Source organism: Elgaria multicarinata, chromosome 4, assembly GCF_023053635.1.
Source record: "Elgaria multicarinata webbii isolate HBS135686 ecotype San Diego chromosome 4, rElgMul1.1.pri, whole genome shotgun sequence".
NCBI lineage: Eukaryota > Metazoa > Chordata > Lepidosauria > Squamata > Anguidae > Elgaria > Elgaria multicarinata.
The window spans coordinates 7044107-7188285 of NC_086174.1; the positions used below are offsets into that span (position 1 = coordinate 7044107).

At 47.0% G+C, this 144179-nt stretch overlaps 1 protein-coding gene across 1 annotated transcript; it reads left to right on the forward strand.

The window, feature by feature from the left end:
- The first annotated feature begins 7157 nt into the window (after positions 1 to 7157).
- Positions 7158 to 62670, forward strand: BLK (BLK proto-oncogene, Src family tyrosine kinase). The gene is made up of 13 exons (XM_063125522.1): positions 7158 to 7204; positions 30428 to 30553; positions 33309 to 33357; positions 34619 to 34712; positions 36336 to 36434; positions 38168 to 38271; positions 42036 to 42182; positions 45044 to 45196; positions 48863 to 49042; positions 50331 to 50407; positions 55505 to 55655; positions 56811 to 56942; positions 62414 to 62670. The coding sequence occupies exons 2-13, from the start codon at positions 30434 to 30436 to the stop codon at positions 62623 to 62625; spliced, it is 1518 nt and encodes a 505-aa protein (XP_062981592.1). The 5' UTR covers positions 7158 to 7204; positions 30428 to 30433; the 3' UTR covers positions 62626 to 62670.
- The last annotated feature ends 81509 nt before the right edge of the window (positions 62671 to 144179 follow it).

A 144179-nucleotide genomic window follows, 5' to 3' on the forward strand; every position in this document is an offset into this window, starting at 1 on the left:
CAACGCTTGCAAGCTTCCTAGCAAACCCTACATGTCCTGCTTCCTTGGTGGGGTGGGGGACAAGTTAAAAAATAAAGGAAACTTACCAGGTTCCGCATGGTATTAATGAAGGGCTCCCCCTATTAATATGCTGGGCATGTGATTTCAGGCGTTGCTTTGCACCGTTTTCCAAGTTGAATCTTTGCAGAAGAGCAGCCCCGATGCAGCCTCCCAGCTTCTCCTCCTGTCTCTGTGTGTCTTGGCTTTGAGAAATGTGTGTGCATTTTTTTTTTCAAAGGGACTTCTTTTCCCCCCTTCTGTGTGTGTGTGTGTGTGTGTGTGTGGTTGCGTCAAGGCCGTTGCCTAGATACCACAGTACTATTCCAGTCTGAGGCTTTCCTCTCTCAAATGCCTGCCTCTCATTCATGCCAGCCAGCCAGACCGGGATGCTACCTCCCACAACCCTGATCACACCCGAAAACAGAAGATGTGGCGAGCAAAGGGTGGGTCCTAAGCCCTGCCAGATTCCGGTGGCTTTCCACAACCAACGTCTCAGGCCTGGGAAGAAAGAAGCCATCTGTGGCTGTCCAGTTGGGCTTGGCCGGTTTCCACGTCCCCCAGCATCCCACAGATGGAAAGCTAAACTATGGAACTCGCTACCACAAGACGTAGTAATGGCCATAAATTTGGATGGCTTTAAAAGGGGGTTGGATACATTCCTGGAGGAGAAGGCGGTCAACAGCTACTAGTCCTGATGGCTATGTGCTACCTCCAATAGCAAAGGCAGTAAGCCTATGTACACCACTTCTCTATGTGCACACACTATGGAACTCACCACCACAAGATGTAGTGATGGCCACCAACTTGGATGGCTTTAAAAGTCAGATTCCTGGAGGAAGACTACCGAGGGCTATTAGCCCTGATGGTTCTATGCTACCTCCACTTACAGAGACAGTAAGCCTATATACACCAGTTGCTGGGGAACATGGGCGGGAGGGTGCTGTTGCACTGTGTCCTGCTTGTGGGTCCGTGGTCTACAGCTGGTTGGCCACTGTGTGAATAACGTGGTGGACTGGATGAGCTAATGGACCACCTTGTGTCTTCTTATTCTCTTAAGGAAGGCCCAGCTTTGCAGTCACGTCTGAATTTCCTGTATCTCTGCCTGCATACTTTCCCTGCTACTCAGTACAGGAGGCTTTGCTTCAGCCGTATCCAACCTAGTGGCCTCCAGATGGGTGTGCTAGTGGAGGATGATGGGAGCTGTAGTCTGTAAGGCACCAAGGCAGAGAAGGCTGCTTTAGTTCATCTTTCGGATGACGTACCTTTCCAATAGCTTGATTTCCACTGTTTTAGAAACCGGAAGGGTGTTTGCTCTTTTGGCTGAAGATTTGCTTGGGGTGTGTGTGTGTGTGTGTGTGTGGGATTAATCTTCTGACTGTTGGTTATTGACAGGTCAAAATATGCCTCCGATGCCGCATTGTGTGTGAAAAGGTGGGCTGTTCACTGAGTGTGCCTTTGTGCATATGTACGGGAATGCCTCCCTGACCCAGACAAAAGGCATCTGCACCTCCCTGCAAGAATTAACTTCTAGACACCTTCACAGTAGGTGTGAAGAACCCTCCTATTGTGAAGACCATCTCAGAATCATAGAATTTTAGAGTCGGAAAGGGTCTTGGGGTTTATCTGCTCCAACCCTTTGCTCAGCGCAGGAATTTGCAACTACAGTAAGGGTGACCATATGAAAAGGAGGACCGGGGGCTCCTGTATCTTTCACATTTGTATAGAAAAAGGTATTTCAGCAGGTGTCATTTGTATGCCTGAAGCACCTGGTGAAATTCCCTCTTCATCACAACAGTTAAAGCTGCAGGAGCCCTGCCCCTTTTTGTATCTGGTCACTCTAGCTAAAGAGGGCAGGGAAATTCCCCTGCCCAGGATCATAGAGCTTAGGGCTAGATGTACCAATGGCCTAACTCAGTATAGGGTTGCTTTGTATGTAGGGTGACCCTATAAAAAAGAGGACAGGGCACCTGTATCTTTAACAGCTGTATTGAAAAGGGAATTTCAATAGGTGTCCTTTGTATACATGTAGCACCTGGTGAAATCCCCTCTTTGTCACAACAGTATGGTTAGAGTGACCCGATACAAAAGAGGGCACAGTTCCTGCAACTTTAACTGTTGTGATGAAGAGGGAATTTCACCAGGTGCTGCATGCATGCAAAGGGCACCTGCTGAAATTCCCTTTTTAATACCAAAGGGAGCCTGTCCTCTTTTCCATATGGTCACCCTTTTCTTATGTAAACCAGCAGTCTGGATGATCCCGATTTTGGACCAAGGTGTGATTTACCTAGTCCACATGTCACAACAACCCAGGTTTTTAAAGGCAATTAACCCCCAACAAGGAGGTAAAATAACAGTTTGTTTTCTCCGGCAACCCAGAGAAATCACAGCTTATTTTCTCTGACAAGCCTTAGGAATAAAGGTTTGTTTTCTCTGAAAAGCCAGAGAAATAAGAATGGCTGAGTTTGGACAACACACTAATCAACGGTTGTTGCCCATTCTGTTCCTATTACCCACCCGCACCAGTTGATTAGTGAGTCGTCCGAACTCAGCCATTTTATTGTCAGATTATTTCTCTGGCTTGCCGGGAAGAGACAAGCCAGAGTTTCTGGTTCACACATCATTGTAAACATATTTAACCCCTCCTGCTCACAGCAGCTGGGCAGCATGCAGCAGTATGCTCACTAGTTCACAACAACCAAAGTTTTTTAAACCCTGGATTAGCCAGTGATCACAGAATCATAGAATCATAGAATAGCAGAGTTGGAAGGGGCCTACAAGGCCATCAAGTCCAACCCCCCAATCCACCCTAAAGCATCCCTGACAGAGGGTTGTCTAGCTGCCTCTTGAAGGCCTCTAGTGTGGGAGAGCCCACAACCTCCCTAGGTAACTGATTCCACCGTCACACTGCTCTAACAGTCAGGAAGTTTTTCCTGATGTCCAGCTGGAATCTGGCTTCCTTTAACTTGAGCCCGTTATTCCGTGTCCTGCACTCTGGGAGGATCGAGAAGAGATCCTGGCCCTCCTCTGTGTGACAACCTTTTAAGTATTTGAAGAGTGCTATCATGTCTCCCCTCAGCCTTCTCTTCTCCAGTCTGAACATGCCCAGTTCTTTCAGTCTCTCTTCATAGGGCTTTGTTTCCAGACCCCTGATCATCCTGGTTGCCCTCCTCTGAACCCGCTCCAGCTTGTCTGCGTCCTTCTTGAAGTGTGGAGCCCAGAATTGGATGCAATACTCTAGATGAGGCCTAACCAGGGCCGAATAGAGAGGAACCAGTACCTCACGTGATTTGGAAGCTATACTTCTATTAACGCAGCCCAAAATAGCATTTGCCTTTCTTGCAGCCATATCGCACTGTTGGCTCGTATTCAGCTTGCGGTCTACAACAATTCCAAGAACCTTCTCGTTTGTAGTATTGCTGAGCCAAGTATCCCCCATCTTGTAACTGGACATGCTAACCATAGATCAGCATGCTGAAGAAGCTGAATAAATTGTGGGAAATAAATCATTTTAGCTGAATTTGCATAATCCATAGAGTTTGCAAGGGAGGTTACTTTTATTTTTCTCCTTGCAGAATTTGGCTTACCTTTCCTCACAAACTTGATTTGGGGTTGATGTGTGAGCACAAGGTTCCTGATGCCCCTGACGCCATCCTTCAGCAGATTCCATAATTTACAAGACTGTCCTTTCTAGTGACCGGCAACAAATTGGACTTTATTTAACACAGGGACAGCATTTCAATTTGCTGGGGTTTGCGCTGACCTTCAGGTCATTGTAGTTAAAAACAGACAAATTTCACAGGGAAATTGGACCAGAAGGCTGCAGGATTGAAATTGATCAAGAAATCTGATTCTTTTTCTTACGCTCTGTGGGTGGGTGATGGAAAACATGATGGCCTTTTGAATATGCAGTTACATTGATGTTCAGTGCTCCGTCAATGGTTGATGCAGTAATACTTGAGCCTGCCCGATAACATCTGGAGCAAGCTGTACTCCCCCACCACACACACACAAATATATGCAAGCCTCAGATTTGCCATCTTCTCTCCATGACAGAGCGGACTAGACGCTTGAAAGACATGCTTGCCATAGAGCCAGCAGAATAACATCTGGGTCATGCTCAACCTGGACACATCTGCCTGTGCATGGATGCTGCAGGGCAAGGTTGGGCAGCTTATGGCCATCTAGATGCTTTGACCTACAACCCCCGCCTTTGCAGAAATTATGCAGTTTCCGAGGGTACCAAGGTCCAATATCGAAACCCTCGTGAAAGATCACAGGCAAGCCGTTGGGCACCAAACGTTTATTCTCGAGAATAAGGTGACCTCTTGGCGCTCACACAGCAAAACAGAGTCACACTGCGCCAAGGCAAGGCAATAGCTTATATATCTCCAGGTGTTACATGTCATCAGCTCACATCTCATTGGGTCGCATCACCCGTCACGTCCCTGAAGCTTGTTCAAAACTCCTCCCTACAATGGCCAGGGGGAGGATTGCAAATGGAAATACCTGGTTGCTGCCATCGCCATGTGCGATCTGGCCACTCCCCTTCCCTGGCTTATGCACCCATTCACCTTTTCCTAGTGTCCCTGGGTGGGCTCCTACGCAGGGTGTCCTAGAGGGGGTGTCTGTGCGTGTACACGTGTGCGGACGCGTGTGTACACGCGTGTCTGAATGTATGTCAGGATGTGTGTCTGTGTGTCAGGAGGAAATGGACATTCTAGTTTTTACAACACCGACACTGGCTATTCTGACTAGGCCTGATGGGAGTTGTGACTTGCCAAACGTTTTGGCCTACAAGTTGCCCTCCTCTGCTGGAGAGCTTGCAGCATGTGTCCAAGTGTTCCCCCAGAGACACGGCCTGCCATTCTAAGAGCTTGGAGTAAACAAGGTAGGCTGCAGCTGATGTTTTATTGTTATTATTGTATATGTTGTTTTGTTGTTGTTTATTCGTTCAGTTGTTTCCGACTCTTCGTGACTTCATGGACCAGCCCACGCCAGAGCTTCTGTCGGCTGTCGCCACCCCCAGCTCCCCCAAGGTCAAGTCTGTCACCTCCAGAATATCGTCCATCCATCTTGCCCTTGGTCGGCCCCTCTTCCTTTTGCCTTCCACTTCCCCTAGCATCAGCCTCTTCTCCAGGGTATCCTGTCTTCTCATTATGTGGCCAAAGTACTTCAGTTTTGCCTTTAATACAATTCCCTCAAGTGAGCAGTCTGGCTTTATTTCCTGGAGTATGGACTGGTTTGATCTTCTTGCAGTCCAAGGCACTCTCAGAATTTTCCTCCAACACCACAGTTCAAAAGCATCTATCTTCCTTCGCTCAGCTTTCCTTATTAGGAGGGGGGTTTTGTGAACCGCCCAGAGAGCTTCAGCTATTGGGCGGTATAAAAATGTAATAAATAAAATAAAATAAAAATAATACAATAGGGTGGGGATAGTGGAAGGGCAACCTAGAGGAACTCTGGGACATTTTTCAGGGCAGGAACAATTGTGTAATTTGCCAGGGTTCCAGGGTAACTGACTTCTCTTCCTTCCTCTAGCAAGTGAATGAAGTGATAATTGTTGGATAACTGTGCATGATTTCAAACAGTATGGGGTGAGAGAGAATGCTTTATAGCTTGATCAGTTCCTATTTTCTGCTCCCTCCCCTTCCTCTTCCTTCTTCTTCCTCTGTCTCTGCCACAAGGGCTCTGTGGTCTGTCCAGAAAGGAAGCAAGTAACCAGATCTCATGACTTCGCTCACATTCATACACCCAGCTTTGGGGGTGGGGTGGGGGTGCGCTTGTAATTAAAGTGTTCTTTTAAATTGGTCCTAGCCTGCGTTTGTTGCCTTCAATACCAAATGCTGTGTTGCCACGCTTTCTCTATCTAAATCAACTCCGTTGTAAATCACACTAGACTTTCCAACGATAATATGAGGCTTTCAAGTTTGTCTTGTGAAGTGGGATGCTTCTTTCCTTTCCTTTGATGGCGATCATACTTCATGCTTGCAGTTTAAATGGCAACACTTCTTTGCAGGATGGCTTGTGTTTCTAATGAAAAGCTGAAGCTGGCATTTCAGCTCAATGTCTTTTACAACTTGAACCTATTGCATCACTGAGTGCAACGGAGTGTACTCCCAAGTAACTATGCTTAGGATTGCAGACATGCCTTGTAAACTGCTTGCTTGGGATGTCTTTGTTTTATGATGCCATCTTTAACTGGGGAGCTAGCTCTTTTGTCTATAAATAATAGGGTGACCCTATGAAAAGGAGGACAGGGCTCCTGTATCTTTAACAGTTGTATAGAAAAGGGAATTTCAGCAGGTGCCCTTTGTATGCATGCAGCACCTGGTGAAATTCCCTCATCATCACAACAGTTAAAGCTGCAGGAGCTATACTAGAGTGACCAGATTTAAAAGAGGGCAGGGCACCTGCAGCTTTAACTGTGGTGATGAAGAGGGAATTTCACCTGGTTCTCCATATATACAAATGACACCTGCAGAAATTCCCTTTTCAATACAACTGTTAAAGATACAGGAGCCCGGTCCTCTGTTCCATATGGTCACCTACAAATGTCATGAATAAACATCTCTCTCTCGCAGCTTTGTGTGGGGAGGGAATTCTCCTCCTCATGGGTGAAATTGTGGATTTTCCTTTTCCTTTTTCCCTACCATACCTTCATTACAATATGCCGGGCCAACAGGTCTCAGGACACCAGACAGACACATCCCTGAAAGAAGATTAAATTCTCTGAACGGGTGGAAGACGCAAATGCAGAGAAGTTTAAAATAGCCCGTAGCCTGTAAACACAAAAGCAGCTCATTCTAGTCCACAGAGCCTTTGGGGGGCCAGCATTGTTTTCCACTGCACCGGTCACAAGCCAAACATTAGCTTGCAACGAACTCTATGGTTGAATTGCCGGCCTTTAGGACTCTAGAGAGCAGCGCCCTACCTCTAGTTGGTTATTCTGATGTTGTCGGCAGGAAACCACGAACAGAAGTCAACTGACAAAGACAAGAGATGCCTTATTAAAGCATTTCTGCAGAAGTGCAACTTCTGAAGATTAAAACTCCTCGTCAAGAAAGGCTTCGTTGGGAGGATGCTCCTCACCTTTTTTTCGTAGCTCTGGAGGACTTCCCGGGATATTCATGGGCTATGCTTTGAGCCAGGCACGTGGAACATCAAGGTGAGAAGCAAAGCTTTCATGAAAGCCATGAGCGCCGTCGGTTCATACATGCCACATGTGATGGCATCAGGGAAGGGAGCGCGGGCCCATGGATGGAGCATTGGCGTGTAGATCCAGGCCCTTTCTACACCTAAGGATTGTCCCAGGCAAATGGAGGGATTGTCCCTGCCTGCTCCCGGGATCCCCTGTGTGTCATTTGCATGCGCAGGGATCCCTGGAAAAAAGGCAGGTGTAGAAACGGCCCCAGTGTGCAAGAGGGAACACAGCTGAGTTGGCCCTTGTTCGAGGCATTCTCAGCTGGACAACCCTCTGTCAGGGATGCTTTAGGCTGGATTCCTGCATTGAGCAGGGGGTTGGACTTGATGGCCTTGTAGGCCCCTTCCAACTCTGCTATTCTATGATTCCATGATTCTTAGCCTTAGTTTGCTATTTGTAAAATGGGAACAACAGCTAACACAGCAATGTGTAGAAACCAGTGTGTATTCACCTTTCCTATTCCCCAATGTGTTCCGGGACTCTGACTTTCAACAGAAGGTAATGCTCTTCCATCTCTCTCTCTCTCTCTCTCTCTCTCTCTCTCTCTCTCTCTCTCTCTCTCTCTCTCCACCTTTGTTAAATATTAGTTTTTTGTTCCCCCCACTATTTATTTATTTATTTATTTGTGGCATTTATATACTGCTGCGTACAGCAAAAACTGGCAGTAGTTCTCAATGTTAGAATGTCCACCTTATGGAGATATTCATGGTGACCATATCTGATCTTGTATGATGTGCAGCCTGCAGGTGTAATGTCTGCTACCAGAGACATCTGAGAATTGGTGAATTGTTGAGAATCCCAGACAAATCTGGGATATGTCCCAAAATCTAAACATATAACGGTGAAGGCTGATGGTCACCTAAATATGATTGCTGGCATTCGCTTATGTACAGATATTCAAACTTTTGTGAATTGTGATTGGATTGTGACTTTTCTCTGACATTCTCAGCTGAATGTGAAAATATGCCGAAATTTGGACATTTCGCCTGCTTTTTATTTAATATGACGCAACTTGTGCTCTGAAATGGAATATTATTCAAGGTGGATCCCTAATGAAGAATGTGGTTTGTGAATCTAAAAAAAATGATTAAGATACATTTGTAATCATATTAGTAGTATGCCAATTTTGGATTTTAGCTGGGTGTGTTTGTTTCCCCCCGCCCCAAAGGCTGACAGCTGAAGCATGTCAAATTCTGCTCTTCATGTGAGTTTAACAGCATATGTTGAGTTTGTAATTGACCCGGATCTGCTGAGAGTACATAGTTGTTTTAAATGTGTGTGTGTGTATGGTTTCATGGCTTTTAAATTTTGTGTTTTTGTGGTTTTCAATTTTGTATATTGATTTTTAATGTTCAATGTTTTAATCTTTGTAAACCACCCAGAGAGCTTCAGCTATGGGGCGGTATATAAATAATAATAATAATAATAATAATAATAATAATAATAATAATAATAAATAATTTGGTTTGCATAGTAAACTGAATTAAGGAGAGGACGACTTTGAGCAATTTGCTTCATCTTAAACTGACTACTGTGTTAATTTGCCATTTCAAAGTTGTCCCGACTCCTGGCACATCCCTGTTAGAGATTTCATAATAAATTTGGCATTCTATTCATAAGAGATCACTCACCTCATATGATGGTTAGCTTATTAAAAAGAACCGGACAGAGATGCTTAACTTGAGCTAAGGCCAGGAAAGGATTTAATCCAATTTCTAGAGTATGTATACCTTTACCTGGAATTGCTTCCTATGGTTGTGTGACTAGAGGACTGTTTGCAAGTGCGGTGTAGTGGCTAAAGTGTTGGATTGGGAGTTGGGAGATCCGGGTTCTAGTCCCCACTTGGCCATGGAAACCCACTGGGTGACTTTGGGCCAGTCACAGACTTTCAGCCCAACCCGACTCACAGGGTTGTTGTTGTGAGGATGAAACAGAGAGGAGGAGGTTTATGAACCTGGGACAGGGTGACCCTATGGAATGGAGGACAGGACTCCTGTGTCTTTAACAGTTGTCTAGAAAAGGGAATTGCAGCAGGTGTCATTTGTATGAATGCAGCCCCTGGAGAAATCCCCTCTTCATCACAACAGTGAAAGCTGCAGGAGCCCTGCCCTCTTTTGTATCTGATCACGCTAGCCATGTCTCCTGCAGCTTTCACTGTTGTGATGAAGAAGGAATTTCACCAGGTGCTGCATGCGTACAAAGGACACCTACTGCAATTCCCTTTTCTTTACAACTGTTAAAGATACAGGAGACCTGTCCTCTTTCCCATATGGTCACCCTAACCTGGGACATTGCCTAAAAACACATGCTCTCCCTCTAAGCCAGGCATGCTCACCAACTGACCTGCCAAGTCAAAATGAGTCCACCAGCTGTAGACAGTTTTGTCAAATTTCTCCAAGGAGAGAAGATATTCTCCAGCAGTTCCTGTCAGGTAGGGCTCACCATTGGCAGGGACTGTAGCACAGCTCCTTTCTCTCCCCTCCCTGAAGGTTTTTTGTTTTGCTTTTGCATTGCCATTGCAAGTGGCAACCACAACTGTGTTGGCGACTTGGCGCCCATTTTGGCTGTAGAGTTCTGGCGCAATCGGGAGTTGGGAAGGAAGGCGGCCATCACCATGAAAACGGTGAAGAAAATGTGGAGAAACTTCTATGAAGTGACCTTGTATTACTTGCATGTGTAAGAAAAGACAAATCTCATTTTTTTTCTGAGAAAAATGCCTTCCGATTAACAAAATAAGAACATAAGAAGAGCCCTGCTGGATCAGGGTCTATCTAGTCCAGCACTCTGTTCGCACAATGGCCAAGCAGCTGTTGACCAGGGACCAACAAAGCAGGACATGGTGCAACAGCACCCTCCCACCCATGTTCCACAGCAACCAGTGCACACAGGCTTCTGCCTCGAATACTGGAGATAGCACACAACCATCAGGGCTAGTAGCCATGGATAGCCTTCTCCTCCAGGAATTTATCCAACCCCCTTTCAAAGCCATCCAAATTGGTGGCCATGACTACATCTTGTGGTAGTGAGTTCCATAGTTTAACTATGTGTTGTGTGAAGAAGTCCTTCCTTTTATTTGTCCTGAATCTCCCACCCATCAGCTTCATGGGATGACTCCAGTGGGTTCTAGTATTCTGAGAGAGGGAGAAAAATGCCTCTCTCTCCACATTCTTCACACCATACATCATTTTGTACACCTCTCTCATGCTTCCTCTTAGCCTCCTTAATTTTGGCTCAGTTCCAGTTGTCGTTCTTCAAGGTTCAACAACTTTTCTGGGGCCTTCCAATGTTAATTTTCTGAAGGCAGATTGTGGATCCATTTCATCTCTAATGCAGATGCTTATAATATCGCTACTTCCTTGAATTTTTATTTTTTAAAAAACATTTCTTGGCCACTTTTCAGGCCAAAAGCTGTGTAGAAGGTGTGACGGGAGTAGTGCTGCAACCCTCTAAATGGTAGAGCTGGAACTAGTGCCATACCAAAATCTGCCCTCCAGTTTCCAGACCATTTACTTCCCCAGGGAAGAGGCTTCCATTTTTCTGCCTCATTCTCAGGATTTTATAATTTCTTTTGAATTTCCTTTGTTGTGTTTTTGAGCTTCCCTAATCACTGTGAGGTGGCCGAGCGTGCAGTGTGCGTGTTTTTCTTTCTATTATACATCTTTCCATTGCTCTGCAGCCTCCCAGGTTGCCCCCACGTCCTGTTCTGAAAAGGCCCCATAGGGGAGGAGTTAACTCATGGCATCTTCCCCTGGTCTTTCACCAAAGCGTGGGAAGACAGGGAGGCTACAGGCTGATAGAAAGATAAAAGACAGGAGACTCACGCACACTTCTCGCCTTTCTCCTGAGTAAGGTAAGCACAAGTACCCCAGACTCAACTCATTAGAATTTCTCTGAATTTTTCTTCTTTGAATTTCTTTCTGAAAGCAGTTTCTTGTCTATCGGTTTGAATGAAAATGGTTGGAATGGATGTGGAAGAAATGTTTGGTGCAGTACTAATTTTGACTGCGGGGTAATCATGAGTTGTCTGTGAGAACAGACAAAGCATGGGAAGACAGACTGTGGGTCCATCTAGGTCAATACCCTTCTGTCTAGGATAATCCTCTGTCTGCCTACCACCTTCCAGATGTGTTTGGACTAGGAGCTTTTCCCTATGAGGCCTTTATTTATCATCATTTCCTACTGTCGCATTTTCCTTGTTCTAAAAAAACCTCCCCAAAAGCTAGACACAGAAATGAAACGGGAGGGTCAGAAAGTTATCTAAAGATGAAAGTGGTATATGGTATGTGTCAATGGGTAGTTCATCTGCTTTGTGGGCCGTTTAAAGACAAAATGAAAAACTCTTTTTTTAAAAAAACATTTCTTTGTAAAAAAAAATTAGAGGGCGGAGGAAATTTAGGGGTGCAGCACCCCCTAGCCATCCCCTCCTTGGCTATGGGGCTGATTCTACAGAAGGTTGCATCTACTTCGGGTTTCATCGCAGAATCGAGATCTAAGCACTAGAATCATAGAATCATAGAATAGCAGAGTTGGAAGGGGCTACAAGGCCATCGAGTCCAACCCCCTGCTCAAGGCAGGAATCCACCCTAAAGCATCCCTGACAGATGGTTGTCCAGCTGCCTCTTGAAGGCCTCTAGTGTGGGAGAGCCCACGACCTCCCTAGGGAACTGGTTCCATTGTCGTACTGCTCTAACAGTCAGGAAGTTTTTCCTGATGGCCAGCTGGAATCTGGCTTCCTTTAACTTGAGCCCGTTATTCCGTGTCCTGCACTCTGGGAAGATCGAGATGAGATCCTGGCCCTCCTCTGTGTGACAGCCTTTTAAGTATTTGAAGAGTGCTGTCATGTCTCCCCTCACTACGTGAAGAGTGTTTCCTTCCTTCCTTTTCTTCTACATAATTTCTAGATGGCTTTGTGGGATAGCAGAATAGCCCAAATACACAAGAGGAAATTGCACTGTCTTTCACCACACTGGCTCCCAAATGATGTCGTATATCACACTAGAGGATGAGTCTTTGTGTGAACCCCTGATATTATGGATGACGTTATTACAAGAGAGGACGAAAAGATATCTCGCGATCTTCTTCCTCTATCCCCTGCAGGCTTTTCATAGGATCATGGGATTTAAGAGTTGGAATTGACCTCAGTCCAATCCCACGCTCCATGCGGGAATCTTGCAACTACGGCATCGATGATAAATTGCGTCTGCAAAGGAGAACCCGCCTCTTTCATTAATCCAATTAGCAGAACATGACAATCCATGGTGGCTCGTGACCCTTGTTGGTTTCAGGATGGCTTGTTGTGACATCCAAACCTGATGTGGTTTCCTCAGTGTGATTTCTTAGCCACGCACGAGGCTCCTTGAGAACCCATGTCTCGTTGTTCGGTCATTCAGAGTAGCTTGTCATGACGTCTGAACTGGCCTATTTTAACGTTTTCCTCTCAAGAAAGGTGTTGCATTTCCTTTCGTACAGCTTCATCCTTTCCTGTGTCATTCATGAGAGCTATAACAGCCTAGCAAAAACCATATCCCCACAGATTGGGGGCAAATGTTCAATTTGAAACATTATTTATTTATTGCATTTTTATACCGCCCCATAGCTGAAGCTCCCCGGGCAGTTCACAAAAATTAAAAGCATTAAAAGTATATAAAAAAAAAACATGATATAAAATACAATATAAAAGCACAACCAGGATGAAATCAGCAACAGTGCAGAAATGCACATTTAAAACAGACGGTTAAAATGCTGAGAGAATAAAAAGGTCTTCGCCCTGGTGTCTGAAAGAATATAGTGTAGGTGCCAGGCAAACCTCCTTAGGGAGCTCATTCCACAGTTGGGGGGCCACAGCAGAGAAGGCGTCTTCATTCTTCATTTTGTATAGGGATTAGTGTACCGTATTTCTTTGATTGTAAGACGCCATCGATTGTAAGACGCACACTGATTTCAGTACCACCAACAGAAAAACAACAAATCCCTAAGACACACCCGCGATTCTAAGACGCACCCCGTTTTTAGAGATGTTTATATGGGGGGGAAAGTCTGTCTTAGAATTGAAGAAATATGGTAATTTCAAACCAGTCAGAACTCAGACTGCAAAGCATGTTGGAGAGCTTCTTTAGAATTCTGACTGGTTTGTACTGAAACCCGGAGTGGAATCATCTCCCCATTGGCTTCGGAGCCACCAGCAACTCTACGAGGTACTGGGAGGATGGGATTTCAGCTGTTCATAGTGACAGATCAAAATGAGTTTAGAGCGAAGATGAGTGTTGCCTGGAGCCCCAACTGAAAGCCGCTTATGGATGAAATTACTTTGTTTTAAGAACCTAAGAAGAGCCCTGATGCTGGATCAAACCAAGGGTCCATCTAGTCCAGAGCTCTGTTCACACAGTGGCCAAACAGCCATCGGCCAGGGACCAGCCAGCAGGACATGGCACCCAATATGAAAGAAATAAAGAGGTTTCAGGGTGATTCAAACCAGTATGTGTTTTCGTTTGTCAGGGTGGTTTTTTTTTTTTTTTTAATTTAGTTTTCTAAGTCAGTTCCAGGAAGGCGTTGCATGGACAAGAATTAGAGAAAACCTGTGGGGTTTTAGGTTCTCCTGTGAGAATCTCCAACTGGAAATCCTCCAACATTGCCAGCCGTATTACAAAACCAGGAGGGAATCTACACGTCGTTGTGAGGGCGCTTACATGCGCCCCCAGTGCGCCCCCACAATTCCCCAGCCACCTCCGCCTCTTCCTCCGTCTCTTCTTTCTAGGTCTACACAGTCGTTGTGGGGGCGCACTGGAGGCGCATGTAAGCGCCCTCACAACGACGTGTAGATTTCCTCCAGAAGTAAGCCCGAGTGAGGGGGAAATAGCAGGTCTCTCTCTCTCTCTCTCTCTCTCTCTCTCTCTCTCACACACACACACACACACGTGTGTGTGTGTGTGTGTGTGTGTGTGTGTGTGTGTGTGTGTGAGAGAGAGAGAGAGAGAGAGAGAGAGAGAGAGAATTTCCACACCGGCAGGCATGGGAGGGGTTTCTTACAATTCTTTCTTACAAATATACCTTCACCAGTGGAGACTGGTGGCTCCCTATTGTGGTGGAGCTGTAAATCCATTCTGGGTTTCAGGCAGAACCATCCAGAACTCTAAAGGAGCTATTCAAGGTGCTGAACCTATTTTGGAGCTAGAGTTCAGCACATCAGATAGCTACTTTAGAGTTCTGGATGGTTCTGCCTGAAACCCAGGGCTCATCTACACTAAGCAGATATTCCACTATGAAAGTGGTATGAAAGCAGTATATAAAAGGCAGGAGCCACACTACTGTTTTGTAGCAGTATAGCGCACTGACACCGGTTGGGGCCCATTGACACATACCGTATACCGCTTTCATACCACTTTCATAGTGGAATATCCTGCTTGGTGTAGATGAAAGAACTGGGCATGTTTAGCCTGGGGAAGACAAGATTGAGGGGAGACATGATAGCACTCTTCAAATACTTCAAAGGTTGTCACACAGAGGAGGGCCAGGATCTCTTCTCGATCCTCCCAGAGTGCAGGACACGGAATCATGGGCTCAAGTTACAGGAAGCCAGATTCCAGCTGGACCTCAGGAAAAACTTCCTGACTGTTAGAGCAGTACGACAATGGAACCAGTTACCTAGGGAGGTTGTGGGCTCTCCCACACTAGAGTCATTCAAGAGGCAGCTGGACAACCATCTGTCAGGGATGCTTTAGGGTGGATTCCTGCATTGAGCAGGGGGTTGGACTCGATGGCCTTGTAGGCCCCTTCCCACTCTGCTATTCTATGATTCTATGTGTCAATGGGCCCCAACAGTTGTCAGTGCACTTCATTACCACTACAGTGTAGATCCTGCAGTGCACTTCAATACCATTCTAAAGCACTAGTGTGGCTCCTGCCTTTTATATACCACTTTCATACCGCTTTCATCGTGGAATATCCTGCTTGGTGTAGATGAGTCCCCAGAATGGATTTACAGCTCCACCACAATTGGAGACACCTGCCTCCACTCACTTCACCCTTCTAGTTCCATTACCTCTGCTTACTCCAATTCTATCCCTATTTATTAAGGCCAAAAATCTCTCCTGTGGTGTGTGTTTTTTCTTTTGAATGCCTTGTTAATATTTTTGTGTGTTTTGTTTTGTTGTGAGTTGCTAGAATTGTCCTTCTTGAGGGGTCGAACCCCCAGCCCAGATCTCTAGGAGTTACATCTCTAGAGGCGGGGAATTGATGCATCATCTCCTAGGATCAATGCTGGCATCATGCAGTGTGCAACTTGCAGCGGCCTATTGGCAAATTCTTAAGTACTGGAGCTCATCTTAACAGTGCCCCTAGCCATGGGGAGGTGTTTGTAAAGCTGATGGGATTTTTGTATCTGGTCACTCTAGTATATCTCCTGCAGCTTTAACTGTTGTGTTGAAGAGGGGATTTCACCAGGTGCTGCATGCATACAAACAACACCTGCTGAAATTCCCTTTTCTATGAAACTGTTAAAGATACAGGAGCCCGTTGCTGTTGTTTATTCGTTCAGTCGCTTCCGACTTTTCGTGACTTCATGGACCAGCCCACGCCAGAGCTTTCTGTCGGCCGTCGCCACCCCTAGCTCCCCCAAGGTCAAGTCTGTCACCTCCAGGATATCATCCATCCATCTTGCCCTTGGTCGGCCCCTCTTCCTTTTGCCTTCCACTTTCCCTAGCATCAGCCTCTTCTCCAGGGTATCCTGTCTTCTCATTATGTGGCCAAAGTATTTCAGTTTTGCCTTTAATACCATTCCCTCAAGTGAGCAGTCTGGCTTTATTTCCTGGAGCATGGACTGGTTTGATCTTCTTGCAGTCCAAGGCACTCTCAGAATTTTCCTCCAACACCACAGTTAAAAGCATCTATCTTCCTTCACTCAGCTTTCCTTATGGAAAGCCCAGTCCTCATTTATTTATTTATTTATTTATTACATTTCTATACCGCCCAATAGCCGGAGCTTTCTGGGCGGTTCATAAAAATTAAAAACGTTCAAAGTATAAAACAACAGTATAAAACCATAATATAAAATACCATATAAAAGCTCAACCAGATAAAAACAGCAGCAATGCAAAATTACAAATTTAAAACACCAAGTTAAAATTTATTTATAGACAGTTAAAATGCTGGGAGAATAAAAGGTCTTCACCTGGCGTCTAAAAGCATATAATGTAGGTGCCAAGCGAACCTCCTTAGGGAGCTCATTCCACAGCCGGGGTGCCACAGCAGAGAAGGCCCTCCTCCTGGTAGCCACCTGCCTCACTTCCTTTTCATATGGTCACCCTAGGATGGAATCTGTTCTGGGTTTTAGTCAGAACATTAAAGGATGCTGTCCTTTGAGATAGAATGGAATAAAAATATTGCAAATCCAAGGGTAATAGAAACACTTATGTTACTGCTATTGCAATTATATTTTTGATACTATTCAAACTTACAGGCAAGAGAGCATGCTCTCCTAATCTATATATTTTTTTGGCGGGGACTCTTAAATGTTATAGACAGTGTCTGAAAAATACAAAATTCTTGTAACGAAATCAGTCTTGAACAGTTGGCTATTTTTTCCTGTTAACTACACTCAACGATCAAGAATTTACAAAATGGCCTATTTATTTGCATAGTTTAGTTGATTCAGAAGAAAAATAAACATACAAGTAATGGGGAAAAAAACATCTTGTGCGGTAACAGAATTAATTTGTGATATTGCTAGCTAGCCATCAAAGTTATTCATTAACAGAAAGGAAAACAGGAAGTCGTGAAGCACAAACGTCTGTTTATTAACATTAATGTAACGTTTAACTTAAGAGATAAAATTTCATTAAGATTAAAACATTAATTAACTTAGGGCTGGGGGACCCCGGGAGTTGTAGGGTTTCTTTTCCCTCTCCGAACAAGATTAAGATTGCACAGTTAGAGAGATTGCATTGAGGAAACTGGTGTGCTGTTGTGGTTCCTTCTGCACAGCTTGAACATGGCTTCCGTAAAGGCAAGGAGAGGGTCTTCTCTGTGGTGGCCCCGCAACTGTGGAACAATCTCCTTGACAATGCCTGCCTGGCGCCGAAATTGTCACCTTTTCGGTGCCAGGTCAAGACTTTTCTCTTCTCCCAGGCATTTAGAATCATAGAAAAGCAGAGTTGGAAGGGGCCTACTACAAGGCCATCGAGTCCAACCCCCTGCTCAATGCAGGAATCCACCTTAAAGCATCCCTGACAGATGGCTGTCCAGCTGCCTCTTGAAGGCCTCTAGTGTGGGAGAGCCCACAACCCCCCTAGGTCACTGATTCCATTGTCGTACTGCTCTAACAGTCAGGAAGTTTTTCCTGATGTCCAGCTGGAATCTGGCTTCCTTTAACTTGAGCCCGTTATTCCGTGTCCTGCACTCTGGGAGGATGGAGAAGAGATCCTCCAACACCTTCCGGGTGGTTCGCGGCCTGTTACACTCTGGGCCTGGGCGAGAGATGGTGGAACCCTCGGTAGCACGCTGTGACAAATTTGCACGGCACTTTGAAGATAAAGTCGCTCAGATTCGTCATGAATTGGACACCACACTTAATGCAGCTCCACTAGTAGAGGTGTTCAGAGCGCCGTCCGGTTCAGTTTTATTGGATGAGTTTCAGTTAGTGAGGCCCGAGGATGTGGACAAGGTGCTTGGCCAAGTCCGGTCGACCACCTGTGTGCTTGACCCTTGCCCCTCATGGCTCATTACATCAAATAAGGAGGGGATCGCCGGCTGGGTCCAGGAGGTTGTAAATGCCTCCTTGAGAGAGGGAGTGGTGCCGGCCTCTTTAAAAGAGGCGGTAATTAGACCACTCCTGAAGAAGCCTAATCTGGACCCGGAAGATGTTAACAACTACAGGCCGGTGGCTAATATCCCTTTCCTGGGCAAGGTGCTTGAGCGGGTGGTTGCAGGACAACTCCAGGCACTCTTGAATGAAACGGATTATCTAGATCCATTTCAATCGGGCTTCAGGCCTGGTTTTGGAACGGAAACTGCCTTGGTCGCCCTGTGGGATGACCTCTGTCGGGAGAGAGACAGGGGGAGTGCGACCCTGTTGGTTCTCCTGGACCTCTCAGCGGCCTTCGATACCATCGACCATGGTATCCTTCTGGATAGGTTGTCTGAGCTGGGAGTTGGAGGTACTGCGTTGCAGTGGTTCCGCTCCTACTTGGATGGCCGATTCCAGAAGGTGGTGCTGGGGGATTATTGCTCTGTGCCGTGGCTCCTAAGCCATGGGGTTCCACAGGGCTCTATCTTATCCCCTATGCTGTTTAACATATACATGAAGCCGCTGGGGGAGGTTATCCGGAGATGTGGACTGAGGTGTCATCAATATGCGGATGATACCCAGCTCTACCTTTCCTTTTCATCAAACCCAGGTGAGGCAGTGGCTGTTCTGAACCAGTGCCTGGGCACGGTAATGGACTGGATGAGGGCTAATAAACTGAAACTCAATCCAGACAAGACGGAGGTACTGTTAGCGGGTGGTTCTTCTGTCCGGCGAGGTGATGTTTGCCCTGTCCTGGACGGGGTTGCACTCCCCCTAAAGGATTGGGTCCGTAGTTTGGGGGTGCTCTTCGATCCAGAACTGTCACTTGAGGCACAGGTGAACTCAGTGGCAAAGAGCACCTTTTATCAGCTCAGGCTGATATACCAGCTGCGCCCTTATCTGGACAGAGATAGCTTAGCTACAGTTATCCATGCTCTGATAACCTCTCGTTTGGATTACTGCAATGCGTTATACGTGGGGCTGCCTTTGAAAACGGTCCGGAAACTTCAACTGGTGCAAAACAGGGCAGCAAGGTTATTAACAGGGACTGGCCGGCGAGATCACATTACGCCAGTCCTTTTACAACTTCATTGGCTGCCAGTCCAGGTCCGGGCCCAATTCAAAGTGCTGGTATTAACATTTAAAGCCCTAAACGGTTTGGGGCCAGGTTATCTGAAGGAACGCCTCCTCCCATATGTACCTACCCGGACCTTAAGATCATCTACAGGGGGCCTTCTCCGTGAGCCCCTGCCAAAGGAAGTGAGGCAGGTGGCTACTAGGAGGAGGGCTTTCTCCGCTGTGGCACCCCGGTTGTGGAACGAGCTCCCCAGAGAGGTCCGCTTGGCGCCTACACTGTACTGCTTTCGTCGCCAGCTGAAGACCTTTTTATTCACTCAGTATTTTAACACTTAATTTTAACTTAAATTTAAATTTTACTGTTTTAACTCTGTATTTTAATCCTATATCAACTTTGCTGTGTGGTTTTATCCTGGTTGCGCTTTTTATACTGTATTTCGTAATTGTGTTTTAAACTGTTGGGTGTTTTACTGTGGTTTTAATTTTTGTGAACCGCCCAGAGAGCTTCGGCTATTGGGCGGTATAAAAATGTAATAAATAAATAAATAAATAAATAAATAAATAAATAAAATCCTGGCCCTCCTCTGTGTGACAACCTTTTAAGTATTGGAAGAGTGCTATCACTTAGCAATATGTAATGAGCCTGGGTCTGTTTTTTTTGGCTCATTGTTTCTAAAGTTGCTACAGTGGTTTTAAATGTATGCACAATTTGCATGTTTTTGTGGTTTTCAATTTTTGTATATTGTTTTTAAATGTTTGATCTTATGTGAACCGCCCAGAGAGCTTCGGCTATTGGGCGGTATGGAAATGTAATTAATAAATAAATAAAATAAATTAAATTTAAACTTTGCTGTTTTAATTCCATATTCTAACCTATATCATAATCATCATCATCATCATCATCAGTTTATTGTGCTAGCTGAAGGCCATGACAAATACAATGACCTATATCAATTTTTGCTGTGTGGTTTTATCCTGGTTGTGCTTTTTATATTGAATTTATATTTGTGTTTTTAGATTGTTGGTTGTTTTTATGCTTTTCATGCTTTTAATTTTTGTGAACCACCCAGAGAGCTTCGGCTATTGGGCAGTATAAAAATGTAATAAAATAAATAAATAAATAAATAAATAAATAAATAAATAAAATTATGCATGGTATGGAGGATGTGGATAGGGAGACATTTTTCACTCTCTCTCAAAATACTAGAACCCAAAGGGGTCATCCCATGAAGCTGATGGGTGGGAGATCCAGGACAAATAAAAGGAAGGACTTCTTCACACAACACATAGTTAAACTATGGAACTCCCTACCACAAGATGTAGTGATGGCCACCCATTTGGATGGCTTTCAAAGGGGGTTGGATAAATTCCTGGAGGCGAAGGCTATCCATGGCTACTAGCCCTGATGGTTGTGTGCTATCTCCAGTATTCGAGGCAGCAAGCCTGTGTGCACCAGTTGTTGAGGAACATGGGTGGGAGAGTGCTGTTGCACCATGTCCTGCTTGTTCATCCCTGGCGATGGCTGGCTGGCCACTGTGTGAACAGAGTGCTGGACTAGTTGGACCCTTGGTCTGATCCAGCATCAGGGCACTTCTTAGGTTCTTAATGATGGATGTCGAAAAATGGTCACAGTTGCGGAAATCAATGACAGGATCGGAAAATTTCTGAACCACTTTCTTTTCCTCCACCCAACAATAAATGTTCGACAGTGTGGCTATTGGTTTAATATGTTCGGACCATCTTTAGGATGTATCCTGTGCATTTAGTGTGACTTTCTTATTTCTCTTTACTATCTTCATTTGAATAAGCAGATGGTTTTGTTGTTGTCCAAGACCAGCGTGCTTTATTAGATGTTTCCAACTTCCTGACTGACGATATCACCACATCATGGGTTACACATGTGCAGGTCGTTGACTTTTGGTTCCTGCCGTGTTTAATTTTTCACCGCACAACAATACAGAAGGCAGCATTTGGAATTAACAAAATAGAATAATGCTAACCATCACACAACTGCTGGAATATTAAATGATATCAAAAGAACTGGGGTGAACAAACATGTCAGATAGCTTATTGATTGTACCGTATCGTATATCAAATGTAAGAATACAATAATAATTAACAAAAACCAAACAAATAGTTTTGCAATAACCGAGCATAGATAGTTTATGAAACTAAACCAGCTGTTAACAGTAACCGAGCACCAATGGTTTACGAAAACAGGGTGATAACGGAATAGTTTGCTACAGGCCTCCGGCTTCTTCGACCTGTTTCGCAAATGCTTCTTCAGAGTCAGAATGGTCAAGAACTCACCGCTCCTGAAGATTTGCGTTTTTTGGCCTGGGATCCAAGTCAATCCTTTTTCGGAGGACTAAAATGTCTTTTTGAAATCTGAGGAGCATATTCAACAAATCCTCCTCTTTCCCCACCCATAAGCAGTATAAAGTTGTTGTGATATTCTGACTCTGACGAAGCATTTGAGAAACAGGTGGAAGAAACCGGAAGCCTGTAGCAAACTATTCCGTTACCACTCTGTTTTTGTAAACCGTTTGTGCTCGGTTATTGTTAACAATTGGTTTAGTTTTGTAAACTATCTATAATTTTTCATCTCTACATTCTTGTTTTTGGGAAAACTAAAAGAAAAAGGAATCTGCTGAAGTCCAGGTTAGATGATACATGAGATGGAATAGGCAGATGGTACAATCCTGAGCATATTTAGGCAGAAAATAATCCTGCAACTCCCAGCGTGCTGGCTGGGAAATGCTGGGAGTTGGAGGACTTTTTTTTCTGCCTAAACATCCATAGGATTGTGTCCTAAATGTGGGACTGTAGCTACGGGTGGGGTGAGGGGTGATCACAATCAGGATGGTGAGAGGAGTTTAAACCTTCCTCCATGTGCCATGCTCTTGATGAAAATCTTCTCCCCGCACCAAGCTGATGTTTGTGATGGGAGGGAAGCTTTGCAGGGGGTGGGGAGCAGCAGTGTGGGGGTGTGGTATGATCAGGAGGAAGGGGTTTAAAAAAAACTCCTGATGTGCCACAGTCCTGCATCATCTTTACAGTAAGGGGAAACCGAGTTGCTTACTTGGGGTGTTTGTGCTTTCTGCTTTTTGGGGTGATTGTTATGGGCTTTATTACATGGACAGAGAGGGGTGACCATGAGATTTGAAGTGAATCTTTCCCTTCCATTGAGTTCCATTGAGAAAGCCCAATCTAGTGGTAGAAGATCCTGCTTTCCCCCCAAATGTGACCACTTTAAAAGTGGTTCTTTTCATGACGGAATTTCTTTTCTTTTTTTTATGGATTAATCTTTTTTATTGTTTCCAAGCACCAATAAATAAAAAAAACCCACCACAACGCCAAATATAACACATATAAGCAGAGACACACAAAAATCAAATGAAGCAAAAACAAACAAAAAACACAAAAATAAAATGTTCTTCCAATATTCCACCCCAGCAAAAGTATGTAACAATGTTGTTGTTATATTTTCTTACTCTATCGCTGTCAAACGCAAATCTCAATTTTTTCTCTTAACGTTTTCTACATTATTGGTTGAATCCATAGATGTACAAGTTGTCTTTTTCTTGTCCCTGCATAAAGTTTACAAAAGGTTCCATTCAGTTATTTCATGACGGAATTTCTAATGGATGCCGCAAGTGACATCTTGGTCTTTCATGACATCATTTAAACGACCCGCAAAATTTCATCAGCGGCCCAATCACGAGCATGCAATAAATCGCTTGTTTGGAGGAGGCCCTGATCCTGGTCATGCTGCACAATGGTTACTCTTTCAATTGCATCCACACATTTACTGTACCATCTAATTTGATTCTGACCAGGGCTGTGCAAGTGTGCATGTTCCCCCCGATTTGCCTCGGAGGCCATTTTTGAGCCCCCAAAATGGCCCTGATTTGCCTATGGGTGCTCCTTGACGAGATTTGGGGGGCCCGAGGCAACTCGGCCTTGCGTGTCCTGGGCGCCAGCCATGCAGCCATCACCCAGGAAAGCCAGAAGCAAGTCTGGGTAGTAGTCCATTGGACTCCCTACTCCATGCTCCCTCCATCACCCCCCCCCCCACCAAACCCAGAGCTGCTGCCACTGGGACTTACCTGCTCATCTGCCGCCACCATGCCACTGCCACCATCACATCACTACCACCGCCACATCGCCCTTTAACTTCCACCAATGCCACCACGACCAGGAATTGTGGCGTCCTCCTGAGATCCAGGCCACGATTTCAAGATATCGCAGGGGCTCTATTTAGTACATCTGTGGCCACAAACTACAGTGGTCACAAAGGGCCATTTTATTTAATTATTTGTTTTGTTTATTTAAAACATTTGTATCCCACCCTATATCACTAAATTTTCCCTTTATGACCACCGTAGTTTGCGGCCCAGAGACCCCATGATATCTTGAAATCACGGCCTGGCTCTCAGGAGAACGCCGTGTTTTCCTGGTCATTGCAGTGATGTGGCAGTGATGCAGCCAATGAGCAGTGGACGGAGGTGAGTCCAGCACCGTCCAAAGTGGCCCGAGGCATCATGAAGCTTTGGTAGCAATCCACTTTGGCCTCGGGCCACCTTGGGCCACCCCCGGATCGACTCAGAACCGAGGCGAAGCGGGCCGAATCAGCCCACCTCGCCTCGTTTTCAGGGATTCAGCCTGAGGCGGTGCACAGCCCTAGTTCTGATGCAATTGAAATAGGATACCAGATGTCTTATTCGTGTACATTGTGCTGACACATATTAAGTGTGGGAGGTTTTCGTTGGTGTGTTTATTCACACCGGCTTTTAGCTTCCTATCTTTCTCAAGAAAGTGTGACGGCCACCATGTGTTCTGCCTTATTTCTGCAAAACCAAGGCTGATTCATCTGAAAGGGGGGCTGTTTATCAAACAGGGCGTTTTTCCCCCCCTTTTCTCTCCATCAGCGGTCATCTCGCATAAACCTCCCCCTAAGTAATACGCAAGGGGACACCTATCAGCACAGTTTGCATCATGTGTTCAGAGTGTGTTCAGAGGAGGGCAACCAGGATGATCAGGGGTTTGGAAACAAAGCCCTCTGAAGAGAGACTGAAAGAACTGGGCATGTTTAGCCTGGAGAAGAGAAGACTGAAGGGAGACATGAGAGCACTCTTCAAGGACTTGAAAGGTTGTCACACAGAGGAGGGCCAGGATCTCTTCTCGATCCTCCCAGAGTGCAGGACACGGAATAACGGGCTCAAGTTAAAGGAAGCCAGATTCCAGCTGGACATCAGGAAAAACTTCCTGACTGTTAGAGCAGTACGACAATGGAATCAGTTACCTAGGGAGGTTGTGGGCTCTCCCACACTAGAGGCCTTCAAGAGGCAGCTGGACAACCATCTGTCAGGGATGCTTTAGGGTGGATCCCTGCATTGAGCAAGGGGGTTGGACTCGATGGCCTTGCAGGCCCCTTCCAACTCTGCTATTCTATGATTCTATGATTCTGTGTCATCACTAATTCCTGAACAGCAGTCTGTCTTAAGTCTGTTGCAACCAAACAAGCTCAAAAACCACCAAGAGTCATGAGACAACATAAACCCCTAATAATAAAGCCTTACGCAGCTTAGGACCACAATACCTGACGGAAAACATCTCCTGACATGAACCTACCCATACACTACACTCAACATCTAAAGTCCTCCTCCGGATGCCTACTCCGAGGGAAGCTCGAAGGATGGCAACAAGGGAGAGGGCCTTTTCAGTGGTGGCCCCCTAATTTGGAACAATGTCCCCAACGAGGCTCGTTTGCCGCCAACATTGTTATCTTTTCGGTGCCAAGTCAAGACTTTTCTCCCAGGCAATTAACAGCATATGCTGAGTTTCATTTAACCGACCCCAGGAAGGAAAGGAAAGGGACCTCTCGTGCAAGCACTGAGTCATTACTGACTCTTGGAGGGACGCCAGCTTTCGCTGACGTTTTCTTGGCAGGCCTTATAGCAGGGTGGTTTGCCATTGCTTTCCCCGGCCATTATTACCTTTCCCCCAGCTAGCTGGGTACTCATTTGACCGACCTCGGGAGGATGGAAGGCTGAGTCGACCCGAGCCGGCTGCCTGAAACCAGCTTCCGCTGGGATCGTACTCAGGCCGCGAGGAGAGTTTCAGCTGCAGAAACTGCTGCTTTACCACTCTGCGCTTTATGTTTTTAAATTTTGTATATTTGTTTTTAATGTTCACTGTTTTTAATCATTTGTAAACTGCTTTGGCTATAGGGTGGTATATAAATGTAACAAATAAAATAGAAGTAAAATAAAATGTACAGCAAAACCTTCGCATGTCAATTCAGAAGTAAGCCCCCCGCTATGTCTAACATGGCTTTATAGGATTGCAGCCTGATTGTGATATGTTTAACCCACTCCAACATCTACAGTTCGACAATACCTTTGTTGACCAACCAAAATGTCGTCCAGTGTACAGTTGGGCCATTTTAGGCCCTGAACCTAATGCCCCCCCCCACACACACACTTTAGACAGCCAAGTATATTATTTCAGTTGGGGAGTCCACAAATAGCATTTCTACCACCACCGCCATCCCACGCTTCACAACTTCTTCCACATTCCTCGTCATGATGATGGGAATAAAATGGAGCTATTTCTATATTTAGTATATTTACATCCTCCCTTTCTTCCATTGTAAAACTCAAGGCGGCTACATGTGGTTCCCTAGGTGGTCTCCTCTCCAGACACTGACCAGACCCAGATTTGCTTAGCTTCAACAAAGTGGCTGCCTTATGTTCCTTCAGCCCATGCTTTGGGCCAGTTTGCTTCTGCTGCCCTGATGGGGCAGCACCATTAGGAATAACCAGCATTTAAAAGAGAGACAGAGGGCTCAACTACACCAAGCAGGATATTCCACTATGAAAACGGTATGAAAGTGGTATATAAAAGGCAGGAGCCACACCACTGCTTTATAGTGGTACTGAAGTGCACTGACCACTGTTGGGCCCATGACACATCTACACCAAGCAGGATATCACACTGGCCATAGCTAGACCTATTATTATTATTATTATTATTATTTATTTATATAGCACCATCAATGTACATGGTGCTGTACAGAGTAAAACAGTAAATAGCAAGACTCTGCCGCATAGGCTTACAATCTAATAAAATCATAGTAAAACAATAAGGAGGGGAAGAGAATGCCAACAGGTACAGGGAAGGGTAAGGTTTATCCCTGGATCGTCCAGGGGTCAAACCTGTTCATCTAGGTGACACACAGGGGATCCAGTGCTCAGGCAGGGGCGAACCCTGGAGGATCCCAAGATAAACCTTAGGTCTAGCTGTGGCCACTATAAAGGTGGTATGAAAGCAGTTTATGGTATGTAATGGGCCCCAACAGTGGTCAGTGCACTTCAATACCCCTATAAAGCAGTAGTGTGGCTCCTGCCTTTTATATACCGCTTTCATAGTGGAATATTCTGCTTGGTGTAGATGAGCCCAGAGACAGAGAGACACACAGAGAGGATATACTTTAAAATGAAAATAGTAAAATGAGCATCCAACCGGCTGCCCCCTCATTATGACAATTTTTTAATGCTTCCCCCGTCTTTGCCATGTGGTGCCAGGTGCTGATGCCGAGTCTGTCCGCTGCTGCCCACATCTCCTACCACCCTCTGGGTGATCATTTAGGAGTCTCCTTGGTTATGGGAGCCCAGATGCCAAACCGCAACTCCGACCCAGCTGCATACCTGGGCCTAATCTACACCTGATGCAGAAGCGAGGGAAAGAAGTACCACCAAACTGAAGGGAAAAAAGGGGAGAGCAAAGCTCTGAGGTTATAAATCTATATTATTATTCTTAAAATAGTTCTTCAATGTACTCAATGTACCTTGAAAAACTATTTTAAGACTAAAAATATAGATTTATAGCACTCAGAGCTTTGCTCTCCCCTTTTTTTTCTTCCTAATCTACACCTGCCAGTTATCCCAGGGGTCAGCTCAAGGTCGTCGCTGTGCGTCCAAATGATGCACAAGGGATCCTGGGGTCAACTGCGGACGACCTCTCAGTTGTCCCGGGATACCCAGGACCACGATTTCCCCAGCGTGGTGAGCGCTCCCGGGTCTTCTTTTTCTTCCCCGCGAGTGTCATGTCTAACCCTACTGCCCCTGTTTTGGGAGAAGGTGTTTCAGGTAATCAATCAGAATCAGATTTGGACCTAGAGGAGGCAGCACCAGACACCAGCCAGCCTGTACCAGTGGGGGAGGAAGCTCTCACGGGTGATTCACGAGCTGGGAGTCAGCCCACTCCAGAGCTTATCTCCTCAAGGCCAAGTCCTACACACTCAGTGGGAAGTGAGGCTTCTTCCGGAGGTGAGCATTCCGACAAGCTAGCTGATTTGTATATATGGAGAACCTGGTGAAATTCCCTCTTCATCACCACAGTTAAAGCTGCAGGAGCTATACTAGAGTGACCAGATTTAAAAGAGGGCAGGGCACCTGCAGCTTTAACTGGTGTGATGAAGAAGGAATTTCAACAGGTTCCCCATATATACAAATGACACTGCTGAAATTCCCTTCTCTATGCAACTGTTAAAGATACAGGTGTCCTCTCCTCCTTTTCATAGCGTCACCCTACATAAGGTCTGAATGATCACAATAATTCAGGCTATTATTATCACAATAAGTGCCACAATAAATAAATCAGTCTTCAAGATGCCTCAACACTTCCATGTTGTGTATGATACGACTGTATGATATGACTGTAAGCACCTTGGGGCAGGAACCCATTGTTTTAGACTTTGTGAAACGCCACGCACATTCAGGGATCATGTAAGCACTCAAAATGGGGGTGGGGTAACAATGCAAGCCCCTCCCCCCATTCAAATTGATCATCCTCATTTCACAGACACTGCCACCTCCCCCAAGCAGACTTTCTGATGTTTTGAACTACAATTCCTATCATCCCCATTCATTGGCCATGCTGGGTTTTGTGCCCAACTTGTGCCTACTCTGTCCTTGAATGTGTTCCATAGTGTAACTATGCGCTTCGTAAAGAAGCGATTCCCTTTGTCCTGAATCCACACCATTCAGCTTCACTAGATGACGCGACTATTTATTTATGCGTGACTTTGCTTGAAATGAACATGTCTGAGGGAGATTTGGACGGCGGCAAGGGACAGGGCCTTCTCACTGGTGCCCCCTCCCACCCATTTATGGAACGATCTCCCTGAAGAGGCCCACCTGGTGCCAACATTGCCATCTTTTCACATTTAGTAGCATATAACGAGCCTTTTTGATCAGGTCCTGGATTGCCATTGGCTGATGGGTTTAAATTGTTTTAAATATCCGTTGTTGTGTGTGCTATCTGTTATCTGCCAAAGATATATATATATATATATATATATATATATATATTCTAATGTAATTAGAATACTTACTCCAAATACTTAGAATACTTAGAATGCTTACTCCGGTCAAGGAAGCTCGTAGCCTTGGCTTTATCTTCGACTCCTCGCTCTCCTTTATTCCTCATATTGAGGCAGTAGCTAAATCTTGTCGATTTTTCCTGTATAATATTGCCAGGATTCGATCATTTTTGTCTGTCTCTTCTGCCAAGACGCTTGTTCATGCACTGGTTATTTCACGGTTGGACTACTGCAACCTTCTTCTCTCTGGCCTTCCTTCTTCTCACATCAGTCCGTTGGTTTCTGTTCACCACTCTGCCGCAAAGATCATCTTCTTGGCTCGCCGCTCCGACCATGTTACTCCGCTTCTGAAATCTCTTCATTGGCTTCCAATTCACTTCAGAATCCAATATAAACTTCTCCTGTTAACCTTCAAAGCTTTTCATGGTCTAGCTCCTTCCTATCTCTCCTCTCTCATCTCACACTATTGCCCCACTCGTGCTCTTCGCTCCTCTGATGCCATGTTTCTCGCCTGCCCAAGGGCCTCTACTTCCCTTGCTCGGCTTCGTCCATTTTCGTCTGCTTCCCCTTACGCCTGGAACGCTCTTCCAGAACATTTGAGAACTACAAGTTCAACCACAGCTTTTAAAGCTCAACTAAAAACTTTTCTTTTTCCTAAAGCTTTTAAAACTTGATGTTGTGCAGACTTCTACTGTTACTTTCTACTGTTAGTTTTTCCCTACCCTGTGCCTGCTTACCCTACCCTGTACCTGTTTGCATTCTCTTCCCCTCCTTATTGTTTTACTATGATTTTATTAGATTGTAAACCTATGCGGCAGGGTCTTGCTATTTACTGTTTTACTCTGTACAGCACCATGTACATTGATGGTGCTATATAAATAAATAAATAAATAATAATAATAATAATAATGTATTTCAATGTGTGTGTGTGCTTTTAAAAAATTGTGAACAGCACCCCAAGGGCTACTCTGAACCAGTGCAAAGTCAGGTCTAGGTGGCTAGTAATAATATAGGACGGCCACAGATAAGAGCACACACTCACTTCCAGTCGATGTAGCTCAGCCCAACTCGTGAGCCTTTAACCAGATGGGCCAGAAGCCAGCCAGGAATAGGAATACCTTTCAATAGTTCCACAAGGCAGCTTAAGAGGAAGGTCATTTCACAGCCTTGGGACTACCACCAGAAAGGCCCTAGAATCATAGAATAGCAGAGTTGGAAGGGGCCTACAAGGCCATCGAGTCCAACCCCCTGCTCAATGCAGGAATCCACCCTAAAGAATCCCTGACAGGTGGTTGTCCAGCTGCCTCTTGAAGGCCTCTAGTGTGGGAGAGCCCACAACCTCCCTAGGTAACTGATTCCATTGCCGTACTGCTCTAACAGACAGGAAGTTTTTCCTGATGTCCAGCTGGAATCTGGCTTCCTTTAACTTGAGCCCATTATTCCGTGTCCTGCACTCTGGGAGGATCGAGAAGAGATCCTGCTCCTAGGATATCTCTGTCTTCTACGTAACTATTAAAGCTGCCTGCCTGCCTGGTGAGGTTGTGGCCTCTCCCACACTAGAGGGCTTCAAGAGGCAGCTGGACAACCCTCTGTCAGGGATGCTTTTGGGTGGATTCCTGCATTGAGCAGGGGGTTGGACTCGATGGCCTTGTAGGCCCCTTCCAACTCTGCTATTCTATGATTCTATGTTTCTATGATTTATTTATTTATTTATTTATTTATTTATTACATTTATATACTGCCGCACAACCGAAGCTCTTTGCGCGGTTCACAAAAGTTAAGAGGGTTAACTTTGCACTGGGTTACCCTATACCTGGGGGCAAATTCCAGGCACTGCCATCAGTCAGACCCGGAGTGTAAGCAACGCCCATTGCTGAAGTCATCCCGCTGCAACGTTCCGGTCCTGATCACCCAGACACAACCTTGTTTGTGTTTATTTCAGTGCAGTATGGGATTATGTGGAAGCAGAAACAAGTCCATCCAGAGGGAGAAGAACAATTCCATACATAGGCAGAAACCTCAAACGCTGGCGAAAAAGAAGCGAACTCCACCCCCACCCCCACCCCCGGTAAGGATTCATCTCCACAACTGAGTAGACTCTGGGCATGTCTACACCAGCCCTATATTCCGGGATCATCTCAGGATCATCCCAGGATTGTTCCTGTGCATCCAAATGCCTCACAGGGGATCCCAGGAGCAGGCAGGGATGTCCCCTCCATTTCCCTGGGATAACGTTTAGGTGTAGAAAGGACCTCTGTGCGAAATAATCACAAGCCAGGGCTCAGAGGGCCGAAATTCTGCAGGCTCCAGATGAACCGATTTCTGCAACCTGGTCCGTATGTTTAGGGGAACGGCCCTCCATCAAGCATTTCCCATCCCCACCCCCTGCCATCCCATTTACTCCCATCCTGTAAAACATGGAAAATAGGAACCTGCTTTAGACTGAATCAGGCCACTGTTGACGTCAGTGGAGGCCCCGCTTTCGGTGGGGCAGTAAATCCATTCTGGGTTTTAGTCAGAATGAGAAAGAACTCGAAAGGAGCTATCCAAGATGCTGAGGTGACCCTATGGAAAGGAGGACTGGGCTCCTGTGTCTTTAACAGTTGTATTGAAAGGGGAATTTCTGCAGGTGTCATTTGTATATATGGAGAACCTGGTGAAATTTCCTCTTCACCACAACAGTTAAAACTGCAGGTGCCCTGTCCTCTTTTAAATCTGGTCACTCTAGTATAGCTCCTGCAGCTTTAACTGTTGTGATGAAGAGGGAATTTCACCAAGTTCTCCATATATACAAATGACACCCGCTGAAATTCCCTTTTCCATGCAACTGTTAAAGCTACAGGAGCCCTGTCCTCCTTTTCATAGGGTCACCCTAATTTTGAGGGTCGGCATTTGGTTAGTTTCTTTTGAATTCTGGCTGGTTTCCTTGCGTTCATGCTGTGGCCAACCAGCTGCCCACGGGTAGGGTGACCCTATGAAAAGGAGGACAGGGCTCCTGTAGCTTTAACAGTTGTAGAGAAAAAGGATTTTCAGCAGGTGTCATTTGTATGCAGACAGCATCTGGTGAAATTCCCTTTTCATAGCAATAGTTAAAGGTGCAGGTGCCCTCCTCTCTTTTGTATCTGGTCAAGACGGCAGGACTCCTGCAGCTTTAACTCTTAAGATGAAGACAAAATTTCACCAGCTGCTACGTGCATTCAAATGACACTTGCTGAAATTCCCTTCTCTATACAACTTTAAAGATACAGGAGCCCTGTCCTCCTTTTCATAGGGTCACCCTACCCACGGGAAACCCACAAATAGGACACGGTGCAACAGCCTCCTCCCACCCATGTTCCCCAGCAACTGGTGCACACAAGCAGACTTCCTCTGATACTGGAGGTAGTACATAGACATCGGTACTAGGAGCCGTTGGTAGTCTTCTCCTCCAGGAATTTGTCCAGTCCCTTGAGGCTTAAGTGGGTTTGCCAGTGCCTTAGATGGGAGACCCTCTGGGATCCCCCAAATGGACTGGGTTGAGCGCAACAAAAGGAAGGCAGGGTAGCAATGCTGTAAATCAAGAGCAGGGATGCTGTGGTCTTCTAGATGTTGTTGGACCATTACCCTTGAGTAGTGTGACCATATGAAAAGGATGACAGGGCTCCTGTATCTTTAACAGTTGTATTGGAAAGGGAATTTCAGCAGGTGTCATTAGTATACATGCAGCACCTGGTGAAATTTCCTCTTCATCACACCAGTTAAAGCTGCCCTCTTTTAAATCTGGTCACTCTAGTATAGCTCCTGCAGCTTTAACTGTTGTGATGAAGAGGGGATTTCACCAGGTTCTCCATATATACAAATGACAGCTGCTGAAATCCCCTTTTCTATGCAACTGTTAAAGATACAGGAGCCCTGTCCTCCTTTTCCTATGGTCACCCTATTCATGCAGCACCTGGTGAAATTCCCTCTTCATCACAACAGTTAAAGCTGCGGGAGCCCTGCCTAGAGGGCAGGGCTCCTGCAGCTTTAACTGTTGTGATGAAGAGGGAATTTCACCAGGTGCTGCATGCATACAAATGACACCTGCTGAAACTCCCTGTTCTATGCAACTGTTAAAGATACAGGAGCCCTGTCCTCCTTTCCATAGGATCACCCTAACCTTGAGCATTGGTCATGCTGGATGGGGATGCTGGGAGTTGGCGTCCCAAAATATCTGGAGGGACAGTGGTTTAGGGTGACCATATGAAAAGGAGGACAGGGCTCATGTATCTTTAACAGTTTCTTAGAAAAGGGAATTTCAGCAGGTGTCATTTGTATTTATAGAGAACCTGGTGAAATTCCCTCTTCATCACCACAGTTAAAGCTGCAGGAGCTATACTAGAGAGACCAGAATTAAAAGAGGGCAGGGCACCTACAGCTTTAAGTGTTGTGATGGAGAGGGAGTTCCACCAGGTTCTCCATATATACAAACAACACCTGCAGAAATTCCCTTTTCAATACAACTGTTAAAGATACAGGAGCCCGGTCCTCCTTTTCATATGGTCACCCTACAGTGGTTCCTCCCCAGCCCTGATAAATAACAGCCTGTTTACTGTTAAGCACGAGCGGCTTGCAGATACTTCATTTGCATAATGCAAATGCCCTGCTTCTGCTAATCAGGGGAATTGGGTTATTCTCAGAGCAGGGAATTATGCTTCCACCACAACTTTTGGCAATGAAATGATACGCAAATTGAACCATGTGATGTGATGTGATGTGATGTGTGTGTGTGTACATGGGGGGGGGGGGGTCCTAGTGCAGTGAAGTCATGTTTGGCTTCTCTTCTTTATTTATTTCTTCCAAAGGGCAAGCCGCACAAACCCAACATTTCTACTGAACAGCTTTTTACCAATGGTAAGAAAAGAAAAGAAAAATCTTCCTTCCTTTGATTTTGTTAAGCTCCCTTCTATCAAATAAGTACAAATTGTATTTAAAAGTATGCGTTCTATCAAGTTGCAATGTGATGTGTCTCATTAAATGTTTTTATGACCTTCCCTCCAAAAGGGAAAGTCTTCCAGATGTTCCACCCCCTACAAAAAAAACGCCTTGCTTCCACAGCGAACGGAGGTATTGCAAAACCAATATGCAACTGACCACGGGTGGGGAAATGCCTTTAGTGATATGAGTGACAACAGGGGCTGAATTGCTCCTATTTCCATTTGCAAAATGCTGGAGAACAGGACATCACAATAGCTCTCCCCACCCACACCCATCCCATTCCGAGATCTTGGCTTGCAAAGCAGGCTCCTTCTCTTTCCTGGCACAATGCCCCCCAATAAATCCAAAATGAGAAGCAGCCAGACTCTCTCCTTCTCACAAAACCACGTATTGTTCCTGGGACGCCTGACCTTGTGTTGAAAAGGAGGGAGGTTGCTGGTGGCTTTCTTCGTAAAGGTCAGGCCGAGTGAGATTTAAAACTCTCCGTCTCAGGGCTGTCTATATTTAGAAGGCCTCTCGCTCCCTGTGCATTGATTGCCTGGCAAATGCTCTTCTCCCCTTTGTGTGTGTGTGTGTGTGTGTGTGAGGGGGGCTCAGCTGTAGCCACATCTGATGGGATCAGGTTCGCATTTGCCCATGGAAGCCGTGGGGAAAGAGTTTGTTTGTGGTCCCACCTGGAGATACGTCACACTGCAGGATGTAGCTTTGCAAAACAAAGCGCATGGTTCTAAAGCAGCCTTCATTATCAGTTTAGTAAGCCATTTTCTTAAGCAGAACCATGATCCTAAAGATTCTCTTCTATCCCGATACAACCCCACCACCACCTGCGAATTGCGTTCCTCCAAAACGAAAAGAAAAATAACGAGGATGAGGATCGATTGCTGTGGCTGCAAAGAGGACCTAAAGCACCCTTCCCTCCTAACAGGAACTGGCTAAATAAAGTCTGGAGTGCTGTAGCCACACAAGTGAACAGGAAGCTACTAACTAAAGGGACAAAAGCTGAGGGGTAGAAACTGCCTTGAACCTAAATTAATCCGGGACCCCACTTTGGCTTTGCTTAACAAGGGATGGGAATGGATGATCCCTCCTCACATATACCCTACCCATGTTCCCCAAATGTTGATGCTGCAGACACAATTCACAATTCACCTGTGCTTCTGCTTTTCTTGAACGTCAGACAAGCACTATGTCATTGCTCAGTACGACTTCAGCTCTTTGAGTGAACGTGACTTGTCGCTGACCGTAGGGGAAAAGTTCGAAGTCCTTTGCAGGTGAGTGATTTCACCCAGCTTTTGGTGGGTTTGGTTATTATTATTATTATTTATTTATTTATTTATTTATTTATCTAGCACCATCAATGTACATGGTGCTGTACAGAGTAAAACAATAAAATAGCAAAACCCTGCCGCACAGGCTTACATTCTAATAAAAACATGCCGCTCATTACAAATGTGGGGAAATAAATGGTTGGTTCCCCAAATAAAAGACTCCTGTTGGTCTGTCTTTTGCTCACCTGCACCAGATCTGGGCAACATCCTCTTAGGTAATATTCAAAAGTGGTGCCAGGTAACTGCTCAAGCCTTCACTCTGAGGCCATAGCTAGACCTAAGGTTTATCCCTGGATCATCCAGGGGTCAAACCTGTTCATCTAGGGGATCCAGTGCTCAGGCAGGGGCGAACCCTGGATGATCCCAGGATAAACCTTAGGTCTAGCTGTGGCCCCAGTAAGGCCAGCAAAGAAGAGTGGTCCCAATTTACATAGGACACAGACAAGCTTATTTTCCCAGGCTTTTTAGTTTTATAAACAGACTCTCAGCCCAGCCTACCTCACAGGGTTGTGGATGTGAGGATAAAAAGGCAAATGCTATTTTGGGCTGCATTAATAGAAGTGTAGCTTCCAAATCACGTGAGGTACTGGTTCCTCTCTATTCGGCCCTGGTTAGGCCTCACCTAGAGTATTGCGTCCAGTTCTGGGCTCCACAATTCAAGAAGGACGCAGACAAGCTGGAGCGTGTTCAGAGGAGGGCAACCAGGATGATCAGGGGTCTGGAAACAAAGCCCTATGAAGAGAGACTGAAAGAACTGGGCATGTTTAGCCTGGAGAAGAGAAGATTGAGGGGAGACATGATAGCTAGGGTGACCATATGAAAAGGAGGACAGGACTCCTGTATCTTTAACAGTAACGTAGAAAAGAGAATTGCAACAGGTGTCAATTGAAGTGGGTGAAATTCCCTCTTCATCACAACAGTTAAAGCTACAGTAGCTATAGTAGAGTGGCCAGATACAAAAGAGGGCAGGGCTTCTGCAGCTTTAACTGTGTTGATGAAGAGAGAATTTCACCCTCTTCAATTGACACCTGCTGAAATTCCCTTTGCTACATTGCAGTTAAAGATACAGGAGCCCTGTCCTCCTTTTCATATGGTCACCCTAATGATAGCACTCTTCAAATACTTAAAAGGTTGTCACCCAGAGGAGGGCCAGGATCTCTTCTCGATCCTCCCAGAGTGCAGGACACGGAATAACGGGCTCAAGTTAAAGGAAGCCAGATTCCAGCTGGACATCAGGAAAAACTTCCTGACTGTTAGAGCAGTACGGCAATGGAATCAGTTACCTAGGGAGGTCGTGGGCTCTCCCACAATAGAGGCCTTCAAGAGACAGCTGGACAACCATCCGTCAGGGGTGCTTTCGGGTGGATCCCTGCATTGAGCAGGGGGTTGGACTCGATGGCCTTGTAGGCCCCTTCCAACTCTGCTATTCTATGATTCTATTCTATGTTTCTAGGTCATAAAAACCTTGCCCTTCCAATGGGAGTGGAATAAACAGAGCGTAATCACGTCGTCTTTCAGTGTGCATTGTTTATTTATTTATTTATTGCTTTTTTTCTTTTCTTTCAGTGATGGGGAATGGTGGCTAGCAAAATCACTTAACACCGGGAATAAAGGCTACATACCTAGTAATTTTGTGGCCCGTGTCAATAGCCTGGAAGAAGAAAAGTGAGTTTGCAAGGGCTGTACAGAGGGCCCTTCGTGTTTTTGTCACGCAAGCACAGTTTCTGTTATCTAAATCTGGTATCTCAGGGAATCTCAGGGCTTCATCCCACGTACCCGTTTCCCTCAAATTATCCCTATAGCGTAAAACTGACATTGTTGTTGTTGTTAGCTAAATCACACCCCGGGCGACACCTAAGATCCTTTGCATACCAGGAAAAGGGCTTAAGGGGGGGAAATACAAAAAATCATAAAAACTCAACAGATGACCCAATCCGATTCAAATTTGGTATGATGAAAGCCCTCCTTAATATCTATTACTGTGCCAGTTTTGAAGTCTTTATCTTTAAAACTTACACAGATGTAAGCATTTGTTTAATTTGAAGTTTAAAAATATGAAATCCTCCTCCTGCGCCCCCAGTGGCCGCTCGGAGAACAACAAAAGATTCACTCTTAAAGGGGTACTAAAATAGGTCGGTTCTTTTGGGTATGAAGCACAATTAAAGCAGGATGCACGGGAGCACTTCACAGTCAAAGCAGATTTTAAACTGTAAAACTTCGGAGTCCTTTGCACGCAATTCACAGGGATTGCACAGTATAATGCTGGTGTGATGAAGCTATCAGCTAATATGCTTAAGCATGTTCCTGGTCCTCATGATTCTGCAATAAGAAGTCTGGAAAGATCTGGGTTGCTTAAAAAATAATAATGAAAATCAGATTTTGTAGGGTGGGGATCCCAGTTTCAGAATAGGAGGATGCCGCCCAGACCAGATTGAGACTCTAGTGTGGAGGAGTACGGGAGCTTTACTTGCAATTAATTGCAGTCCTTGCAGGTTTTGAGACCTGCAATTATTATTATTATTATTATTATTATTATTATTATTATTTATTTATTTATATAGCACCATCAATGTACATGGTGCTGTACAGAGTAAAACAGTAAATAGCAAGACTCTGCCGCATAGGCTTACAATCTAATAAAATCATAGTAAAACAATAAGGAGGGGAAGAGAATGCAAACAGGCACAGGGTAGGGTAAGCAGGCACAGGGTAGGGTAAAACTAACAGTATAAAGTCAGAACAAAATCAAGTTTTAAAAGCTTTAGGAAAAAGAAAATTTTTTAGTTGAGCTTTAAAAGCTGCGATTGAACTTGTAGTTCTCAAATGTTCTGGAAGAGCGTTCCAGGCGTAAGGGGCAGCAGAAGAAAATGGACGGAGCTGAGCAAGGGAAGTAGAGGCCCTTGGGCAGGCGAGAAACATGGCATCAGAGGAGCGAAGAGCACGAGCGGGGCAATAGTGCGAGAAACATGGCATCAGAGGAGCGAAGAGCACGAGCGGGGCAATAGTGTGAGATGAGAGAGGAGAGATAGGAAGGATCACTTCCTATCTCTTTATGGATTTGCTTTATGGACCACTTTTTTGCAAAATGCAAAAGTAATGTCTGTTTTGGTCCTGAGGATTGTCAAATTGCATGAAGAAGGAAGTTGTACATCCCTCTATCATTACTGGACACATAAGCATTGGTTGGTTATTACATTTATAACCTGCAGCTCAATCTGTTACATAGGAAGCAGCAAGAGTGAAGGGGAGATTTTTGGATTCAAAGAATACAGCCTTTCTCGGATCTATTAGTCAGGAGTAGACATCTCCTTAATTTTCTGGGCTTCAAGATCTTAGTGACAATATCTGTTCTAGCTGTGATAATTTAATAAATCTCTCTCTCTCTCTCTCTTTCTCAGATGGTTTTTTAAAGGCCTCAGCAGGAAAGAAACTGAACGTCTGTTACTGGGGCCAGGCAATGCAGTGGGTTCATTCCTGATAAGGGAAAGCGAAACAAGTCCAGGTAAGAAGCTGGAAAAGGTGTTTTCTGCATGAGGATGGAATGGGTCTTTTGTTCTCCCATTTACACTAAAAGCTTCACCCCATGTACCTGCTTCCCTCGAATTATCCCCATAGCGCTAAGCTTTCGTTGTTGTTGTTGTTGCTACCGGGCGGCAGCAATTTTTTGCATACCAGGAAGTGGGTTTAAGGGGGGGGGAATGTAAAAAATCATTAAAAAATCAACGGATGACCCAATCCAATTCAAATTTGGTATGCTTAAACCTCTCCCTAATATTTATTACTGTGCCAATTTTGGTGTCTTTATCTTTAAAGCTTACGCAGATGTGAGCATTTCTTTAAAATCCTGCTCCTGCGCCCCAGCGGCGGCTCGGAAGATACGCTCAAAAAGTAGGGGCTAAATACGGCGAGTCTTTTGGCTTTATAGCACAATTAAGGCAGGATGCCTGGGAGTCCTTCACAATCAAAGCAGATTATAAGGTGGAAAACTTCTGAGTCCTTTGCATGCAATTCGCAGTGATTGCACAGCATAACGCTGGTGTGATAAAGCTCTAAGGTTAGCATCTGTGTCGTGAAAAGTCAAGGGGGTGTGGTTTCATAGTCAACCCTCTTCCCTTATCAGATGAAACACACTCAGGCAATGTTTGTCTTTTTCTTCGTTTCCCCTTTCAAAGACCTTGCTGCATCAGAAAGGAGGTGTGGCATTGTTTACGATTGATGACACATTTAATTTTTGTAATTTTATCTCTACCTATAAAGCGGAAAGTATGTGTGTGTCATATATGTCCCGAAATGTTGACCCACTTCCACATAGGGTACTACTTTAATACTGTTCACCCAGATAGGCCTAGGTGTACATGGATCAGAAAAAATCTAAAAACATGAATTTTGGGGGTTTTAAGTATTTTTTAAAGAATTTAATACAAAACTAGGTTTACTCCTACAACTCCCAGCATGCCTTGGGTGGGAGGCCAGACTTACTGGCCTTTGGCGACCATTATGATTCCTAAAATCAATCTAAAGCCAATAACCCAATTCCACATAAAAGGAAACAACCCACATAAATTAGGGTGACCCTATGAAAAGGAGGACCGGGCTCCTGTATCTTTAACAGTTGTATTGAAAAGGGAATTTCAGCAGGTGTCATTAGTATACATGCAGCACCTGGTGAAATTTCCTCTTCATCACACCAGTTAAAGCTGCCCTCTTTTAAATCTGGCCACTCTAGTATAGCTCCTGCAGCTTTAACTGGTGTGATGGAGAGGGGATTTCATCAGGTTCTCCATATATACAAATGACACCTGCTGAAATTCCCTTTTCTATGCAACTGTTAAAGATACAGGAGCCCTGTCCTCCTTTTCATAGGGTCACCCTACATAAATGGCTTGCATCCATTTGTGGTGCCTCCTCCCACCTGCCATGTGTGGTTTTAAAATCAGAACTAGACACAACAGTGTGTCTTTGAGAGGCTGAACTCTGGACATGCTCAAAGGCACCCTGTCCTGATATCGCTGTTTTCTCAGAAACTGAGGGAAGCAGACGTGCAGCCTTCACCCTTAAGAAGGAGGGAGGGAGAGGTTGTCAAGAGAAAGGATCATATTTACACATGTGGTGGGAATGTAAATTTGTACAAAAATTATGGAAAATGGTGTTTAATGAGATTATAGGAATGGAGATAGAAGAGACACCAATCGCGGCATTGTTATCAGTGTATGGTGAATTGAAATGTAATCAAGAGATAAAAGAATTGATAACGAATTTGTTAACAGCTGCTAGATTAATGATATCCAGGAACTGGAAGGTTCAGGGGGATTATCATATAGAAGATTGGTATAAAGAAATATGGGATATTGCTATTAACGATAAATTAACATGTAACATGAGAGTCAGAAGAGGAATGATAAAAATGAATGATTTTGAAGTAATATGAAAACAGTTTTTGGACTTTGTATTATTAAAGGGGAGAGGGAAAACAACTCCAGAGGAATTAATGAGGCGAGGTGATGTTTGCCCTGTCCTGGACGGGGTTGCACTCCCCCTAAAGGATCGGGTCCGTAGTTTGGGGGTGCTCTTGGATCCAGAACTGTCACTTGAGGCACAGGTGAACTCAGTGGCAAAGAGCACCTTTTATCAGCTCAGGCTGATATACCAGCTGCGCCCTTATCTGGACAGAGATAGCTTAGCTACAGTTATCCATGCTCTGATAACGTCTCGTTTGGATTACTGTAATGTGTTATACGTGGGGCTGCCTTTGAAAACGGTCCGGAAACTTCAACTGGTGCAAAACAGGGCAGCAAGGTTATTAACAGGGACTATTATTATTATTATTATTATTATTATTATTATTATTATTATTATTTATTTATTTATATAGCACCATCAATGTACATGGTGCTGTACAGAGTAAAACAGTAAATAGCAAGGCCCTGCCGCATAGGCTTACAATCTAATAAAATCATAGTAAAACAATAAGGAGGGGAAGAGAATGCAAACAGGTACAGGGTAGGGTAAGCAGGCACAGAGTAGGGAAAAACTAACAGTAGAAAGTAACAGTAGAAGTCTGCAGAAGACTGGCCGGCGAGATCACATTACGCCAGTCCTTTTACAACTTCATTGGCTGCCAGTCCAGGTCCGGGCCCAATTCAAAGTGCTGGTATTGACATTTAAAGCCCTAAACGGTTTGGGGCCAGGTTATCTGAAGGAACGCCTCCTCCCATATGTACCTACCCGGACCTTAAGATCATCTACAGGGGCCCTTCTCCGTGAGCCCCTGCCAAAGGAAGTGAGGCAGGTGGCTACTAGGAGGAGGGCTTTCTCCGCTGTGGCACCCCGGTTGTGGAACGAGCTCCCCAGAGAGGTCCGCTTGGCGCCTACACTGTACTGCTTTCGTCGCCAGCTGAAGACCTTTTTATTCACTCAGTATTTTAACACTTAATTTTAACTTAAATTTAAATTTTACTGTTTTAACTCTGTATTTTAATCCTATATCAACTTTGCTGTGTGGTTTTATCCTGGTTGCGCTTTTTATACTGTATTTCGTAATTGTGTTTTAAACTGTTGGGTGTTTTACTGTGGTTTTAATTTTTGTGAACCGCCCAGAGAGCTTCGGCTATTGGGCGGTATAAAAATGTAATAAATAAATAAATAAATAAATAAATAATGAGCTTTTGGAAATCAGAATAAGATCCCTGGGTTGAAGGAGCACAATATTAATCAATGATTAGATTAAACGGAATCGAGTTAAAATATACATTTATTAATTTGTTTAGTATGTGTTATTATGTATTATAGGGTAGTATTTTATACTGTATTGTTTGTTGTTTGGAAGTTTAGAAAATAAAAAAATTATTTAAAAAAAAAGAGGGAGGGAGGGGAGGCACTCTGCACATGCCCAAAAAATTAATTTTTGTGAACCGCCCAGAGAGCTTCGGCTATTGGGCGGTATAGAAATGAAATAAATGAATAAATAAAAATAAATAAAAGCTTCAGCAACGAGAGGAGGAAAGTGACTTTCAGAGGACTTGGGCACCTGCGAGCCACCAAAGGCATGCTTCTTCCTTCTTGTTCTTCAACTTCTTCTTCCTCCTCCTCCTCCTCCTCCTCCTCCTTTTCACTGCAACACAGTCCTGTTAACAGGGAAACAGGACCCATATGTTTCATATGGATGTGGCTAAAGTCCCTGTGATACGACACCCCTGCTGATGGCATAATTTAGGAACTTTTCCCAATGCCGACAGGTCATCTCCATTTCTGCTCCTCCTATTCCAGATGACTTTTCGCTGTCCATTCGAGACAACTCATCTCAAGGGGATGTTGTCAAACATTACAAGATCCGTAGTATGGACCGCGGGGGGTATTACATCTGCCCCAGGGCTGTATTCCCTTTGCTGCACGACCTTGTCAAGCATTATTCCGGTAAGTTGGGGAAAGGGCAGAAGAGGGCATCTGAAATGAGGACGGGGTTGGAGCATCTCCCCTAGGAGGGAAGCTTACATCAACTGGGGTTGTTTAGCTTGGAAAAAAGGAGGCTAAGGAGAGGCATGATAGAGGTGTACAGAATTAGGCCTGGGATGGAGAAGGTGGATAGGGAGACACTTTTCTCCTTCTCTCAAAATACTAGAACCCAAAGGGGTCATCCCATGAAGCTGATGGGTGGGAGATCCAGGACAAATAAAAGGAAGGACTTCTTCACACAGCACATAGTTGAATTATGGAAGTCACTACCACAAGATGTCATGATGGCCACCCATTTGGATGGGTTTAAAAGGGGGTTGGATGAATTCCTGGAGGAGAAGGCTATCCATGGCTACTAGCCCTGATGGTTGTGTGCTATCTCCAGTATCCGAAGCAGTAAGCCTGTGTGCACCAGTTGCTGGGGAACATGGGTGGGAGGGTGCTGCTGCAGCATGTCCTGCCTTGTTGGTCCCTGGCCGACGGCTGCGTGGCCACTGTGTGAACAGAGTGCTGGACTAGATGGACCCTTGGTCTGATCCAGCATCAGGGCCCTTCTTAAGTTTCCCTTGAAACATCTCAGGTTCTGCAAGGCTTAACAAAACCCTTGTCTGGAATGGCGATTTATGTATATCTTAAAATATTTTTGCATTGTGCTTTATTCTCTCTCCCGTTCAGTGCTCAGTTGATGGATTAGATTATTTTATTTGTACCATTGGACTGGATATTGTATGTATGGATATTTGCTGGGGAGCATGGGCGGGAGGGTGGGATGCTGAAGAAATCAGAGGCAGACTAAAGTGAGTTCGGGTTTCTAAGAATCCAGCCTGCAAAGACTGGTGCGGACTGGCCCTCCCTGGGCTCTGCGGAGCCTCCCAACTTTTGGATTTTTTGTTCGTTTTTACTTTCTTGAAATTTATGCAGGTTCATTTGCAGGAAAATGTGGACGTTTTTTCCCCCTGAGAGATATGCCATGCTGGAAAATATACGTAGGGAGAACTTGAATGGAATAGGGGACAATATGCTAAACGTTACGTACTACAGTATAATAAGAGTGATAACACTCAAACCACAAAGACATCAAAACAACTTTCATAGATGAATAATTCAGAAACATTACAAATGTACAAAGAACAGGCACATCAACAATATTTATAGGATGTTCACACTAACATTCACAACAAAGCCTGCAATATCAACATCTAATATACATATAGTGAACTATTCACATGAAGCGTCTTTTATATAGACAGTAGTCCGGTACTAATTGCTGTTTCGAAGATTCTTCCTCAGTATGACGCTGAAAAGTAATTCAGAAACACCATACTCAGCATTTATAAGCAGTCACATATATTGTTATGCAATGCAAACAAAACAGAAAATATTGGCCTCACCCACTAGGTTTACAGAAGGAGCCACGGCTACACAATTAGTAAGGAACCCACCAGGGTTTATCTAAGGAAAAGATAATGAAATTTATCATTATAAACAATTCACAACCTCAGTAAATGATGCACAACCATGCTGTAAAACTATCTAAGCTTACCACCATATCATTCTCGTTTCCTCAAGCCAACAATAATGCTCTCAGTTCTTTAAAGAGTTTTCAAAGAAGCTCCCAGTTCTTATAGTATAGTTTAAGTGATTTAATTGGCTAATAAATCGTCCTAAGGGAGGAAAGTTGTGAGCTCTAAAGTAGTGTCATAAATGATGTAAATTGTTAAGACATTTCTTTTGGGATTATTTACGTATTTTTCTGCATAATGGGAAATCCGTCTGTGGACGGACGCTGGAACGAACGCTACTGTGCAATCCACGAAACCCATGCAGGATGGATTTCACAAAATCCGGACACCTCTAGCAAGAGGGTGCTGTTGCACTGCTGTCCTGTTTGTGGATCTCCACGGGCAGTTAGCTGGTTGGCCGCTGCGTGAACAGAGGGCTGCACTAGACGGAGCTGCGGGCCTCATCTATACCTTGAGACCCTCCGGGATGGCAGGGGGCCGGAGGATCCCAGGCTTACCTGCTGGAGCCCTGCCCTCTTGACCAGATACGAAAGACGGCAGGGCTCCTGCAGCTTTCACTGTTGTGATGAAGAGGGAATTTCACCAGGTGAAATGACCCCTGCTGAGATTCCCTTTCGCATTCAACTGTTAACGATACAGGAGCCCGGTCCTCTTTTCCATAGGGTCACCCTACAGAGCACACATATTGAGCTCACTCTCTCGAACAGGATTTTTCCTCACCTCTATCTGTCAAAGCAGGGATTGTCACTCGGAAGGCATGTAACATAACCTTATACGTTGCTCGGTCGATAACAGGCAGCCCAGAAGAAGGTATTTTGCATCATTTGCTGCCTGATCCTTACTGGCTCAGTCCAGCTCCTGCACCATAGGGATGTAGGAAGCTGCATCAGACCCTTGGTCCATCTAGCCCTGTATTGTTGACACAGTCTGGCAGCAATGGCTGTCCAGGGCTTTAGGCAGGATTCCCGTCCCTCCCCCCTGCCTTGCCCCACCCCACCCCACCCCACCCCATCCTACCTAGAGAAGCCAGGGATCGAACCTGAGACCTTCTGCATGCAAAGCAAGGACTCTTCCACTGAGCTATGGCCCCTCCATGGAAAAGAGTGTGGAGGAATGGGATCTCCAACAACCAGGTGCGGTAGCGAGGCATTGGGGAGGATGGGATTTGAAGTCCCTTCCTTCTCAGCCCAGGCCTCTGGCTAGTTTGATGGCTGGCTGGCATTCTGCAGCTGTGTTCTGCCACAGCCTCTGAAGGCCACCTTTCCGTCCTTCCCTCCCTTTTGTGCCATCCATGCGCAGCTCACGAAGACGGCTTGTGCCAGCGGCTAGGAGAGCCATGTGTTTCTCTGGCTCCGCAAAGACCGTGGACCGCCGACGAATGGGAGATCCCTCGGGAAAGCCTGAAGCTCGTCAAGAAGCTGGGAGCGGGCCAGTTCGGAGAAGTTTGGATGGGTAGGTTGCGTGGCATTGCCCCTCATGGGGAAGACGGAAGGGATGGCGTGGGGCCTGGGAGCGTTTGCCTTTACACCCGAGAGCCAGTGTGGTGTAGTGGCATGAATGTTGGACGGGGACCTAGTCCCCACTTGGCCATGGAGCTCCCTGGGTGACTTTGGGACATCCACTGACTCTCAGCCCAGCCTACCTCGCAGGGTTGTTGTGAGGATAGAATGGAGAATTGTGCATGCCGGCTTGGGCTCCTTGGAGGAAAAGGCAGGATAGAAATGTAACAAACAAATTAATAAATAAGCATGGGAGGGCTATTCTTTCCCGCAAATTTATACCTGGAGAAGAGAGATGGGGATCACTACCACAGTTGAGCTGAATCTCTAAAGTCTTCTCCAGTGCAACCGGAGTGGCTATTTTCAACCCCACCAGCCCAGAACTGAAGGGAAGAGCTAGGAATGAGCCCCCACCTCACCCCCTGTCCGGCTCCAAGCTGTAAAAGAAATTCAAATTCATTTCCAATCAGGACAGATAATATGGAGTGAGGTGGGCAAGCCATCTGACCTGGTACATTCTAAAGAAGCCTTCCTCAACCTGGGGCGCTCCAGATGTGTTGGACTGCATCTCCCAGAATGCAGCATTCTGGGAGTTGTAGTCCAACACATCTGGAGCGCCCCAGGTTGAGGAAGGCTGTTCTAAAGCTTCTCGTATGGGCAGTAGAAAGGTTCACAGCGCAGTGTTGAGAAATGCAGGCAGCTGTGTTGATCCATATCAACAACAAACCATTTCTGGACATTTTCAACTCCACTGGGAGCAGACCTTTTGTAAAGCTAATGCATCTTAAAACCTCTTCACTGGCTGCCAATTAGTTTCCAGGCGAAGTATAAAGTATTGGTTATTACCTTTAAAGCCCTACATGGTTTGGGTCCAGGCTACCTGCGGCATCGCCTTCTCCCGTACAATCCGCCCCACACACTCAGGTCCTCTGGGAAGAATTTACCAGCAAAAACTAGATTAACAACTGTTACCCAGAAGACCTTCTCTTCTGCTGCTCCCAGGCTGTGGAATAGCCTGCCGGAGGAGACTCATCAGCTTGACAGTCTTTTAGCGTTCAAGAAAGCTATCAAGACTGATCTCTTCTGGCAGGCCTATCCAGTGGAATTTTAGGATACTTTTAATATGTTTTTAGGATGTTTTTAACAGTGTATGCTATGTTGTTAATCAGTATTTTACTGATTGTAAAATATTGATTATGCTTGTTGTTGTACCCTGCTTTGATCCAATTGGAGAGGCGGATAAGAATTATTATTATTATTATTATTATTATTATTATTATTAGATAAGGTGCAGATACGAGACATAGGTACTACTGGGCCACCAGGTAGACAGGAACTTCCTATGACCCTACCTTCAAAATGATGTTGACTGTGTTCAGATCATCTTTGTCACCCATGATGCCTTAACTATGATTTGCTGCATGTGATGAGCGCCCGTGGGCCATCATCCCCAAAACTCCCTCGTAGGTCGTTGTGTTGTCCAAATCTGGTGAGGGTGGGTTGTTGATTTGTTTACCCAACCAACCACAACCCTAAAACGCCCTCGCCTGGTTCAGATGGGTTATGGAACAGACGCCCGGCACATGCTGCAAACCACAGCGGCTTATTTAAGCCACCTTTAAGTGGCAACAATCATGTGGTCCCAGCCATAGATTTGGTGACGAAGACATGTGCTCATAATGACTGAGTTTTCCCAGTGGTGTAGTGGTCAGTTTTTAAATGCAGATGCTCCTCATCACAGTCCCCATAGCCATGCCCTGAAGGAGCGTCCACAAATTCATTTCACTCCAACTACTGCGAGTACTGTGGCTAAGCTCAGAGGGAACAGTGGTTGTAGCATCTTTATTGCTTGGTGTCATAGATCACCACCATATAGATAAAAAGAAAGAAAGTACAGCGATGTGTTTGTATAGACATACATATTCATTTCCAACAGGAACGTCCTTTCTACGCTGGTTGGGACTGAGTGCGTGTTTTCCTTGCTGTGAAGGGAATTTTTGCTACCTGGGCAGTGGTAAAAAATATCAATGCCAGAAAGAAGATCTCATCTCTGGTCTAAAAAGGGCGAGATTGACAGGGACCACAGAGTAAGGGGGATTCCACACGTCGTACTGAGGGCGCTTCCATGCGCCCCCAGTGCGCCCCCAAAGTGATCGTGTAGCTTGCCTGGAAGAGACGAGGGAGAGGCGTCCTTGCCGCCGCTGCCACCCACCTACCTCCTCGCCGGCCAGGTCGGAGAGCTCGGCGGAAGGCCGAGCTCTCTGACCCGGCCGGCGAGGAGGTAGGTGGGTGGCGGCGGCGGCGGCAAGGACGCCTCTTCCTCGTCTCTTCGAACAGGCAAGCTACACAATCGCTTTGGGAGCGCACTGGGGGCGCATGGAAGCGCCCTCAGTACGACGTGTGGAATCCCCCTAATAGGAAGAAATTTATGCCTCAGATGGTCACAGAAGGAACATCTGAGTTAATAGTGGGAAACATTCTCAACCTTCACAAATCCACAAATTCAAAGGCTTTGATGGCTTCGAATATTATCAAATCTTCCCTCCAAAATAGGGGTAGCTGAACTCCCTGGCGTCCCGTTCATGCTCTGCTCGCTGGATTCCTTCTGGCTGTCCAACCCTGATGTGCATGCAGGGTGAGCCACTAGATCATCTGCAGGTGCCAAGTGATAGAATCATAGAATCATAGAATAGCAGAGTTGGAAGGGGCCTACAAGGCCATCGAGTCCAACCCCCTGCTCAGTGCAGGAATCCAGCCTAAAGCATCCCTGACAGATGGTTGTCCAGCTGCCTCTTGAAGGCCTCTAGTGTGGGAGAGCCCACCACCTCCCTAGGTAACTGGTTCCATTATCGTACTGCTCTAACAGTCAGGAAGTTTTTCCTGAAGTCCAGCTGGAATCTGGCTTCCTTTCACTTGAGCCCGTTATTCCGTGTCCTGCACTCTGGGAGGATTGAGAAGAGATCCTGGCCCTCCTCTGTGTAGATAGATAGCTCGCATCTTTTTAAATTTTGCCCATGAGCCGCTTTTGGGGCAAATTTGCGTTTGGGGACATTTATGGAAATCGTGATTTGTGCAAAATTGTGGCCCTAAATAAAAATGTAGGCATGAAATGCAGGCATTTTGCACAAATTGTACGATTGATGGCCAAAATTTTGCACAAGTTGCAATTTCCATAAACGGTCCCAGATACAAATTTGTGCAAATCACGATTAGCACAAACCACAATTTGTGGCAATTGGAATCCGCAGAAATAAATTTTAAAAAACCACGAGTTTGTCTGACTCAGCATGTGCCAAGTTGAGTGAACTGGGGTGGGGGGGCTGAGCTGGCAAAAACCCACTGAGCACTCCCCCCCCCCCCGAAAATGGATTCCTTCAACATCCCTGCTCCAGAAAGACAAAAGGCATACAATGCAAACATAATGTTGTGAATGATTTTCTTGAGTGGGGGCACAGAGGGGTCAGTGAATTCTGATGTGGGGTGACAGATGGCATCAATGTCCCTGCTACTAAAATACTACCAGTGCTGCGACCTTTGGCTTCACCACATCACAGATGTGGGGCTTCCAGAAGGTGGTAGAGCAGACAGCCATTAACTTGCCATTAATGTTCTTCCGCAGGGTATTACAAGAACAACGTGAAGGTGGCAGTAAAGACCTTGAAAGAAGGCAGTATGCCCCCCAGTGACTTTCTGGCCGAGGCCAACTTGATGAAGAAGCTTCAGCACAGCAAGCTCGTTCGACTGCATGCCGTGGTCACCCAACAGCCGATCTACATTGTAACGGAATACATGCCCAACGGTAAAATGTCTCAGCAATATTTCCAGCAGATCTGTGTAAACTGCATGGGTTTGCATTGGGAAGGCAGAACCTCGAGACTTCTGGATTTTCAGCCCCTGGATCCCAGCATTTGATGTTTAATTGACCTGACATATGTGAGGAACATTTTCGTCTGTTGCTCTTTTATTTGGTTAAAATTAAAGAATATGGATGATTTTATATGCTGCCTAACATGATATGCTATCATGGGGCAGGGAAAAGTCACCATGAAGTGAGAAATGCCTGGAGTTCTTCATTCATAGAATCATAGAATAGCAGAGTTGGAAGGGGCCTACAAGGCCATCGAGTCCAACCCCCTGCTCAACGCAGGAATCCAGCCTAAAGCATTCCTGACAGAGGGTTGTCCAGCTGCCTCTTGAAGGCCTCTAGGGTGGGAGAGCCCACAACCTCCCTAGGAAACTGATTCCATTGTCGTACTGCTCTAATAGTCAGAAAGTTTTTCCTGATGTCCAATTGGAATCTGGCTTCCTTTATCTTGAGCCCGTTATTCCGTGTCCTGCACTCTGGGAGGATCGAGAAGAGATCCTGGCCCTCCTCTGTGTGACAACCATTTAAATATTTGAAGCATGCTCTCATGTCTCCCCTCAATCTCCTCTTCTCCAGGCTAAACGTGCCCAGTTCTTTCAGTCTCTCTTCATAGGGCTTTGTTTCCAGACCCCTGATCATCTTGGTTGACCTCCTCTGAACACGCTCCAGCTTGTCTGCGTCCTTCTTGAATTGTGGAGCCCAGAACTAGACGCAATACTCTAGCCCACATTTATAGAAACACATTTATAGCCCACATTTATAGAAATATTCCAGCCCACATTTATAGAAAGGAGTAATTCTGGAAGAATTCCATGGATTTCTTACCTTGTGGTATCATGTCCCTGTATCAAAAGGTTACCCTTAGAAGGAAAGTATAGCTTCCAAATCGTGCAAGGTACTGGTTCCCCTCTGTTCGGCACTGGTTAGGCCCCATCTAGAGTATTGTGTCCAGTTCTGGGCTCCACAATTCAAGAAGGATGCAGACAAGCTGGAGCGTGTTCAGAGGAGGGCAACCAGGATGATCAGGGGTCTGGAAACAAAGCCCTATGAAGAGAGACTGAAAGAACTGGGCATGTTTAGCCTGGAGATGAGAAGATGGAGGGGAGACATGAGAGCACTCTTCAAATACTTGAAAGGTTGTTACACAGAATGTAAATCAGTCAACCCACCCAATAATATATGGCCAACCCTTTCAGAAAACAATCTTTCTCCTCCCTTTCAGGATGTCTGCTGGATTTCTTGAAGTCAGAGCAAGGAATCAAACTGTCCCTCCCCAAGCTTATAGACATGTCAGCCCAGGTAGGTGATTTGACTCCTCTTAAAACCCTAATTGAAAGAAGTATTAATATCTTCCCTACTTGAGAGCTATGTTCTCGGGGACCCGTCTGACATCCTGAAAATATCTTTCTTCAAAGCCCACGCCTGCCAGAGGAAAATGCATCAAGGGAGACAGAAGAGGCCCATCACCTGAGGCTTCTGAACTGTAGAAGAATTAAACGTTGAGATGCACATGCATTGAATGCCAGGATTTGAAAATAATTGAGCGGGGATGGTGAGGGGTGGGTGAGGAATGGACTTTGAGCTTAGCTGGATGGCCAGATTTCAACTTTGGCAGCAGCTCAGCATAGCGTAGTGCTGGGATGGCCAACCTGCAGCCCTCGGCTTTATTTTTTAAAACCCTCCTCAAGGAATCGGTCCAGACCAACATGCCCCTGCTGCAGCAGCCTGGTGAGTGAGGGGGGAAGGAGGAGCCAGAGAGAAAGGGGCAGAAGAAAGTCAGAGGGGGAAAGGAAGAGGCAGACCCAGGGAATCTACACATCGTTGTGAGGGCGCTTATATGCGCCCCCAGTGCGCCCCCACGACGACTGTATAGACCGAGAAAGAAGAGACGGAGGAAGAGGCGGAGGAGGCAGTGGCTGGGGAACCGGCCGCGTTCCTTGCCGCCGCCGCCTCCCCGCCGGCCTCCTGCTGCCGGGCTAAGAGCCACCCGGGTCTCCGACCCGGGTGGCTCTTAGCCCGGCAGCAGGAGGTCGGCGGGGAGGCGGCGGGTGGCGGCAGCGGCTCTCCGACCCGGGTGGCTCTTAGCCCGGCAGCAGGAGGCTGGCGGGGAGGCGGCGGCGGCGGCAGTGGCTCTCCGACCCGGGTGGCTCTTAGCCCGGCAGCAGGAGGCCGGCGGGGAGGCGGCGGCGGCGGCGGCGGCGGCTCTCCGACCCGGGTGGCTCTTAGCCCGGCAGCAGGAGGCCGGTGGGGAGGCGGCGGCAGCGGCAGCGGCAAGGACGCGGCCAGTTCCCCAGCCGCTGCCTCCTCCGCCTCTTCCTCCGTCTCTTCTTTCTCAGTCTACACAGTCATTGTGGGGGCGCCCTGGGGGCGCATATAAGCGCCCTCACAACGACGTAGAGATTCCCTCAGAGAGAGAGAGAGAGAGAGAGAAATGAAGTGGCAGAAAGGGAGACAGAAAAGAAATGGCACAGACTAATCTACACCAAGCAGGATGTAACACTATGAAAGTGGTATGAAAGCGGTATATGGTATGCGTCAATAAGCACCAACAGTTGTCAGGGCACTTCAGTACCGCTGTAAAGCGGTCGTGTGGCTCCTGCCTTTTATATACCGCTATCATAGTGGAATAGCCTGCTTGGTGTAGATGAGGGCATTGAGAGAATGAAGTGGCAGAATGAGAGAGGGAGAGAGAGAGAGAAAAGAAATGGCACACAAAGAGAAAGAAGTGGAAGAAAGAGAGCATAGTTGGCAGAAACAGAAAGAGAGAGGGAGGGAGAGAGAGGGAGAGAAATGCCAAGCCCCACCTAAGTGGCTTCAGTCCCACATGCCACTGACATGTGGTCCCTGACATCTTAGCCCCCAAAGAATGGGACTGTCAACAGAGAAAAGGTCAGAGTATCTGACTGGAGAGACCTGGGGGCTGCCTTCACGGCGCTGAGTTGGTGCCCTCCGCCCCCAAACCCCACGGTATCTCACTGGTGTGGGGTGGCAGCCAGGAATGCAGGTGAAGGGAAGGAGCACGGCCTTTCTGGTGGCCATTAGGCCTTTTGCTGGGCGGACGGTGACCAATCAAGGCTCGCCATCCACCCGGCCACGCTTCTGCCGCAACTCTGGAGCAAGGAAAGTTGGTGGACGCGCTGTCCTCACCTCGCTCCAGAGAAAAAAGTCAGAGTAAGCCCCCCACTACCTTTCTGCACAGCTTCGCCGGAAAGCCCTGGGGTGCATGCGCGGTGGCTGCTGCGTTGTGTAATCGACGCAGAGCCACTGCAGAGCCACCCTGGGGCTTTCTGTGCGGTTCAGATCCGTGCTCCGCCATGAAGCTCGCTGGATGATCTTGGGCCGGTCACTGTCTCTCAGCCTGACCTACCTGACAGGGTTGTAATGAAGATAAAAGGGGGGAAGGAAAGAACCATGTTGGCCAAAATCTCGATGCGAGAATAAATCTTGATTTGGCCACCTACTCATCCCATGTTGTTTCAAAAGATACATGAGTTTCTAGTGTGATCTGGCTCAAAACGCTGGTCCAGTGACAAGTACGGTCATGATGGTATCCTGTGCCTATTTGGTGTATTCTCTTCCCTCTCTTATTGTTTTATTATGATTTTATTTGAAAGTAAGCCTATGTGGCAGGGTGTTGCTGTTTTATTCTTTTACTATGTACAGCACCATGTACATTGATGGTGCTATATAAAATAATAATAATAATAATAATAATAATAATAATAATGGAAGAAGAATTACGGAATCATAGAATAGTAGAGTTGGAAGGGGCCTATAAGGCCATCGAATCCAACCCCCTGCTCAATGCAGGAATCCACCCTAAAGCATCCTTGACAGAGGGTTGTCCAGCTGCCTCTTGAATGCCCCTAGTGTGGGAGAGCCCACAACTTCCCTAGGTAACTGATTCCATTGTCATACTGCTCTAACAGTCAGGAAGTTTTTCCTGATGTCCAGCCAGAATCTGGCTTCCTTTAACTTGAGCCCATTATTCCGTGTCCTGCACTCTGGGAGGATCGAGAAGAGATCCTGGCCCTCCTCTGTGTGACAACCTTTCAAGTCCTTGAAGAGTGCTATCATGTCTCCCCTCCATCTTCTCTTCTCCAGGCTAAACATGCCCAGTTCTCTCAGTCTCTCTTCATAGGGCTTTGTTTCCAGACCCCTGATCAACTTGGTTGCCCTCCTCTGAACACGCTAATAATAATAATCTGTGTGAAGACCAGCACAATAAGAGTATTGGGCTAACCCCTCAGATGCAATCTTTTAGGCAAAGGCTAAAATTAGGAAATTATCAGTGTGCACTTGGTCCTGTGGTCAACCCAGCAAGCGTTCCTGCTCCCCAGTTTGCATGAGCTGAGGGGAAATCAGCCATCTGCCGCTATCTCATTAACATCAGGACAGGAAGTGACGCCCATCTCTCCATTTTCCACTGAGGTGAGCGGCATTCGAGCCGAAAGCTTGTCGGCTTGAGCAAGTCAGATATTTGTGGAAAGTCTCTTTTCATATCCTGTTTGAAACCACATGAAAGTGACGCGGTGGAAAATAAAACAACCAATAACATCGCTACAGGGTTGAATTTTGTTGTGCTCCTCTGTTCTGAAGAGAACCAAACAAAATGGAGGGTCAGCTATCTTTGGACCAGCCTGGTTCTGTGAAGCATTGTCCTGGAGTAAAGGCTGCGATGGCACCGAAACTCCGGCGGAGATCCAAGTGGCTCCCTCTTTATTAGCTTTCCAGCAAAAGTTTAAAACGTTTTCATTTCAACTCGCAATTCATGTGTGATTCTGCTGTTCTTTTCAGTTGGACGCTGTATTGGTCACTGGGTTAGATACACACTTGATACACACACACACACACCTGGTTCTCCAACTGAGGTTCACTGTCTAAGGCAGCCCTCCCCAACCTGGGAACTCTTTAGATGTGTTGGACTGCCAGCCTCATAATCCCCAGCCAGTATGGGGATGATGGGAGTTACAGTAGGGTGACCCTATGAAAAGGAGGACAGGGCTCCTGTATCTTTAACAGTTGCATAGAAAAGGGAATGGCAGCAGGTGTCCTTTGTATATATGGAGAACCTGGTGAAATTCCCTCTTCATCGCAACAGTTAAAGCTGCAGGAGCTATACTAGAGTGACCAGATTTAAAAGAGGGCAGGGCTCCTGCAGCTTTAACTGGTGTGATGAAGAGGGACTTTCACCAGGTTCCCCATATATACAAATGACACCTGCTGAAATTCCCTTTTCAATACAACTGTTAAAGATACAGGGGCCCAGTCCTCCTTTCCATAGGGTCACCCTACTCAAGCTCCAGCATTGGTGGGGTTTTGTGGTGACACTGGCCAGAGAAGGGGCTTATCAGGCGAGATTAGCTTTGCTGGGGCCCTCCTCCTGGCCTCTTTGAAGTGTGGCTTCCAGCAGAGAGGGTCCCAGCAGAGTGATTCCTTTTTGCTCCTGTTGCTGTGGGCGGTGGAGCAGCCGGAGGACAGCTGGGAGACTTTTCCCAATGCATCTGGATCCCTTCTGGATCCCTACTCAATGGCCCCCTCAATTCAGCGCTTATTGCTTGAGACATTAGAGTGTGCCTGGAGCTCACCCCTCGTGCACGCCTAAGTTTGCGTTTTAATGTAAACCTACCTAATTCTCAGTTTCCGAATGAATTCGTGAACCAAAATGCTGTTCTCATAGAATCATAGAATAGTGGCTCTAATCATAGAATCATAGAATAGTAGTGTTGGAAGGGGCCTATAAGGCCATCAAGTCCAACCCCCTGCTCCTGCCATTTTTACACTTCTCTGAATTTTGCGATGTAACTCCGCAACAAAAGGAAAAAATGCATACCAAACTGTATCTATTAGAGGAAACTCTACGCAATCATATCTGTATTAGTTATGTATGCTGAGTTTGTTTCTTTTTAACTGACCCCAGAATAGTTGTTATAAAAGGATATTGTTGTTTTTATGCTTTTGATGGGTTTAAATTTTGTATATTTGTTTTCAATGTTCACTTTTAACTTTTGTAAACCACCCAGAGAGCTTTGGCTCTGGGGCGGTATATAAATGTAATAAAATAAATAAATAAATGGGAATATCGCTTGCAAAAATTCCATACGTGCAGCAAAATTCCATGAAAAGAGAGGTATATTAGGCAAAATTGCATTAAAAAATACAGAAATAATTTTGTGCGGAAATGCAAACCAATTTTGCACAGACAATGATATCGTCAGCTGATGTGGAAATGGAACAGAAGGAACTTAACACCGAGGAAATGAGAAATGTGGAGAAAGTGAAATGGACAGATTTGTCTGTCGCCAGCTCAACCGCAGGAGCCGTCCTTCCACTGACGGGCAGAATCTTTGACCATGCTATCCAGTTTCATTCCGTTGTCGTTCTTGGCCCTCGTAGGTTGCCGAAGGGATGGCGTACATCGAGAGAATGAACTCCATCCACAGGGACCTAAGAGCAGCCAACATTCTGGTCTCGGAGACCCTCTGCTGCAAAGTCGCAGACTTCGGCTTGGCTAGGATCATAGAGAACGAATACCTTGCGCAAGAAGGTCAGTGCAACGCTCACAGTTTTGTGGTAGAATTATAGGTCATCTTCCATGAGGCGTCAGCGGCTTGTCTATATGCTATGTATACCCCGTCATGGCTGTGCAGTTGCATCCCGTTGTTTATATGATGCAGGCACCAACGCACAGCCACATCGGGCTTTTACTCGCAAACCTGCGCTTTTTCGAGGTGTTGTTTTATCGCAACTTTTTACATTGCTCCGATGTCACCATGTTGTGTTTTGTCTTTCAACGGAGGCTTCAGTTCAGATTAAGAGAGTGGGCCTAGTTAGGGGTGGATTACAGTGCAGGGTAGGCACGGGAATGCAGGGAGGGGGCCAGCTTGGCAAAGCTAGTATTGGCTGGCATGGCAATGTTAAAGGCTGGGTAATGAAAGTTGGGACCGTTATGACAAATAGCGCATAAATTCAATGAACTGCAGCAGCGCAGATGCGCAGCTCCAAGCTTTCAAAATTGCGCAGAGTTGCCAGAAAACAAACAAGAAAAATGTTTTCGGGGTTGTCGGTCCCCCGATATTTGCCGCCCGTTAGCGCTGTCTGGCCACGGCGCTGCGATTTTCCCTGCCTCGATAACCCACGGTCACTCCTCCCATATAACCCTATCGCTGCCACTGCACAGCAGCGATGCTTCGGGGTTTCGGGGGGAATCAGTAGGTGAAGTGGCGTCGTTTAGACATCTAATAATGATGCCTGGTTCATACCATCTGTAATATTCTAGAAAAAAAAATAGCATCCTGCTCCAATGACAGAAAAGCTATTTATTTATTTATTTATTACATTTTTATACCGTCCAATAGCCGAAGCTCTCTGGGCGGTTCACAAAAAGCTAGCACGGGGCAGGGGTGGAAAAGCTATTCCTGACATGCTAGTTTTCTGTGTGCACAAAGCTTTTCGCTTCCTTTTTTGGTGGGGAAGTATTTGAAAATAAGAGTCCCCTTATTCACAGTCTGAAATGGTGCAGTCCCAGAAAACCTTCGCCATGTCATCCTGCTGTAGGTATAGCCCAGCTGACTTGGACCAGGTGAGAGCTCAGCTCTGAAAAAGGCTACAGGTGTGGTTCTCTGTGTGTTTTAGTGCTGGCTAGCCTGAATCTGAGCACTCTGTGACAGCTTCTCATGAGGAACGTACCCTTTCCCGACAGGTGCCAAATTCCCTATCAAATGGACAGCGCCAGAGGCAATCAACTTCGGGGTTTTCACCATCAAATCTGACGTCTGGTCTTTTGGGATTCTTCTCACTGAAATTATCACCTATGGACAGTGCCCTTATCCAGGTACAGTAGCCTGCCATATCCTATCATTTATTCCTCCCCTGAATTTGTAGCCTGTCACATTCCTGGTTGCTCGGGGTGTGTCCTTTCCTTACCTTTATTTCTTAATTTTTTGCAACCTGTTAAAAACTTTGTGTGTGAGAGAGTATTTTTGCTAGGGGACCCTCTAGAGATGTAAAGGCCTGGGATGGCAGTGGGTGGGGAGGACAGAAAAATTGGCAAGAGGGCAGGGGACTCCGGGGCATTTTTGTCCCTGGAAAAACCCAGGAGAAGCAGCCTCTCCCTAATTTTTCCAGATTTTCCCCAGGTTTTCCCCCCAGGCTTTTATGTCTCTACTATCTCTTCACCAACCCAAAAGATGAAACTTGGTATGTGACTAGATTACTAGGAATGCTGCAGGGGAAAGCTAGATGTCCTGATGTCCAGCCAGATTCCGGCTAGACATCAGGAAAAACTTCCTGACTGTTAGAGCAGTACGACAATGGAACCAGTTACCTAGGGAGGTTGTGGGCTCTCCCACACTAGAGGCCTTCAAGAGGCAGCTGGACAACCCTCTATCAGGGATGCTTTAGGGTGGATTCCTGCATTAAGCAGAGGGTTGGACTCGATGGCCTTGTAGGTCCCTTCCAGCTCTGCTATTCTATGAGTCTATGATTAATATATCTTTCCCTTCAACAGTTTAAGCCTAGCCTTTTCCCTGATATGCTAGCTGTCCACATTCGGGGAAGGTTTTTTTTTTTTAACATGGGGAGCAATGCGGGCTGGTGGCTCTGATGTCAGTGGGGCGGTGAATCCGATCTGGGTTTCACTCTAAAGGAGCTCTCCGAGGTATGAAGCCGCTACCGGCCTCTAATGATGGGTAGCGTTCCAGACCTCTCTTCTGAAATCATACATTCCAGGGAGGATTGTACCACATGTATTGTCTGCACCTTTGAATTGGCTCACTGATGAACTTCTAAGGTTGGGAAAGGCTGCTCACGGGGGGGCCTTGAATGTTTTGACTTGATGCTTGGGATACAGTTCCAGGGTTGCATCCCCAGGAGAAGACATGGAGGAAACAGGGGAGCGGGTGGGTTAGTGTGCTGTTGGACACAAAATGTGCAGTTGGGGGGGGGGAATGTGCAGTTGGGAAAAAAATGTGCAGTTGGAAATCTGATAATGTGCAGTTGAAAGAAGTGGTGAAAAAAAAGACACGTGTGTTATGTGTGTATTAAGAGCTTAACAACAGACAAAGTCAGGGATGGCTTGTAACACAAATTATATCAGGTTGCAGGTGAAAGAGCCCTTGATGGTGTGACTGGTGTCGTTGGGTCCTGTGACGGTGTTGCTTGAATAGATGTGGGGGCAGAGTTGGCACTAGGGTCTATTGCATGGTCTGGTCCCTCTGCCTGTGTCTCTGTCCTGTGTCCTATTGCTGGTTAGCATCCGCTTCAGGTTGGGCGGTGGTCTGTAGGCCAGGACTGACCTGCCTCCCAAGGCTTGCGGGAGAGACGTGTCTGTGCTGATGATGGGTTGGAATTCACTGATGGTCTGTTGCAGTGGTTTCAATTGGGGGCTGTAGGTGGCAACCAGGGGTGTCCTTCTCTTGGCCTGTTGTCCTTCTTGGGTATCCGTATGGCCCTGTGTCAATCTGTCTTTACGTTTAAGGTGTTTCTAGTGTTGGTGAGAATCTGTCCAGTCGTGAAAGAGAAATAATGTGTTTGGCTTGGGTGGGGGTGGGGTGAGCCTGACAGGGCATTTGTGCAGTTGGAAAATTTGCTTTTTTAAAAAAAAAAAAGCCCTGGGAGGAAGTGTCGGTCATTTAGATGTAGATATAAATGAGAGCCAAGGACCGTTCCATCCTGGCCTTTGCTCTATCGTGACATCTTAAACCTTCGGTGACCCCAAGGGTGCCATCTCTTCCTTTGAGGTGGAATATGTGCTTTGCATGCAAGAGGCATGGGTTCGCTCCCTGACATTTGCAGTTCAAGACGGGGTTAAGCCCCAAATGGGCCGCCGTGCTCTAAGCATTGTCAGGCAGTGAAAACCACATCCCCTTGAGTCACTTTCCTGCAAAGGGGGTGGTCAAAAGGAGGCAAAGGTGTTTGTGATGCAGCCCTATAGCCCTGACCCACACCCCAACCCACAATTCAGGCTTCCCTGGTGTGGCAAGGCCAGTGGGGCTCTGGAACAAGCACCTTCAGAGCCCGAATGGGTGGAAGCTGCATCCCTCACTCTGAATTGGCTTTGGTTGAACATGATCATATAGCCCCCAGCCTGGCTCGGCTGTGGCTTATTTGTTTCCAGGGGGGCATCTTGAGGAGGGATAAAAAGCGGCAGCGGCAGCCAATCAAAGTGGCCGAGACACTTGCACAAAACAGGAGGGAGTTTTTGGGAGCTTCGGAAAACGTCTGGCTGAGAAAATTCGGGGCATCTGTAGAAAAGAGGTTCGAGTTGCAATGGATGGGACAGACTTCTGCGTCAGGCCTTCTGCGTCACTATTTCCTGATGGTGGTATTTTGGGGGCAGGTTGCTAGATATTCCTTTATTCTAGGCAGAGCTGAAGGTGATTGGGGTGTCAGGGAGAAGGAAGAAAGGTAAATTCCATAGGGAGCCATAAGGTTCCCTATCCCAGTGAAGAGGGTGCGCGTAGGAGCCCTATATAGAGCTGGTCACTGAACCTCCAGGGACACAGAGCTCTGATCATTGCAGCTAGTGGGGGAAGCGGGTGGACAGTGGGATCAGAGAAAGGTTAGGTGGCGAGAAAGTGAGGCCACCTTTTCTCTCATTCCGTTGGGCAGAACCAAGCCGCACGCAAGCTGCCAGACTATGAAGGACTTTCCCGAAGGAAAACTTGTTTGCCATTACGGATAGGGCTCTGACCTAGGTTGGGGGGGGGGGGGGTGTCAGCCAGTTCTGGATGGGGCTACACTCCCCCTGAAAGACTGCATTCACAGTTTGGGGGTGCTCCTGGATCCGTCGCTCCAAATGACAGCCCAGATGGATGCGACGGCCAGGAGTGCCTACTATCAGCTTCGGCTGATACGCCAACTGTTCCCCTTCCTAGAGTCAGAAGACCTAAAGACAGTAGTGCACACGCTGGTAACCTCAAGCTTTGACTTCTGCAATGCGCTCTACACAGGGCTACCATTGTATCTAGTTTGGAAACTTCAACTAGTTCAAAATATGGCAGCCAGGTTGGTCACCAGTACATCTAGGGGTGAGCATATTACCCCAACATTAAAATCACTCCCCTGGCTGCCAATTAGTTTCCGGGCAAAGTACAAAGTGTTGGTCATTTCCTTTAAAGCCCTAAATGGTTTGGGTCCCGGTTACCTGCGGGATCGCCTTCTCCCATACAGTCCGCCCCGCGCACTCAGGTCCTCTGGGGTGAACTTACTTCAGTCAGCTAAAACTAGGCTGACATCAGTTTCCCAGAGGACCTTTTCTTCTGTCGCCCCCAGATTGTGGAACGGCCTGCCGGAGGAGATTCGTAAAATTAACACTCTGTGTGATTTTAAGGCAGCTTTAAAGACTAGCCTTTTCTGGCAGGCCTGTCCTGGGGGGATTCTACATGTCGTACTGAGGGCGCTTGCATGCGCCCCCAGTGCGCCCCCAAAGCAATCATGTAGCTTGCCTGTTCGAAGAGACGAGGAAGAGGCGGAGCAGGAGGCGGCTGGGGAAGCCGCCTCCTGCTGCCGGCGAAAGAGCCAGCCGGGTCGGAGAGCTTCCTCTGCTCTCCGCCCCGCCTTCTTCCGCCGAGCTCTCCGAACCGGCCGGCGAGGAGGTAGGTGGGCGGTGGCGGCGGCAAGGACGCGGCCGGATTCCCCAGCCGCCTCCTGCTCCGCCTCTTCCTCGTCTCTTCGAACAGGCAAGCTACATGATCGCTTTGGGGGCGCACTGGGGGCGCATGCAAGCGCCCTCAGTACGACGTGTAGAATCCCCTCAGATCAATGTTAAATCATGAATTTTTAAGATGTATTGATTCCTGTTCTAATGTTGTTCCCTGCCTCGATCCAAAAGGAGAGGTGGGGAAGAAATAAATAAATATATTATTATTATTATTATTATTATTATTATTATTATTATTATTATTATTGCAGAGCCTTTTTAGCAGTGGCGCCAAGGCTTTCGAGCAGCCTTCTCCATGAGTGGGCCGTCACTTCTGCCGCTTGGTCTTGTAGTGTGGAGGGAGGGGTGCCATGCTGGATCAGACCGAGGGTCCATCTAGTCCAGCACTCTGTTCACACAGTGGCCAACCGGCTGTCGACCAGGGACCAACAAAGCAGGACACGGTGGAACAGCACCCTCCCGCCCATGTTCCCCAGAAACTCGAGTACATAAGTATACAGCCTGTGATACTGGAGGTGGCACTGATAGTCTTAACTCCAGAGATACCACCTTGGCCAGTCCTTTGCCCACGGCCTGCTCCCACATCCCAGCATTTCATGCTGGTCAATGCAAAATGTGTGGGCCCAGCACCTGACTCATTAGTTTGTTCATTCATTTATTTCCTTCATTCAAAGCATTTTTCCTTCTGTTTTTCAGTCCAAAGACTCCCAGACAGCCCTTATTCTCAGGTTTACAATTTTAAAAATGTCAGGAGACACAAGGAAAGGGATTGGGAGGGAGGAGGAAAAGGCATGATGTTAATGACTGAGAGCTTCTCCACACGAGCGATTTCTTGCACGCTCATGATTGGTCACTCGCACACGTTTGCAGGTCCTTTTCATAACGTCGCCAACCTCTGATGCCTCTCCCGCCATTTGCAAGCAGGGATCCGTTGTTTTATAAAACCCTGAAAATGCAGTAATAAATTGAAACTGCAAAACAGTGCCATCTGCTGGTGGTAGAATTGAAACGCATGGGAAGGAACCAGCAAAAATAGAGCTGGAGCAGAGGGTTAAACCCACGAAGACTCCAGAAGATAAAGCCCTGGTAAGGCCGCGGGATTTTTGCTAGGTGTGGAGAAGCCCTCATTGATTCCCTTGGGAATGTACCTATTCTGGCATCATTTGTACTCTGTTTCACACTGCTTCTGTTGTCTTTCTGGCCCCGTTCCTGTTTCCTTTTTCCTTTTCTGCAGTTCCTCTTTTAAGGTGGCCGTGTGTCCTACTTGACAGAGGAGATCTGTGTTATCTGAAGGACAATCTATCTGAAGGTGTCCTCTTTTTGAAGGACTGTCCAGTCCAAATCCAGTTGAAAGACACTCTGGGAGGACCGAGAAGAGATCCCGGCCGTCCTCTGTGTGACAACCTTTTAAGTATTTGAAGAGTGCTATCATGTCTCCCCTCCATCTCCTCTTCTCCAGACTAAACATGCCCAATTCTTTCAGTCTCTCCTCAAAGGGCTTTGTTTCCAGGTCCCTGGTCATCCTCGTTGCTCTCCTCTGAGCCCCCTCCAGCTTGTCTGCGTCCTTCTTGAAGTGTGGTGCCCAGAGCCTCCACTTGGGAGATTATAAACAAGTTTTCACATTCTTTCTTTCCCTTCCACAGCTATGACCAATCCTGAAGTGATCCAAAATCTAGAACGGGGATACCGGATGCCCCGCCCGGATACATGCCCGCTTGAACTCTATGCCATTATGCAGAAATGCTGGAGGAACAACCCTGAAGAGAGGCCCACCTTTGAATACCTCCAGTCTACCCTTGAGGACTTTTACACATCCACGGAAATGCAGTATCAACCGGAGCCCAATGTGTCTTGAGCTAAGACCATTAGGTAGAGATGGAAGAGAGTTTTTAAGATCGCTTTGCGGACACCAGTGACTTTGCCAAGCAGTTTGCTCTCTCTCTCTCTCTCTCTCTCTCTCTCTCTCTCTCTCTCTCTCTCTCTCTTTCTCTCCCTTCAACGTCATCTTTGTGACTTGCCTAATTCTCATCAAGGTATGAAAGGAACTAGTCCCTTTATAAGGCCATGCATTACAAGGAGGGGCATTCTATGCCAGGCATAAGGAGAGGATTTGAGAAGGGAAGACGCGTCCGCCTCTTAAATTATGCTCCGTCGCCTGTCCCAACCTAATCCCTACATTAAACTATAATTTAAACTGTCAGGGCTGTATTGCTAGCCAAGCAAAAGAAAGAATACATGAGGGGAAGCAGGACCTCACCCACTGGCAATACCCTGAACGCTGGCATGGGAAGTAGCCCCCGTTTTTGGCACTAGTGAGAAAGGACCATAGGCATGTACAGCTGTATGCATGGAGGGTGTTATCTTGTGATCAGGAACCCTGATTGGCCTGGTTGCATGGAGGGGTCCTCCTTGTGATAAAAAAACCTGATTGGCCCAGCTGTATGTACGGAAGGCTCTTTCTTCGGATCAGGAACCCTGATTGGCCCAGCTGTATGGATGGAAGGCTTTTTCTTCCGATCAGGAACCCTGATTGGCCCAGCTGTATAGATGGAAGGCTTTTTCTTCTGATCAGGAACCCTGATTGGCCCGGCTGTATGTATAGAAGGCTCTTTCTTCGGATCAGGAACCCTGATTGGCCCAGCTGTATGGATGGAAGGCTTTTTCTTCCGATCAGGAACCCTGATTGGCCCAGCTGTATGTATGGAAGGCTCTTTCTTCCAATCAGGAACCCTGATTGGCCCGGCTGTATGTATGGAAGGCTCTTTCTTCGGATCAGGAACCCTGATTGGCCCAGCTGTATGGATGGAAGGCTTTTCTTCCAATCAGGAACCCTGATTGGCCCGGCTGTATGTATGGAAGGCTCTTTCTTTCGATCAGGTACCCTGATTGGCCTAGCTGTATGTATGGAAGGCTCTTTCTTTGGATCAGGAACCCTGATTGGCCTAGCTGTATGTATGGAAGGCTCTTTCTTCGGATCAGGAACCCTGATTGTCTCAGGAACCCTGATTGTCCCAGCTGTATGGATGGAAGGCTCTTTCTTCTGATCAGGAACCCTGATTGGCCCAGCTGTATGGATGGAGAACTCTCCCTCATAACTGGGAAACCTGATTAGCCCAAATATATGCATGGATGGCCCCTTCCCTCTAACATTCAACATGGCCAGCAGGAACGTCAGCATTGGAAGCATGGCCAGTAGGCATGAACACTGCTTCTATGAAGTCCCCTAATGAGACCTAATTTTAATGTTATTGATTGTTCCCAATGCCTTTCATTGAATTGGATCCAGGCTTTGGGTAGTCACATTGAAATGAATGGGACTTAAATTAGACAAGACTTCCCATTTATTTCAGTGGGTCTACTCTAAGTATGATTAAGTCTGGATTCAACCAAATATCTTCATCGAGGGAAATCATTCTGCTTTAGAGAGACGTGAAATTCCATCTCCTCCTAGCATGTCTCTGTGCTCTGTCGCCGAGCGTGTGTTGCTGGAAACCATCTCTTCACTTACGGTTAGGGGTGTGCACGGACCCCCCACTCCGCTTCACTTGCAGATCCGCCATTTTCCGGATCGGGCCGCTCCGCCCCGCCCCCACTCCGCCCACTTCCGCTCCGCTCCGCCCAGAGCTCCGGATCCGGATCCGGAGCTCCGTTTCCCCCCCCCATAGGCTTGCATTGAAAGCTAAAAAATTATACAACTTTTTTCTGTTCAAGTTAGAAACCTCATGTTTGGCACCATGACACCTCATGGGGATATACACACGCATGCCAAGTTTCAAAGCAATCCCATCATCCCCTGATTTTTGGCAAATTTTTGAAAATCGGGCACCCCACACACAACATCCCTGCGAGGTGGGCAGGGGAGGAGGGAGGGAAGGCAGGCAGGCATGCAGCTGGCATTTCTGGGGGCATAAGGAAGTGAGCCAAGGATAAGCCAGTAATGCATATAAAATGGAATAAATCAATAAATAAACAAAGGAGGGGTGGAATTAAAAGCAGCAGTGTTGCTCAATAAACAGCAAGAAGAATTTTTTAAAAAAGGCTATATCTGTCTTTTACCAGCAATAGGGGGACGTGCCTGGGGGAGGGGGAAGTAGCTGCCAGTTCAAGACAGCCACCGACAGCTCTGAGAAGAAGTAAAACGCTCACTTCAACTCATAACAGGCATTGCTCTACCACTGAAAAGTGACCATTCACTTCAACTCATGATAGGCATTGCTCCACCGTTTTACTCTCTTTGGAAGGCTCTAATGGCCTTCCAGTGCAGGAGAGAGTGGGGGCACGTCCACGATGAGATGCCCTAGGGGAGCTCATCCCCTTGCACCACATCGATTCAGTTGTTCACCAAGGTTAGGGTGGGGAGCAGTGCTGTGTTTCTATCTCTTATTCTTGGCTTAGTATATGATTTCAGGTTGTGTTTGTGCATTTGGTAGGGCTACTGTTTTAAAAAACACTGGGAAAAGCCCGTTCAGATGAAGAAAGAGAAGTTTCCCAGAATCCCAAGTTACCCGTTTTGCCTATCCCCTCCTCTAACTTTGGGATCATGTGATCATGACCGGGAGCTGACTCTGCCCCTCAGCCCTTTGAAAAAGGTATTTTTCCCGCCGATTTTTAAAAAACTTCTAGCGTGCGACCCGGACAACGCAGAAAGTTGAGAGTAGTCTCAAAATGACCCGCATCCACGACTCTCTGTGCACAAGAATTTTCAGAACGATAGCTTAAACCCCCCCCCCAGTTATCCCCGATTCTTTCCCTCAATGCAATCCTATGGGCGAAAAGCCGAAAACGCCGTTTGAGCCGCGCGGTTGACCCAATTTTCACAAAAATATAGCACGCGACCCAGACAACGCAGAGAGGTGAGAGTGGTCTCAAAATGACCCCCATCCACGACTCTCTGAGCACAAGAATTTCTAGAACGATAGCTTCAAAAAGAACGTAGTTATGCGCGATTATTTGCCGCAATGCAATCCTATGGTGAAATGTTTTCAAGATGGCGACCGGAGCGCTCCGCCTGAACTAGGAGCTCCGAAAAATGGGCGCTTCTCTTCGCCTTGCTTCTAGGGGGTCCGCGGTCCGCTCCTACTCCGCCTCTGGGTAAGGCGGAGCAGGCCAATCCGCTACTGCTTCTACGCTCCTAATCGGAGCGGATCCCACCCCTACTTACGATTGTGCCTCAATGGCTTTGCTTGTTTCGCTAGATCTAATCAAGCTGCAATATTTTGTTGCTGCGAAAAGTGTGGTTTTCCACATTCGCGTGGCCCTTTGCAATTGACAATGCTGTGTGGATTGTGGTTGTATCGAATGTCACGGGAACCTAACGGGCAGGGAAGAAGGTGAGAGGCTCAGAATACACATTACATCAGTTGCATAGCTGAGAATAGTCTTTTATTTCACTCCCAAGTAAGTTAAAGGAAAAAAGAAAAATGCTTCCATTGCCACCAAGGAGGAATTCTTTCCTTTTTTAAACCCCTACTTGAGGGATGGGGTGGTGGTGGTGGGGAGCTTTATGGGGGAAAGTTTTAATCCTCCCTTCCTGGTGCAGGTGGTCTTGATCCTAAATGGGTATGTGCATGCTTACTCTACAGTAAAAACTAAACTTAAAAGACACACTGCACAATTAACTTAGGCCTTAGCTAGACCTAAGGTTTATCCCGGGATTATCCCTGTTCATGTAAATGACACACAGGATATCCGAGGATCAGACAGGGACGATCCCGGGATAAACCTTAGTCTAGCTAAGGTCTTAATATGCAGTTTAACCCTGAGTCAAAACTGGGCTAAACTGCATATTAAACAAAGTCAAAATTTCAGTCCTTCCAGCTCAGTATTTGCTGAGTGGCAGTGACTTGCCAGGGTTTCAGAGAGGAGTCCCTCATCATTCTCTCCCGCTGGAAGTGCCAGGGACAGAACCAGGGACTTTTGCACACAACGCATGCACCCTCACACTGAGACACATACCCTTTTTCTACAGGAGTTTTCTGGTCCTTTACATGATGTCATCACCCTCTAGGGCCTCTTCCATGGTTTGCAACCATTTTAGCATGTTTTCCCCACCACTAACAAGGAAAAACGGGTATTATTTGTGAATGGCGGGATAAAGCCTAGTGGAATTGCACAATTCAGCTACACTACAGCGCCACCTAATGCTTGTGCAATGGATCAAAAGGAAAGGAAGAGAAAGAATAATCCTGGGGGGGGGCGGGGAAGCATACGTGTAAAGCAGCCGATCCGAATCCCACAAAGAATCCAGAAACAGAAGCCTCGGTAAAACTTTTGGGTTAAAATAGGGTGACCATATGGGAAGGAGGACAGGGCTTCTGTATCTTTAACAGTTGCATTGAAAAGGGAATTTCAGCAGGTGTCAGCTGTAAAAGTTAAAGCTGCCCTCTTTTAAATCTGGTCATGCTAGTATAGCTCCTGCAGCTTTAACTGTTGTGATGAAGAGGGAATTTCACCAGGTTCCCCATATATACAAATGACACCTGCTGAAATTCCCTTTTCTGTGCAACTGTTAAAGATACAGGAGCCCAGTCCTCCTTTTCATAGGGTCACCCTAGTTAAAAGCCTCATGTAGAAAAGCCCAGAGCATTTCCCACAAAGGAGCAGCCCCTCCTTTCCCTGCCAGAGACTTAAACCAGCAGCTGCGTGAAGGACGGGCTAATCATTCGGCAGCTGGTTCCACCTGGCAGATTCCACCTGGAGTGGAGCTAATAGCAAAAGTGTTTGCTCTGCCTGTGTGATTTGTGTGGGCAGACAGGGTGGGCTGAGCCAGGGTTTAGGTTCTTGTGCAGGGAGAAAGAGCTGTGCGCCCGTGTGGGCGTGCGAGTGAGAACAGCCATCACGGGTGCCACCAATCCGTGCCCGAAGGAGGAAGCAGGGCCTGGCCCATCTGCCCCGTGGCCTCTCATGCGTTAGGGTGTGAAATGGTGAACGGAGGCTGAGGACAGGGCATGTGGGTGGATGGTACCACTCAAGCACGCAAAGGGCATTTCTCTGCAAGTAACTGGAACAATCTTTTGGCTTTGACTCAAAAGTGAACGGCAAAACGAGCCCCGACATCAATCCAGCCATAGAATCATAGAATCATAGAATAGCAGAGTTGGAAGGGGCCTACAAGGCCATCGAGTCCAACCCCCTGGTCAATGCAGGAATCCACCCTAAAGCATCCCTGACAGATGGTTGTCCAGCTGCCTCTTGAAGGCCTCTAGTGTGGGAGAGCCCACAACCTCCCTAGGTAACTGGTTCCATTGTCGTACTGCTCTAACAGTCAGGAAGTTTTTCCTGATGTCCAGCCGGAATCTGGCTTCCTTTAACTTGAGCCCGTTATTCCGTGTCCTGCACACTGGGAGGATCCAGAATACATCCTGGCTCTCCTCTGTGTGGCAACCTTTTAAGTATTTGAAGAGTGCTCTCATGTCTCCCCTCCATCTTCTCTTCTCCAGGCTAAACATGCCCAGTTCTTTCAGTCTCTCTTCATAGGGCTTTGTTTCCAGACCCCTGATCATCCTGGTTGCCCTCCTCTGAACATGCTCCAGCTTGTCTGTGTCCTTCTTGAAGTGTGGAGCCCAGAATTGGATGCAGTACTCTAGATGAGGCCTAACCAGGGCCGAATAGAGAGGAACCAGTACCTCACATGATTTGGAAGCTCTACTTCTATTAATGCAGCCCAAAATAGCATTTGCCTTTCTTGCAGCCATATCGCACTGTTGGCTCACATTCAGCTTGCAATCTACAACAATTCCAAGATCCTTCTTGTTTGTAGTATTGCTGAGCCAAATATCCCCCATCTTGTAACTGTGCCTTTGGTTACAAGTTGTAACTGGGCCTCTCTGCCACCCTGCGTGAACTGAGAACATGGCTTAGATAATACACAATGCTTTCCTCCGGCTGTTGACAGTGGGGAATGTCAGTCATGATTCATGATGGACAAAGCTAGCTTTGAGGAAAACTCATTTGCCATGCCTCAACTTACTCAGAAACCCTAGCTAGGTTTCTGAGATACCCCAGAATTCCCGAGACCTCCCTTTGTATGAGAGCCACTTGTCTTGTGTGTGGGACGTGGACTGTTGAGGTATAACTGCCCAAGTATGAAGCAAGCAGGTGATTTTGGTCTGGTTTCTCCCCCCCCCCCTCTCTCTCTCTGGCTAACCTACCTCACAGGGTTGTTGTGAGGACAAAACGGGATAACAGTATATTCTGTCCTGTGCACCTTAGAAGAAGAACAGGGTACAAATGCAATACCTAAATAATAAACGACAATTAAACTTCCCTTCTCTGTCTATTATGGGAGGAAAAGTGGAAACGTTACCAGGCCGGAGTCAATAGTGCAAGTGAACTCCTTGGTTCAGAACCTGAAATCCCAAGAGTGGAAGGGGGCCCCTTGGAGCTAAGGAAGACCAGGAATGAAGCCAATGCTGATTATTTCAGAATCTTAAGAGCATTTGTTTGCAATGAACATCAGAAGTGCCCTCATGCTGGATCAGACCAAGGGTCCATCTAGTCCAGCACTCTGTTCACACAGTGGCCGACCAGCCATCGGCCAGGGACCAACAAGCAGGACATAGTGCAACAGCATCCTCTCACCCATGTTCCCCGGCAACTGGTGCACACAGGCTTACAACCTCAAATACTGGAGATAGTACACAACCATCAGGGTTAGTAGCCATTGATAGCCTTCGCCTCCAGGAATTTATCCAACCCCCTTTTAAAGCCATCCAAATGGGTGGCCATCGCTCCATCTTGTGGTAGTGAGTTCCATAGTTTAACTCTGCGCTGTGTGAAGAAGTCCTTCCTTTTATCTGTCCTGAATCTCTCACCCATCAGCTTCATGGGATGACCCCTTTGGGTTCTAGTATTTTGAGAGAGGGAGAAAAATGTCTCCCTATCCACGTTCTCCACACCATGCGTCATTTTGTACACCTCTATCATGTCTCCCTTTAGCCTCCTCTTCTCCAAGCTAAACAATCCCAGCTAATGTAAGCATCCCTCGTAGGGGAGATGCTCCAGCCCCTTCATCATTTTAGTTGCCATTTTCTGCACTTTTTCCAGCTCAATAATATCCATTTTTAGGTGTGGTGACCAGAACTGTACACAGTATTCTGTGGTTTCACCAAAGGCTATTGCTTACCGTCTTGAGGAACACACAGATAGCCATGACCCACCCACACTTCCTCTAGAAAAGACAAACAGAGGTGACAAACCACCCACACAACTGGGTGTGCACTCGTCTCTTCAACCTGCAGCTGGCCTGCCTTCCCTTGTCCACCCCCGCTATGGTGATCCGTTGCCATCGTCGTTTCCATCCTGCGTCCACCACTGACCCAGTCCAAACGTTCCACGCAGCCAGGCCCAAGCTACATGTTACACGTGAGTGCATGTGACTGGAGTGCAACCTGTGACCCACTGACGAATCAGAGCAGCAGAAGAAGCAGGCTTACATTGAGTCAGACCTTGGGTCCATCTAGCCTAGTATTGTTGACACTGACTGGCAGCAGCAGCTCTCCAGGGTTTCAGGCAGGAATTTTTCCAGCCCTACCTCCAGCATGCAAGTCAGTTAGCCTATATACACCAGTTGCTGGGGAACATGGGCAGTAGGGTGCTGTCACACCCATGTCCTTCTTGTGGGTTCATAGAATCATAGAATAGCAGAGTTGGAAGGGGCCTACAAGGCCATCGAGTCCAACCCCCTGCTCAATGCAGGAATCCACCCTAAATCCTCCCTAACAGACGGTTGTCCAGCTGCCTCTTGAAGGCCTCCAGTGTGGGAGAGCCCACAACCTCCCTAGGTAACTGATTCCAATGTTGTACTGCTCTAACAGTCAGGAAGTTTTTCCTGATGTCCAGCCAGAATCTGGCTTCCTTTGACTTGAGCCCATTATTCCATGTCCTGCCCTCTGGGAGGATCGAGAAGAGATCCTGGCCCTCCTCTGTGTGACCACCTTTCAAGTATTTGAAGAGTGCTATCATGTCTCCCCCCAATCCTCTCATAGAATCATAGAATAGCAGAGTTGGAAGGGGCCTACAAGGCCATCGAGTCCCTGCTCAATGCAGGAATCCACCCTAAAGCATCCCTGACAGAGGGTTGTCCAGCTGCCTCTTGAAGGCCTCTAGTGTGGGAGAGCCCACAACCTCCCTAGGTAACTGATTCCATTGCCACACTGCTCTAACAGTCAGGAAGTTTTTCCTGATGTCCAGCTGGAATCTGGCTTCCTTTAACTTGAGCCCGTTATTCCGTGTCCTGCACTCTGGGAAGATCGAGAAGAGATCCTGGCCCTCCTCTGTGTGACACCCTTGTAAGTATTTGAAGAGTGCTCTCATGTCTCCCCCCAATCGTCTCTTCTCTAGACTAAACATGCCGACAGCTGGTGTGAACAGAGTGCTGGACTAGATAGACCCTTGATGTGACCCAACATGGCTGCTCTTATGTTCTTACCTGGCGATGCTGCCGGGGGACCTTCTTCATGCAGGGGCTCTACCACTGAGCTACAGTCTTGCACCAATAAAACTATCGATTCATAAGAACATAAGAAGAGCCCTGTTCGATCAGTCCAAGGGTCCATCTAGTCCAGCATTCTGTCCACATAGTGGCCAATCAGCTGCTCACAGGAACCCACAAGCAGCGCGCTCCAGTGCCGCAGCACCCTAATGGATTCATCTTCACAGCTCGGCGTTTATTTCCCCCCTGTCGCAGGATTTGGAAAAGGGTTTTCGCAGGCAGGACCTGCTCCCAGAGCTGAGCGCAAGCCAAAGGGCGCCATTCAAAGGTGTTATTCTTTTGAGTGTCCACTAGGTGTCTCTCTCCCCTCACATACTCTGCCCGGGCCTCTTCTATCCAGGCAGGTGTGTTTACATTGGGGATGCTGAGAAGAGGACTTTTAGGATCATAGAATCATAGAATAGCAGAGTTGGAAGGGGCCTACAAGGCCATCAAGTCCAACCCCCTACTCAGTGCAGGAATCCACCCTAAAGCATCCCTGACAGATGGTTGTCCAGCTGCCTCTTGAAGGCCTCTAGTGTGGGAGAGCCCACAACCTCCCTAGGTAACTGATTCCATTGTCATACTGCTCTAACAGTCAGGAAGTTTTTCCTGATGTCCAGCTGGAATCTGGCTTCCTTTAACTTGAGCCTTTAACTTGAGGATGTGTGCAAGTGATTCTTTTTTAGAGCACTGAGGCCTAATCTACACCAAGCAAATCTTGTACAGATCTATGGTGTGACCACACTTATAGTATTGTGTACAGTTCTGGTCACTGCATCCAAAAATATATATAGTGTAGAGCTGTAAAAGGTGCAGAAAAGGGCAACTAAAACGATCCAGGGGGCTGGAGCATCTCCCCTATGAGGGAAGGTTACAACAGCTGGGACTGTTTAGCTTATAAAAGCGGTGATTATTATCATGACGTAAGGGGTACAAAATTATGCATGGGGTGCAGAATGTGGACAGTGAGATGTCTGTCTGTCTGTCTGTCTGTCTCATATAGTACTAGAAACTGAGGTCATCTCATGAAGCTGATTGGTGGGAGATTCAGAGCAGACACATGGGTGTATTTCTTCACACTGCGCAGAGTTAAATTATGGAATTCTCTATCACAAGATGTGGTGGTGGCCACCAATTTGGATGGGCAAATGCTATTTGGGGCTGCATTAATAGAAGTATCGCTTCCAAATCACGTGAGGTACTGGTTCCTCTCTATTCGGCCCTGGTTAGGCCTCATCTTGAGTATTGAGTCTAGTTCTGGGCTCCACAATTCAAGAAGGACGCAGACAAGCTGGAGCGTGTTCAGAAGAGGGCAACCAGGATGATCAGAGGTCTAGAAACAAAGCCCTATGAAGAGAGACTGAAAGAACTGGGCATGTTTAGCCTGGAGAAGAGAAGATTGAGGGGAGACATGAGAGCACTCTTCAAATACTTAAAAGGTTGTCACAAAGAGAAGGGCCAGGATCTCTTCCCGATCCTCCCAAAGTGCAGGACACGGAATAACGGGCTCAAGTTAAAGGAAGTCAAATTCCGGCTGGACATCAAGAAAAACTTCCTGACTGTTAGAGCAGTACGATAAATGGAACCAGTTACCTAGGGAGGTTGTGGGCTCTCCCACACTAGAGGCATTCAAGAGGCAGCTGGATGCTTTAGGGTGGATTCCTGCATTGAGCAGGGGGTTGGACTCGATGGCCTTGTAGGCCCCTTCCAACTCTGCTATTCTATGATTCAATGATTCTATGCAAAGGGTGGGTGGGTGGATAAATTCTTGGAGGAGAGGACTGTCAATGGCCACTAGTCCTGATGGCTATGGGCTACCTCCAGTATCAGAGGCAGTGAGCCTATGTATACCAGTTGTCGGGGAATATGGATGGGAGGGTGGGTTTGCACTCATGTCTTGTTTGGGATTCCCAGTGGCCACTTCTTGGCCAATGTGCAGAGCGAAAGCTGGACTAGATAAACCCTTGGGCTAATCCAGCATGGCTCCTCTTTCATTCTCAAATTGCATCTATCTACCCAGCGTGGTAGGAGCATAACCATTTCGGGTAGCACCCAGTGAGTCCTCCATTCGGAGGGTGAGGCCAGCTTATCCTAATTATCGGACCGCCTTGGGCTACAGTTGTACCAAACTACAGTAATCTAATTCATCAAGGAGTTGCTAGGGTGACCCTATGGAAAGGAGGTGTCCTTTGTATGCATGGAGCACCTGGTGAAATTCCCTCTTCTTCACAACAGTTAAAGCTGCAGGAGCCCTGCCCTGTTTTGTACCTGTTGTGATGAAGAGGGAATTTCACCAGGTGCTGCATGTGTACAGATGACACCTGCCGAAATTCCCCTTTCAATGCAACTGTTAAATGCACTCTGTTATTCAGAGTGCAGGACACGGAATAACGGGCTCAAGTTAAAGGAAGCCAGATTCCGGCTGGACGTCAGGAAAAACTTCCTGACTGTTAGAGCAGTGCGACAATGGAATCAGCTACCTAGGGAGATTGTGGGCTCTCCCACACTAGAGGCATTCAAGAGGCAGCTGGACAACCATCTGTCAGGGATGCTGTAGGGTGGATTCCTGCATTGAGCAGGGGGTTGGACTCGATGGCCTTGTAGGCCCCTTCCAACTCTGCTATTCTATGATTCTATGATTCTATGATACAGCAGCCCTGTCCTCCTTTCCATAGGGTCACCCCACCTAATATTCTGATACCCCCAGTTTTGCTCATGAGTGAGTTTTGCCACTCGCTCATGAGCGAGTGAGTGGCAAAACGTACTATCTGAACCGTGGACGTCCAAGCTCACGCCACACCATCCGTCATGCTCCCATGTGCCTGTCTCTCGATCCTGACCCCGATTGACATTGTGCATTCCCTTCTTCTCCTTTGGCCCTCTGGGTTGCATCTTAGGTGGTCCTCAGGGCCCACCGTTGCTTCCCTTCTGATAAAGCAGAGGTCGGAGGGTTCATCTCCAGGTCAAAGCCTGGGCATGTATCAACCATCCCTGGACATGATGCACTTCAGGGGTAGCTGCCTCTGAAGCTAGTCCCCCTCTGATCTTTAATAGCCCAGTGGCAGCTTGTATAAACTGCCCTCGCCTTGATGTGACAGTGGCTTCAGTGCGTAATTTATTACCTTCTCTCCCTCTCTCTCCTTTCCTGTCCTCCTGGCCGGCGAGATCATATTACGCCAGTCCTTTTACAACTTCATTGGCTGCCAGTCCAGGTCCGGGCCTGATTCAAAGTGCTGGTATTGACATTTAAAGCCCTAAACGGTTTGGGGCCAGGTTATTTGAGGGAACGCCTCCTCCCATATGTACCTGCCCGGACCTTAAGATCATCTACAGGGGCCCTTCTCCGTGAGCCCCTGCCAAAGGAAGTGAAGCAGGTGGCTACTAGGAGCAGGGCTTTCTCCACTGTGGCACCCCGGCTGTGGAACGAGCTCCCCAGAGAGGTCCGCCTGGTGCCTACACTGTGCTCCTTTCGTCGCCAGCTGAAGACCTTTTTATTCTCTCAGTATTTTAACACTTAATTTTAACTTAAATTTAAATTTTATTGTTTTAACTCTGTATTTTAATTTTATATCAATTTTGCTGCGTGGTTTTTTAATTCTGGTTTTGCTTTTTATATTGTATTTCGTATTTGTGCTTTTAACCTGTTGGTTGTCTTATTATGGCTTTAATTTTTGTGAACCGCCCAGAGAGCTTTGGCTATTGGGCGGTATAGAAATGTAATAAATAAATAAAGAAATAAATAAATAAATAAATGTGACAGTGGCTTCAGTGCATAATTTATTACCTTCTCTCTCTCTCTGTCTCTCTCCTTTCCTCCCTTGGGTGCTCCGTCGTATCCCAACGAAGTCAGATCTCGAAGAGAGAACATGAATGGCAGCTAAAGATGGGGGTTGGGGTTGCCGTTGTACGTGAGCCCTCTGATCCATTAGCGCTCAAGTCAAGTGTGTGGGCAACGGCTCGGCCCACTTGAATGTATATTCTCTTAATATAAATAGTTGAAAGCATTCCTCCGTATGTTATGGTCTCCGAAGATCATCAAGGTATGTGTTTTTCAGGGGGAGAAATGCCTTGAGGTGCATGAACTTCAGTTGGTACAGCAGCTATGCTCATTCCTGGACAGGGATAGCCTAGCCACAGTCATTCATGCGCTGGTAGCCTCACGATTAGACTACTATAATGCGCTCTGTGTAGGGCTACCCATGTATGTGGTTTGGAAGCTGCAGCTTGTGCAGAACGCAGCAGCTAGGGTGCTCACCGGGACACCTAGCTCTGCTCACATAAAACCAGTGTTAAAAGAACTTCACTGGCTGCCTGTTAGGTTATCCTATTATCTTATAAAGCCCTAAACAACTTGGGACCAGGATACCTCGCGGACCGCCTTCCCTTATATACACCCAGGCGACATTTACGACCTTCAGAGGAGGCCCTGCTCGTCATCCCAACACAAAGAGAATGTCGCCATGAAGAACCTCAGTGGCGGGGCCTTCTCTATAGCGGCCCCCACCCTCTGGAAAACCCTCCCTCGTGTGGTTCGGGAGGCGGGAAATGTAATAACTTTTAAACACCTCCTAAAAAACATATCTTTTTAAAACAAGCCTTCCCTGGAGTGTAATTTATTCTGGTTTTATGTGATTTTAAAGTTTTAATCTGGATTTTATGGTTTTAGTTGTAAACTGACCCAGAGAGCTTAGGCTGTTGGGCAGTATAAATATGTAATAAATAAATAATAAATAAAATGAACTCCATGTTGAGTTCAGATGCTGGGTTGGATCCAAGATCTGTGGATAGGGGTGTTCTGCTTGGTGCCTCCATGCGATTTTCAGGGATCCGCCCTTCCCTGAAAGGGGTCTGAAGGGAGGAGAAGCGGAAATCTGCTTCTGCCAGCCGGGTTGCACCAGACTAAATCTTGATCCAACCTATTGTTTTTCCCTTTTGTTAAGAGAATACGTGGTCTTTATCAAACACACGAGAACACAAAAAAGACCTTTTGCTGGATTAGACCCCAGGCCAGGGTGGCCAGGTGGCCTGCCTTACAAAGGGCAGTCCTCTATTTGACAGTGTCCTCTATTTGCAGGGCTATCCAGTCCAAATCCAGTTTAAAGACAAAGCACCCTATGAAGAGAACGCAGTTCTGCTCCGTTGGGCTACGGCGGAATATAGGAGGACTCAGACAACACATTTAAAAGGGTTGGTGACATCCCAGGACATGGCCAATCAGTGCAGCACACAGAGCTGGCTTCTGCCCGTTGCACAGTGAAGCAATTTGCCCTGAGCTCCATCATATAGTGTACCTAGTTGAGCAAAGTACAGCAAATGCAGTTCCACAGCTGCAATGGCGGTCCATAATTCTAGTTTTGGGGCAGGACTGGTGTCAGAGTAGGCATGGTTGGGGGACGACGACACCACAGCGGGGGCCCACTGACAAAGGCTCCTGGAATTGTTCCACCTCTTCACTCTTGCAATCTGCTTGTTCCCCCTTCCTCTCGTTTTGGCCCAGGCAGGAAGGAGGAGCAGGAAATGTCATGGCCTCATTTTGTACTGGCTTCTCTGTCAAGCAAGTGCTGGCATGCGGGCAGAAAGAGAATGAGCAGCGCGAGTAGCTGGTGACAATGGCGGAGAGAAGGTGGACTCACCTATTGAAAGGGTGGACTCACTGAAGGAAGGAGCCAATGGAGGGTATCTTGCACTGGTTTGGAGGAGGAAGCCCCCTCTGTGAGCTGAAGAACCTAAGAAGAGCCCTGATGCTGGATCAGACCGAGCGTCATAGAATCATAGAATAGCAGAGTTGGAAGGGGCCTACAAGGCCATCGAGTCCAACCCCCTGCTCAATGCAGGAATCCACCCTAAAGCATCCCTGACAGAGGGTTGTCCAGCTGCCTCTTGAAGGCCTCTAGTGTGGGAGAGCCCACAAGCTCCCTAGGGAACTCGTTCCAGTGTCGTACTGCTCTAACAGTCAGGAAGTTTTTCCTGATGTCCAGCCGGAATCTGGTTTCCTTTAACTTGAGCCCATTATTCCGTGTCCTGCACTCTGGGAGGATTGAGAAGAGATCCTGGCCCTCCTCTGTGTGACAACCTTTGAAGTATTTGAAGAGTGCTCTCATGTCTCCCCTCCATCTTCTGTTCTCCAGGCTAAACATCCCCAGTTCTTTCAGTCTCTCTTCATAGGGCTTTGTTTCCAGACCCCTGATCATCCTGGTTGCCCTCCTCTGAACATCTAGTCCAGCACTCTGTTCACATAGTGGCCAACCAGCTGTCAACCAAGGACCAACAAAGCAGGACACGGTGCAACAGCGCCCTCCCACCCATGTTCCCCAGCAACTGGTGTATCTACTATGTTCCTTGCCTACGATACTGGAGGCAGCATAGAGCCATCATGACTGGCAGCCATTGATACTAGCCTCTTCCTCCTCCTCCTCCTCCAGGATTCACTTTTCACAACGATGCCAGAACCCCTCCAACCATTTGGGGTTTGTGGGTTGGTTATCTACAACCTGGGAAAGCACAGCCAAAAGTGAAGGCCGCTCTCTCCCTGCCTTTCCAGCGCCGAGGCAAGGTGAAGGCCGTGGGATCGGGCCATCTGCGCGCACCAGGGCCCAGGAGCACTGCCTCCCCTCCGCCTCCCTGCTACGGCTCTTGGACAACTCCTGCGTGTCTCTGAAGGAAAACAAGCCGGCCGCATCCCAGTCACGAAAGAGAGAGGTTCTCCGGAGCTCAAGGTGACGGTGGGGGAACAGCTGCGGCCGGTTCCCATGTCTGCCCTCCTCTTCTGGCAGGAATGTCCTGTACCCGGGAGGAGAGGAATGCCGGGGCAGGCCGGGGAAGGGACGGGGCCTGCGTCAGTCAACACCAGCTGAGGGGCCTTGACTCCTGCCTGGGAGCGAGATGGAGAGGCAGGGCCAGGCACTCAAGGAGAGACATGTTGCAAATCCTAAGACGGCGAGCAGAGGCCTCGTTTCCACGGGGAAGAATTCGAACACCAAAGAAACACATATTCAGACACGCACAGGGTGGCCACGTCTGCGTAGCCCAACAAAGAGGACACGCCTTGGCATAACATTTGCTCATGCTGATTTAAGTGCACAAAAACATACGTGGTGTGGAGCACGTGGCGAGGGAGGCGTGTTTTTCTCCCTCTCCCATATTACAAGGACCCAATGGGGTCATATCCCATGAAGCTGATGGGTGGGAGATACAAGACAGATAAAAGGAAGGACTTCTTCACACAGCGCAGAGTTAAACTATGGAGCTCACTACCACAAGATGTAGTCATGGCCACCCATTGGGATGGCTTTAAAAGGGGGTTGGAGCAATTCCTGGAGGAGAAGGCTATCAATGGCTACTAGCCCAGATGGTTGTGTGCTGCCTCCAATATTATTATTATTATTATTATTATTATTTATTTATTTATTTATTTATTTATATAGCACCATCAATGTACATGGTCCAGTATCAAGAAGCACTAAACCTATGTACACCAGTTGCTGGGGAACATGGGTGGGAGGGTGCTGCTGCACTTGTGTCTTGCTTGTGGGTTGAAAGCTGGTTGGCCATTGTGTAGGGTGACCGTATGAAAAGGAGGACAGGGCTCCTGTATCCAGTTGTATTGAAATACCTTGAATGGTTTTAATTTTTGTGAACCGCCCAGAGAGCTTCGGCTATTGGGCGGTATAGAAATGTAATAAATAAATAAATAAATAAATTGAAAAGGAAATTTCAGCAGGTGTCATTTGTATATATGGGGAACCTGGTGAAATTCCCTCTTCATCACAGCAGTTAAAGCTACAGGTGCCCTGCCCTCTTTTAAATCTGGTCACAGTATAGCTGCAGTATAGCTCCTGCAGCTTTAACTGCTGTGATGAAGAGGGAATTTCACCAAGTTCTCCATATATACCAATGACACCTGCTGAAATTCCCTTTTCAATACAACTGTTAAAGTAGGGTGGCCATATGAAAAGGAGGACAAAGTTGTATTGAAAAGGGAATTTCTGCAGGTGTCATTTGTATATATGGGGAACCTGGTGAAATTTCTTCTTCATCACAACAGTTAAAGCTGCAGGTGCCCTGCCCTCTTTTGTATCTGGTCACTCTAGTATAGCTCCTGCAGCTTTAACTGCTGTGATGAAGAGGGAATTTCACCAGGTTCTCCATATATACAAATGACATCTGCTGAAATTCCCTTCTCTATGCAACTATTAAAGATACAGGAGCCCTGTCCTCCTTTTCATATGGTCACCCTACCACTATGTGAACAGAATGCTGGACTACTAGACGGACCCTGGGTGTGATTCAGCATGGCTCTTCTTCTGTTCTTATGTGTATAAATGGACAACTGGGGAGAAAATGCTATATTTTAAATAGAAATACAATTTATCTCGCCGTATGGAGAAGACCTGTGTGCTCCTTCAGCTGTTCTCCAGGTGCTCACTCTGCATCTTCAAGGCCTCTGCTTCTCTCCCTTCTTCTGATTCATTTGTCTTTAAACCAGAATTGGCTGGACGGCCATCTAAGTTGGACTTATGTTGGCTTTTATCATGATTAATGGTTGTTGTTTTAAATGTAAGGGACAGACATTATGCCAGAGAAGCAGCACTAAGCAGTACGGTACTGCATAGAAAGGACAGCCTGGTTGGCCTAGCGAGGGTGGAGAAGTAAGTTAGTGGCCTCTAAACAGATCAGCCTGAATTTTAATTCAGGAAAAACAAAACCAACTCTGTGCTCGGTCACCAGACGTTTGGGGGAAGCGCAGTGTTGTGAGCTGCCCACCCCTCAAATGCTGAATTTTGCTGAGGCAGGAGAGAGCCTCAGCAGAAGTTGGGTTTCCTCCGATTGAGTTCAGTTGTTAAGGATTTCCCCTCAGAAGCCACTCCTGAGGAGCATTAATCTCCTCATTACGACACCCTGTCAAGAGGGTGGCTGTTTGTCTCTGACGGGTGATGGAGGCAGGTTCCAATTTGTCTCGCCTTGTGACAGGGCCAGCACTTCACGAGGAGGAGAGACGTCCGTTTGGAAAGCAGCGATTTATGTGCTGCCTGCGTGAGAGTAAATGGCGAAGGACGGACTGCTTTACCGCGTCTTTATCCCGCCCGTTAACAATACGTTCTCTGGTCAGTGTACAGAAAAAAAGAAATTGAAACCAAAAATCCATGAATGCAAAAACAGGCTTGAAATTAAAACAGCATCTGAAGAAATCCAGTGTCCAAGATATGAGGAGCACTATTATTATTATTATTATTATTATTATTATTATTATTATTATTAATAATAATAATAATAATAATATCCCACCTTTTTTCCTTCAAGAAACCCAATGCGGCATACATAGATTCATAGAATCATAGAATAGCAGAGTTGGAAGGGACCTACAAGGCCATCGAGTTCAACCCCTCGCTCAATGCAGGAATCCACCCTAAAGCATCCCTGACAGAGGGTTGTCCAGCTGCCTCTTGAAGGCCTCTAGTGTGGGAGAGCCCACAACCTCCCTAGGGAACTGATTCCACCGTCGCACTGCTCTAACAGTCAGGAAGTTTTTCCTGATGTCCAGCTGGAATCCGGCTTCCTTTGACTTGAGCCCATTATTCTGTGTCCTGCACTCTGGGAGGATCGAGAAGAGATCCTGACCCTCCTCTGTGTGACAACCTTTTAAGTATTTGAAGAGTGCTCTCATGTCTCCCCTCAATCTTCTCTTCTCCAGGCTAAACATGCCCAGTTCTTTCAGTCTCTCTTCACAGGGCTTTGTTTCCAGACCCCTGATCATCCTGGTTGCCCTCCTCTGAACACGCTCCAGCTTGTCTGCATCCTTCTTGAAGTGTGGTGCCCAGAACTGGACGCAGTACTCTAGATGAGGCCTAACCAGGGCCGAATAGAGAGGAACCAGTACCTCACGCAATTTGCAAGCTATACTTCTATTAATGCAGCCCAAAATAGCATTTGCCTTTTTATCTTCACATCCACAACCCTGTGAGGTAGGCTGGGCTGAGAATCTGTTTATAAAACTAAAAAGCCTGGGAAAATAACAGGGGCTTCACCAGGTACCAATTAGATGGCAAAATAAGCCCCAAGTGAGCCTCTTCACAACCAGGGTGCCACCACTGAGAAGACCCTGTCATTAGTAGCCATTTACTTCTCAATATGGGAGGAGCAGGTAAGTTGACTTCACGTAAATTGGCCCTAAACTATTTAGAGTGTTAAAGGTTAATAATATGCACACTTTAAATCAGGCCTGGAAATGGAAGCCAGTGAAGATCACAAAGTGCTGGTGAAATACCATCATATAGGCCAGATCTTCAAAAGTTATTTTAATGTCTATGGACTCCTTCACATGAAGCTTATGTAGGGCGATCACGATCAGTTATTCCCTGACGTTTGAAGGTCCTTTTCATGATGTTGTCATCCTCTGGTGTCTCTCCCGCCGGTTTTTAGCTCTAGTCTGCCATGATTTACCTTGCCGAAAATGCAGTAATAAATGGGATGGCGGAATATTGTTTTGATATCACAGCTCTGTCTGACGGCTGTATAAATGGAACACATGGAACTTTTCCCCTTAGCTGAAACAGCCCCCCAAAAGTTGGGGGAGGTAAGTGAAAGACATATTTCCCCCATGACAATCCCAGAAAGACTCTGCAAGAAGGAAGCTCAGGAAGGGTGCAGGTTTTGAGTTTAATGTAGAGAAGCCCTATATTTGAGACGACGGTACGTCCCCTTCATACACTTTGAGGCAAGCACTGAGTCATTACTGACTCTTGGAGGGACGCCAGCTTTCGCTGATGTTTTCTTGGCAGGCCTTATCACGGGGTGGTTTGCCGTTGCCTTCCCCAGTCGCAGTTAACTTTCCCCCAGCTAGCTGGGTACTCATTTTACCGACCTCGGGAGGATGGAAGGCTGAGTCGACCCGAGCCGGCTGCCTGAAACCAGCTTCCACTGGGATCGAACTCAGGCCGTGGGGAGAGTTTCAGCTGCAGAAACTGCTGCTTTACCGCTCTGCGCCACACGAGGTTCATTAATATAATTAAATTATATTAATGCAAAGAAGGATACTTAGCTAATTGTTCAAAAGCCTTCACCCACAGACTTTCCGATAGATTTAAAAAGTAAGTCTGTATTATTTTCCCCATGTTGGGGAATAATTTGGGACCAGGTTATCAGGCCTTCCCTGATGTAGACTTGTGCGATAACTACGATCATTGGATGAGGTTTTGCTGGTCGTATGGTGAGCTGCAGATTGTAGGGCTATGCACGGACCCCCCGCTCCTCTCCGCTCCCAATCCACAAATTGCGGATTGGCCCGCTCCGCCCCACCTTAATCATCCTAGGGTCTGCTCAGCTGCGGAGCTCCAGCTCCGAATCAGAGTTCCGCAGCGGCGGGGGGCAGTGCCAGGTAAGGCCCTCCTCCCCCTTACCTGCTTCCGGCCCAGCCCGCCGCCAGCTTCACTAGAGCCCGCAGCTCAACCAGGAACTGTTGGCCCCGCTTGCGGCCTACACTTCCGGATTGAGCCGCGGGCTCTAGTGAAGCCGGCGACGGGCCGCAGACGGATGCAGGTAAGAGCCCCCTCCCCCTTGCCCCCTTACCTGGCTCTGCCGCCATCACCGCACAGGCAGCAGCGGCAGCAGGGCCAGGTAACCACCCCCTCCTTCCTCCCCCTTACCTGTGTCCGTCCGCGGCCCTGCAGCTGCTTCAACTGAGCCCGAGGACTCAAACAGGAAGACCAGGCTTGGGGCCTGTCTACACAGAGTCTTCGGGGCGCCTGGAGTGTGTCTGCAGTGCGCCCCAAAATCGATGATGTAGACAGTACCTTAAGCATTCCAAGAAGAGGCGGAGGAGGAGGAGGAGGAGGAGGCCCCGCATCGCCCCTCGTGGGGACGGGGTGAAGAGTTGCCAGGCCCAGAGGCTTCGCCGGGGAATCGGCTGCATCCTTGGCGCCGCCCACCTGCCTCCTGTTGCCGGCGAAAGAGCCACCCGGGCCCACCCGGGTCGGAGAGCTCGGTGGAAGAAGCCGCTGCCGGCTTCTTCCACCGAGCTCTATGACCCGGGTGGCTCCTGTTTACGCTCTATGACCCGGTCTTCCTGTTTGAGTCCTCGGGCTCAGTTGAAGCAGCCGCGGGGTCGCAGACGGATGCAGGTAAGAGCCTCCTCCCTTTTGCCCCCTTACCTGTCTCTGCCGCTGTCGCTGCACGGGCGGCGGCAGCAGCGGCAGGGCCAAATAAACCCCCCTTACCTTTTTTGCGGTGCTCCGGATCGAGGTGAAGGATCCGCCTTCACCTTGATCCGCTCCGCGACGCTCTGCTGCTCCCCCGATCTTCTTCACCTCCGCCTTAAGGGGAAGCAAAGCATCCTGATCCACTTCTGCTTCTCCGGTCCGAGGAGAAGCGGAGCACAGCCCTAGTAGATTGCTATTTATTTGATTTATTTACAATATTTATATACTGCTCCCCATGCTATGACTTCTGCCTAAACACGCATAGGATTGTGACATAACACTGAAACCATTTTAGCGGACAATTTTTTTTAGGCTATGCATAGCCCCCCAGCCCTGATTTGGCTCGGAGGCCAATTTGGAGCTTCCAAATTGGTCCCCATTTGACTCAGGGCCTCTTAGAATTGCTCTGGCTGCTTCAGATTCAGTTCCAGCCGCCATAATTTGCAACGCTAGATCTACGGCAGGATAGAGTGGCTCTCCACAGTCCTACAGGCAGTTGGGGAGGAGTGGCTGGCCATCTGGCTGGCCAAGTCGGCCCAAAGTACTTTGGTTGCTTCAGGCTGAGGTGCCCCAACTTGGTCCTGATTCGGATTCGGGTCAATGCAGACTGAATTTGACCTGCTTTGACTCAGATGCAGATTTCGGGACCGAGGTGGTGCATCCCGCCCCCCTGCTAGCAGCAGAGGCATGCGCAAGGGGTGTGCAGGGTGTGCCCAGGCACACCCTAATATCTCAAGCAATAATATCTCTTTGATGGAAGCCATATTTCAAAGTGGCCAGGAGGAGCGCCCCGGAAGGCTAATATCGCCTCGTAAGACCCTCCTCCGGCCAGTGTCATCAGAAAGCCCTCTCCTCATCCCACCACCCTGCAATGGCTGTCCTCTGGTCAGGCAAGCTGAACACCGAGTAGGTCATCAGTGTCTACAGTGTTTAATAAATGAATGAATAAAAATAATGTCCTTTATGATTGAATAGAAGCCTCGTGTGGCGCAGAGCGGTAAAGCAGCAGTTTCTGCAGCTGAAAGTCTTCCCACGGCCTGAGTTCGATCCCAGCGGAAGCAGCTAAATGTGCGCGCGCACAACTTCACAGAGTTTGAGCAACATCCGCTTATGGAAGACGGACGTGGTTATGCTTCAGAAGTGGTCACCGTAAGGGTAGTGAACTGACAGGATAAACAATCTCAGAATTAGGATGTCAAAAACGCAGAGGAGATGTCAAGAAAAAGATGAAGGGCGTTCGGTGTCGAGTGGTTTCTACTGGAGGTGGGGAGAGATGTTCATGAAACAGCCCAAAGAGTTTGATCATCATCGCATTAGCATCCTCCAAATCTTTGTTTTCTCTTCGCTCCATGATAGTTTCTTCTCCCTTTTTTATTTTTAGTTCAAACACCAAAAGCTAAACACTGCATCCCTGTGACCCCGTGGAATTTAAGTCTCCGAAGAAGCAAGAACACTTTTTTTTTTAAAGTGCAGTGGCTTTCCCACAGCTGAATTTGTGCAATCCAGACTTGTAGCTGAAACACATGGTGCTGTTTATGCTGGGCTGTACCATTTTAGATTGCAGGAGCGGGGAGGAATCTCGTGTTTAAATGCTCCTTCTTATTAAAACAAGAGCAATGGATGGATGTAGAAAACTTAACATTTCAGCAGAAACAATAGGCTTTAACATTTCTCCATGAGGAGAACTGCATAGTTCACCACCAGTGACGTCACAGTCATGGTCCAATAGGACCCCAACATATTTACACCGTAGCTTCAGGGGAAAGCCCCACAGTGCCTGTGAATTGGCACCTGTGCTGTATAACCGATGCAACGCCGATTCATAGCCACGGCAGGGCTTTGAAAGCATCTAGACAGGACCCCACCCCAGTCTAACACTCTAATGACTACACCACTCTGACTCTCAATTTTTTGCCACTTATTTACATTGGCGTGACTTAATATCATGAGATGGAGGAGAAAACACACACACACACATTAGAGTGACTAACAAAACAAGGAGGGGAGAGAAATCTTAAAGCAAAATGTTTTAGCTGCTGTGATATAAATCAGAGTGTCCTGTGACCAATGTGGCAATTATAGAACCAAGAAGATGGAATATACCTAGGGTGACCATATGAAAAGGAGGACATGGCTCCTGTACCTTTAACAGTTGCATAGAAAAGGGAATTTCAGCAGGTGTCATTTGTATATATGGGGAACCTGGTGAAATTCCCTCTTCATCACAACAGTTAAAGCTGCAGGAGCTATACTAGAGTGACCAGATCTAAAAGAGGGCACGGCACCTGCAGCTTTAACTGTTGTGTTGAAGAGGGAATTTCACCAGGTTCTCCATATATACAAATGACACCTGCTGAATTTCCCTTTTCAATACAACTGTTAAAGATACAGGAGCCCTGTCCTACTTTTCATATGGTCACCCTAAATATACCTGACGGAGCACTTCTCCTGGTTTGCACATACGAGTACACAACGCTCAATATCTAAGGTCCTCCTCACAGTGCCTACTTTGAAGGGGGGGGGCTTAGAAGATGGCGACATGTAATGTGCCCCCCCCATAGGATGACAATATGAAAAGGAGGACAGGGCTCCTGTATCTTTAACAGTTGCATAGAAAAGGGAATTTCAGCAGGTGTCATTTGTATATATGGGGCACCTGATGAAATTTCCTCTTCATCACAACACTTAAAGCTACTCTAACTAGACTAGTGTGACCGGATACAAAAGAGGGCATGGGTCATGCAGCTTTAACTGCGATGAAGAGGGAATTTCACCAGGTGCTGCATGCATACAAATGACCCCTGCTGAAATTCCCTTTTCTATGCAACTGTTAAAGATACAGGAGCCCTGTCCTCCTTTTCATACGGTCACCCTACTAATAGGAACTCTGCACCACCAATGACGAGGATGGATCCAGGAGCACCGTCAAACTACATTCCTGCCCCTTCAGAAGGAGTGCAACCCCATCCATAACAGGCAAACACCCCCATTTCTAGACCTGAGAACTGTCCACCCACAGAAACGTTGCCTTATCAAGATTCAGCTTCAGAATCTTGAAGCTAGTGAGAGCTAGAGTGGTGTAGGGTGACCATATGAAAAGGAGGACAGGGCTCCTGTATCTTTAATAGTTGCATAGAAAAGGGAATTTCAGCAGGTGTCATTTGTATATATGGGGAACCTGGTGAAATTTCCTCTTCATCACAACAGATAAAGCTGCAGGACCCCTGCCAAACAGATACAAAAGAGAGCAGGGCTCCTGCAGCTTTAACTGTTGTGATGAAGAGGAGATTTCACCTGCTGCTGCATGCATACAAAGGACACCTGCTGAAAATCCCTTTTCTATACAACTGTTAAAAATACAGGAGCCCTGTCCTCCTTTCCATAGGGTCACCCTAACCCCCAATTATGGAACAATCTCCCCAAGGAGGCCCACCTGGCCCCAACATCGCTATCTTTTCAGCACCAGGGCCCGATCTACACCAAGCAAGATATAACACTTTAAAAACGTTATGAAAACGGTATACGTAATGTGTCCTGGGCCTGAACAGTTGTAATAACCATTACAAACCGTTACAAGCAGTAGTGTAGATCCTGCTCAGGTCAAGACTTTTTCCTTTTCGCAAGCATTTAGCAGCATGTAATCAGGTTTAATCGATCCCAGAATTTGTTTTAGGTTTGGCTAATTGTTCAAAGTTGTTCTAGATGTATGTTGTCTCTGTGTATACTGTCTGTTGCGTTTTTAAATTTTGCATATTGTTTTTAATACCATTTTTGTAAACCGCCCAGACAGCTTTGGCTGTGGGGAGGTATATAAATGTAATAAATCCTCCTCCTCCTAAGTGTGGCATATGCTGTGGTTGAGCAACATCAGCTATTATTTGATTGATTGATTGATTGATTGATTTGTATACCCCCCAATCAGCAAATGCACTCGAGCTGGTTTAGAATCAAATTACAATTACAATTAAATGAAAGCCATGTGGTGTTCTGGTGTTAAATCTACATATCCAGATGTTTTCTCTCGTTTCCAGCGTTCCTGGAACAGATGGCAATAACTTGAATAATCAGTCGGGCAGATCTTCCGAATTAAAGTGATTTGCAGCCGGTTGTTCTAATTTCTTTTCTTTAGACTGCAGCGTTTGTATTTGCAGGGTGAAGTCCTGAGAAGTCCGCCTCGCCGTGAGACATCCCAGGGGGCCAAACGTTACACCAGAAGTTTTCTAAAAATACTCCAAACTTCTCTGCTCAGCTCTTTGCTCTCCTCCACCCGCCGTTCGTTCCTCCCTTGACAGTAACCATGCCTCCCCGCGGTGTCAATCAAAGCAAACTTGGGCACTGTCAGCCACAGTTCCTTGTAATCTACAGTCGGTGCCAGGAATGACAGAACTCTTTATCCACATCTCTGGGATATAAACAATATTCCAGAATAATGACAGACACTGCATTAGCAAGCAATAGCCTTTAACTGCTTTGGCTAGGACAACGTTAAGGAAAAGCCATCTTCATTAATACTGGGGGGGCAGGATAGGGGTGAGTGGGGGCTTTGACGCTTCTTCATCCTTATCTGCTGTAGCAAAAGATCTCAACAAATGGCACGTTGTGTGTGTGTGGGGGTGAGTTTTTAGAAGTGGAAAAGTGAAGGGTAAGATCTTCCGGAAGGGAAGGGAAGATCAAAGATCCCTCCATGTTTGGGATGGCAATCTGGACATCGGTTCAAGTAACCCCAGTTTTTAGCCAAAAGCCATGACTCTCTCTGTCTCTCTCTGTATGTGTGTGTGTGTTTTAAACCATAAAATCAATTAACTCCATGCCTCTAAATCCATTAGATGATGAATCCACTGGCGAAACCAAAATGCAAGTACGAATCAGAGGGTCATTAACGAAAGTGCCTTTTTTAAGGAGTTTGAGGAGTGGACAGAAAGCGGTTGCTTTTAATAGCCTCTTGGAAGTTTAATTTTGAATAGAGAACATGGGTTCTCTTAGAGAAGACAGGTGTGACAGGGTGGCCACGTGTCCTCTTTTTACAGAGGAGTGTCCTCTGTTTGAAGAGCTGCCAGAGGATGAGGCTATCACTGGCTGCTAGTCCTGATGGCTATGTTTTGTTTATTTATTTATTGCATTTTTATACCGCCCAATAGCCGAAGCTCTCTGGGCGGTTTACAAGAATTAAAACCATAAAAAACATTCAAAATATAAAACAAGCAGTATAAAAGCATAATGTAAAATTCAATATTAAAAACACAACCAGGATAAATACGAGCAGCAAGGCAGAAATTAATACAAATTTTAAACAGCAATGTTAAAATTAAATGGCTAGATGGTTAAAATGCTGAGAGAATAACAAGTTCTTCACCTGGCATCTAAAAGAGTATAGTGTAGGTGCCAGGCGAACCTCTTTAGGGAGCTCATTCCACAGCTGGGGTGCCACAGCAGTTTGGATCAAAGTTTGCAATTTGAACTGGAGGGATAGAGAGAGAGAGAGAGGGAAGGAAATAGGAGAGGTGTGTTGGCTGAACTTTTAGCAACCCTGTGTATACTTAGGCCGTTGCTAGACGAGGTCTTAGTGTGGTGTGAGGCCCGGTCTCCCTCCTATGCATCCAGATGACGCAAAGGGGATTCCGGGGTCAGGCCGGGCTAAGACCTCCCTTACCTGGGGATAAGCGGATTCGCTTATGGCCCGGCTTTTCAGCAGCCCCGGCCTGAGGCCAGGGCTGCGGAAGGTCTAGCGAGCATCCAGGAGAAGCCACGGACTGGGCACAGCGCTCATAGGAGCGCTGTGCCCATCGGGCTGGGGGGGGGGAAATCACGGGGGCAGAGATAGGGGCTGGGTGAAAGGCCGGACCCAGCAGGAGAGTGGGGGAGGAAGAAGGACGGGCACGGGCACGGCGGACCGGGGGGAAAGAAGGACGGGCGAGCGAGTGGGCATTGGGGACGGGGGGGAAAAAGGACGGGCAAGCGAGTGGGCATCAGGGACAGGGGGGAAAGAAGGATGGGCGAGCGAGTGGGCATCAGGGATGGGGGGAAAGAAGGACGGGGGACAGAGCATGGCGGACGGGGGAGGATGGGCGAGCGAGTGGGCAGGGGGGCATCACACATCGTGTGGGGGGGAAATCAAGGGGAGCGGGGAACCCTTAATTTTTTTAAAAAAGCACTTTCCTTTCCGGTGGTGCGCTCCTGCACACATGACCCTTTAAGGGGGGAAACAGCAGAGCACGCGATGGGGCTTTCCCTTGCCCCGTTGCGTGTTGACGTGTGGAAAAGGGCGACTGTGCGTGCTAGCTGTAGCGCACCGTCGCCCTGCCTCCCAGACAGATTTTCTGGTACATCTAGCAAGGCCCCCACTCTCTTTCAGAATCTGACACTTATCAGAGATTTTGAAACTAGCTCTAGTACTACCTGTTTGGAAGGAGGGGGTGTGCTGTCCACACTTTATCCATCAGCCTTCCTCAACTCTATATACTCCATCTTGGCTGCACAGTTGCACCTGTTGTTTTTATATGACGCAGCCGCCATCTTGCAGCCACATCGAGCTGTTCCCTGCGAAGCTGCACTTTTTCGAAGTGTCATTTTACCGCAACTTTTTACATTTCTCCGATGTCACCAAGCTTGTCTCTTCATCTGCCAGAGTGGGCGGAGTTAGGGGTAGATCCCAGTGCAAGGTAGGCAAGGGAATACAGGGCAAGGGGGCAGTGGCATTCTTGACAAGCCCAGTAGTGGCCACCATGACGATATTCAAGTCTGTGGAATGAAAGTAAGGACAGTTACAATGTCTAACACATAAATTCAATGAAGTGTAGCAGCGCAGCTGCGCAGTTACAGGCTTTCAAAGCTACAATGTTGCGCAGAGTTGCCTTTTTTTGGTCCTTCAATATTTGTTGCTCATTTTCACCATCTGACAATGGCACTGCGATTTTTCCCTACTGGATAACCCATGCTCACTCTTGCCATGTAACCCTAGCAATGTCGTTTCACAGCAGCGATGTTCCGAGGTTTGGAGGAATCAGTAGGCAAAGCGGTGTCGTATAGAAGGCCCACTGGAAGGCCCAAGGTTGCAGAAGGCTGGCATCTATAAAAGAAAAGGAACCTCTTGTGCAAGCACTTGAGTCATTGCTGACTCCTAGAGGGACGCCTGCTTTCGCTGACGTTTTCTTGGCAGACTTTGTAGTGGGGTGGTTTGCCATTGCCTTCCCCAGTCGTGGTTACCTTTCCCCCAGCTAGCTGGGTACTCATTTTACTGACCTCGGAAGGATGGAAGGCTGAGTCGACCTGAGCCGGCTGCCTGAGAACCAGCTTCCACTGGGCTCGAACTCAGGCCGTGGGGAGAGTTTCGGCTGCAGTAACGGCCGCTTACCACTCTGCGCCACACATAAAGTGATTGAATATTGCACACATCTCCTAAATCTCTCCCTGCACCAGCTCTAGGAATGTCTCACTGCCTGCAAATAGGAACTGTGGGACGTGTGAATGAGTGTCTCCTTAATTCATTAAAACATTTATTTATTTATTTATTTATTTATTTATTGTATTTATATCCCACCTTTTTTCCTCCAAGGAAACCAAGGCGCCATTCATAATCATCCTCCTCCACTCCATTTTATCCTCACAACAACAACCCTGTGAGGTAGGATGGGCTGAGAGTCTGCGACTGGCCCAAAGTCACCCAGTGGGTTTCCATGGCCGAGTGGGGACTAGAACCCGGATCTCCCGACTCCCGGTCCGACACTTTAGCCACCACACCACATATGCCACCCTATCTCAAACTCTCTCTCAACCCTTTATAATGAGTGCCTAATACTAGGGGTGTGCACGGACCCCCCGCTCCGCTTCACTTGCAGATCCGCCATTTTCCGGATCGGGCCGCTCCGCCCCGCCCCCGCTCCGCCCACTTCCGCTCCGCTCCGCTCGGAGCTCCGGATCCAGATCCGGAGCTCCGTTTCCCCCCCCCCATAGGCTTGCATTGAAAGCTAAAAAATTATACAACTTTTTTTCTGTTCAAGTTAGAAACCTCATGTTTGGCACCATGACACCTCATGGGGATATACACACGCACGCCAAGTTTCAAAGCAATCCCATCATCCCCTGATTTTTGGCGAATTTTTGAAAATCGGGCACCCCACACACAACATCCCTGCGAGGTGGGCAGGGGAGGAGGGAGGGAAGGCAGGCAAGCATGCAGCTGGCATTTCTGGGGGCATAAGGAAGTGAGCCAAGGATAAGCCAGTAATGCATATAAAATGGAATAAATCAATAAATAAACAAAGGAGGGGTGGAATTAAAAGCAGCAGTGTTGCTCAATAAACAGCAAGAAGAATTTTTTTTAAAAAGGCTATATCTGTCTTTTACCAGCAATAGGGGGACGTGCCCGGGGGAGGGGGAAGTAGCTGCCAGTTCAAGACAGCCACCAACAGCTCTGAGAAGAAGTAAAACGCTCACTTCAACTCATAACAGGCATTGCTCCACCACTGAAAAGTGACCATTCACTTCAACTCATGATAGGCATTGCTCCACCGTTTTACTCTCTTTGGAAGGCTCTAATGGCCTTCCAGTGCAGGAGAGAGTGGGGGCACGTCCACGATGAGATGCCCTAGGGGAGCTCATCCCCTTGCACCACATCTATTCAGTTGTTCACCAAGGTTAGGGTGGGGAGCAGTGCTGTGTTTCTATCTCTTATTCTTGGCTTAGTATATGATTTCAGGTTGTGTTTGTGCATTTGGTGGGGCTACTGTGTTAAAAAACACGGGGAAAAGCCCGTTCAGATGAAGAAAGAGAAGTTTCCCAGAATCCCAAGTTACCTGTTTTGCCTATGCCCTCCTCTAACTTTGGGATCATCATGACCGGGAGCTGACTCTGCCCCTCAGCCCTTTGAAAAAGGTATTTTTCCCGCCGATTTTTTAAAAACTTCTAGCGCGCGACCCGTACGATGCAGAAAGTTGAGAGTAGTCTCAAAATGACCCCCATCCACGACTCTCTGTGCACAAGAATTTTCAGAATGATAGCTTAAACCCCCCCCCACTTATCCCCGATTCTTTCCCTCAATGCAATCCTATGGGCGAAAAGCCGAAAACGCCATTTGAGCCGCGCGGTTGACCCGATTTTCACAAAAATATAGCACGCGACCCAGACAACGCAGAGAGGTGAGAGTGGTCTCAAAATGACCCCCATCCACGACTCTCTGTGCACAAGAATTTTCAGAATGATAGCTTAAACCCCCCCCCCAGTTATCCCCGATTCTTTCCCTCAATGCAATCCTATGGGCGAAAAGCCGAAAACGCCGTTTGAGCCGCGCGGTTGACCCGATTTTCACAAAAATATAGCACGCGACCCAGACAACGCAGAGAGGTGAGAGTGGTCTCAAAATGACCCCCATCCACGACTCTCTGAGCACAAGAATTTCTAGAACGATAGCTTCAAAAACAACCTAGTTATGCGCGATTATTTGCCGCAATGCAATCCTATGGCGAAATGTTTTCAAGATGGCGACCGGAGCGCTCCGCCTGAACTAGGAGCTCCGAAAAATGGGCGCTTCTCTTCGCCTTGCTTCTAGGGGGTCCACGGTCCGCTCCTACTCCGCCTCTGGGTAAGGCGGAGCAGGCCAATCCGCTACTGCTTCTACACTCCTAATCGGAGCGGATCACACCCCTACCTAATACCATACACGATGCAACGGAAATCAAAAATCTTCATGCCTTATCGGTAAATATTTATTTGGTTTTTCTTTTTCCAATGCTGAACAGATGCTTACAACTTTCTAGAAAAGGAATTACAGCTTTGCCTACCTGCTTTAGTTTGGACGCAATGCATTAATTTGGCACGAATAGCTGGTTCACGCACCTTTATTCTGCTCATTTACCTTTTTCTCCGACCACTCATCTATGCTGGGAATTTTTCTAAGGCTCCAGTATTTAGCACAAATCATCTCGGAGAAACAATGCCTTTCAAACACATGAAACATACCACTCAAATCCTACGGAGGTTCAACGAGAGTTAAAACATGATAAGAGAAGTCTCCGTGCGGCTTTATATCTGCCTCCTGTCTCAAAAGTTTAAATCTGCTCCCCCCACCATACCCTCCACCCCACCCCACCCCCCAAAAACAGCTCATATAGAATGGTCTTTTGGCACATCTGAAAGAGGCTCATGATTTGGATGGCGCAGCAAAGGAAGGCTGATAACTTTGAGTCAACCAATGAAAACATGCCCATCTGATCATGGTGCACAGATGTGGGTAGAATCATAGAACAGCAGAGTTGGAAGGGGCCTACAAGGCCATCGAGTCCAACCCTCTGCTCAATGCAGGAATCCACCCTAAAGCATCCCTGACAGAGGGTTGTCCAGCTGCCTCTTGGAGGCCTCTAGTGTGGGAGAGCCCACAGCCTCCCTAGGTAACTGATTCCACCGTCGCACTGCTCTAACAGTCAGGAAGTTTTTCCTGATGTCCAGCCGGAATCTGGTTTCCTTTAACTTGAGCCCATTATTCTGTGTCCTGCACTCTGGGAAGATCGCGAAGAGATCCTGGCACTCCTCTGTGTGACACCCTTTTAAGTATTTGAAGAGTGCTCTCATGTCTCTCCTCCATCTTCTCTTCTCCAGACTAAACATGCCCAGTTCTTTCAGTCTCTCTTCATAGGTAATGCGGTGCTTTTGCTCAGCCTTTGGTATCTCGACATGGATGGTAGCGAACCAGCCAAAAGTGTGCAAAGCTAGACAGAACTTTGCTCTCTTAGCCGGTTACCAGAATTGGAGGACTGAAATACAAAAAAATATTCCCCTCCTTCACTGTCATAGCTCATGCACCAAGGAATCTCTCAAAGGGTGTCCTTCAGTGCATGTATTCTTTTATTAATAGCTAGAGGATCACCAAAAGGTAACAGTAAATCTAGGGTGACCCTATGGAAAAGAGGACAGGGCTCCTGTATCTTTAACAAGTTGTATAGAATAGGGAATTTCAGCAGGTGTCATTTGTATGCATGCAGCAGCTAGTGAAATTCCCTAGTCATCACAACAGTTAAAGGTGCAGGAGCCCTGACCTCTTTTTGTATCTGGTCACTCTAGTAAAGCTCCTGCAGCTTTAACTGTTGTGATGAAGAGGGGATTTCACCAGATGCTGTATGCATACAAAAGACACCTGCTGAAATCCTCTTTCTCTACAATTGTTAAAGATACAGGAACCCTGTCCTCGGTTTCATATGGTCACCCTAATATAGCGATGAGGAACAGTAGCTGCAGGAGCCCTGGCCTCTTTTGTATCTGGTCACTCTAGCCATACTGTTGTGATGAAGAGGGAATTTCACAAGGTGCTGCATGCATGCAAATAACACTCGCTGAAATTCCCCTTTCTCTACAATTGTTAAAGATACAGGAACTCTGTCCTCCTTTTCATAGAATCATAGAATAGCAGAGTTGGAAGGGGCTTACAAGGCCATCGAGTCCAACCCCCTGCTCAATGCAGGAATCCACCCTAAAGCATCCCTGACAGAGGGTTGTCCAGCTGCCTCTTGAAGGCCTCTAGTGTGGGAGAGGCCACAACCTCCCTAGGGAACTGGTTCCATTGTCGTACTGCTCTAATAGTCAGGAAGTTTTTCCTGATGTCCAGCTGGAATCTGGCTTCCTTTAACTTGAGCCCATTATTCCGTGTCCTGCACACTGGGAGGATCCCGAATACATCCTGGCTCTCCTCTGTGTGGCAACCTTTTAAGTATTTGAAGAGTGCTCTCATGACTCCCCTCAATCTTCTCTTCTCCAGGCTAAACATGCCCAGTTCTTTCAGTCTCTCTTCATAGGGCTTTGTTTCCAGACCCCTGATCATCCTGGTTGCCCTCCTCTGAACACGCTCCAGCTTGTCTGCGTCCTTCTTGAATTGTGGAGCCCAGAACTGGACGCAATACTCTAGATGAGGCCTAACCAGGGCCGAATAGAGAGGAACCAGTACATAACGTGATTTGGAAGCTAATAGCATTTGCCTTTCTTGCAGCCATATCACACTGTTGGCTCATATTCAGCTTGCGATCTACAACTTCCAATTCCAAGATCCTTCTCGTTTGTAGTATTGCTGAGCCAAGTATCCCCCATCTCGTAACTGGGCATTTGGTTTCTATTTCCTAAATGTAGAACTTGGCATTTATCCCTATTAAATTTCATTATGTTGTTTTCAGCCCAGCACTCCAGCCTATCTGGATCACCTATTATTATTATTATTATTATTATTATTATTATTATTATTATTATTATTATTTATTTATATAGCACTATCAATGTACATGGTTCTGTACAGAGTAAAACAGTAAATAGAAAGACCCTGCCGCATAGGCTTACATTCTAATAAAATCATAATAAAACAATAAGGAGGGGAAGAGAATGCATCCAGGGTATTAGCTATCCCACCCAATTTTGTGTCATCTGCAAATTTGATAAGTGTTCCCTGCACCTCCTCATCCAAATCACTAATAAAAATGTTGAAGAGCACTGGGCCCAGGACTGAGCCCTGCGGTACCCCACTCGTTGCCTCTCCCCAGTTTGAGAAGGTTCCATTGATAAGTACTCTTTGAGTCCGATTCTGTAGCCAACTGTGAACCCATCTAATAGTTGTTCCATCTAGCCCACTTTTAGCTAATTTCATAGGGGCACCCTAGTTTTGGGGGGGTGTTTTTAGCATTATGGCCCTGGCTTTCTCATCTACATGTATCCAGCACTGAGGTAGTCTTTCAAGTTGCAGCCAAAACCATTCTGCTCATAGGCCATAATTAAAGGCAGTCCTGCTTCAAAATGGCACATAGCCAAATGGGAGAGAACTCGTTGTTGAAATACGTATTCTTGGAGGAGAACGGCCCTCTGCGCATCCTTCGAAAACATTCCTGCCACAAGATGCGGTGAATAGTCACTGGCTTGGATGGCTTTCGAAGGCGATCTGGCTATTAATGGAACCTCCTTTTCCAGGGGCTGTCTACCAGTCAGTATCAGTTGTTGTGGAGAAGGAGCAGTATCAGTTGTTGTGGAGAAGGAGCAGAAGGAGCAAACAACTTGTCTTCAAGTACTATCTGTGGGTTTGCCAGAGAACGTTTGGTGGCCATGTGGGGGGGGCATACAATTCTGCAGTGCAGGGATGCAGGATGTCAGCCCCTGGGACAAAATCCAGCCTGTTTAAAAGACCAATCTGGGCTTCCCCAGAAAGGCCACACCTAATTCCCTTGGTCCCATCCCTTTCTCCTAGCCACCGATCATTTGATGGTATGGCTGTGCACGGACCCCCCCCCCCCCAACTGCTTCGTGGCCCTATCTGAACCACTTTGGGTCGATCCGCCCGTCCCCCGCTCTGCTCCAAGGAACAAGATCCGGAGGGGCAGATCGAAACATGAGAGCACTCTTCAAATACTTAAAAGGTTGTCGCACAGAGGAGGGCCAGGATCTCTTCTCGATCCTCCCAGAGTGCAGGACACGGAATAACGGGCTCAAGTTAAAGGAAGCCAGATTCCATCTGGACATCAGGAAAAACTTCCTGACTGTTAGAGCAGTGCGACAATGGAATCAGTTCCCTAGGGAGGTGGTGGGCTCTCCCACACTAGAGGCCTTCAAGAGGCAGCTGGACATCCACCTGTCAGGGATGCTTTAGGGTGGATTCCTGCATTGAGCAGGCGGTTGGACCCAATGGCCTTGTAAGCCCCTTCCAACTCTGCTATTCTATAATTCTATGATATGATTCTATGAGATTTTGCACACACACCCTTCCCTACTTACTTGCCTCCGTGGCAGACACGGAGGCAGGTAAGTGGGGAAAGGGGGACAAAATAGGAGCCGATGAGCCAAACTTCCCCCCCCCCCCGACCCCTTACCTTGCTCTGGCGCAGTCTGGCATGGGCTTCAACTGAGGGCCAGGCCTCAAAGTCTGCTTCCGCTTTGAGCCCTGGCCCTCAGTTGAAGCCCGCAACGGACCACAACGGAGGCAGGTAAGCCCCCCTCCCCCTGCCCCCTTACCTGGCTCCATCACCATCGCCGCACAGACTGCGCCGGTGGCGCCAGCGCAAGGTGAGTTTCCCTCCCCCCCTCCACTTACCTGCGTCCGGAGCTCCGGATAGAGGAGAACCGCTTCGCCTCGATCCGCAGCTCCCCCAACCCGATCCGTCTCCGCCTTTGGCGGAGGCGAATCAGGCCGCTCTGCTATCGCGTCTACGATCCAAAGCGAAGCGGAGCACAGCCCTATTTAACAGCTTCCTGGCTAGTCGAGGCTGGTGGCTTTGATGTCAGAGGGGTGGCGAATCCGCTCCGGGTTTCAGTCGGAAGCAGTCAGAACTCTGACTGGTTCCGACTGAAACCCGGAGCGGAAATCCGCTATGAGCGAGAAATAATAATAATAATAATAATAATAATAATAATAATAATAATAATAATAATAATAATAGAAAGTCTCTGCAGTTCATTCCAGAGGACATGAAATGGAGTCCATCCTAATAGCGTCTTTATCAGAGGCCTGCTCTTCAGAGGTCTCTGGTGCAGCGCTGGTTATTGGACACTAGCCAAGGCCCAGCCAAGGATAACAAAACAGCTTTCATGCAAGTATTCCAAGCCAATTAAAAAAGACAAATTAGCAAGGCCCTTATCTCTGCCTCGTTCTCCCCTTCCCACTCGAGAGGAGCTCTCGGGGAGGAATGTTTCTCCTTGCGGACTGCTGGGCCCCTCTGAACTTCTCCAAGGGCCGTGATGGATGGATGGAAATCCATGCTCTCGCGCGCCCAGCCCCAGACGGCTACACAGAGCCAAAACGATGGTACGGTGGTCACGGGGCATACTCTACAGAGGGCAGTCCTCTGTTTGAAGGCATCCTTTGTTTGTAGGGCTGTGCAGTCCAGCTCCAGTTTAAAGATAAAGAACCAGAAGAAGGGAGGGTAGGAAGAGGCCTTGAAATTGCCCATCAACAGTTCGCACCTGGACGACAGTTGACTGAGCAGGCCCACAGGAGCTCACCAGGTCATAGAGCTCCATCAGATGAGCGTTTTATTGCATGCTCATTACTGGGCACTCACAGGTTTTCGGAGGTCCCTCTGACAACATCATCTCCCTCCCAAGCACCTCCTGCCCCCTCTAGACTTCTTCACGTCATTAAAAAACCCATACCCCAATACAGTAAGCCTGGCTTATTTTTAAAGATGAAAGTTGCCGCTGTCTCCTGCTGTGTGCAGGAGAAACAGCCCAATCAAAACAGACCACTGAATGGACCATAGAATCATAGAATAGCAGAGTTGGAAGGGGCCTATAAGGCCATCGAATCCAACCGCCTGCTCAATGCAGGAATCCACCCTAAAGCATCCCTGACAGAGGGTTGTCCAGCTGCCTCTTGAAGGCCTCTAGTGTGGGAGAGGCCACAACCTCACCAGGCAACTGATTCCATTGTCATACTGCTCTAACAGTCAGGAAGTTTTTCCTGATGTCCAGCTGGAATCTGGCTTCCTGTAACTTGAGCCTGTTATTCTGTGTCCTGCACTCTGGGAGGATCGAGAAGAGATCCTGGCCCTCCTCTGTGTGACAACCTTTTAAGTATTTGAAGAGTGCTCTCATGTCTCCCCTCAATCTTCTCTTCTCCAGGCTAAACCTGCCCAGTTCTTTCAGTCTCTCTTCATAGGGCTTTGTTTCCAGACCCCTGATCATCCTGGTTGCCCTCCTCTGAACATGCTCCAGCTTGTCTGCGTCCTTCTTGAATTGTGGAGCCCAGAACTGGACGCAATACTCTAGATGAGGCCTAACCAGGGCCGACTAGAGAGGAACCAGTACCTCACGTTATTTGGAAGCTAGTCTTCTATTATTGTTGTTTATTCGTTCAGTCGTTTCCGACTCTTCGTGACTTCATGGACCAGCCCACACCAGAGCTTTCTGTCGGCCGTTGCCACCCCTAGCTCCCCCAAGGTCAAGTCTGTCACCTCCAGAATATCATCCATCCATCTTGCCCTTGGTCGGCCCCTCTTCCTTTTGCCTTCCACTTTCCCTAGCATCAGCCTCTTCTCCAGGGTGTCCTGTCTTCTCATTATGTGGTCAAAGTACTTCAGTTTTGCCTTTAATACCATTCCCTCAAGTGAGCAGTCTGGCTTTATTTCTTGGAGTATGGATTGGTTTGATCTTCTTGCAGTCCAAGGTACTCTCAGAATTTTCCTCCAACACCACAGTTCAAAAGCATCTATCTTCCTTCGCTCAGCCTTCCTTATGGTCCAGCTCTCGCAGCCGTAGGTTACTACGGGGAATACCATTGCTTTAACTCTGCGGACCTTTGTTGTCAGTGTGGTGTCTCTGCTCTTAACTATTTTATCAAGATTTGTCATTGCTCTCCTCCCAAGAAATAAATGTCTTCTGATTTCCTGTCTGCAGTCAGCGTCTACAGTAATCTTTGCGCCCAGAAATACAAAGTCTGTCACTGCCTCCACGTTTTCTCCCTCTATTTGCCAGTTATCAATCAAGCTGGTTGCCATAATCTTGGTTTCTATTAATGCAGTCCAAAATAGCATTTGCCTTTCTTGCAGCCATATCGCACTGTTGGCTCATATTCAGCTTGCGATCTACAACAATCCCAAGATCTTTCTCGTTTGTAGTGTTGCTGAGCCAAGTATCCCCCATCTTGTAACTGTGCCTTTGGTTTCTATTTCCTAAATGTAGAACTTGGCATTTATCCCTATTACATTTCATTCTGTTGTTTTCAGCCCAGCTCTCCAGCCTATCAAGATCACTTGGAAGTTTGTTTCTGTCTTCCAGGGTATTAGCTATCCCACCCAATTTTGTGTCAATGCACAGGTTGCAGGATGACCATGCACAGGTTGTTTACTTCCTCTTTCAAAAGAGGAAGTAATAAGAGAGAAATGAGTGGGCTGAGACACGACGATAAGCAAACACGATTTTACCCCATGGACGCTCATAGTCTTCCCCTAAGAACGTAAGAAGAGCCCTGCTGGAGCAGACCAAGGGTCCATCTAGTTCAGCATTCTGTTCACACAGCGGCCAATCAGCTGCCCGTGGGAAGCCCACAAGCAGGGCCGGAGTGAAACAGCACCCTCCCACCCATGTTCCCCAACAACTGGTGTAGACACATTTACTGCCTCTAATACTGGAGGTAGCACACAACCATCAGGGCTCATAGCCATTGATAGCTTTCTCCTCCAAGAATTTATCCAACCCCCCTTTTTAAAGCCATCCAAATTGGTGGCCATCACCACATCTTGTGGCAGGGAGTTCCCTAGTTTAACTATGCATTGTGTGAAGAAGCCCTTCCTTTTATTTGTGGTGGATCTCCCACCAATCAGTTTCATGAGATGTCCCTTGGTTCTAGTATTTTGAGAGAGGGAGAAAAATATCTCCCTATCCACATTCTCCGTACAATTCATAATTTTGGACACCTCTATCATGCCTCTCCTTAGCCTCCTTTTCTCCAAGCTAAACAATCCCAGTTGATGTAACCTTCCCTCGTAGGGGAGATGCTCCAGCACCTTCATCATTTTAGTCACCCTTTTCTGCGCTTTTTCCAGCTCTACCGTATCATCCTTTCTTTTTTTTAGGTGTGGTGATGAGCTGTAAGGTGAACTGTGTTGTATTTCTTCTTAAATGAGAGTAATTTATACACATATAAATTAACATCTGCAACATTTTACACAAATGGGTGCCGTCTTTTTGTCCACTTTTCGGGGTGATGCATTTCTACTTTTTTGGCTCTGGGTAAGCGGAGGGTCCGTAGCTCAATGGTCCGTAGCACCTGCTTTCCATGCAGAGGGTTCCAGGTTCGACCACCAGAGTCTCCAGGTAAGAACATCAGAATAGACCTGCAGGATCAGACACAGGATTCATCTTGTCCAGCATGCAGTGGACAACCAGTTGCCCACGGACAAACCACAAGCAGGACATGGGTGCAACAGCACTCTCCCACCCATATTCCCCAGCAAGCATCCTGCCTCTGATACTGCAGAGAGCATATAGCCATCAGGACTAGTAGCCATTGATAGCCTTCTCCTCTGGGTAGGGCTGGACCTTGCCTGAAAACCTGCCATCAGGTTTTCAACAATACCAGGATCTCTTCTCGATCAAACCTGGAGTGCAGGACACGGAATCATGGGCTCAAGTTACAGGAAGCCAGATTCCGGATGGACATCAGGAAAGACTTCCTGACTGTTAGAGCAGTACGACAATGGAACCAGTTACCTAGGGTGGTGGTGGGCAATCCCACACTAGAGGCCTTCAAGAGGCAGCTGGACAACCCTCTGTCAGGGATGCTTTAGGGTGGATTCCTGCATTGAGCAGGGGGTTGGACTTGATGGCCTTAGAGGCCCCTTGCAGCTCTACTATTCTATGATTCTATGATAGCTTGGGAATGCTGGGAGTTGTGGGCCTTTTTTCTGTCTAAACATGCATAGGATTATGCCTTAAGCCAAACTTTCCCCAATTTCGATCCGTCCAGTTGTTTGGGGCTGTTTATTTAAAAACGATTTTGGAGCCACCTGTAACGGTGGGAGCCTTTCAAGTCTTATCAGCTCCAGCCAGCATGGCCGATGACCGGGGATGATAGGAATTGTAGTTTAAAATCATCTGAAACGGGCACCGGTTGGGGAAAGTCAGCTCTGAGCAAGGTTCTTGGTCTTCGTTGCGGGGTGAAAACTGCAGGCATGTTTTCAGCGCATTGTTTTGCACCATTCACACGAAACTCTTTCCATTAAAAAGGCTGTGTAGAGGAGGGGGGAGTGCAGCCACCACCCTCCCCTGCCTTCTTTTGCTCTCCTCCTTGGATTTAAGTACTTCTGTCCCACACCACAGGGTCGGCGTCAAAGGTAGGCATGATTGGGCACCGGCTGAGGGCTCACAGCACAACAGGGGCCCCACTGGCGAGAGCCCCCTGGAGTTGCTCGGAGATTAAAGCTCTTGCTGCTGGTAACTAGGGACTTAGGAAGGGCATTTCAAACTTTTAGAATGGTGAAAAAAAAGTGCATAAGAACCAGGAAACCTAGGGTGACCCTATAGAAAGGAGGACTGGGCTCCTGTATCTTTAACACTTGCATAGAAAAGGGAATTTCAGCAGGTGTCATTTGTATGCATGCAGCACCTGGTGAAATTCCCTCTTCATCACAACACTTAAAGCTGCAGGAGCCCTGCCCTCTTTTGTATCTGATCAAGAGGTCAGGGCGCCACTCGCAAAAGCAAGCAAGTCAGGTCGGCAGCAGGAATCCATTGCCCCCAAAGGGCCATATTTCCAAACGACAGACATCCCTAGTGGTGAGATGGACTGTATTTCTATTTAAATTACTAAGTAATTGCCTCTAAATCTTCATCTAAACATATCAGTTGTTTCAGGTAACCATATGAAAAGGAGGACAGGGCTCCTGTATCTTTAACAGTTGCGTAGAAAAGGGAATTTTAGCAGGTGTCCTTTGTATGCCTGCAGCACCTGGTGTTCAAAATTCCCTCTTCGTCACAACAGTATGGCTAAAGTGACCAGATCCAAAAGAGGGCAGGGCTCCTGCAGCTTTAACTTCTGTGATGCAGAGAGGATTTCACGAGGTGCTGTGTGCATACAAATGACCCCGGCTGATATTCCCTTTTCTACACAACTGTTAAAGATACAGGAGCCCTGTCCTCCTTTCCATATGGTCACCCTAGGAAACAATTGGTGGTTGTGGGAATAGGGGAGAGGCCAAGGGAAGGGGGCGTAGACCTCTGGACAATTCCAGGAAAGACGATTTTGGCCCCTAGGCCTGGAGTCCCTCCCCCCGCCCCAAAGAAACTGTCCCAAACTGATCCTGACTAACATCACTGTGCGGCTTCCCTCCCTGCCTGCCTGGAAGCTCGAAACCCGCCAATGACCCCTTTCTTTCCCCACGGCTGCTGAGCCCACCACGGCAGCTGCATCTCAAGGGCTCGCAGCTCGAGCAAGCCAGACGCTCCTCCGTTTCCAAACAACAGGACCGAGGGAGCTCTCGCGGCCTTGAGCAAGCAGCGTCAGAAAAGGAACGTTTAGTCTGAATTCCAGCCCCTGCGAAAGCCTCCCCCAAGCCGAAGCGCCGAAATGGCCTTGGGGAAAAGTGACCGCTGCGTGGGCCGAGGTGGGCTGGATGGACAGAACGGTGCGGGGGACGCAAGATATGGGATCGACATATTCCAGCTGATAAGCCATCTGGGATAAGGCAGGTGACAGAGGCCTGCAAGGGAGGCCCAGGAGAACGCAGGATCACCACTTTTGCGTCTTTCTGTCTTCAACTGCAAACAATCTGGTGGATCTCATCCTTTCAGACAGCTTCTACGTTTCCATGCTGCCCAATGGCTGTTTACAAAGATTAAAACCTTAAAAAATACATGAAATATAGGCCTCATCTACACCAAGTAGGATATCACACTATGAAAGCGGTATATAAAAGGCAGGAGCCACACCAAGCAGGATATAGTGGTATGAAAGTGGTATATGATATTAGGGTGACCCTATGAAAAGGAGGACAGGGCTCCTGTGTCTTTAACAGTTGTATTGAAAGGGAAATTTCAGCAGGTATCATTTGTATATATAGGGAACCTGGTGAAAATCCCTCTTTATCACCACAGTTAAAGCTGCAGGTGCCCTGCCCTCTTTTAAATCTGGGCACTCTAGTATAGCTCCTGCAGCTTTAACCAGGTTCTCCATATATACAAACGATACCTGCTGAAATTCCCTTTTCTATGCAACTGTTAAAGATACAGGAGCCCTGTCCTCCTTTTCATAGGGTCACCCTAGGTATATGGTATGTGTAAATGGGCCCCAACAGTTGTCAGTGCACTTCAATACCGCTATAAAGCAGTAGTGTGGCTCCTGCCTCTTATATACCGCTTTCATAGTGGAATATCCTGCTTGGTGTAGATGAGGCCATGAACACTATTAACTACAAACATATAAAGAGAGAGAACACAGAGAGGCTCACATAGATCGGATCAGTTTTAAAGAGATGACGTGGAGGTGCAAAGAGAGGGAGTGTGGTGTAGTGGTTAGAGTGTGGAGCTGGGACTGGAGTGATCCGGGTTCAAGTCTCCACTTGGACACAAACTGTGACTCTTAGGCTAACCTACCTCACAGGGTTGTTGTGAGGATAAAATGGAGAGGAGGAGGGTCATGTATGGCGCCCTGGGCTCTTTGGAGAAAAGATGAGATGTACATGCAACAAAGAGATGAAAACAGACAAAGAAAGAGAGAACTTGCCCCAGGAAAACACCCTGGCGGCTTTCTCTGGTCACCCTCACTTGGGGCTGTCAGTCAGCACTGAGGAAAACCTGCCCTTTTAGCCCAGGCCCTGCTCAGGAGCGAAATATCTTGACCCAGCCCTTGATGAGCTAAAAAGAGCCGGCCCAGCCGTGAGGGAAGCTAAAGCACCTACCTCAGGCACTAGATTTTCAGCATACTTTAAAGAGCAGCTAATCGGCTACCCCGTCCTGATCTGCTAGCCGAAGAGATTTTGCTGATTTCGGAGGAGGTGCGATTAACTCAATGGGCCCATTCAGAAGACACCTTAAACCATGGCTTTAACCATGGTGGTTAAGCCAGAAAACCAGGCCATGTTCAGAAGACACCTTAAACCACGGCTTTAACCACGGTGGTTAAGCCAGAAAACCAGGCCATGTTCAGAAGACACCTTAAACCACGGCTTTAACCACGGTGGTTAAGCCAGAAAACCAGGCCATGTTCAGAAGACACCTTAAACCACGGCTTTAACCACGGTGGTTAAGCCAGAAAACCAGGCCATGTTCAGAAGACACCTTAAACCACGGCTTTAACCACAGTGGTTAAGCCAGAAAACCAGGCCATGTTCAGAAAACAACTTAAACCACGGCTTTAACCACGGTGGTTAAGCCAGAAAACCAGGCCATGTTCAGAAGAAACCTTAAACCACGGCTTTAACCACGGTGGTTAAGCCAGAAAACCAGGCCATGTTCAGAAGACACCTTAAACCACGGCTTTAACCACGGTGGTTAAGCCAGAAAGCCAGGCCATGTTCAGAAGACACCTTAAACCACGGCTTTAACCACGGTGGTTAAGCCAGAAAACCAGGCCATGTTCAGAAGACACCTTAAACCACGGCTTTAACCACGGTGGTTAAGCCAGAAAACCAGGCCATGTTCAGAAGACACCTTAAACCACGGCTTTAACCACAGTGGTTAAGCCAGAAAACCAGGCCATGTTCAGAAGACACCTTAAACCACGGCTTTAACCACAGTGGTTAAGCCAGAAAACCAGGCCATGTTCAGAAAACAACTTAAACCACGGCTTTAACCACGGTGGTTAAGCCAGAAAACCAGGCCATGTTCAGAAGAAACCTTAAACCACGGCTTTAACCACGGTGGTTAAGCCAGAAAACCAGGCCATGTTCAGAAGACACCTTAAACCACGGCTTTAACCATGGTGGTTAAGCCAGAAAGCCAGGCCATGTTCAGAAGACACCTTAAACCACGGCTTTAACCACGGTGGTTAAGCCAGAAAACCAGGCCATGTTCAGAAGACACCTTAAACCACGGCTTTAACCACGGTGGTTAAGCCAGAAAACCAGGCCATGTTCAGAAGACACCTTAAACCACGGCTTTAACCACGGTGGTTAAGCCAGAAAACCAGGCCATGTTCAGAAGACACCTTAAACCACGGCTTTAACCACGGTGGTTAAGCCAGAAAACCAGGCCATGTTCAGAAGACACCTTAAACCACGGCTTTAACCACGGTGGTTAAGCCAGAAAACCAGGCCATGTTCAGAAGACACCTTAAACCACGGCTTTAACCACGGTGGTTAAGCCAGAAAACCAGGCCATGTTCAGAAGACACCTTAAACCACGGCTTTAACCAAGGTGAATAAGGCTTTTTTGTTTTATTCACCATGGTTAAAGCCATGGTTTAAGGTGTCTTCTGAACACAGCCCAGCTTTCTGGCTTAACCACCGTGGTTAAAACCATGGTTTAAGGTGTCTTCTGAACGGGGCCACTGTCTCCACAAGACCTTCCTCAGGTTTCCTCCTCACAGCACTGAGCAAGTGTGGAGCTCAACCTCCTCATTAGCTGCCCCTCACGTCCTTTCAAACCAGGCCTGGCATGGATGGAGGCATGCTGGCATCTCTTGCAGGATATCCAATGAGCCTTCCAAAGCAACCCATGCCAGGGTCTATTGCAGGAGAGCAACAGTAGCCAGCTCTACACCAAGCAGGATATAGCACTATGAAAGCGGTATGGAAGCAGTATATAAGAGATAGGAGCCACACCACTGCTTTGTAGCAGTATCGAAATGCCCTGACAACTGTTGGGGCCCATTGACATATACCGCTTTCATACTGCTATATCCGGCTTGGTGCAGATCTGGCCTATGTGTTAAACAGTCCTAAGCGTGTTTACTCCAAATAAATTCTACCAGATATCTGGTGCTGAAGGGTGGCTTATAAATAGATCAATTAATTAATCCATCAATCAAATAAAAGAAGCTCTCGTTGCAATTGATGATAAAAGCTAGGGGGTCTTTCTTGGGCCTCAGCTGTAAATTTGGAGCTGGGGAGCAGGATGGAACAAGTCAAAACACAAGAAGAGCCATGCTGGATCAGACCCAGGGTCCATCTAGTCCACTACTCTGTTTACACAATGGCCAAGCAGCTGTTGACAAGGATCCCTGCATTGAGCAGGGGGTTGGACTCAATGGCCTTATAAGCCCCTTCCAACTCTACTATTCTATGATTCTATGAACCCACAAGCAGGACACGGGTGCAACAGCATCCTACCTCCCATGTTCCCCAGCAACTGGTGTAGATAGGCTTACTGCCTTGGATATTGGAGGTAGCACATAGCCATCGGCGCTGGTTAGGCCTCATCTAGAGTATTGCGTCCAGTTCTGGGCTCCATAATTCAAGAAGGACGCAGACAAGCTGGAGCGTGTTCAGAGGAGGGCAACCAGGATGATCAGGGGTCTGGAAACAAAGCCCTATGAAGAGAGACTGAAAGAACTGGGCATGTTTAGCCTGGAGAAGAGAAGATTGACGGGAGACATGAGAGCACTCTTCAAATACTTAAAAGGTTGTCACACAGAGGAGGGCCAGGATCTCTTCTCGATCCTCCCAGAGTGCAGGACAAGGAATTACGGGCTCAAGTTAAAGGAAGCCAGATTCCAACTGGACATCAGGAAACACTTCCTGACTGTTAGAGCAGTATGACAATGGAATCAGTTACCTAGGGAGGTTGTGGGCTCTCCCAGACTAGAGGCCTTCAAGGTAGCTGGACAACCATCTGTCAGGGATGCTTTAGGGTGGATTCCTGCATTGAGTAGGGGTTGGACTCGATGGCCTTGTAGGCCCCTTCCAACTCTACTATTCTATGATTCTATGATTCTGTGATCAGGACTAGCAGCCATTGATAGCCTTCTCTGCCAGGTACTTGCCAAACCTCCTTTTCAAGTCTTCCAAATTGGTGGCCATCCTTACATCTTGCAGAAGTGAATTCCATAATTTATGCACCGTGTGAAAACGTCCTTCCTAGTATCTGCCCTGAATCTCCCACAAATCAGCTTCATGGAGTTACACCGACAACCATGGAGACCCAGACCAAGACTATTATTATTATTATTTATTTATTTATTTATTTATATAGCACCATCAATGTACATGGTGCTGTACAGATCCAGCTTGACCGGAAGCCTTTTATAGTCCTTCCTGCCAAGGGGAGCCAATAGCCAGCCTAGGAGGGCGGAGCCAGTACCACTCCTGGGAAACTCCTCCCTAAGGAGATATACCTAGCTGCAGTTGTCATGGCTCACCACACAGGGGCAGCACTGAACAGAGCTGTTCCGAGTCCTCATTCAGGCAGGTGGGGTTGTCATGAGTCCCTGTCTGGGTCCAGAAGCCTGGCAGACACCCACCCACCCCCTGCCCACATCTGCCCCCACCCCAGAATCCAGTCATGCGCTCCAGTTGCAAGCTCAGACAACCCTTGAGTGCTTGCAAGGCCCCAAGCGCATTGCAGCTGCCCGGCCGCACTCCAAAATTGCACAGTTCCCCCTATGCATTTTTGAAAGCTTCTGTAAATTGTACATCCCCCCCTCCCTGTGCCAATGACGGCCTTAAAGGCCCCATTGATGCAAGAGTTGTTCCCCACCTCGATCCAAGTGGAGAGGCGGGTAAAAAATAGATGATGATGATGATGATGAGTAAAGGTGCAAATGCTTCATTTTTATCCATGCTCTGATAACCTCTCGTTTGGATTACTGCAATGCGTTATACGTGGAGCTGCCTTTGAAAACGGTCCGGAAGCTTCAGTTGGTACAAAACAGGGCAGCAGGGTTACTAACAGGGACTGGCCGGCAAAAACACATCACACCAGTCCTTTTCCAGCTTCATTGGCTGCCAGTCCAGGTCCAGGCCCGATTCAAAGTGCTGGTATTGACATTTAAAGCCCTAAACGGCTTGGGGCCAGGCTATCTGAAGGAACGCCTCCTCCCATATGTACCTGCCTGGACCCCAAGGTCATCCTCAAGGGTCCTTCCCCGCGAGTCCCTGTCAAAGGAAGTGAGGCAGGTGGCTACCAGGAGGAGGGCCTTCTCTGCTGTGGCACCCCGGCTGTGGAATGAGCTCCCTAAGGAGGTTCGCTTGGCACCTACATTATATGCTTTTAGACGCCAGGTGAAGACCTTTTTATTCTCCCAGCATTTTAACAGTCTATAAATAAATTTTAACTTGTTTTAAATTTGTAATTTTGCATTGCTGCTGTTTTTATCTGGTTGAGCTTATATTATGGTTTTATACTGTTGTTTTATACTTTGAATGTTTTTAATTTTTGTGAACCGCCCAGAGAGCTCCGGCTATTGGGCGGTATAGAAATGTAATAAATAAATAAATAAATAAATAAATCCAAATCAGATGAAATCTGCAAGTCTAGTAAACTTTATACAGGAATTACGCCTGCTGAATTTCAGATGGTAAGTAAAGAGGGTTTTTGGTTTTTTAGTTTTCTATACACATTTAAATTTTGATTAAAACATACACACAGCAGAAACTGTTGATGCCACTTTTATCTCTTGGCAAAGTTCAATGAAATGTGCTGAGTTAGGTGCTGCAACTGCAGATTCAGATGATGAGGTGCAAAAAGGTTGTGCAAGTGCAGCCTTTACAGTTTCGGAAGTGGGGGGCGGGCCCTCTGAAAAAGGCTGACCTTACCTAGGGCGACCCCATGAAAAGGAGGACAGGGCTCCTGTATCTTTAACAGTTGTAGAGAAAAGGGATTTTCAGCAGGTGTCATGATTTGTAGGCATGCAGCACCTGGTGAAATTCCCTCTTCATCACAATAGTTAAAGCTGCAGGAGCCCTGCCCTCTTTTGTATCTGGTCATTCTAGTATAGCTCCTGCAGCTTTAACTGTTGTGATGAAGAGGGAATTCGGCCAGGTGCTGCATGCATGCAAATGGCACCTGCTGAAATTCCCTTTTCTCTACAACTCTTAAAGATACAGGAGCCCTGTCCTCCTTTTCATATGGTCATCCTACCTTACCCCCACCCACCCCCCACACACACAATGTATTTTTTTATAGTCAGTTGCTATGAAAATGATGCACAGCATAGAATTAGCCCGAGTTAAGAAACCTGCAACATTTCAAGATTGACGCAGCGGGGGTGGGTGGGATGGAGGTTCTTTCGGTCTGAGATTGGTGCTCAGGTAAGGTGACCCTATGAAAAGGAGGACAGGGCTCCTGTATCTTTAAGAGTTGTAGAGAAAAGGGAATTTCAGGAGGTGTCATTTGTATATATGGGGAACCTGATGAAATTCCATCTTCATGAAAACAGTGAAAGCTGCAGGAGCTATACTGGAGTGACCAGATTTAAAAGAGGGCAGGGCACCTGCAGCTTTAACTGTTGTGACGAAGAGGGAATTTCACCAGGTTCTCCATATATACAAATTACACCTGCAAAAATTCCCTTTTCTATGAAACTGTTAAAGATACAGGAGCCCTGTCCTCAGGGCCGGCGCCTGACTATATTGCACCCTAGGCAGGCACGCTTCCGGTCCCAGCTTTGAAGCCAGGACGCTGGGGTTGGGGTGCGGGGCGGAGGCTTCGAAGCGGCTCACACGAAAATGGCTTCCTGGTGCGCAGTTCTGAAGCCTCCGCCTCCATCCCCAGTGTCCTGGCTTTGAAGCCAGGAGCGGCTTCCAGCCGGGCGCTGGCTTTGAAGCTAGGACGCTGGGGTTGGGGGGCGGCGGCTTTGGAACAGTGCGCCCGGAAGCCGCTCTAGGAGAGCAGCTTCCGGGTGTGCCATTCGGCGCCCTTGTTTGCTTGGCGCTCTAGGCCGCCGCCTAAGTTGCCTCTATGGCAGCGCAGGCCCTGCCTGTCCTCTTTTTCATATGGTCACCCTAGCTCAGGCCTTCCCTTGCCTGCCCCTTTCCCATTCCCAGGTATTCCCAGAGAAAAGATAACATGTAAACATGTTGTGAAGTGCCCAGAGAGCTTCGGGCAGTATAGAAATGGAATAAATACATACATACATACATACATATTACTAATGTGATGCCTATAGCAATCCTTGGAGTGATCTTGAATAAGGAGCCAGGACTGTGTACATTTTTGCTACATCCACTCACATGAATTCCTCTCCCACCCCTCTCCTTCCTCTACTATCATTCTCACCACCAAGCTTCAGCTTGTAAACTCTTAGGGTGCAGAGACTTATATTTTACAATTATGCTGGAAATGAATTATTCTCAGATTATATTCCTAGCAACCTGAGTGGGTGGGGTGGGGGTGAGGAAATGGGGTTTCCTCAGAAATAATAACAGGAGACCAGCCTGCTTAGAAGACCATTTGATATTTTTATTAATGTGTTTGTTATATATTGTCATGTGGACGCACGGGGACGGTCCTGGGGTTTGCCCTGGGATAAAGGCTGGTCTAGCTAAGGCCTCTCTCTCTCTCTCTCTCTCTCTCTCTCTCTCTCTCACACACACACACACACACACACACACACACACACACACACACGGAAATGACAAGCAAAAAAGGAAAGGGAAATATCCTGTTTGTTAAATAGTTGTTTGGCTTTTGTCTCCTTCATTTAGGAAGAGGATGAGGAGACGTCAAAGAAGAGAGAGAAAGAAGACTCCTTCCTGGTCAGGAGAGGACTAAATACAGGGCAGATAACAATGGAAATAATGACAGAGACCAAAAAAAAAAACCCCACGGAGCTGAACAACAGATCCGGGCTACAGGCAGGCAGCTGCTTTGTGAATAGATGAGAAAATGGTGGCATCATTAAGCCGTTTCAGGGACTTCATTTATGGTGCAACGAACATGGATCCCTTGGCATTACAGAGAGAAGAATGTGCTGAAATGTGGGCATTTCAATTGAATTGTTGTCAACCACCCTGAGAGCTTCAGCTATGGGGCAGTATAGAAATAAAATAATTATTAATAAGAAATAATAATAATAATAATCATGGAATCATAGAACAGTAGAGTTGGAAGGGGCCTCTAAGGCCATCAAGTCCAACCCCCTGCTCAATGCAGGAATCCACCTCAAAGCATCCCTGACAGGTGGTTGTCCAGCTGCCTCTTGAAAGGCCTCTAGGGTGGGAGAGCCCACCACCTCCCTAGGTAACTGGTTCCATTGTCATACTGCTCTAACGGTCAGGACGTTTTTCCTGATGTCCAGCTGGAATCGGGCTTCCTGTAACTTGAGCCCATTATTCCGTGTCCTACACTCTGGGATGATGGTTTATTTCTTATCTTGGAGCCAAGCTAGATATGAAAAGGGCGTTTCCTCTTGCCTTCCTACCCCAACCTGCAGCCTAGAGTACCCAGCTATTCACTGCCAAAAAAGAGAAAATGTATCACCCCAAAAGAGGATAAAATCCTCACATGGAGATGCACATTTAGAAATAAGGACTATGGACTTCTCTAAACAAGCTATTTATAGCATGGTCCTTTGCGGCCACTCACAGAAGTTTCTAGGTCGATTAAATGACGCTGTAAACAAACAGAACGTCTCCCGTAGTTTCCCCCTCTCGTTCCATTTTAAACTAGATAGAGAAAAGCTGGAATAAACCCTTAATAGGCACGAATTTGGCAGTGTGCAAAGCTGGCATTGCTCTATGAAGTTGCGAAGGAATGGAGTAAAGACTTTAAACGGAAGGAGAGGAGGCTAAAATGCCTCCCTGAAATAAAGCTAGGCAGATCAGATCCGCAGGAGTTTACTCAGAAGTATGTCCAATTGTGTTCGATGGGGCTGTCTCCCAAGTAAGTGTGCCGAGGGTGGCAAACTTACGGTCCTGCTATTTATTGTTTTACTCTGTACAGCACCATGTACATTAATGGTGCTATATAAATAAATAATAATAATAATAATAATAACAATCTGCTCAGAAGTAAGTCCTGGATTTCCTGGAGGCTGTGAGGAAATAGGACAAACCGCCCAGAGAGCTTCGGCTATTGGGCGGTATAAAAATGTAATAAATAAATAAATAAATAAATACAGGAGAGAGGGAGGCACACACTCAATTCAACTGTGCCCATATCTACACCAAGCAGGATATTGCACTACGAAAGCGGTATATGGTATGTGTCAGTGGGCCCCAACAGTTGTCAGTGCACTTCAGTACCGCTCTAAAGCAGTAGTGTGGCTCCTGCCTTTTATATACTGCTTTCATAGTGCTAGATCCTGCATGGTGTAGATCTGGCCTCAGTCTGCTGTTTAAAGGCACTCCGGGAAGTAGCAGGATCTTCTGCCTTGTTGCCCCTCTCCTCCCATGTAATCCAACCCATAACAGTCGTGCCAAAGAACCAGGGAGCACAACAGCGCCAGGCAAACAATGGGATTTCCCTTAATGTAGAGACGGTTTACGTATGCCTGCTCAGTCATAGAATCATAGAATAGCAGAGTTGGAAGGGGCCTACAAGGCCATCGAGTCCAACCCCCTGCTCAATGCAGGAATCCACCCTAAAGCATCCCTGACAGATGGTTGTCCAGCTGCCTCCTGAAGGCCTCTAATGTGGGAGAGCCCACAACCTCCCTAGGTAACTGATTCCATTGTCGTACTGCTCTAACAGTCAGGAAGTTTTTCCTGATGTCCAGCTGGAATCTGGCTTCCTTTAATTTGAACCCGTTATTCCGTGTCCTGCACTCTGGGAGGATCAAGAAGAGTCTACTGTCCATATGTTACATCTTGATGGGCAAAGTCAAGGCCCTTCCCTGCTCACCCGTCTTATGTTTCTTTGTCTTTTAACCAAAGTTGGATCGGGCATCCTTTCAACAACAGGTTTAATTTTGCTGCCAAAGGCTTGAATCGGTATGATTGACTTTTAACACCCTGCACATGTTAATAGGCTTACCCAGTGCCAGGACGCCTCTTGCCAGCAACTATAAATGACCGTTGTTAATAATGTGATTGTCACCATCAGTACTTTCTACACTGAATTTCATTCTGACTTCACTGTATACAATTCTTTCCGCCCGCATGTACTGTATAAAAAACCTGGACCTCTCCATAATACTCCATATGTCTGATGATGTGTACTATAGTCCACAAAAGCTTATGCTGGAATGGAATTATTAGTCTTTAAGCCTTACGTTACCAAGTAAGCTAGATTTGGGTGGGATCTACACTACTGCTTTAAAATGGTTTATAACAGTTTTGAGCGCTGTTGAGGCCCATGGCACACTCCATATACAGTTTTCAAATTGTTTTCAAAGTGTTTTATCCTGCTTGGTCTGACCTTAGTGTTCTTGGTGCTTTTGGGGGGTGGGTGCGGGGGTCGCCTTGTGGACTTCAGCTTGTGGGGGCGGGGTCTCTCAGGGGGGCAAAAATGCTCCCCCAGACCTCCCGAACATGTCCACCTCTGCTTCATGGTATCACAAGCCTCTTCATTGTTTTTGCTGTAAGACACTAGCATGGCTACCCTGCCTTCTAGAAAACCTTAAGAATATAGGAACTGAAGAAGAGTGTCCGTCTGGTCCAGCATTCTGTTCACACTGGCCGACCAGCTGTCTGTGGGAAACCCAAAATTAGGACATGAGTACAACAGCACCCTCCCGCTCATGTTCCTCACTGATGTACGTGGACATATTCCCTCTGATACTGGACTAGCCATTGATAGCCTGCTCTTCGAATTTATCCACCATCCCCCTTTTAAAGCCATCCAAATTGGTGGCCATCACTAGGTCTTGTGGGAGCGAATTCCATGGTTTGACCTTACACTCTGTAAAGAACTCACTCAAAGAACTTTGGAACCTTCTCAACCTGGGGAGAGGCAACGAGTGGGGTGCCGCAGGGCTCAGTCCTGGGCCCAGTGCTCTTCAACATTTTTATTAATGATTTGGACGAGGAGGTGCAGGGAACGCTGATCAAATTTGCAGATGACACCAAATTGGGTGGGATAGCTAATACCCTGGAAGACAGAAACAAACTTCAAAGTGATCTTGATAGGCTGGAGTGCTGGGCTGAAAACAACAGAATGAAATTTAATAGGGATAAATGCCAAGTTCTACATTTAGGGAATAGAAACCAATTGCACAGTTACAAGATGGGGGACACTTGGCTCAGCAATACTACAAACGAGAAAGATCTTGGAATTGTTGTAGATCACAAGCTGAATATGAGCCAACAGTGCGATATGGCTGCAAGAAAGGCAAATGCTATTTTGGGCTGCATTAATAGAAGTATAGCTTCCAAATCACGTGAGGTACTGGTTCCTCTCTATTCGGCCCTGGTTAGGCCTCATCGAGAGTATTGCGTCCAGTTCTGGGCTCCACAATTCAAGAAGGATGCAGACAAGCTGGAGCGTGTTCAGAAGAGGGCAACCAGGATGATCAGAGGTCTAGAAACAAAGCCCTATGAAGAGAGACTGAAAGAACTGGGCATGTTTAGCCTGGAGAAGAGAAGATTGAGGGGAGACATGAGAGCACTCTTCAAATACTTAAAAGGTAGGCCCCTTCCAACTCTGCTATTCTATGTTTCTATGATTCTATGAACTCCTTCCTCTAATCAGTTCTGAATCAGCCTCATGGGATGACCCTGTTGGGTCCCAGTATTACGACAGACCTTTCCCGTGCATAATTCTGTACACCTTTCCATAGAAGATTGTCCTCTGACAGTCCTTCAGATAAAGAACTGTCTTCTGTAAAGGGGGACACATCGCCCACCTATGTGCATCCCGAAATGGTACAATCCATACCTTCTCAAGGTTTTGTCACTTCACCTCTCCTGCCTGTGTTGACCATGCCAGACTCACGGACCTGGACGTGCCTTCTTGCGGCAAGAGGGGCTGCCCGGGGCAGTGACTCATACAAAGAGGTGATGGGCAGCGTGCTCTGAGGGCAGACAATTCCGCTGCATCTGGAGCGATTATGTGATCCAGTCACAACCTTTGCAGAGATGCAGCAGGGAATGTTACCTGCCCTGCAAAGCGGGCTGAATGGGACAAGGGGGACCAGAACAAGACATCATCCAGAGACCCAACGAGGACCTCCTTGTTGAGTGGGGTACCGCAGGGCTCAGTCCTGGGCCCAGTGCTCTTCAATATTTTTATTAATGATTTGGACGAGGAGGTGCAGGGAACGCAAATCAAATTTGCAGATGACACAGAATTGGGTGGGATAGTTAATACCCTGGAAGACAGAAACAAACTTCAAAGTGATGGAGTGCTGGGCTGAAAACAACAGAATGCAATGTAATAGGGATAAATGACAAGTTATACATCTAGGAAATAGAAACCAAATGCCCAGTTACAAGATGGGGGATACTTGGCTCAGCAAGACTACAAATGAGAAGGATCTTGGAATTGTTGTAGATCACAAGCTGAATATGAGCCAACAGTGTGATATGGCTGCAAGAAAAGCAAATGCTATTTTGGGCTGCATTAATGGAAGTATAGCTTCCAAATCACGTGAGGTCCTGGTTCCTCTCTATTCGGCCCTGGTTAGGCCTCATCTAGAGTATTGCATCCAGTTCTGGGCTCCACAATTCAAGAAGGAAGCAGACAAGCTGGAGCATGTTCAGAGGAGGGCAACCAGGATGATCAGGGGTCTGGAAACAAAGCCCTATGAAGAGAGACTGAAAGAACTGGGCATGTTTAGCCTGGAGAAGAGAAGATGGAGGGGAGACATGAGAGCACTCTTCAAATACTTCAAAGGTTGTCACACAGAGGAGGGCCAGGATCTCTTCTCGATCCTCCCAGTGTGCAGGACACGGAATAACGGGCTCAAGTTAAAGGAAGCCAGATTCCAGCTGGACATCAGGAAAAACTTCCTGACTGTTAGAGCAGTACGACAATGAAATCAGTTACCTAGGGAGGTTGTGGGCTCTCCCACACTAGAGGCCTTCAAGAGGCAGCTGGACAACCATCTGTCAGGGATGCTTTAGGGTGGATTCCTGCACTGAGCAGGGGGTTGGACTTGATGGCCTTATAGGCCCCTTCTAACTCTATTCTATGATTCTATTCTATGATTAGAGTTGAGCATCCAGTTTGAGCATTATTGACCTGGAACGGGGGTTGGCAGAAGGTAGATCTCCAGATGTTTTGGACTTCAGCTTCCAGAAGCCCCTGCCAATGGTCAGGAATGTTGGGAGTTGAAGTCCAAAACGTTTGCAAGTCTACTTTCTGATCACTCCTGATCTAGAGTCCTGGTCTGGAGGCATCCTTCGCGTGGCTCCCTCTTCCCAGGGAATCAATCAACGACTCAATCAATCAGTGTCTCCATCTCAAACATAAGCCCTGGAGACCCCCTCCTTAGGCCCGCCACATGGTTTGACCCCTCCATTCCCTGCTGCTTCTGGAATCCCCTATCGCTCGGTGACTCAGCTTGACAGCCAGAGAGACAATGGTACTTTACCTCATCGCAGGCTGTCAGGAGCCTCTCTTATCCGAGCAATGTTTTTCTATTAGTCTAACACTCCATTGTGCTTCCAGGGCTTATCAGCTACGGGGGCTGATGTAATGCCCTGGCTTGGAAGCCGTTCCTCCACCAGGACAAGCTCCATTTCTTTCTGGAGGAGAAGGAGACAAGGAGGATTGAGTCTACGGCTTTTATCACCCTCCCCAGGAGGTCGGAGGATCCTTTGGGCAAGCGTTCCTCGCCCCGGGAGGTCAACGCTAAATCGGAGGCTCCGTTTGAAATAATACATTGACTTGACATATTGCAGCTTGTTGATCTTTGTCAACCCGCTGAATTGATTTCTCCTGCCTTTGTAAAAAATAATAATAATCACTTCCACGTACGTTAGGTTAGCAGCTACTGGATGAAATGCGTGGGTTTTTCCCCACAAAGGAGCTAACCAGTGAGGTTATGAATTTAAGCACATTTGTTTGGGGGTGCTGTGGACGTCACTGGCGCATTCGTTCAGGGGCAAGTGGCTTTTACTCCAAACCTCCTACCGTGGGATCACGCGATGCGGTGGCAACCCATCATGAGGCTGGGGGGGAGCTGGGGTTAGGGTTGCCATACCTCCCCCAAAAATGGGAATGTCCTGATTTCCAGGAGATTCTGAAATGTCCCAACCGGCTGGGCAAGAATCCCGGATTCCTGGTCCAGCTGGCCAGAGAAATTCTGACCTCCAAAATGGTGCCTTCAGCCTGCTCAGTGGAGCGGCAGCAGCAGAGGAAAAGACGCATCAATCTGGAGCCTTTTTCAGAGCATCATCGCTCCTCCACAGGGTTATCTGAGTCACTCACCATGACTCACCTTATTGCGCCTGCGGATGCTAAGAAGAGGAACAAGAGCAAGGAAAGGCGCACGTGCTCTCCTCAGGCTACCTGAGTCCCATGCAATGCAACAATGGAGCGTTGCATTGCAATGACAATGGATTCCAAAGTATGACAATGGAACCAGTTACCTAGGGGGGTTGTGGGCTCTCCCACACTAGAGGCCTTCAAGAGACAGCTGGACAACCATCTGCCAGGGATGCTTTAGGGTGGATTCCTGCATTGAGCAGGGGGTTGGACTCGATGGCCTTGTAGGCAGGCCCGGTGCTGCCATAGAGGCAACTCAGGCGGCCGCCTAGAGCACCAAGCAAACGAGGGCGCCAAACAGCGTACCCGGAAGCTGCTCTCCTAGAGCGGCTTCCGGGTGTGCTGTTCCAGAGCCGCCGCCCCAGCCTCCGCCCAACCCCAGCGTCCTGGCTCCTTCGAAGCCAGGATGCTGGGGTTGGAGGCGGCGGCTTCAGTACTTCCAGGCGCGTTGCTTCATTTTTTTTCCTTTTTTTAACCAGCTGACCGGCCCGCAGGGGGAGCAGCAGCAGCAGGGGCAGCTGGGCGGGATGCGGCCTCGGCGGCCCCTCAGCAACGGCGGCGGCGGTGGTGGCTCCTCACGTCCCAGAGGCGGCGGCGGCGGCTGTTAGGGGGTCGGTGGGCCGGCCCGCGGCGGCGGCGGCCCCGCCCTGCGTCGTTGTCGTCGCCGCCGCCGTGCCTTGCCCCGGCCCGGCTCTCGCCCACGACGCACTCCGGCTCCGCGACCCAGGCGCGCCGCTTCAAAGCCTCTGCCCCGCCCCCCAACCCCAGTGTCCTGGCTTCAAAGCGGGCGGGGGGGAGCAGTGAGTGAGCGAGCAGGCGGGTGGGCAGGAGAGTGAGGGGGCGGTGAGTGAGCGAGCTAGCGAGCGGGGGGGGGGGCGGCTTCAGAACGCGCCTGCCTAGGGCGCAATATAGTCTGGCACCGGCCCTGCTTGTAGGCCCCTTCCAACTCTGCTATTCTATGATTCTATGATTCTATGAAAGGAGTTTGGTGAGCTTGGCTGGTTGTAGTCAGACCTTTAGGGTAAGCGCAGGGTGGAGCTGCTGGGTTATTTGTGGGGGAAGAAAGAGAGTTTTGTGGGAGACAGGAGGGAGGGATCGAGTGGGGGACGAGGGGGTGAAGGAGAGGAAAGGAGAGAGGGGAGAAAGGAGAGAAAACTCACTCCCCCAAAAACCGCCCTTCAAAAATCCATCTCTTTGGATTTGGGTTGCAAGCCTCAAATCTGTTACTTGGAAGTAAGTCGCGGTGAATTTAAGACGTCTGGTTTTACAGTTGTAGATGTTTTAATTAAAAAATTGGGCTTTGCAAAAATTGGGCTTTCCCTAGACATTTACATATTGCTCAGTTTTTTTTAAAAAAAATCCTAGCCCCCCCCCCCCCCAAAAATTGTCCCAGTTTTGTGGATTCAGAATATGGCAACCCTAGCTGGGGTGCAGATGGGTTCAAGCTCTCCTGCACAAGCTTCCCAGAAGACAGTGCCCCAAGTAAGTCAAGTGGGAAGAGGGTGCCATTTAAAGGTCCCGCAGTTGGTGCCAAGATTGTCTTGGACTGGCCATGCGGCTAAAGGCATGGTTTTCAAAACTGAGTTCCAGAAGCTTCTCAGGGCCTCCTCAGCAAATCTGTAATGGCCAACCGGCTCTTAAGAAATACCTATGCAGGACCTGCAACAAAATGTTGCACTGTATATGATGACGATGATGATGATGAGACAATAAAATACAGCATTAAAAATACAGCATAAACATTTAAATATTCAAAATTTAAAATAATTTACACAGCTGAAACAGCTGCCATAAAATAGTAGACCTGTTTAGATGACCGGCATAAATCCCCCATCAAATGCCATTAAATGCCTGAGAGGATTGGGCAGTGTTAACGTAGTGCCGGAAAGATGACAATGTTGGCGCCAGGTGGGCCTCTGCAGGAAGAGTGTTTCATAGTCGGGGGCCACTGCAAAGAAGGCCCTGTCCCTTGTTGCCACCCTCTGAGCTTCCCTGGGTGGCGATACTTGGAGGAGGCCCTCAGATGTTGATCGTAGTGTCCAGGTATATTCAGGTTGTTAGAAACGTCCCAAGCCATGTAAGGCTTCATAGGTTAACACTAGCACCTTGGATGCCAGCCAGCCAGCCAACAAACCCTCTTACAAAATACTCCATTCCATGCACAACCCCTCCACCCCAGTTTTCTGTATCCTCCGCCCCACATAGTTAGCATTGTGTGGTCACTGAGGATGCTTGCGCTGTTCTTGTTGGTGGTGTTTTTAAACTAAAGATGATTTGTACTTCTGCGAACTTCATGGTTCTACCAAGGTTCTTTCTTTGAGTAGGTTCACACAACATGACAAGCCAGAGAACAGGTTGAGCGTAGGCTGCTGTTGAATCGTGGCATGTTGTGTTGAGTGAACCCAGACTCGCATGGTTTGTTAACCAACAACAACCCACAAACAGAGCCCATGGTTTGTTGTTGGGTTGTAGACAATGGATTGTTGCTGTTTTTTCAGGTTTCTCCCCCATTCTAAACAGCTGAAATCCTTCTCCTAACATTTAGGGTTAATTTAGGGTGACCATACGAAAAGAAGGACAGGGCTCCTGTATCTTTAACAGTTGTATAGGAAAGGGAATTTCAGCAGTTAAAGCAGCAGGAGCGATACTAGAGTGATGAGATACAAAAGAGGGCAGGACTCCTGCAGCTTTAACTGTTGTAATGAAGAAGGAAATTCTCCAGATGCTGCATGCCTACAAATGACACCTGCTGAAATTCCCCTTTCAATGCAGCCGTTAAAGATACAGGAGCCCTGTCCTCCTTTCCATATGGTCACCCTAGTTAATTAAACATTCTTCAAAAGGCTTGTTTCCTTCAGTGAAAGCATATGAGGCCCTGATTCAGATCGAGATCATGGCTCTCCTGGACAGGGGTGGACAGGGGTGCTAAAAACTTTTCTTTTCCCTATAGCTTTTAAATATTGAGTTTGTTCTGACTCTATACTGTTAGATTCACCCTACCCGGTGCCTGTTTACACTTCCCTGTGCCTGTTTGCATTCTCTTTCCCTCCTTATTGTTTACTACAACTTTATTAGATTGTAAGCCTATGCGGCAGGGTCTTGCTATTTACTGTGTATAATCTGTACAGCACCGTGTACATTGATGGTGCTATATAAATAAATAATAATAATAATAATTTTAGTTTCCCTCCTCCTGTTTTCATCCTGAAATTCATAGAATCATAGAATAGTAGAGTTGGAAGGGGCCTACAAGGCCATCGAGTCCAACCCCCTGTTCAATGCAGGAATCCACCCTAAAGCATCCCTGACAGAGGGTTGTCCAGCTGCCTCTTGAAGGCCTCTAGTGTGGGAGAGGCCACAACCTCCCTAGGTAACTGAGTCCACCGTCGCACTGCTCTAACAGTTAGGAAGTTTTTCCTGATGTCCAGCTGGAACCTGGCTTCCTTTAACTTGAGCCCGTTATTCCGTGTCCTGCACTCTGGGAGGATCGAGAAGAGATCCTGGCCCTCCTCTGTGTGATGATCATCAGGTTTACTGATGATCTGGGAACACAAGCTCTATGCTTTAAAACCTTTGGACTGTACTTTCTCCCCAGGTGGTCAGAGGAAGCGTGGGCAGTGCTTCGTCTCTAAACAAGAGATGCTGGGGTTGAAGTCTATGAGGGGACTTTGCCATCTTCTCTGGAAGGTAGCCACGCTCCTAAATTCCAAGCGTGTGGGGACACGCGGGAGTGGTGAAGGGAAAGCGTCTGTACATGCTCAGGGGTGCTTTTTATCATGTATATTCCTTCGCATCTATTTCCTGAAAGGAGTAGCAGGAGCAAAACCGGGGACAGGAGGATCTCGCTAAACAGGTGTGGCTACAGAAGCAGACGTGGGCAAAGGATTTATTTATTTATTATATTGACCAGCGATTTTTCTCCTTCTAGCATCATTGTGCGAAGGCGAATAGGTGTTGCGGGGCAGGAGCTGGTGTCTGTCAGGCCTCTCCGTCGCTATCGATCAGCGTGCGAAAGCCCGCGGGTTGCTGAGCAACCTTTCACAAGACCCAAAGGCCTCATATTAATAACGGCTCTGTCAGAGGGGCCGGGGGGGGGGGGCTCTGTTTGCCCTCCTGGCCCAAAGCAAAAGGACTTTGGCCTCTCCTTATCAAGGAGGGAAAACCAAAAGGCCCAAGAATGCAAATGGTCAGGTTCTCTCTGCTGTCCATTAATCAAACGGCACCACCAGACCTTAACCCTTTTGTGAGCCAAGCGTGGTGAACGTGGTGACTCTTGGGCTGGGACCAGACCTGGTTGGCAGTTGCTTTCCTGGCTCAGTACAACGTGTCCTTCTAAACCTTTAAAGCCTTAAATGGCTTAGGGCTGGCTATCTGTCGATGAACCTGCCCAAGTAGAGGTGCCCTTTTGAGGACACCATGACCTGCCTGTTTGTCAGGCATGCGCAAAAAGGCTTTCTCCTGTGCAGCTACCAGGAAGAGGGCCTTTTCTGCTGTGGCACCCCAGCTGTGGAATGAACTCCCTCTAGAGGTTCGCCTTGCACCTGCATTGTACTCTTTCCAGTGCCAAGTGAAGACCTTTTTTATTTTCCTGGTATTTTAGCATTTTATCATCCTGGAGGCTGCCTACATGCAGGGGAAATCCCTGTGGTGGCTGTGGATCTGCGCCCCATTGGTTAGACGACACAGGCGCAGTTTCACAGCCATCACGGGGCTTCCTCACGATGCTATAATTTGAAAAAGTTGGGTATTTACGCCGAGTTTTTCAAAGGCAGTGATGTCAACACGGTGCTTCCACCATGTAATGTCGCTCCACGACCAATCCAGGGCCAACCTGGGGGCGGAGCCTGGTAGAAGGCAAGCAGCAATTGGTCGCCTTCCACCAGGAAGAGGGCAGGGGCGGCTCCAGGACCTGGATGGCTGCCCAGAAACCCCGCACTCCCTCTGTGGCATCGGGATCAGGGCCCATGAGAGGGGGATGCAGGGGGTACATCATACCTGGGCCCAGGGTCAAAAAGGGGGCCCCAAAGGAGGGGAGCCAGAAATTTCCTGGGATCTCAGAAAATGTTTGCGTATATTGTGTGAAGACTAGCATTCACATTTTGTGTAAGCCTACATAGTTTTATATATCGTAATTCGTAGAAATTATGATCTATATCGGTGGTTCCCAAAGTGGGCAGTACCGCCCCCTTGGGGGCGGTGGGATTGCATAGGGGGGCATTAAGAAGCAGGAGGGTACTCAAGATGGTCTTTTCCAAGAAGCGCCTCTCCAGAAGTTCTTAAAACCCAGGGACATTTTTATGGGAGAAGGTAGTTTGGTCCCAAGCCATATTGGGGAAGAATCCACACATGTATTAATACCGTTTAAGAAGAGTCCTTTTAATGGTGAATTGAAATGTTTCAAAAGCACCAAAATGCAAATGAAGAGACATACCCTGCTTGGTGTGCCCTGCCACGCTGGCTGCAAAACAGAGGCGTTCGCTCTCTTTTCCCTCCCTCCCTCGGCAAGCCTGCGGCGGGTGCTCCGATTAACTGTTACAGTTTTGAATTTTATTGTTATTATCTTCCTTAGTGGGTTATTGAAAACCGCTATTCTGAATAATGATTTTTATAGTGTAGGGTAGGGGGCACTGGGCATGAGTTTGTGGAACCAAGGGGGCGGTGACCTGAAAAAGTTTGGGAACCACTGATCTATATTATTCATTAGACAAAAAGCCCTATGGTTTACAAAAACAAGGTTAAGGCTCTACAGTTTCCAACCAAGCACCAAAAAGCAGGGAAATTGGGAGTTAAGGTTCACAAGCCTTAACGCCACATCCTCCCTAAGGACACAGAAATTGCAAGTGGAATTCTCATTCTCCCAAAGCGGATAAACCATGAGGACAGGATGTAGAATAGGATATGCAGCGGTGACTAGTCCCAGATTTGATAACCTTTCCTCATAGAGAAGTCACCACAGGCTCAGATCCCATCAGTGTTTATGTGACATTCTTACGCTTTGCTCCAGTGTGCATCACTTAACAAATGCTTATGTACTGCCCCCAGCTCTTTAGAGTAAATAGTAAGTTTATTTACCTTTTTTTTTACTAATATTTATGTCTTCTGATGATCTGATCTGCATTGCCATTGAAAAGGATGTTTCAATGCAAATTTTTTCTCCTTATCTGTATTGTAGCATATACAACGATGTTCAAATCAAATGCGCTGTCTTATCTCTGACCCTCTTTTATTTTATTTTTTATTTATTTATATTTATTGTGGAGGGAGTATAAGAGCATAAGGCCTTATTTCTTTCTTTCTTTCTTTCTTTATTACATTTTTATACCGACCAATAGCCGAAGCTCTCTGGGCGGTTCATAGAATCATAGAATAGCAGAGATGGAAGGGGCCTACAAGGCCATCAAGTCCAACCCCCTGCTCAATGCAGGAATCCACCCTAAAGCAACCGTGACAGATGGTTGCCCAGCTGCCTCTTGAACCCTCTAGTGTGGGAGAGCCCACAACCTCCCTAAGTCATGGGTTCCATTGTCATACTGCTCTAACAGTCAGGAAGTTTTTCCTGATGTCCAGCTGGAATCCGGCTTCCTTTAACTTGAGCCCGTTTAATTCACAAAAATTAAAACCATAATAAAACACCCAATAGGCCTTAAATGCAGAAAATTAACAGAGTGCTCCACTCCACCCGTCTCTCGTTTTCCATACCCCTTTTGACCTTACAGGCTACAGCTCATGGCATGAAACCGTAGTGGATAAAAACAGAATGACTCGTGGAGAAGAGAAGGGGCCCAAAAGAAACGTTGTACCCCTTGATAAAATTCCTCTCAGAGGCCCTGATCGGGATTACCTGACGCAGCTCCGGGAGAGGGGAAGAGCGGGGTTGAGGAGGTAGGCGGTGCCAACCCAGCACCGTGAAGACAGCCCCTCCCTAGTCTTTTAACTTTTGTACTTGTCAAGAGGGCAGGGCTCCTGCAGCTTTAACCGTTGGGATAAAGAGGGGATTTCACCAGGTGCTGCATGTGTACAAATGACATCTTCTGAAATCCCCTTTCCAATACAACTGTTAAAGATACAGGAGCCCAGTCCTCCTTTCCATAGGGTCACCTGCCTTCAGATTAGCTTAGGGGGAACAGCCTGCTGTAGTGGAGTATTGCCAGTGCTGAAGACAGATCCAACTGCCACTCCAGTTGGCTTTTGTACATGGAATGGGGGAGGGCGCCATTTTCTCCTTGACCTCAGGCAGCAAAATGTCTTGGGCTGGCCCTGGCTTTAATTGTTGCAAGGCTTTATTATTCAAAATTGTTACACAGAATAATATAAACATGTTATATACAGGGAAATAATAATATAAATGTAATAATAATAATAATAATAATAATAATAATAATAATAATGATGTTTTTGTTTTTATATAAATAATAATAATACCAATGCAGGAAAAAGCTGCACCTCTGTGCTATTACACATTTGTGTGTGTGTGCGCACACACACTCACACCGTTAAAGAAGTGTGAAGGGCGGTGGACACTGTCAGGGAAAAAAGAGCCAACCTCATCCTTGCCATGAAGACTAGAATTTGAAACAATTGGGCCCCTCACCAGACCAGCTCCTGTTCAGGGTTCCAGCTAGCTAGCCATGGCCTCAACCAGGATGTTATAAGTGATTATCATAGAATCATAGAATAGCAGAGTTGGAAGGGGCCTACAAGGCCATTGAGTCCAACCCCCTGCTCAATGCAGGAATCCACCCTAAAGCATCCCTGACAGAGGGTTGTCCAGCTGCCTCTTGAAGGCCTCTAATGTGGGAGAGACCACAACCTCCCTAGGTAACTGATTCCATTGTCGTACTGCTCTAACAGTCAGGAAGTTTTTCCTGATGTCCAGCTGGAATCTGGCTTCCTTTAACTTGAGCCCATTATTCCGTGTCCTGCACTTTGGGAGGATCGGGAAGAGATCCTGGCCCTCCTCTGTGTGACAACCTTTTAAGTATTTGAAGAGTGCTCTCATGTCTCCCCTCAATCTTCTCTTCTCCAGGCTCAACATGCCCAGTTCTTTCAGTCTCTCTTCATAGGGCTTTGTTTCCAGACCCCTGATCATCCTGGTTGCCCTCCTCTGAACACGTTCCAGCTTGTCTGCATCCTTCTTGAATTGTGGAGCCCAGAACTGGATACAATACTCTAGATGAGGCCTAACCAGGGCCGAATAGAGAGGAACCAGTACCTCACGCGATTTGGAAGCTATACTTCTATTAATGCAGCCCAAAATAGCATTAGCCTTTCTTGCAGCCATATCGAACTGTTGGCTCATATTCAGCTTGCGATCTACAACAATTCCAAGATCCTTCTCGTTTGTAGTCTTGCTGAGCCAAGTATCCCCCATCTTGTAACTGTGAATTTGGTTTCTATTTCCTAGATGTAGAACTTGGCATTTATCCCTATTAAATTTCATCCTGTTGTTTTCAGCCCAGCACTCCAGCCTATCAAGATCCCTTTGAAGTTTGTTTCTGTCTTCCAGGGTATTAGCTGTTTATTAGAGGCTCATGCAGCCTAGTTCTCTCCCTCACCCCTTGCCCAACTTTCTAATTTTTGTTTCACAACAGGAACTCAACATTTTGTAGCTACCGTGCATGCCTAGACCTCCCTGGGCTCATTTGGGCCACCAGACCGCCCTCCTATGTTTTCTTTTTTAACGTTTATTTCATTTTATTCTATTTTGTATCTCTGCAAACCTAGTTGCTAGTAGAAGGAGCGATATCTGAATAATATCAGAATGTAAGAAGAGCCATGTGGAATCAGACTAAGAAAGAATCCATCTAGTCCAGCACACAGTGGCCAACCAGCTGTCGACAAGGGACCCACAAGCAGAACATGGTGCAACAGCACCCTCCCACCCATGTTCCCCAGCAACTGGTGCATATAGGCTTACTGCCTCTGATACTGGAGGTAGCCCATAGCCATCAGGACTAGTAGCCTCTGATAGCCTTCTCCTCCAGGAATTTATTCATCCATCCATCCCCCTTTTAAAGTCACCCAAACTGGTGGCCGTCACTACATCTTGTGATAGTGAATTCTCTAGCTTAGGCTGACCCTATGAAAAGGAGGACCGGGCTCCTGTATCTTTAACAGTTGTATTGAAAAGGAAATTTCTGCAGGTGTCATTCGTATATATAGGGAACCTGGTGAAATGCCCTCTTCATCACAACAGTTAAAGCTGCAGGAGCCCTGCCCTCTTTTAAATCTGGTCACTCTAGTATAGCTCCTGCAGCTTGAATTGTTGTGATGAAGAGGGAATTTCACCAGGTTCTCCATATGTACAAATGACCCCTGCTGAAATTATTATTATTATTATTATTATTATTATTATTATTATTATTTATTTATATAGCACCATCAAAGTACATGGTGCTGTACAGAGTAAAACAGTAAATAGCAAGGCCCTGCCGCATAGGCTTACAATCTAATAAAATCATAGTAAAACAATAAGGAGGGGAAGAGAACGCCAACAGGCACAGGGTAGGGTAAGCAGGTACAGGGTAGGGTAAAACTAACAATATAAAGTCAATACAACTGTTGAAGATACAGGAGCCCTGTCCTCCTTTTCATAGGGTCACCCTACTCTAGCTTAACTATGCGCTGTGTGAAGAAGTATAGCTATAGATATATAATGTGAAATGGATTAATTCTGGCCAAAGAAGAAAGACAGCAAAAGAAACACTCAAGGAGACATTTGAGAGATCTGAGTGCCAAAACTGAGAATGTTGATCGTAGAGGTTGCGTGCGGGTTTTTTTTTGTAGTGTTTTTCTTTCAGGAGCAAAAAGTAGTCTTTCAATTAGTTAGAAATGATGGGCTACAACGGGCACAATGTTAAGCTGGAACTGATTTTTCAGCCCCTCCAGTTGGAGAAGCTGTCAGGCCGGGAGTGGGACGAGGACTTCCCCGCCCCCCTAATTTCCTGGTAACATGCGACCGACAGGGTCAGTAGAGCAGAAATCCTTCTAAAGGACCAATCTCTATTTGAATTATTTAAACAATGTAGAACAGCCAAGTTAAATGGAGCTTATCAAACATCACACCTCTTAAAGCACAATCAGAGATGACAGGATATTAAACGGCGGAGTGTTGGAGGGCTGCCCTGGGAGAGAAAAACAGTCTCTGGTTTTCCATTTTTGTCCCCCTGCCTTCACTCTCTTTAGAAAAAAGAACACAGAGCCCAGCTCATGGGTGGATTCATGGGTGTACAGACAGGAAAACGGAGGTGTCCAGGCTTGGACTCAAATGTGCTATTTTTCTATCGCCGGAGGGCTTCCAAAGGGCAGGTCATGTGGTGGCCGCCATTTATTTATTTATTTATTTATTACATTTTTATACCTCCCAATAGCCGAAGCTTTCTGGGCGGTTCACAAAAACTAAAACCATAATAAAACAACCAACAGGTTAAAAGCACAATTACAAAATACAGTATCAAAAGCACAACCAGGATAAAAAAACCACGCAGCAAAATTGATATAAGATTAAAATACAGAGTTAGAACAGTAAAATTTAAATTTAAGTTAAAATTAAGTGTTAAAATACTGAGAGAATAAAAAGGTCTTCAGCTGGCGACGAAAGGAGTACAGTGTAGGCACCAGGCGGACCTCTCTGGGGAGCTCATTCCACAGCCAGGGTGCCACAGCGGAGAAAGCCCTCCTCCTAGTAGCCACCTGCCTCACTTCCTTTGGCAGGGGCTCACGGAGAGGGGCTCCTGTAGATGATCTTAAGGTCCGGGCAGGTACATACCGGAGGAGGCGTTCCTTCAGATAACCTGGCCCCAAACCATTTGGGGCTTTAAATGTCAATACCAGCACTTTGAATCGGGCTCGGTCCTGGACTGGCAGCCAATGAAGTTGTAAAAGGACTGGCGTAATGTGAACTCGCCGGCCATGTTGTCCCTGTCCCCTCATTGCCAAAGATCCTTTGCAACGCGAGGAATGCTAACCAAAGTTGGCTTGGTTGAGCCATTTCCGGTTCCGTGACAAACAAAATCACGATAAAATCAACAATATAAACTTACCAATGAAGCATATCAGATAAAACCACACTACAGGGGCTAAAATAATACAACACACTTTTTTTAAAGCATGGGAAAACAGGAACACACAAGTTCCAATAGGCTGGAGTGCTGGGCTGAAAACAACAGAATGAAATTTATTTTATTTAAGGATTTTAAATAAAATAAATAATTTTATTTTAATAGGGATAAATTAATTTATAATTTAATAGGGATAAATGCCAAGTTCTACATTTAGGGAATAGAAACCAAATGCACAGTTACAAGATGGGGGACACTTGGCTCAGCAATACTACAAACGAGAAAGATCTTGGAATTGTTGTAGATCGCAAGCTGAATATGAGCCAACAGTGCAATATGGCTGCAAGAAAGGCCAATGCTATTTTGGGCTGCATTAATAGAAGTATAGCTTCCAAATCACGTGAGGTACTGGTTCCTCTCTATTCGGCCCTGGTTAGGCCTCATCTAGAGTATTGTATCCAGTTCTGGGCTCCACAATTCAAGAAGGATGCAGACAAGCTGGAGCGTGTTCAGAAGAGGGCAACCAGGATGATCAGGGGTCTAGAAACAAAGCCCTATGAAGAGAGACTGAAAGAACTGGGCATGTTGAGCCTGGAGAAGAGAAGTTTGAGGGGAGACATGATAGCACTCTTCAAATACCTAAAAGACTGTCACACAGAGGAGGGCCAGGATCTCTTCTCGATCCTCCCAGAGTGCAGGACACAGAATAAGGGCTCAAGTTACAGGAAGCCAGATTCCGGCTGGACATCAGGAAAAACTTCCTGACTGTTAGAGCAGTGCGACAATGGAATCAGCTACCTAGGGAGGTTGTGGGCTCTCCCACACTAGAGGCATTCAAGAGGCAGCTGGACAACCATCTGTCAGGGATGCTGTAGGGTGGATTCCTGCATTGAGCAGGGGGTTGGACTCGATGGCCTTGTAGGCCCCTTCCAACTCCTTTCCATTTGGTCATCCTAGCTATATGCTATCTCTGGTATCAGAGGCAGAAATCTGATGTACACCAGTTGCTGGGGAACATGGATGGGAGGGTGCTGTTGCACCGTGTCCTGCTTGTGGTTAACTGCTCGGCCGCTGGTCGGCCACTGTGTGAACAGAATGCTGGACTAGATGGACCCAGGGTCTGATCCAGCATGGCTCTTCTTATGTCGCAATGTGGGCGCCATGAAAACATCCATCGTGACAGCATTCCAGCCCTGGGAGCCACCACTGAAAAAGCCCTCCTGTTGCTACCCTGCAAGCCTCGGAATGAGTGGAGCCTTGAAGAAAGGCTTCCATACATATGGAAGGAGGTGTCCCAGTCAGCTACTGAGATCCCAGGCCATGCAGAATTTTGCGGAATGCTTTACAACAGGGCAAGAATTTCAATTTTTGCGAACCGCCCAGGGAGCTTCGGCTATTGGGCGGTATAGAAATGCAATCAATCAATCAATCAATCAATCATAGAATCATAGAATCATAGAATAGCAGAGTTGGAAGGGGCCTACAAGGCCATCGAGTCCAACCCCCTGCTCAATGCAGGAATCCACCCTACAGCATCCCTGACAGATGGTTGTCCAGCTGCCTCTTGAATGCCTCTAGTGTGGGAGAGCCCACAACCTCCCTAGGTAGCTGATTCCATTGTCGCACTGCTCTAACAGTTAGGAAGTTTTTCCTGATGTCCAGCCGGAATCTGGCTTCCTTTAACTTGAGCCCGTTATTCCGTGTCCTGCACTCTGGGAGGATCAAGAAGGGATCCTGGCCCTCCTCTGTGTGACAACCTTTTAAGTATTTGAAGAGTGCTATCATGTCTCCCCTCAATCTTCTCTTCTCCAGGCTAAACATGCCCAGTTCTTTCAGTCTCTCTTCATAGGGCTTTGTTTCTAGACCCCTGATCATCCTGGTTGCCCTCTTCTGAACACGCTCCAGCTTGTCTGCATCCTTCTTGAATTGTGGAGCCCAGAACTGGATACAATACTCTAGATGAGGCCTAACCAGGGCCGAATAGAGAGGAACCAGTACCTCACGTGATTTGGAAGCTATACTTCTATTAATGCAGCCCAAAATAGCATTGGCCTTTCTATTACTGTGCCAATTTGGGTGTCTTTATCTTTAAAGCTTATGCATTTCTTTAAAATTCTGCTCCTGCACCCCAGGGGCAGCTTGGAAGATACGCTCAAAAAGTAGGGGCTAAATACGGCAAATCTTTTGGCTTTATTGCACAATTAAGGCAGGATGCCTGGGAGTCCTTGACAATCAAAGCAGATTATAAGGTGGAAAACTTCTGAGCCCTTTGCATGCAATTTGCAGTGATTGCACAGTATAACGCTGGTGTGATAAATCTCGTAGTCTGATTGAGTACGGCTCTTCTTCTACTAAAGCTAGGACAAAGCATCCTGCTCAGACATTTTCATCCTTTGGAGGGGTGGGCCAAGAAACACCCCCCGGAGATTGTAGTAACTCACCCTCAAGCAGTCCAGTGCAAAGAGGTGGACCTACACACCCAGCTCTTTGCCTCCTGTCCAGCGTCTGTGCAGGAGCAAGTAATCCCATTGCATCTACACCCATGCAAAAGGTTGCAAGTGTTGCAAGGTAGCTTCTGTGAGCAGTACCGACTCCATTTTGAAACAACCCAAAACCCCACCAGACTGAGAGCATTCACAAAAGGCCTGGGTCAAGTAACCATTTCCTGATAGACTTCTTCAAATGCATTCCCCAGAGACAAAGATCCCCAGAGACAAACTAAGCAGAATATGAATGCTTGATGGCAAGAGTCATACATGGTCATACACATGCTAATGCAGCCCTGTTGCTGAACTCCAGGCTGCATCAAGTACAGCCATCATCCCAAATCACCCTCTTTTGTTCCCATAGCAAGTAGATCTTTAGATAAGATCATACAAACAACCTCCTTTGGGGGAAGAAGAAGGCTAGCTCTCTCTTTTGAACCAGAAACACAGAGCATACTACTAATGCCATGGGTGAGTGCCTTGCCTCCCTGTAGTCCTAAGGTTTATCCTGGGAACATCCAGGGTTCGTCCCTGCCTGAGCACTGGATCCCCTGTGTGTCACCTAGATGAACAGGTTGGACCCGTGGATGATCCAGGGATAAACCTTAGGCCTAGCTATGGCCTGAGTGTGGTCACACCATAGATTTGTACAAAGGCAGCATGACACTGGCATTTTTATTCTCAATTCCTTTTATAATTTTGTCTTACATGGACTTAGCCTTCTTTATGGCGGTCGCACACTGAGATGGCATTTTCATCAAGCTGCCCACCACAACCCCAAGATCTCTTTCTTGGTCAGTCACAGATAGCGACTAGCTGTGGCCCAAGAGTTGCAATGCTCCCCAGTTCTGCTCTACAGGAAAGGGCTGCAGCCCAAGGAAAGGTATGTTATTGTTCATTCGTTCAGTCGCTTCCGACTGTTCGTGACTTCATGGACCAGCCCACGCCAGAGCTTTCTGTCGGCCGTTGCCACCCCCAGCTCCCCCAAGGTCGAGTCTGTCGCCTCCAGAATATCACCCATCCATCTTGCCCTTGGTCGGCCCCTCTTCCTTTTGCCTTCCACTTTCCCTAGCATCAGCCTCTTCTCCAGGGTGTCCTGTCTTCTCATTAGGTGGCTAAAGTACTTCAGTTTTGCCTTTAATACCATTCCCTCAAGTGAGCAGTCTGGCTTTATTTCCTGGAGTATGGACTGGTTTGATCTTCTGGCAGTCCAAGGCACTCTCAGAATTTTCCTCCAACACCACAGTTCAAAAGCATCTATCTTCCTTCGCTCAGCTTTCCTTATGGTCCAGCTCTCGCAGCCATAGGTTACTACGGGGAACACCATTGCTTTAACTATGCGGACCTTTGTTGTCAGTGTGGTGTCAAGATTTGCCATGGCTCTCCTCCCAAGAAGTAAACGTCTTCTGATTTCCTGGCTGCAGTCAGCGTGTGCAGTAATCTTTGCGCTGTCACTGCTTCCACATTTCTCCACAAGTCTGTCACTGCCTCCACATTTTCTCCCTCTATTTCATAGAATCATAGAATAGCAGAGTTGGAAGGGGCCTACAAGGCTATCGAGTCCAACCCCCTGCTCAATGTAGGAATCCACCCTAAAGCATGCCAGTTATCAATCAAGCTCGTTACCATAAGTTTGGTTTCTTTGCAACCAACTCCTTCTCGCTTTCAGCCATCAAAGTGGTGTCATTTGCATATCTGAGATAGTTAATGTTTCTTCCTGAGAATTTAACTCCAGCCTTGGATTCGTCAAGGCTAGCACGTGGCGCGGAATGGGTATTGCAACGCAGTTTCTTTGGAGTTTTGTGGCTTATTGCATCCCTGCCATGGAGTTATGCATGACTGGTGAGTTCGGTTGATATCACTCCTTCAGTAGTGGCTGTTCCGGCCATCCCATTCTGTTATGGATGTTGTTTTGGGAGTTCTGGGGTTATTAGTGATATAATATTGGAATGGTTTTAGTCCTAAAATATTGTTCCCAAGTGTTCCCATGCCACTGTTTTTGGTATGGTTTCTTAATATAATGGGGTCGTTCCGGCCTGTTCCGTTCCGTTCCGTCTTTTACACCGTCCCCGCATTTTGTTGTAGATTCCGCTGCCATACAGAAGTGTACTTGAGTAGTCTTGGGACTAGCGTGAGGAAAAGCGCTTAGTCCAGGGACTTTTGAGAATAGCAATTCTAGCTCAATCAGTAGCAAGGTGCGGGGGGGGAGAGACTAGGACAAGTCTCTGCCATCCACAGTGAGCATAGTCACAGCAGTGAGCTTTTATATTGTATTTTATATTATGGTTTTATACTGTTGTTTTATACTTTGAATGGTTTTAATTTTTGTGAACCGCCCAGAGAGCTCTGGCTATTGGGCGGTATAGAAATGTAATAAATAAATAAATAAATAAATAGTCAGCAGTCAAGCAAGCAAAGTTGGGAGTAGCAAACCAGATTGCAAAGATGCAGCAATACATAGATTTGGCCCACCCTTCATGGGAGTCTCAGTGGTAATAGGGATCTGTTGCATAATAGTTGTAACATGGAGGGTGTACAAGTCTGTTAAAGGCACAGTACACCATATCAGTAGCGTTTCAAGAGAGGGAGACGATATCTCCCAAGTTACCAAGGGAGAATCTTTCCTTAAACGAGAAAGTCCAAAGTCCCTATAACAGCAGTGGGTGATGGAGAAAGGTAATTGCCCATGGATAGGCTGACCATATGAAAAGGAGGACAGGGCTCCTGTATCTTTAACAGTTGTATTGAAAATGGAATTTCAGCAGGTGTCATTTGTATATATGGAGAACCTGGTGAAATTTCTTCTTCATCACAGCAGTTAAAGCTGCAGGAGCTATACTAGTAACAAGATTTAAAAGAGGGCAGGGCACGTAAAATCATGAATTTTTAAGATGTATTGATTCCTGTTCTAATGTTGTTCCCTGCCTCGATCTAAAAGGAGAGGCGGGTAAGAAATAAATTTACTATTATTATTATTATTATTATTATTATTATTATTATTATTATTATTATTTAAAACTGAGGATCCAGTTCAATCAATGTGTGAGGCGTATACAGATGTGTATACAAAGCAATTACCTCATGGCAGCCAAAAGGAGTCTCTTTCCGCTTGGGCCTTGTGGTGTACGTGTCTGGATATGCAAAGCTCGGTTAAAAACTGGAAACAGCAAGCAGAAGCCTATAAAGAAAAGTGCACGAAATTAGAGAAGAATAATCAAATTTTAGCAAACTGGTGCAACAGCTAGACCTAAGGTTTATCCTGGGATCATCCAGGGTTTGCCCCTGCCTGAGCGCTGGATCCCCTGTGTGTCACCTAGATGAACAGGTTTGACCCCTGGACGATCCAGGAATAAACCTTAGGTCTAGCCATGGCCACAGTTGTAGCATGGCTAGCTAAGGTCTGGCAAAGCTATCCCCTTGTGGATGCAGTAGACTTGACCCAATTAGTAAGCATTAGTGCCTCCCCAGGAGATGCTGCAGTGTTTAGGGTGACCATATGAAAAGGAGTACAGGGCTCCTGTATCTTTAACAGTTGCATAGAAAAGGGAATTTCAGCACTGAAATTCCTGCACTGAGCAGTGAGTTGGACTCGATGGCCTTGTAGGCCCCTTCCAACTCTGCTATTCTATGATTCTATGATCTCCAGGTCAGTTGAATGTAAAAGAAAAGTGGTAGGCATGGGGGGTTATCATGCAGTGTAGCAGTTCCCTGCACAAAAGGAATTTTCATAATAGGTCGCTGTTAATTAGGGTGACCCTATGAAAAGGAGGACAGGGCTCCTGTATCTTTAACAGTTGCATAGAAAAGGGAATTTCAGCAGGTGTCATTTGTATATATGGAGAACTTGGTGAAATTCCCTCTTCATCACAACAGGTAAAGTGCAGGAGCTATACTAGAGTGACTAGATTTAAAAGAGGGCAGGGCACCTGCAGCTTTAACTGTTGTGATAAAGAGGGAATTTCGCCAGGTTCTCCATATATACAAATGACACCTGCTGAAATGCCCTTCTCTATACAACTGTTAAAGATACAGGAGCCCTGTCCTCCTTTTCATATGGTCACCCTCGCAGTGTTAGAACACAGCATCAACATGAACAACCTCAGAAATGCCAATTGCCAAGAGTGGATGAGAATAGTTCTTAAAGCTCTCCTTCCTTGTCAGGACCTAGACCAAACCTTCTACTTAGAGATACAAAGTCAGGGAGAACTCCCAGAAGCACATGTAGGTAGAAAGAAATTACTAGCTGTACAGGTGTGATGAATGTATTTTTTGCATGACTTCCTTGCGCAAGGAAGCTGGAACAACTGCTCTCTGTCCTCGAAAGACAATCCCATCCTGTACACTGAGCTCATCTTTGATTAGGAAATATGGTTCTGCTCCTGATAGTACCTGACTCTTGTCCTCAGGCCATCCTTTCATAATTGCTTCTTTGACTGCCTGTAGCTGGATATCTTTTTCAGTGGCTTCTTTAATTTCATTGCACTTAGTTGTTGAAATTGGGAGACAGTGCAACATGTTGATGGATTCAATGTCTGGGTCTCCTCCAAAGTCACTGCTGTTGGGTATATAGGCTCTGCTAAGGGTATCTGCTAACACAAGTAATCCACCTGGGCAGTATTTGATCTCGACATCATAGCGCTGTTTTTGGAGCACTCAGAAGAGGTTTTGTTATTATTGTCTCAAGTGGTTTGTGGTCTGATATCGCTCTGACTGCTTGTCCATAGGTATATTGATGGAATCGCTCCACTCCAAAAACCACTGCTAAGAGCTCTTTCTCTATCTGGGCATAACCCTGCTCAGTCTGTGATAGTGCTCTGCTTGCATAAGCAATTGGATGGTCCTGTAAGAGGACTGCCCCGAGGCCTTTCTCAGATGCATCACACTGTAGTGTTAGCGGTTGTCCTGGCTGATAATATTGCAATACTGGAGCATTGGTAATCATTTGTTTCACCAAATCAAATGCTTGCTGTTGGGGAGTTCCCCATTCCCATTCTACATCCGGCCTAGTAAGTTGTCGCATTGGTTCTGCAACTGTAGCCAAATGAGGGCAAAACTTGGCTAGAAAATTGATCATTCCAATGATGCGTTGCACTGCTTTTACATCTACTGGGGCTGGCATGTCTCGGATTGCCTCAATCTTGCGGGGGTCTGCTTTCAGTCCCTCTGCTGTTAGGACGTGTCCAATATATATCACCTCTTTCTGTTTCAGTCACACCTTTTCAGCATTCAGTTTAATGTTTTTTTCTTTGCATCGCTGTAGAAAGGCTTTTAATTTCTTATCATGGTCCTGCCCAGCTTCTGAGTCATTAGACCCTTCACCTACTATGAGTATATCATCTGCTGTTATTTTCACCCCAGGAAGTCCTTCCAGTGCCTGGGATAGTCTCCTCTGAAACAGTTCGGGAGCTGGACTGATTCCCATTGGCATTCGAAGCCATCTGAATCGACCAAAGGGTGTTGCAAAAGTAGTAAGCATACTGGATTCCTCATCCAATCTAACATGCCAAAATCCATTCTTTACATCACAGACTGTAAAGATTCGAGCTTTTGAAAGTTCAGGCAACACGTCGTCTATTGTTGGTAGTGGGTAGTGACATCTCTTCAGTGCTTGGTTCAGTGGCTTTGGGTCAATGCTTTCTTCTCCAACTTTTGACTCAGGCCCTTGCTAGACATGCCGGCTTATGCCGGCAGGGAGGCGGGGCCAAGGCGCGCTAACGTTAGCGCGCCTCGCCCAGGCTTCCAGACATCGGACGCACAGGGACGTCGGGTCCCTGCAGCGTCCGCCATTTTTTTTTTGTTTTAAAGGGGCCGCGTGCGCCCCGAAGCTGGAGAAGGTAAGTGGGTTTTTTTTTAACGGGGGGGGGGGGAGGATGGCAAGGGGGGGTGGCAAGGGGGGAGGGCGGGTGACAGAGGGAGCGCTGCGCGCCGCCTCCCGAGCAATCAGGCGAGCGGTGCTTGCCCGGGCAATGCCTGGCATAGGGTGGCATTGCCCGGGCAAGCGGCGCTCGCCTGCTTGCTCGGGCAGCGGCAGCACGCGGCGCTCCCTCTGTCACCCGCCCTCCCCCCTTGCCACCCCCCCTGCCATCCTTCCCCCTCCCCTCTCTTCCCCCCCCACGGGCCGATGGGCACAGCGCTCATATGAGCGCTGTGCCAGGTCCACGGCTTTTTGCGGCTACTCGCGAGTAAGCGAGTAGCCGCAGAAAGCCGCGGAAGTCACTAGACTTCCCCCAGCCCCGGCCTGAGGCCGGAGCTGGGGAAAAGGCGCACCATAAGCGAATTCGCTTATGGCGCGTTAGACCAGGCCTCAGCGCGGCCTGCCGCCGGATTCCCCTGTGCGTCATGTGGACGCACAGCAGGGAAACCGGCCCACAAAGCGTGCTGAGGCTTCTGCTGCACGCCCCATGTCTAAGCATCGATCTAGTTTGAGATCAGCTTCTCTGAGAAGTCGCTCTCGCAGAGAGTGGTCCCAAGTGCCACAGACTATCCTATCCCTAATCAAAGAATCCGTCAAATTTCCAAAATTGCAAGTTGCAGCTAGTGTGCGCAAGGCAGTGACATAGGAGTCAATGCTTTCACCTTCTGCTTGCTCTCTGGTGAAAAATTTGTGCCGCTCAACTGTTTCATTTTGTTTGGGGGAACAATAGGCATCTAGGGCTCCCAGAACTGCTGTCAGGGTAGAATCTGTGCTCAGCTTTAGAGTGGTGCACACCTCTCTGCCCTGTTCCCCTAAGAGATAAAACAAAAGCTTTACTTTCCTTGTTGTGTCCTCTTCTTCCACAGTCAAATCTGTGTACAGCTTGAACTCTTCCTTCCATCGGGCCCAGCGCTGAGTGAGGTTGCTGTCTGCGAGATCTAGAGATGCAGGAGGCTTCAGACCAAATTCCATAGCTTCAAGCTTCTAATTGCTATATTTTTGAGAATTCAAAGTCCATCCGCTGCCACCATGTTTAAGTGTAAATAGAAGGATGCAACAACAGCTAGGCCTGTAACTCGTGCTTTATTCAAAACTGAAAGTAGAAGCCCTCATGAGGCTAGGTGCTGTTCCCTTGAATAGTTTCCCCCGGGATCCTGTTCTCCTTGACTTCAGTTCCACTACTCATGTTACAGTCGCCACCCCTAGCTCCCCCAAGGTCAAGTCCGTCACCTCCAGAATATCATCCCTCCATCTTGCCCTTGGTCGGCCCCTCTTCCTTTTTGCCTTCCACTTTCCCTAGCATCAGCCTCTTCTCCAGGGTGTCCTGTCTTCTCATTATGTGGCCAAAGTACTTCAGTTTTGCCTTTAATACCATTCCCTCAAGTGAGCAGTCTGGCTTTATTTCTTGGAGTATGGATTGGTTTGATCTTCTTGCAGTCCAAGGCAATCTCAGAATTTTCCTCCAACACCACAGTTCAAAAGCATCTATCTTCCTTCGCTCAGCTTTCCTTATGGTCCAGCTCTCGCAGCCATAGGTTACTACGGGGAATACCATTGCTTTAACTATGCGGACCTTTGTTGTCAGTGTGGTGTCTCTGCTCTTAACTATTTTATCAAGATTTGTCATTGCTCTCCTCCCAAGAAGTAAACATCTTCTGATTTCCTGACTGCAGTCAGCGTCTGCAGTAATCTTTGCGCCCAGAAATACAAAGTCTGTCACTGCCTCCACGTTTTCTCCCTCTATTTGCCAGTTATCAATCAAGCTGGTTGCCATAATCTTGGTTTTTTTGAGGTTTAACTGCAACCCAGCTTTTGCACTTTCTTCTTTCACCTTCGTCATAAGGCTCCTCAGCTCCTCCTCACTTTCAGGCATCAATGTGGTGTCATCTGCATATCTGAGATTGTTAATGTTTCTTCCTGCGATTTTAACTCCAGCCTTGGATTCGTCAAGCCCAGCATGTCGCATGATGTGTTCTGTATACAAGTTAAATAGATAAGGTGAGAGTATACAACCCTGCCGTACTCCTTTCCCAATCTTAAACCAGTCCGTTGTTCCGTGGTCTGTTCTTACCATTGCTACTTATTCGTTATACAGATTCCTCATGAGGCAGACAAGATGACTTGGTATCCCCATACCACTAAGAACTTGCCACAGTTTGTTATGATCCACACAGTCAAAGGCTTTAGAATAGTCAATAAAACAGAAATAGATGTTTTTCTGGAACTCCCTGGCTTTCTCCATTATCCAGCGGATATTGGCAATTTGGTCTCTAGTTCCTCTGCCTTTTCTAAACCCAGCTTGGACATCTGGCAATTCTCGCTCCACGAATTGCTGGAGTCTACCTTGCAGGATCTTGAGCATTACCTTGCTGGCATGTGAAATAAGTGCCACTGTAATTTTCCCTCAGCTAGAGAAATTGAAGCTTCACTTCCAGAGCCAAGTAAGCCCATAGAACAACCAGTTTTAAAAGCTCCCCCAATTCAATCTCAAGTTCAAGAGAAGACCCAATTGAATGTTTCTGCCATGCCAAGTTGTAAAGAGACTCCTGTGGCATGCTCAGAAGTAGAAATTAAAAATATAAAGCCTGTTAAAGAATGCTGCATAAAACAACAAGAAATTTCTCAAGAGAGTAAAGCAAAACTTGCTTTGTCTCCTGAACTAGTAGCAAAGCCTAATAAAGAAAACATTGTGTTTGCAAACCAGCTGCAGCCTGTTCATACTGGAAAAACTTCAAAAGTAGAGCCTCCAACAGCAAGAAGAGTCTACCTGAAACCCGAATTAAGTTTAAAAATTAACCTGGTTTTCTCTCTAATTTACCAAATAGTCTCAAAGTGCAGCCACCAGAGAGTAGACAAAAATTACACGCATTGGGTAGTCCCTTGTAAGGCACAGGGGGAGCCCTTCAAGACACCAAGACAGAGCATGGCATTTGCCTAACTAAAGCTAAGAGTTTCAGTAGCTTGCAGTCCAAAGAATGGAAAGTAAAGCCCCCTGACGGTTGGCCTTTTTCAATTGCAATTACTCAGTCAAGCTTTGCACGCAGAGCACCAGTAACTTTCAGAGTAATTGCTTTCGTTTTCTTTATTCTGGCCAGCCATGCAGGCATGTTTAAAGAACAAGAAATGCTGCCACCCCCAAAGCCCCCTGATTGAAAGTTTCACTCAGCTTTAACTAGCCCTTGGCAGCCTAGCCAAGAGCATGTGCAGAGTGAAAATTTAGCCCCTAAATCTTAAGAAAAAAAGATGCACAGGTTCATGTACATAGTTATTGTTTTGTTATTGCTCTTCATCCAGCGATGAACAGAGTCCACACCTCTTTGTAATTAATTTCCAATATGCAGGTTTTTGACAACACCCTCATAACCCTAAAGAGATGCAAGAAGTCCTCTCAGAAAAGTAATAATGAAAGATGGAACCCAGATGAACTGCAGTACAGAAGACCAGAGTCCAGATGACATCAGTTGCAGTAGTCTTCCAGCATCCAAAGACGACAAGAGCCGAAAAACAAGCAGCTGCCCAATAATTCCATATAGACTATTTGCGTAAGTCAGTGAGAAGACCCACAATAGACTGTAAGCAGCGTTCCAGATAACTTAGGCCGTAGCTAGACCTAAGGTTTATCCCAGGATCATCCTGCTTTCATCCCTGCCTGAGCACTGTTATTATTATTATTATTATTTATTTATATAGCACCATCAGTGTACATGGTGCTGTACAGATAACACAGTACATAGCAAGACCCTGCCGCATAGGCTTACAATCTAATAAGTTGTAGTAAACAATAAAGAGGGAAGGAGAATGCAAACAGGCACAGGGAAGTGTAAACAGGCACCGGGTAGGGTAAAGCTAACAGTATAGAGTCAGAACAAACTCAATATTTGAAGGCTATAGGGAAAAGAAAAGTTTTTAGCTGAGTTTTAAAAGCAGTGATTGAGTTTGTAGTTCTCAAGTGTTCTGGAAGAGCGTTCCAGGCGTAAGGGGCAGCAGAAGAAAAAGGACGAAGCCGAGTAAGGGAAGTGGAGGTCCTTGGGCAGGCGAGAAGCATGGCATCAGAGGAGCGGAGAGCCCGAGCGGGGCGATAGTGTGAGATGAGAGAGGAGAGATAGGCAGGAGCTAGACCGTGAAGAGCATTGAAGGTCAGCAGGAGAAGTTTATATTGGATTCTGGAGTGAATTGGAAGCCAATGAAGAGATTTCAGAAGTGGAGTGACATGGTCAGAGCGGGGGGCCACTGGATCCCCTGTGTGTCACCTAGATGAACAGGTTTGACCCCAGGGCAATCCTGGGATAAACCTTAGGTCTAGCGATGGCCCCAGTTACCGTTGAACCCAGCAAGAAGACTTGCTTTTGAAGAAGCTCTAGAAATTTCAGTCCTATCAAGAACTGATATCTCAGCTGAATAAAAATAGAACTTTGAGTGAAATTGTTTTACTTCTGTATAAAGAAAGATGTGCTCTCTTCCAATTGCTGTTTTCCCAAAATGTTCATAGTGTAAATAATTGTGAAGTTTACCCCATGCTTCCCTCCTTAAGAGCAGGTTTCTTTGTCTATCCTAATACTTTCAACCCTTCTTCCATTCCCTCCACCGGCTAATCACCATACATCTGCAAGCACACATAAGCAATAAGCAAGAATGAAAGAATAGAATGTGTTCCCCCACCTCAGAAAGAGTGTTTTTAAGTGTCAAAGTTTTTCTACTGTTAGTAGTATTGTGTATTTCCAGATTATCACTTTTGTGTTTTCAGCATGAACATGTTTTTGCAATACTGTATCCTGTTTTAAGAATAAATTCTAATTGGCTATAAAGTCTAATTAGAAAGAGTAGTTACTATGATTCTAGATCAATGAAATAAGTCTCCAGTTCCAACCTGTATCATTGTTGTGATAAGATTGGCTTGTCATGGGGGGGGGGGGGAGTTATTACAAACAAGGTAGCTTCTGTGAGCAGTACCGACTCCATTTTGAAACAACCCAAAACCCCACCTACAGACTGAGAGCATTCACAAAAGGCCTGGGTCAAGTAACCATTTCCTGATAGACTTCCTCAAATGCATTCCCCAGAGACAAAGGTGGGGTAAAACTAAGCAGAATATGAATGCTTGATGGCAAGAGTCATACCTGGTCAAACACATGCTAATGCAGCCCTGTTGTTGAACTCCAGGCTACATCAAGTACAGCCATCATCCCAAATCACCCTCTTTTGTTCACATAGCAAGTAGATCTTTAGATAAGATCATACAAACAACCTCCTTTGGGGGAAGAAGAAGGCTAGCTCTCTCTTTTGAACCAGAAACACAGAGCATAATACACATCCCAGTTTGTGAAGACCTTTTTATTCTGCCAGCATTTTAACAATCTATAAATACATTTTAACTTGGTGTTTTAAATTTGTAATTTTGCATTGCTGCTGTTTTTATCTGGTTGAGCTTTTATATTGTATTTTATGTTATGGTTTTATTTATACTGTTGTTTTATACTTTGAATGGTTTTAATTTTTGTGAACCGCCCAGAGAGCTCCAGCTATTGGGCGGTATAGAAATGAAATAAATAAATAAATGGGTGAGTGCTTTGCCTCGCTGTATTCTTTTCCTCTTCACCTAAGACCAAGGCCACAGCTAGACCTAAGGTTTATCCTGGGATCATCCAGGGTTCGCCCCTGCCTGAGCACTGGATCCCCTGTGTGTCACCTAGATGATTATTATTATTATTATTATTATTATTATTATTATTATTATTTATATAGCACCATCAATGTACATGGTGCTGTACAGAGTAAAACAGTAAATAGCAAGACCCTGCCGCATAGGCTTACAATCTAATAAATGAACAGGTTTGACCCTGGATGATCCAGGGATAAACCTTAGATCTAGCTATGGCCTGAGTGTGGTCACACCATAGATTTGCATAAAGGCAGCATGACACTGGCATTTTTATTCTCAATTCCTTTTATAATTTTGTCTTACATGGACTTTGCCTTCTTTATGGCGGTCGCACACTGGGATGGCATTTTCATCAAGCTGTCCACCACAACCCCAAGATCTCTTTCTTGGTCAGTCACAGATAGCGACTAGCTGTGGCCCAAGAGTTGCAATGCTCCCCAGTTCTGCTCTACAGGAAAGGGCTGCAGCCCAAGGAAAGGTATACTGCCTTTAAAGATTCCCTCTACTCTTTCCCCTGTTGTCTCTCTGTGGCCACAGCTAGACCTAAGGTTTATCCTGGGATCATCCAGGGTTCACCTCTGCCTGAGCACTGGATCCCCTGTGTGTCACCTAGATGAACAGGTTTGACCCCTGGACGATCCAGGGATAAACCTTAGGTCTAGCTACGGCCTAGGTGTATGCTCTTAAGTCTCAAAAAGTCTATTTTTCAGTCTTGAAACTGCTTCTAAGCCTCTACTTGCTCAGCTAATTTCCTCAAAACTAGCTTGTGCCTTTGTATTTGTTTCAACCTCAATAAATGTGCCATTGTGGCGTTATCTCCTTCAGTGCTGTAAGTTTCTTGAGTAAGAATCTCCTTATTTAGCCACAGATGTCAAAACATTCCTTATAAGCGGGTGTAAGTCTCATTAGAACGTGTGCAAGTTTGTA

Bases quoted from the DNA above. Each gene is read 5' to 3' on its own strand.
- BLK (XM_063125522.1), top strand. From the start codon at position 30,434: ATGGGATTATGTGGAAGCAGAAACAAGTCCATCCAGAGGGAGAAGAAC. The intron at 34,713-36,335 runs GTGAGTGATTTC...CTTTTCTTTCAG, and splicing joins AAGTTCGAAGTCCTTTGCAG to TGATGGGGAATGGTGGCTAG. The intron at 42,183-45,043 runs GTAAGTTGGGGA...ATCCATGCGCAG, and splicing joins CCTTGTCAAGCATTATTCCG to CTCACGAAGACGGCTTGTGC.